The 121,896-nt window shown below is 43.0% G+C and overlaps 1 protein-coding gene across 4 annotated transcripts; it reads right to left on the reverse strand.

Annotated features, from left to right (window-relative positions):
• Positions 1–15,845: 15,845 nt before the first annotated feature.
• On the reverse strand, positions 15,846–121,550 carry ZNF516 (zinc finger protein 516). Of its 4 annotated transcripts, XM_030011942.2 has the most exons (6): positions 121,334–121,548; positions 75,553–77,583; positions 32,128–33,606; positions 27,089–27,193; positions 26,114–26,181; positions 18,723–18,907 (listed from the first exon to the last, which is right to left on the reverse strand). In XM_030011942.2, the coding sequence occupies exons 2-6, from the start codon at positions 77,456–77,458 to the stop codon at positions 18,848–18,850; spliced, it is 3,618 nt and encodes a 1,205-aa protein (XP_029867802.1). In that variant the 5' UTR covers positions 77,459–77,583; positions 121,334–121,548; the 3' UTR covers positions 18,723–18,847. The 4 variants fall into 4 exon arrangements, with proteins under 4 accessions (XP_029867799.1, XP_029867800.1, XP_029867801.1 ...); XM_030011939.2 differs by lacking the exon at positions 26,114–26,181 and having other exon boundaries at positions 15,846–18,907; positions 121,334–121,550; XM_030011940.1 differs by lacking the exons at positions 26,114–26,181; positions 121,334–121,548 and adding an exon at positions 121,148–121,210 and having other exon boundaries at positions 15,846–18,907.
• Positions 121,551–121,896: the final 346 nt, after the last annotated feature.

A 121,896-nucleotide genomic window follows, 5' to 3' on the forward strand; every position in this document is an offset into this window, starting at 1 on the left:
TGACCGGTTAGGTACCAAAATGTTACTTTGCCTGAGGAAGGGTGACAGAATCCTGTCCTAAAGGGGAGCACGTATTTGCAGGTCCCATTCTGCCATCCTTCTGCAGATATGTTTCCTTCTGGCTTAATTAGAGCTGCAGGGGAGCTTCTAATTTTTCTGGTCACACTTTATTATCCTCTGATTACTAGCCATTAGTCTTCATCTTTCTCTAGGGTTTTTGTTTTTGCTATTTTAAAAAATAAAATTTAAAAAATGGCCGGCAACGAGATATATGTTGAAAATCAATTTATCCTTTTGTCAAAGTAATTGCTAGCTGGGGATGATAATTTCTTTGTTCGGAGCAGATACAGAACTATTGTCTTGGCCTTCTAAATTGGTACGCCATACCCCATGCTGTCTGCAAGTATCAGTATGGAGCCATGCACAGTAGATGCTGAATATACTATGTAACGGAGGAGTCCCTGTCTAACAAAAACTAACTCTTTTTTTTTTTTTTTTTTTTTTTAATGGAAAAGAAATAATGAGACAACCGCACAGCATTTTAGCCCACATTTCTCTATTTCCTTCCCATAAAAGGTCTCAAAGAAATGCAAAGCACCATTGAAGAGTTCAAAGACATACCTCAGAATGTGACTGCACATTCAAGGCACACTGACATATTCAAGACTGGATAGCTCTATTGGAGGGGGGAAAAAAAAAGAGAAAGAAAGAGAGAGAGAAAAGAAAGAAAAAGGCTCAGCATACAAAATACAATACACAATATCTAGTTCTACTGTGTGAAACTCACTGCATTCATTTTGCTCACTGAGCAAACTAGGTCCCAGAGTATAACACATACAATAAATCTAGCCATTTTTTCCATAGGAGCTGATTTCTAGAGAAGCTAAAAATTACTTGGTGTAAATGATGCAGAGGCTGATGCAGCTGAATTTATAAATTGGGTTGAAAAGTTTGACATACTGAATTAGATTATACCATATAATGCATCACTAAGTAATTGATATGTACATTATGTGCAAAGAAAGCCTCGCTAACTCAAGTGTAACTTTTTTTTTTTTTGCATTATTGTGCAACTTGACCATCAGCTCATTGTCAGTTGAGTAAATTTTCAAAAGGAGATTTAGTCCTTTATGAGCTGAATAAAAATACAATTTTGTTACATTCTGGTATTCTAAAAATAAAATACAGAATAAAGATATTTAAAAAAAAAAGCAGAAAATGCATAGAAACTCATCAGAGCATTTAAAGCCCTTTTGGGGGGCTTTTTTCATTTTTAAGGAAGTTTTCCCTATATTTATTCAAGAAATGCAAAAGTCCAGATGAAAGATGTGCAATACCAGCACCAACTGGAGAGGTGATGGGGAATGGAAGGGAATGGGGAATATACAATTTCCTCAGTTAAAAGCAAACAATGTAACACAGAGTTCACAGGCAGGTTCTGGGAGCACAATAGAAATTTAAAAAAACCCTACCAGAAAGAAATCTCAGTTTTATACTAGCTGTTCAGTATATTTCCAGTCTTCCGCTGATGATCTGCATTTATTTCAAGATGAGAGCATTTCCCTCTGCAATTACTAGCATATCTGCCCTGATCCAATGCTGATTACAGCACAGGGTCTTAAATCTCTGTAATCTGTCTGAAATGTTATTAAATATTAGATTTCAGTGTGATTTGTTTTCTTATCACTTTACTTGTAACTTTACTGCCATTCACCACCAAGAGACCTTGAACTGGAGGCTGTGGCTTTAATCTCAATTTGTTATACTAAAATGCAAAATTAAAAAAAAATGAAGAAAGTTGAATATTACCAAGGAATGTGATGGATAACATTGTGTCATTTTTGAGTTTTAATATTATAAACTGAATTTTATGGTACTCTACCCTAATAGTGACATATTTAACATTTTAAGACTGGATATAATAATTTTATGGGACAAAATGGGTATTGTTAGAAGATTATACGGTAGTACTTTGTCAAATCCTTGTATATTAAATACCAAAACACTATGATAAAATAATGGTGAGAGTCTCACTTCTTCTCAGAGAAGACAATCCGTCCTTACGTCTCATCCCTGGTTCAAGACGTCCTGGAGGTCTCTGGTCAGCGAGAACCGCAGTGTGCCGCACGTGCCACCGCACCTCTGTGCATGGGGGTAATGGACAGCTAGCATTTACAACGCACAGGCAGTTTGAATTTGAAAATGTGAAATAGAGGCATTTTTATATCCCAACAACTCCTGCGTTGCTTCCAGGCAATTCCAGTTCGGTAGATGCCCCAAGGACGTGTGCCAAAGGGAACGGGCACGAGCGTGCTTTCAAACAGCGCAGGAGCAGCCAGGAATGGATCACTTTGTTTTTCCTCCCATGTTTGACCACTTCCCAAAAAAGAGATCCTCTCTTCTATATCACCAGCCGGGCTCAGACTTCCTTACATCCATGTCCCTCTAATGCGCTTCTGGCACGTTGCTGACAATGATGCTTGCTGATTTGCATCGCATTTTCCTTCCAGTGTTCTCTTTCCATGACCTCCATCTACCTCCCTCTCACCCCATCCTTGAACTGTGGAGAACTTGGGATACAAAGGAATAAAAAACACGTAGAACTCCAAATCTGTGTTCAGAGCGAGCTACCTCGCTGGACTGTGGTAGGACATCACCAACGATTATAACGTTGGTACACATCTGTTGTGGTAAAGGATGGTGACCTTCTGCACTGAGAAGAGGGGATCGTTCCCTGCTGTCAGGAGTCTGCAACTCAGACAATATCCAAACCCAAAATAAAACCGAAGAAGAATAATATACTGATAGCAATATCAGACGTCATGACTGCAGTATGCGATACACAAATGGCAGTAACTCTGGAGGTGAGATATAATAGTATGTGCAGGGTACCGATGTACAAAGAGGGAGGAGAGCGCAGGACTTGCAGCCATGGAAATCTGCAGATCAGGATACGAACCGAGCAATTCCATTGTGCTTTGTCTGCCTGAATCACTATTCACCATCATCCAAGCAATGTTCCTCCTTAACAGTCTATCCTTAAAGTGCATATAATAAAATGAGGCCACTGAGACTTGCACACTGCTGGCTCTCTCTGCTGATTTTAATTCACTAAGTAGAAATGCTGCACAAGGTCAGTTTGTGTGGAAAAATCCGTATCAGCAGAGGCACATGTTGACCCTCCTTTCAGGAGGAAATGATAGGATTTCAAATTGAGTTTTCTGTATACATGAGTAGGGTCCCACAATGAGAAAGGTGTCTACGAAAATAATGGCGACTGAGATTTTTATACTTACATATATAAAGGCTTTGAGTAACTGTGCCATGTTTTTGTTAGTTATATAGGTCTCTTTGGGGATCTATAAAGATTTTGGATTCACAAAAATTAAACATTTCAGAGCTGTCAAATGAAAAGTGTCACATAAATGAGGTCTGGGGGAGTTTTCAAGTCTATTCTAACTGGGGGAAAAGAAAGAAAAAAAAAAAGAAAAAAAAAGGCTTATACTTTGGACATCCCTAAATACGAAAAGACAATCTAGCTACATTTGATGTTCATGAAAGGGTTAATGATAGAGCTGACTGAACTAGAAAGTTCTGTCCAACAAGGTCTGGTGCCCCTGTGTAGAGGCCCAAGCATGATACTTTATTGCTTAAATTTGTCATCTCTTACTGGTGAGATTTAGGGTCAGAGTTCTTTCCCTAAATCCTCACCACCAAATGCAGGTCAACAAACAAAGGTCTTACTAGCTGGTGTATTTTCCTGGCTTGCTTTCAGATTCACATCCCAGATGAATATCCTAACACCTCCACTGTCTTTGTCCGCTCCCTCCCTGTTTTCTGTGCACTTACACACAGAGTGAAACACTCTTCATTTTAGTCTGTCAGAGAGATGGATTTTTTTTTAATTGTATTTTTTAATTCTAGAGTATCCCAGGATAGAAAAACTTTAGAGTAAAATTTAGGGAAACTCAGGGATGCCTATCTATAGTGAGAGAAATAAACTAGAGATTAGTTCCTCTGTCATATTCAGTTTAAACCTACTAGAAACCGTCACAAATATTAAGGACAAACCTCATCCAAAACAGAATCCAAATAGATTCTCCCTCCATCCATGCATGGTCCTAGAAAGAAAGGTCACGATCGTCTTGCAAGGGGAAGATGATCACAAAATAATTTCTGAGATGTTAGTTTCAAATAAACATCAATTACCCTGCCTGCAACATTATCCCAGGGCTCAGTACAGAAGAAAAACATTTATTTAAACATGCCAGCTTTGTTCAAAGTGAAAGAGAATTCCCCTAAAAACACTTTCAAAACAGAAATGAACATCAATTAAAAAAAAAAACAAAAACAGTCAGCCCACATTTATGTAATGATAAGAGAAATAAAACCTGTCTGATCACATAGTGAAAAAGTATGTGCACATTTTCTAGTACAAACCAAGGAAGTGAAGCTGGCTAATTTTCTCTGAGTTTTGCTTTTTTTCTTCTCAGAAAACAAAGACCAAAAAAAAAAAAAGAAACAAAAAACGGGGGTGGAAATGTGAAGGGAAAAGGTAACACTTGCTCGCAAGAAGATTGTCTCTAATTCCACCTTCGGAGATGGCAGCAAACATAAAAAGCTGCGCCAGCAGCAGGACAAATGGTTACAAATGTTAGGAGCCATAAATTTTGCATCGGGCTGAAGTCCCAGGGGAGACGTAATGCCTAACGGGGAGCAGCCGGCACCACCGCCAAGGTTTTACTGGCCCGGACTGGGAGGGCAGAGCGGGCACTGGAAGGGGCGGGGATGGCACCAGGCTGGATTACCCATCTCGGCGTAAGGACGCTGCAGCAAAAGGAAGAGGACTCTGTGTACTTGCACGCCGTGGGGTGCTGTTCTAAAAATTACTCTTCCTGACACATGATTGCTGTGACTTGGCTCGCTGCTCTATCAGAATTAAAAAAAAAAAAAAAAAAAAAAAAAAAACCAAACCACAAAACACAACGACCCCAAACCAGTCTTCTAGAAAAATTCTGGTTACGTTCAACCTGGTGACATAAAAGCCCAAACACCTAAGAGGTCCATCCCAGAGCCGTAGCACCCCAGCAATAATTAAAGGGAACATTTTTAAATTATGGCACAATATTGTCATGCTGGTTGGACTTATCAAAACAAACAAACCATATTCAGTGAAATCTGTGGCACAAAAGAGCTAAACAAATTATGGGGTAGAGGCAAACGTGGCCACACCATCAGCATTCAAGACCTGAAGAAAAGAGTGGAAACTTTCAGGGTCTGAATGCAGGAGTGGAAAAGCTAATTGAGCACAAATGAAAGGATCTATTACGGCTGAAAGAGTAAGTGAGAGTACAGGCAGGACAATACTCTCATTTATGATTCAAATATCCATGGATAGTGGAGTACAGCTTTAAATACAATTTACAGCCTTGATTACAAATGACTATGTGCATCAACTTGGAAGGAATGCGAAGACTGTGAGCGAGAGAAAGAGCCTGCCTTGTCAGAAAGGAAGGAGAAGGGGATAAGTGAAGGCAGAGCTGGGCTGGACACTCAGAAGCAATTGGAATGTGCAGAATTATGAAATAGCGCTTTTAAAAACCTGAAGATGAACTGATTAGTGGGCAAGCAGGCTCACATTTAAAATAACCGAATTGCCCAGTGATAAGATTATAAAGGGAGATTTATGCTAGATAATCACAGCGAGATCGGGGGAAGGGAGTATCATTCTGTCCCTGTGTCTTCCAAAAGCAAAATATAAAAATATGAATGTGGTAAAAATAATAAGTACTGGAAATGAAGAGCAAGGACAGGCTCCTGCTTTTATGGAAAGCAGCAGCAGCAGCTTTTTTCCTCGGCCTACAGGAGACCCAACACTGCTCTGAAACTACCCAAGTTACGAATTACTTTCTACACAGAAACTGTCTGTATCCTCACTGCCCGTTTGTTTTTTGTTGTTTTTTTTGTTTGTTTTTGTTTTTTTAAGCTGTGTTATGTTTTATAGACCAAACATTACTTCTGTTAAATTGTTGAATTTTCCAAGAGTTTGAAAATTTGAAAAACTTTATGAAAATTGTAACATGATTCAGGCTGTGTAGCAAGAAAATTAGCACCAGCCTCTCATGGATGGACACTGGCACCAAAGACAGCGCACCCTGAGGTTGCACAGGGTGCGTGTTCTCAGCCTTTCTGTTCCACATCCATTATTCCGCGCTCCAGAGGACGTTGCGTACCACAGCAGCAAGCAATAGTCAGGAAAAAGCCATCACCCCTCCACAGGTCACAGTTTCCCAATTCTCCCAGCGCCTGCCTGAAACCAGAAACCTCACTAAAAAGCAACTGGTGGGAGCTACACCTCAGCAACAAGGAGATAGGCACAAGCAGAAGCAAACAGCTGGATGAAGTTGTGACCTTCACAGCTGCAGGACATCGGTACCCGAGAACTCAGTCCTGCTATGCTCTTCACTGGTATTGGCTATACGATAAGGGTAAGGATGCATCTACCTCTTTCCCTAGGTGGCCCCAAGACGTTGGTTCTTCCAAGTGGAAATCGCTTACTCGAAGTGATCTGTGCATCCATGACTGTCAGGCTTAATTACTGGCAGTACACCATATGCTCAGGAGTGAAACCCAAATTCAAAAAGCCTCCATGCCTAGTGCAATATGCAGCAGTCCCTGGATTAAATAAAATTAATGAACTGGATGTATATCCCTGCAACATCCCAACCAGCTCCCACCGAGCGCTCTTCAGAATTGGTTTCCAAAATTTGCAGGTAATGAGAACAATGAAAAGTCAGGAATTACCCCTTCTCTCATAAACAGGAGCCGCAATCTTCATGATTACGTGCACGGGAGTCTATAAACTTGTAACGAGGTGGAAAAAAACAAGGGGCTTCTTGATGAGTAATTCAAGATGATGGACCCCTCATCTATGAGCCTGGAAAGAAACCTCACAAAGGACAAAACTGAAGTCCTCTCTGTTTTCCTCATCATAACCATCCATTACAGAGCACAATAATGCTGGGGCAGGCGTGTGTATTTTTACTTCTTTTGTAAGGGTTCAGCTGGCACCTTCCTTAAGCAAGGCAGTTAGCGTGAGTAGCCAAACATAGTACCATTTCCCCACAATTATTCATTTTTTAAGGACATTGGTTTTGAAACGAAAAGAGAATGAAAATATATGGCATGTGCTCCCAGTCTCAGATTGGGTGTGGAAGAAAATAATGGCCACACACTGCTATACAATTAGGTCTGTCTTGGAAAGGAATTATACTGATGTTTTTCTAAGCAATGCCAGGTGGTTTATTCACCAAATAATGAGACACTAAATGGATCTAAAGATTCTTGGCAACTGGTAAATGCTTACCTTGGACTCCCTAGTCCCCTCTTCAAGAAATGGTTTGCTTTTCCCAAGCGTTTTCTTAAGCAGCTCCTCAGCTGTGATTAAAAGCAAATAACAGTGGACTGAAGGTTGGTTAACTTATACTTGTTTAATGATACAGCTCGGGGAACTGTGAGTGCACATCAGATGTCTCTCACTGATGTAGTAAACAGCTTCAGCCACCGGAAGACCTTGTTTTCAAAGTCCATAATTCTTTAAAAAAAACCAACAACAACAACAACAACAAAACAACCACCACCAAAATCTGTTGTGGTTAACTTTTCTCTACCTGATCTCCACCCAAAATCCTATTAAGAAAAAAAAAAAAATTAAAATTTTAGCTACATTTTTAGCAAGAGCAACAAAACCCAGACCATCATTTTTCCCTACGCTGCAGGCGGAGAGCAGACAACCTCCGCAGCAGAGCACTTCTGGGGGCAGGAGGTGACCTGCGGGCAGCGGCGCAGCGAGGACTGGCAGCGGCCGTAGCCCAGCGCGGAGGACCGAAGGAGCCGGGCTCCAAACTGCCTCCAAAGCCGAGCAAGAAAGGGAAAGGCCGTATCTCAACAGGCTTACGGCAGCCTCTCTGCTCCACATCGACTACAAAGTGAATCTGCTCCATGCGGGTTAAGAAGAAGGAGTTGAGCGGACCCAGCTCCAACGTCTGCCCAAGCCCAAGTGCCACTCGTGGTGGGGCGGCCCGAGGGCCTCAAAGCCAACATCGCAGAAGCTCTCAGGGTCATCCCGGGCGCACAGAAGCACCACGACATGCGATGTTTCAACAGCAGCTCTCTGTCCTCCCATATATTCCCCGCCTCATGCTGCTCCATCTTCGGGAACTGGGAGGAAAGCGCTCTATCTCCAAACAAAACTGACCTGGGAACGGTGCGCCTCATGTATAGGCAGAGCAACGTAACGAATAAACCCGGGGCTGCTGAGGTCAGGTTTAAGTGTGAGCTTCTCTGTTTCCCCCGCTGCTGCAGACGAGTACCCTGCACGGGCTGGGGTGGACGCCAAGGTCGGGAGAAGCACCAGCACCCGGCGGGTAACAGCGGCTGGGCGTCACTCAGGGGAAGGGCTTTGCAGAAACGCGCCGTTTCAGAACTACCAGCAGATAGCAAATCGATTAGCCGACGGATTTTGCTTCCCTTTCTCTTTGTCAATTTAGGGAGCAAAGCACGTTATAAAAAAATTAATGATGTGAAAAAAAAAATGCTGTGAATAATTCTTCGCTTATGGTTTCTCCTCCAAATATTTGGTATTTAGAACCAGCATTGCTTTGGCCATCTCTGTCCAAAGATTGCTCCCATTTCAACAGATGACTATTCTCAGCCAGCGATTCAAAATTTCATTTATGTGAATACAAATTGATATCTATGTAAAATCCTACATCTCAAGTACATCTACTTAAGAGTCATTTTCTAGAATATTCCACAAAACTCTAAACATACTGAACATTGCAAGGCTTCCCAAGAAGAACTAATTACAATGCCCAAATTAATATTTGAAGAAAATCTTGAAGCAATGGCTCTGTTCTCATTTAAATACGTGACTACTGTCTTTAGAATGTGCAAATCATTATAACCATTTATATATGTTCCAAGTGATATATTACTGAGTTGAACCTAGTTTCCCCTTCTTTTGTTCTGGGTTCATAACCTTGCTGTATTATCTTCCATAACTCTATAGCTCACTAATGCATAATTCAAGCCTCTCTTATTGACAAAAGGCGGCAGAAAGAAAGAGTATTTCAATGCCACTTTCCCACGTAGATAGTATTGCTTTCACTTCAACTGGTATCATTTCCATACTAAAGCCTAATCTTTTAAAGTATATTAAGTATCATTTTCATTGCTTCTTTGCAATTGATTCACTGGGACAACTACACCTGTTTACCTCCATCTTCTGAGACTACTTTATTGCAAGTTTTTTGTTGGTTTTTATTAAAAAAAAAAAAAAAAAGACGGATTTCTTGCCAAAAGAAGAAACTTCAGTTAAAACATTATGAGCTAATGTATAACATCAGCTGCACATTAATCTCTTGATTTAACTACAGCTTGGCTTTAGGACTGGTGTCACAGTTTCCCCAGATGTGTGTAGAGAGCAGGACCATTTTGCGATCATCCTGCAATCCCTGTTCTAACCCTTTCCCTTCATAAAATAACTATGCAAATAGGCATATATCAAGTTCTTATGCATCACTGACTGGAGGTCAAATTTGAACTCACAGTCAGCCATGCAACTATGCAAAAATCCTGCTAATGTTAATGCAGTTGCTTCAAATACACGCAGGTGGGGAGGAGAAGCTGGTTTGCCCTTTTTCCATGTTGGAAATAATGGAGAGAACTCCAAAGGCTTTCAGTCTCTTCTCAGAAACAGCTTGCTCCTTCCAACGGTACAAAAGTGACATGGACTCATGGATAGATGGAATAATTAAAAACAACAATTAAAAGCTCTATAGAAACGGCAAAGTATCAAACTTTCCACATCATTACCTGGGCAGGTGAAGACTGTCAAGATCTTGTGCCTCCCCAGACCCTCAGCTCAATGTCCTCCCGCTAGAGCATCTTTTGGAAGCACAAAAAGGACACAACATCTTTCTTTCCAGATGGCCGTAGGGCAGCGAGCAACCACTCTTCCTTTGTAGCGGCCCAGCGGAGAGATTGTCATCACGTCCTTTAGGCGCTCCCTGCTGCCCGTGGCTCACCACACCATACCACACCAGGAGCCGTGCGGGGTGAGGCTCCTCCACAGCCTTCCTACACGCCTGTGCATTTACCTGAGCTGTGAAATCCTGCTCTTTCCCATCTAACCTGCCCTGGTAGGCAGCCTGGGCTCAGTCCAAAGCCAGACCGCCTACACATCCCACCTGCCCTTGTGGCACGCAATGTCCACCATCCAGCCAGCATTATTTGTTTCATATCTTGGTTGCAGTAAGAGCAGAAGTTCTGGGCAGACTGACTGAAAACCGAGAGTGCCGGGGCCCATCCCCATGGCAGGTAATGCCTTTAGAGCACTGCCTGTGTCCCCTGTGCATTGCACCTCTCTTCTCAAAGCAGCAACTAGTTTGCCTCGCAGGCAGCTTAAAGGCATTCAAGCAGGTAAGTGAGGCGGGCAGAGGGTGAATTTGCCCTCAAGCCCAGCTGAAAGTCACTTCTGCATGGCAACCCACACGCAGCTTTCACAACGGGAAATGTCTCTTACCATACTGTGACCAGCACGGACAGACACCTACCTAAGATATATAATAATAAAGGAAACTGCAATCTTACAGAGAAAATTATTCTGCCAGAACTAGCATGATAAATGATCAGAGGAGGCCCTAGAAGGCACCTGTCCTCCCTGGAGTCACATTTACCAAACCAGCCCCTGCAATAACGTGGCCAAGTCAACATGTAGCTAGGTTTACAGCCTTAGTGCTTCTTCCCATGCCACCTCAGTGCTCACCTGTTTCTTACAAGTTCAAATTCCTGAAGCACTGTAATTCTGGCTACCGTCAAAATAGTTTCTCTAAACTTAGGAGCTTGTTTTTCTTTTTCTAAAAACTCTCAAAGACTCCTTTTCTGCAAAACACTCAGAAAATACAACTTGAGAAGCAAAATTCATGTGGGTTTAATGGTGCCTCCAGCTGTGCCTCATTTTAAAGTCACTGTTTATTTAACAGGACCAATACAAAGAAGAATGAACTCGGTTACCAAATAATCTAATGTCATGCTCTGAAAAAGTAGCAGCTTAGGACAGCAACACTGCTGCCACTTGGACTATTCCCCTTCTACTTGCCTCACCTTAAAAGCCATGTGATTTCTCATATCGTGTGCTGTCGGAGACGACAAAATGAAAATAACTTAAGTAAGTTCGCAGGGAATTTACCTTAGATGTTTCTAACCCTGAAAGCGCTAAAACTTCCAGGGGCAGTGTAGGAAATGGAGTAGCCCATAAACAGTGTGCTGTGAAGTAAATCATCAGCCTCTCCAGCAGCAAGTGAAAAGCCTATGTCATTTTTGACACTTGCTCACTACCTGTCCTTCCCCCTACCCTCAACACTGTAACTGGCAAATTGCTTTGTCAAACATCACGTACAACACTGAGCAAAGAACCAGATCTATAAAATCGCCCACCAGATTATCTTCAGCAATAAAAAATGGTGAATTCACTGGAATTTTGCTTGCGTCTGCTTGGATTTAACCCTAGCGCTGCACTCAACCTAGCTCAGGAAGCTCCCACACACTTCTTGCAGGTCACTTCTGCCCATAAATGACCTGTGGCCAAATGCTAGGGAGCCCTTACTTGCGAAGGGTGAACGGAGTTGCAGTGAGCCTTTCCAGAAGTCACTGCCCAGAGTCTCAGTCACTCATCACACACAGGCCAGGAACATCTCCCCAGCTAAAGCAGCTCCGGGCTGCTGGCTCCTGGGCGGCTCACATTGCATGGTTAGTGCAAGACAAAAAAGCCCCAAATACAGCTGTGCCAAAGCAGAGACACCCTCCTCAATGTCAGGGCTCAGACCAGTCCCGATTCCCTTCATGGCTCTGTCCTAGTGGATGTGGCTAATGGGACACGAGCGAGCAGGGACGGTGAGCAACCAGAGACCGAGCACCTGAGCAAATTTCCACGTAATTCCACCTTCTAGTTAGCAAATTCCTGCAAATCTGCCACTGCAAAGAGCCCCTAGAGCCTGCCAGTAGACCTACCATTCCTACAGACATAAAGTGTGCTTAATACCGCATCTGCACTAGGCTTCCTCCAGACTGTCTCTAACAACGCAGTCCAGGGATGCTCTCTACTCTCAGTATTTGAAAAGAAAAAAGACTGGGGAAAAAACAATCATTCTCATATCCACAGCAGGCTTTTGCACATTATTGGGAGCACGGCCACACAACAACCAATTTGCCATTTGACAGGAGACGTGGGGAGGAAACCCCAGCAGAGGGGAACGGGACTCTCAGCAAGCCCCTGACGTGGACTTCTTGCTGACAGAAACTCTTCCCAGTTGCCTGTTCCCACCACTGCTCTGGAGACGTCACCTCCTCCATGGTGCAAGCAACCACCTGCATCTGTGCTCTCTGAGGGAGAAGGAGAGGAACACATGAAGATGAAAAGTTTGGGAAGGCAGTAGCCAGCAAACCAGTTACCATTTAAGCGCATGGTTCTCCGTGGGTGAGCTGATGGCATTGACCTCCCACAGCTGGCTCCCATCTGGAAGAACAGACCCAGTGTCTCTGCAGCATCAGCATGACTCTTGTAAAAACTTGTGGTAAAAGCAAGAAATGGTTCCGTTCGTGACCTACCTTCGCCAAGGGAGATCCCTAGCAGAAACGTGTTTATCGGAGCATCGCTCCAGTGCTCTGCGGCAAGCCGTAGGCCTCAGAAACCACTAGTGGACTGTTAATTGTCCCAGGCAAGGCACAACACTGCCTTGTCCCAGAAAAGTAAGTTGAATTCTGGGAGTAAGATGAACTGGAGGGCCAATGTCCCTTTTATGCCATACCAGAACAACAAATATTTAGAAGGTAAATAAATCATTTTTCTCTGCTTAGAAAAATCTTCTAATGTTCCTGTGGTACTTGGGTTGATGATGATGAAATACGACATGCAGAGATTTTCACTTACAGAAAGGGAACATGGGTACCTCACATTTTCTAAACTCTTGACAAGTAACTCACCTTTGTAGATAACGCTGATGACACAGGAACAAACAAATCAAACCATCTGTAACAATCTTACATGAACCACAACTTAAATTTGACATACAAAGGATTTCACAAAGGAGATAGCCAAGTGTCTGAAGCCATTTTAGTATCGGACATTTTTTCTTAACGGCTTTGAGCATCCCCAGCTCTTTTATCCAACATACTATAAGGCATCTTAAAATATTCTGTATTAGAGAATGCTATCTGAATGTACCCTCTAGCATCCTCAAAGCATTGCTCCAGTTCAGCATCTGCTTAAAACACTATGCCTTCTTGCCTGCCTTGTTTTTTTCTCCCCTCCTGCTTGGGGCTAATCAGAGTCTGCTTGTTTCTTGAAAAGAGCAATATGCTTTTGAAAACCCCTTGGGTATTGGAGAGACCCTTCAGTCCAGCCTCAACTATTCATAATTACAGTCCTAACTCTGGTTCACCCATCAGTCAAGAGAGTAAAGATCCAAAAAGGCATTCCCTTATTTTCTGTCAGAACATCATTCAGGCTCATACCACAAAAGAACATTTTTGCAGAGTAAGATGATTCATGGTTTAAATTATGTGCTTATTTTCTGAAGTTTCCAATCCATCTCCCCAGAAGCTGCCTGCACATCCCTCCTCCCTTTCATCTGAATGGAAACCCTTTGCAACGGGCACAGACCTCTTCTGGTTGGGTTTCAGAGTTTCTGCTCCATCTCCACATTCTTTTGCTCTCTCTCACAGTTGATTTTGCCTTTTTTGGCAACTCTTCCGCTCTTTGGTGATTCTCCTCTAAACCTCTTGCTCCACTCCCGGCTTCTCCTTGGTCCTGTCCTCAGCTTTGGCCTTTCTCAGACACTGCCTTCCATCTACTTACTTGAATTTCACAAGGTCAAAACTTAGCCCCTTACTGATCTCTCACATGCTTTCTCCATCTCTTTTTCTTATGGCCCTATGGGCAACATCCACCTCAGTATTCAAACCCATAAAGCTGGGTCACGTTAACGCTCTTGATCTCTTTACCCAAGCCACAACAAAACGATCCCATTCTGTGCCCACTTCCTACTCCCAACACAACATCCTTTTCTCTCTCAATAGCAAAAGTGTCCCTCATTTTGACTAGTAGCAGGTGATCAGTTTGGAAATACTTGGTTATACCCACACATACGGATTTATTTTTGTCCATCTATGGTTTGCCCTTTGTCCACCAGTGTCAAATGAAAGGCAATTTTTTCTGGGGTTTAGGGTTTTGTTTGTTTGTTTGTTTTTTCCTCTCTCTCCCAAAAGCAGCACTAATGAACCTGAAGAAAAAAATATAGCCATAATACATTTGTAACAGCTACTGTCTACCTTGAGACAGCTAAGGATGTCAACACATGGTTATAGTCCCTCTCAGGAATGCTGGCATACATGCAGCCCCACAGAAAGCAGTTAATAAGGGGAGTGTGTCTATGCTTTCATTGATCTTCAACTGTTTTACATCCCTAGCTGCTCCAGAAACAATCATTTCATAATTTATAATGGAAAACTAAAGTGGAAGGAACTTTTATATATATTAGCGTACTCCGTTTCACTTGAGTTACCCTCTAAATACTGGGATCAAGCAGGCACTCCTTACCTACAAGCTCCCAGTGAGTCCACGTGAGCTTTGCCTCCGAACATTGGATTGCCCTGAAGTATGGGGCTGTCAAACACAGCAAAAGAGAAAGGACAGAACACGAGGGAAGAGGACTCTCTGCAATTCAGTGCTTTGCACAGAACCGCTGGCTTAAAAATACTGGTTTGCAGGAGGAGCGGGAAATTTGACTTGACATAAAATGCAACCTTTCCTACTTTTAACCCAACACATTTTATGTAGCAAGAACCTAATAAAGAAGTTACCTCTTGCCTTGTTCCAGGCCTTCTTGCGACAGATTGTTTTTTCAAGGAGAAATCCCCAAATGCGTCAGTGAATTCTAGCACTCCTCTTGGAGCTGCTGAAATAAGCTTTAAGTAGCCCAGCATGGGAATACAGCAAGGAAGGAGAACAAAACCAAACACAGGCCCGGTCATGAACCCTTTGACCGTGAAAACGAGCAAACAGTGGGATGCACTCCCACTAGAACGACACAATTTTGTAAAACAGCTCAAAACATCACGCACGCTCCAAAGCGTCGAGCACGACAAATGTACGCGTGCGCTCCACCACACACAGGACCCCAAAGTACTAGAAGGTGGCAACACGTTTACAGGGACTACCACGAAATGTGCATGATGTCAACACCTGGAAATCTCTCCAGTGAGACATTCTTATCTGACAGTCAGTTAATAGCAGAACATTTTTTTGCACCAATAAGAAGATGCTATTTTCCAAAGGATAATTTTCTTAACTAGTTGTTTTCATATAAGCAGAGTCTTCCATAGGATGGGGGCGGCGATTTACGCGAAGGCTTTTCACTAAGCACTTTAAGTGGCTTTGAAATACAAAACTAAAAGCTGTTTTGGCTTTCTAATTTGCTTTCTGTTTTGCAGTATGTACCGATTTATTCATAGCATTTCTGACAGAAGGAATTTCAAGAATGCAAACAGCATGATGGCAATGTAGTAGCTGATTAGCTCCGTGGAAAAAGTTTCTCCAAGTTCCAACTTTTGGTCAGTGCACAACATTCAGGATACAAAAGTACTCTCGTAAGGAAGGTCTTTCTTTCACTTTAGCTATAATAAAAAAGATCTTCTACACTTTAGCTATAATAAACCGCACAAAAACCAGAGAAAGGGAGAGAGAAAGAGAGAGAGAGAGAGAGATGGCAGATACACTGAGAATCTGCAGCGTAGATAATCAAACCCTTTATTGTCTAAGTTACATTAGACTTGCAACACCATAAAAACCTGTTAAGAAGAAGAAACAGTAGATTGGTAGAGGTAGTAGAAAGTCCCTGTAACAGTCACAAAAGGGCTTTACAGGAGCGTGTCATGCCAAAAAAAGTTATCACGTTGCTTAAAAGAGCTGATCAAAGCCCATTGACTAAATAAATAAGGAACACAACTCATTTTAAATACTATGGCCTAACTAAAATAACAAATCAATACAATACAACGATGAAGAAGAAAATAGAAATCGTGGGATTCACTTCTGAAAACAGATGGTCTTTAAGGTTGGCTTTCCCCCACCCACTCTTATTTCTTGTTTAATTAAGTGAAAATCTCATCTCTGTGCTATACACAGCATATAATTATTTAAACTGATTTCCCCTACTGTTGTTCTTCATGGAGCTAAATTATGATTGTAAACTTTGCTGATTAGTACCCTGGTAATGGCAGTAACAGCACTAGCTTCTCTGTCAGAGATTCTGGAAGAAAAGCTCCAGAAAGAAGCTTTTGGCTCTAAATATTAACTGAGATTTTCTAGATCAGCTTGCCAAAAAAATACAATTGAAAAAAAGAGAAATTACACATGTACACTACACTTTCATGCCATTTTGGGTACAGAAGAGTTTTTAATAACTAAAACACAAACAAATAGGCTAAGCAACTAGCTTTTGTGCATTCCTGAACTGTCACCATTACTTTCACTCATGGAAAATATGACTCAGAAAAGCAACAAAACAAAAGTGAAACAAACAAACAAACAAAAAATCCAAAACAAACCAAGAAAGCTAGTGCAAACCCAAAATGATAATCATTAAGCAACACAGCAAAATATTTCATTTTTTCTTTTTTTTTCTCCTTTTTTTCTTTTTTTTTTTTTTTTTGGTGTACAATGGAATGTGTCTATGCGACCTCCCTCAAAATAACTTCACAGAACAGTTAATTACAGTCACTTATAAGTATTTGCACAGACATTCCTAACTACACCGAGACTTACAGAGAATTCTGGTATACATCTGGTGTAATAGCATAAGGAAAAACTAGTTTAAAAAAAATACATAAGAAAGTTAATTTGCATTGTTGCAAGTGTTGCGAAGTAACAAAAACTGTCAAGTAATTTAAAACAAGTAACAAGTAGTATCCAGAACCAATTACTGACTAGATTTTTTTAAAAAAAGAAACCCCCCGCCCACAAAAACTGTTAGAACAGAAAGATCACGCTTTAAGGTTTTTTTCTGGTTTTTGTTTTTTTTTTAAACAAATCTTTGTGTCAGAAGCCCATTTCTAGAAAACCAGCACTATTCCGTTATTGTATTAAGTAAACTGTTGCTCTCACCTGTATTAAAGGTTAGCATCATTTCTGTACATGTAAAATTATTGCTTTTTTGAAAAATATATTTAGCATGCTAGGGTTTTTTTTTTTTTAATCCATTTCCTGCCTTTACAAAATGTTACAATTTAAAAAAAAACTAGTAAAGCTTTTGCAAAAATTTTCACAGAACATTTTCTTTCAAGGCAGCAGTAACTTTTGATAATGCATAAAATTATATGTGCAAAATCTGAAACTCTCAGAAATATTACCATCACACATAGTGTCACAGCAATAAGAAAAGAAAATATTTATATCTGTGGAATACATTTTTAATTGCTTACACTGCATGGTTTAACAACCTGTTATGTGCCACAACCCCACCTTGAAAACTTGCAGTTAAAGAGTTACTGTAGAAGAGGTATATAAAGCTTTTTTTTTTTGCTTTTTTTTTTTTTTCCTAACACCACCAGTGATCACCAAGTACAAGACATGACACATTTATATGAACATTTTAACCTGCCACCACAAAAGAAGTTCCTCGTCTTTCCAAAACGTCACCGGGCCCAAGGAGGAGCGGTAGCTGGCCTGCTGAACCAAACGCAGGAGCAGAGAGTACCTTACGGGCGGGCCCAGGGCTGCCTGAACTTGTTCAGTGACACCTTTTCTCTTCTAAACATACAGATCAGCGGCGTTAGACAGCTGAGTGTTTTATTATTTTTTTTTTTTTTAAACGTGAAGACTTCCTTTGTGATCAGGTCGAAGAAAGTAGCCCTGTTACAAAAAAAGGTCCTGAGAGTAAAACACAGAAGCCTGTTTTTTTTTTTTTCTTAGTGTTCGACTAGCTTTTCTTTCCCAAAGCAGAATAGAAGCTTTTCTCTGGAAGTGTTTCAATTTCCATATTCACATACTATTAATGGTGCGCAGTCAAGAGCAAGAGCACTAGAAATGCAAGTGGTCCCCAAACTGTAATGAAACAAACCATTGCAGAATGACGGTCTTTCTCTTTAGTCCCTTTAATCCTTCATCAAGCATTGCTTTCTCAGCACCGAATGCCACCTTCTCCCCGCACCCCCCATTCTTCCTCTCTCTGTTTTTTGTTTTTTTGTGGTTTTTTTTTTTTTTTTAATTTGCTTTTCAGCATGACAGGCAGTGGCAGTTTCATTAATTAATACTTCTCCAGCCCTGGAATCCACTGCTGTTTTTCAAATGTATCAAATAGTCATTGTGAGCATCAGGGAGGTTTTTGTTACAGTGCTTAACTTCTTCATGCTGTCCAAATCACATAAAGTTTAATTTTTCCAGTGTCTCAAACTTCTCTTGATTAATACAGATGCCTTGTGCTGCCACAGTGCTTGCCAACTCCACTGTTTATTATAAAGGAAATAAGGAACCATGGGACTGATTAGTACGTCAATTTATATATATCTTGTGTAGCATCTTCATTTATTTAAAAATGATTAACAGCGCAGAGGCACCCCCCTCCTCGCAGAGCGCCGGTTTCACTCTGGCGCAGCGGCTCCGGGCGAGGCGATGGCTGGCGGGGAGGCTGATCCGCAGCCGCCGGGGCGCGGGGCGGCTGCGCGGGGGGCTGCCGGCGCTGCCCGTCGGGGTGGGGGCCGCTGGCACGGGGGTTCCTCCGCCGGGGCTCTAGGTTCCCTTCCGGAGAGGCAGCGTGTGGGCGACCTCCGCGCCGCCGTGGTCTCTCCCCTGCAAGAAGGAGGACACAGGGGAAAAAAAAAGCTCATTCTCGCCTCTGCTCCCACGCGCAACCCTCCGGCCAGCCCTGCTGGCGGTCGTTACCCTTTCGCGAGCGTCGCGGGCGCTCGTTTCGGCCCGCCGCGTCAGGAGTTTTGGGGTTGGTTATTTTATTTTTTTTTTTTAAAGCCTCTCCAGCAAGAGCAAAGTGCGTCGGGCCCGTATGAAGTCCCTGACGGACTGGAAGAGCAAGTAATAGCGTCTGATGGAGCAGTTCAGAAAAGGTTGAGAACAAGGAGGGGAAGAAGAGGCCTCCAAAAAGCGGAATTTTGTGCTAGCCAAAAGGGATTCGGAACTAGATCAGCGTTTGAAAAAGGCTGAAGTTGGAGGTCACCGAGGCAGCTAGAAGAAGAAAAACTGAATTCTTCTGCGGGTCTGTCAAATGCTAAGGCGGCCCCCCCCTCCCCGCCTTGTCATCTTCCTTTTCTTTTTTTTAGCCAATTTTCATGAATAATTACCATGCTGAAAAAAATAGCAGGGATATTCTAAAATCAAGTGAAATTAAAGATAACATCATGAATAAGTGGGAGCCTGCAGCTCCCAAGAAAAGCTTTAAAATGACATTTAGAACATCACTGTCGGAACAATGCAGTTTACAATCCTGATCCTAAAACAACATGGCAAGATTAATCTTACATAAATGCATTATCCTTAAGCTAAAGTCTTGATGAAGTGAAACAGACCATTTTAAATTAATGCAACATAAAATACGGCACCCATGTAAAATCCAAGCAAGTTTCAAGCTGTGCCTATGGCAGCCCTCGAAATAGCTAAAGAAAGCCCAGCTCTGGTTGACATAATGTATTAAGTGCATCTCTTTTGTTAATAGATTTAGAAAATTCCTAATTAAACCTGGCCCGAGATTCATGACATTTACCAGTCAAAGTTTGGTTTAAGTCGGAAAGATTTGCAACAAAATTAAAGAAAAAAAAAGCTGCTGTACAGACTGCAGTATATTTGAAATGTAGGAAACAGTAACTGAATGAGAGATGTGATAAAACTTCCTTAGTTGGATGCTGAATTTCTTGCAGTAAACCAAGAAAGATGCTTTACATTTTTGCGCGGCTGCATCATGCCCGAGAGACAGAGCCACAGCTCCAGGAGGAGGCATTCATCATTAAAACGTCTCGTATCAAACCGGCTCTACGTACGCGGGGGAGTGCAGCAGGGTTTCGCCGAGCCGGGGGGTGAGGGAGGGGGAGAGGGGAGGGGACGGCAAGCGCCTTGCCCCAGTTTCCCTGGGTAAGAACTGAAAAGAGGGGTGTAATTAGGGGTGCTTTTTGGGGATGGATAGCCTGTGGGGTGCTGGGTGACGGAGGCACTCCCTGCGGGTCTGGGCACCCCCTGCCCATGGACCGCGCAGCGCCAGGGACCCGTGAAAAGGCTAATCCATCCTCTTCCCACCTGGCAGGGAGGCCCAGAGGGGCTGGGGGTGGTGGGTGGTGGGTGGGTGGGTGGGTGGCTGGACCCCTCTGATGCACAGCTGCGCTCCCAGCTTCACTGGGAAACAGCACCCGAGCTTCACGCGTGCCAAAACCCAGCCAGTGGCTCACCCCCTCGTACTCGCACCGGCCCGAGGGGACAGTCAGATTTTGAACCAGCTGATACATCGCTGGACTGAATTCTTCCTGAAGTGAAACTTCTACCGTCTTAAAAAGTAGGCTTTCTTCACTCTCAGCGTTTTAAAGGGGAAAAACGGCAGATCTTTTTTTAAGTGAAGCCTATAGCTTCCATGCCAAAGGCTGCTTTCGTACTGACTTCTAGGGCTTTTCACCAGTTAACAGGAAAAAATCAGTTTGTGTGCATGTTAATATATGGGAGACAACTTATCGCATGACATTGAAATAAATTGCAATGATCGGTTTGGAGCACAGATATCGCTCCAGTTTGCTGGCAAGGGGAAAGTGTTGGGACAAGAACTACAGCTGCTGATCCTGTCTATTATGCTTATAAGCTAACAGACATACAGTACACGCATATTACTCAGATGCCGGTACAGCAGCTTCCATGATTCCTTGATTGTTTGCATTATAATCTCCATATGTATGAACGAGACAAATTAGGTTGCCATTTATTTGTTCATTATCTATTATTTTGATTAATGGAATTCTTGTTCTCAGAATAACTATTTAAAAATAACATTTGCAATAATGAGGACTGAACTATTAATCATGATCTGTAGAAGAAACTCTGCAAGGAACTGGGGCAAGTCATTTCATATGAACAAATGTCATAAATAGGACTTCTAACAAACAGTGCTAAAATTTCAAATGCAAAAAAAAACCCCAAAACAACCCTACCAAACTCAGAAACCATTGGTTTAAATAACTTTTTAATCTGGTTTGGGTTTTGGTTTTTTTTGCTCCTTCCCTTCTCTCTAAAGTTGCTTTAGAACAAGCAGGGCTGTAGCGTTGCTGGACTGTAAAAACATCAGAGGGTAACATGCCACCGGCCTTTCCCCCAGGCTCCGTTATAACATACGTGTATACATATATAGTGTTTTCTTGATGGTTCTTTCCAATCTGTCTATCCCTCAAATTCTGACTATTCACATTTATGCTATCTATCTCACGTATTGAACACTGCAAGAAATATTTTGAAGTACTTATAGTGGAGAAAATTAAGGCTTATGGACTCCTTAATGAAGGTGGTTTACCCCTGTCACACAGGACCTACTGCGCACCTCTCTCTTCAGTGCATGAGGCCCAAGAACTGCGTTTCCACAGCTCTTTCACAGAAAAGGACCATCACTGCCTTCTGGCAGGGGGAAAGCTTCAGCCAGAGGTACCCATGATACCAACAGTTCATTTTTTCTCTGAGCTGTACCTTTTAATTGATTTTCCGTGAAGACAAGGGTGTTTTTCCAGAGAGGGCAAAGGTTGGAGTTTTGGGGGTTTTTGCTTGTTTCACTTGCACAAAAGGCAGAGAACTTGGTATTTCTGGCTCCAGCACTGCAAATATGCTTCACGTATATATACTCTCAATTACACAGAACTCTTCCTCTTTGCTAACCAGTAAATCATGCCTTTTGAACACCCAATTACTTCGTCCTTAAAATTTTTAGAGCGTATTGTTTGACACAGCCCTGACAGAGGATAAACTACATTCCTAAAGCAGGCCAAGTTTTTTTATGTTTTTAAAAATGCAGCAGCAGAAGTTAAACGCAAGGCATATGTACCAGAAATTGCTACCACTGCTGTCACCATTTTGCAAAAGCAGGCCAGAGACTGACTCCTGTGCCACTGAATGCACTTGGGAATTGGGCTTCTGGCTGCAATGTTGCAGCATCAGGCAGCGTCCTCTGAAATGACCCCATGCTTTAGGAAAGCTTCGCTTTGAGAGCTGCAGCGGCTTCGAGATACACGCGGTCGCAGGGACCCTTCCGAAGGGGAGCCAGCTTTTGTCTTGCCATGTATAAGCAATTGGAGTGCGCTCCCCGAATTCATGCCTACTAAATCAGGTCTTTGGACGGTGCTTAGTGTATTCCAAATTAAGATACATATTCATTGTGGATAAGCAAGCTTAATTATGGATATATTGGGACAGTTAGCATTTATAAAAATATTCAGAATATTCAGTATGTTTAATATGGCAGCATTTCAAGAGAATCTACATGACTTTGCACAGATTGTATTGACTCGGGGTATGTAATGAGCATTTTTTGTCCTTTAGATAGAATAGGAACTATTCCAGAGTTCACGGGAAAGTCATTTGATGTAAAAATGTCCTCCTCTTTTGTTTTTTTTAAAGCATTCAGGTAGAAGTAAGAAACCACAGTAAACAATGTCATGAAGGAAACGAACATCATCTTTCCTCCGTTTTGTTTATATTTCCTTGGTGCTGATAACAAAGCATGAAGCACGGCCCAGTGCTATCATTATCAAAACTGGGTGTGTACGATTTTCTTTACATACCCCTACAGGCAGCCCTACTTTTCAGCGATGCTGAACACCTGCATCTCCTGTTGGTGGTTCACTACCCTAAAGTACGCTTGCGATTTAGACACCTAAATATAGATTTAGCTGGCTCATTTCTGAAAAAGCCTGGCTTTAGACCCTATTTTTAACATGCAGAATTAGAATTATTCTGCGAGGAAACTGCTATATAATGTAGCACTGTTGTAAGTTACTATGCTGGGGGATTTTAAAAGCCCTACCTAACATCCTTTCATAAAGGAAACCTTTAGAGATGATCTTCTGGTTGACTACTGAAGGGAATGGGGGAACTGTGAAATACTAATGTTAATATTTTTACTCTTTAGCAGACTACTCAGGGGAAGATATTTTACCTGTGAGGAGGAAACATTATGTAAAGTGAATCATTTCCACCTAACATTAAAAAAAACCCCTTTCATTCTCAAGCTACCGTACGTGGTTAACTATTGTTTCTTGCTTGGAGCATGTGCATGGCACTTCTGTAACTTGAACTGACTTTACACCATAAACTCTCATGAATAGATCTGTCCCCAATTAAGAAATGAAATGAAGACACGGAGTGACAATGTTTAAAGTGGGAAATCGTAATGTTACTAGAATGCTGCAGGCATCATTCTCAGTGCGAGCTCGTTTCTGCGCTTCTAAAGGCCCCTACAGCTGCAGGTAGAAATGAGCTTATTCCCTCTCTAACGCCCAGGGACTGTGCAGGTGGAGTCTTCTGGGGGAGTGGAAAGCCTGCTCGCGATGAGAACAAGCAAAACGGCAGACAACTGAATAATCCTAACTGACACAGATGCTGACAAACTGAGACAAAGGCTGATACTGAGGAGCAAACAAGACAAAAGAAAGGGAACTGTCTCCTGGAGAAGTGATCATACCGCAGCTTCTGTGGAAGAAATACTGACTGGCAAGAGACGAAGCGATTCACGAAGCTAACCCCTACCCAGTATTCTGCTGTACTGAGAGATGCTGTAATTTAATCAAATACTTTGAAGACAGATTGACACTGATTGAGACTGCAAGAGCAAGCTACATATGCCACGGAAGAAGTTAGTCAATAAATTCTGGCATGGCAGTAGTTTACAAAGACAAGATTATGAGTCAATTTATTGTGCAGTAATATAACCCGAATTACAAAAACAGTCCAGATGTGGACTGAGCTGCCACATCTCTTTTTTGATAGATACGGCCCTTTCAGAATTTTTTGGAAATGTATTGTATTGCGTCTGGCTGAGATGGATTTAATTCTCCCCATAGCAGCCCTCACAGTGCTGTGCTCTGCACTGGTAGCTAGAAAGGTGTCAGTAACACACCAGTGTTTTGGCTACTGCTGAGCAGTGCTGGCACAGCATCAAGGCTGTCTCTCCAACATTCCCCCCCCACCAGCAGGCTGGAGGGGGGGCAAGATCTTGGGAGGGGACACAGCCAGGACAGCTGACCCAAGCTGACCAAAGGGATATTCCGTACCGTATGATGTCTGCTCAGCAATAAAAGCTGAGAGAAAGGAGGAGGAGGGGGACATCCGTTATTATGGTGTTTGTCTTCTGGAGCAACCACTATGTGTACTGAAGCCCTGCTTCCCGGGAATTGGCTGGACATCACCTGCTGATGGGAGGCAGAGAATAAATCTTTTGTTTTACTTTGTTTCCATGCATGGCCTTTGCTTTTCTTTATTAAACTGCCTTTATCTTGACCCGTGAGGGTTTTTTCCATCTTATTTTCTCCCCACCCCCGTCCTGCTGAGGCGGGGAGTGACAGAGCGGCTTGGTGGGCACCTGGTGTCCAGCCAAGGTCAACCCACCACATGTATTTCCAACTTTCACCTTACATCGTCTTTTAGAGGAAAAAAGCCCAGATGCCTTCAGAATCTGATCTCAACTACATGAGAAAAAATAATGCGCATGAAAAGATGAAACAGCATTTTAAAGATGCTTAGGTTTACTAAATCTACATTCCTAAGCCGATGAGAACCAAAGACCAGTTGAGCTAGTTTGCAGAGCTGCAGTGTTCCACTCTGTCACATTATTTCTACAGAGAGGTACATCCTTGCACAATATTATTAGATAAGCATCATAAGGAGAGCACCTTCATCTAGTTCTCCAGCTATAGCATAACTTTGCTGCTACTGTCCCACAAAGCAAAGCAAACATTGCCCACAACAACAACTACCTTGAAAACTTTATGAGGAGAGTTGCTGGCCACTCCTACAGCCTGACAGCAACTCAGATACTCCTGTGGCAGCAGCTGGGTTTCCCATGTAGCCTTTGGGCCAGAAAGATGCAAGTGCAACGGAGGAGGTGCCAAGAGTCTCCAAGAAGGGTGCAGCATATGAACTATGCAACGTGGTGGTGCCCAGTGAGAATGTTTACTGAGCAAGTAGAAACCAACTCCTAAACTTCATGAAGGCAGGACTAGTATAGAGATGCATTCTCTAAGCATGGCCAAAACCATCTGCAATCATTTAGTAAGAGACAGGAGGACAGGAAAAGTGCTGTAGTCAAAATTAAACTAAAAACGAGGATGAAAGGAAAAGTGAGTGATGCTGGAGGCAATTTCACAACAAAAGAAAACTGTTCATGAGAAGGTGTGCCCTGAAACCCACCTGCCAAGCTGGAAGGTGAGTGGGAAGGTCCAGGTTATGACACTGGTCTCCAAAGATGTAAGATACACGAAACAAATTCAGTTTAATGGTTTTCTATGTAACAGCTTTGTCATGTATAATTCAGAGTGCTGAGAAGTGTTTAAGACAGGAAACTGTATACTAGACATAGGAAAGCACAGGGCCACACAGAGTCCACAGAAACAGGAGGATAAGAGCCTTTCAAAGGCCAGATACTGGGTATCAGGGTATGAATACTCTTCAGAAAAATATAGACTAAGTGTTAATTGTATTGTTGCAGCAGAAAACGTGTTAGTTGTAAAAGCAAATTATTTCTAGGAACTCTTTATGTACTCTCTCACTATTACATATCACTGCACATTACAGTTACCTATCCCACCCAGTCCCCAGTACGCTGGTAACATATCTGCTTTACAATTAACTGACTCTCCATATAACAGACTTTGATAAGACGCTTAAAAAATTTAAGAGCTAAAAATCAAGCAACACCATCACTATTTATAAGTTATAAAACAGTCAGCACTTTAGCGATGAGTATCACTGTGCAACTTTTTCACAGCTACCACATTAAAAACCAAACATCCAATTAATTGTAAAACATACTTGTTTTGGGGCATCTGCGGAGGTGGTGTGAACTTCAGTACCTCGGAGTCCATTAGACTCAAATACCACTGTGGGAACAAGGGGGCTTGTTAACAGATGAACATTCAAGCTTCGTTAGTGTGTGTACATTATTTGAGACCATTACAGATTAACCACATTCAAAAAAAGACACCAGCTACTAGCCTGTGGCCGGAAAATACCAATTTACCGTAACACTTACTGTAAGAGAGTGTGCTAATGGCAGCCTAGGGCCACTGCCCTTTTTAATTCAGACTTCAGCACTGAAGAAAGCAATCACTGACAACATTAATTATCAGTGTATGTGTAAAGGGACCCTCTTCTTGCATTACTTACCATTTGGCCTCTGTCATTTTGCATCAGATTGGCTTATGTATGCATCATTCACACTTTTCAGGAGGAACCCGCTAGTCTCACTGCCTCGTGCAATGCTCAGGAGGTCTCTCGACACCGGTGCCTTTAGCCTCCTACGGCCTCAACCACAGACCGCGCCAGGTTAAAAATGGCTGGTAGGGATTTCCCATTTTAGGGCTGACCGGTCTGCGGAAAAATCTCGTTTCCCACAGAAATGTTCCTGTCAACAGCAACGACGAGGCAAAACAAAGCCTTATGTTGTGCTGAAAGGGGTACTTTGATTTCAATTTGTGCTGGTGGCAACAGAATTCATTAGCATATTCATTTCTGAGTACCCTACTCTCTAATTAAAATAAAACATTTGCAAACAGACTTATCTTAAATGCATTGCAATTTTATGGAGTTCGGGCGGGGATCAGGTAAGCAATATCCAGAGAACAAGAGCAATAGTCATAAAAATAAAAAACCTGTCTATTAGATTTAGGTACTGGAATTACTTAGGTTAACGTAATATGTGAAATGTAATTCTTGGCATTTTTTTAGCCGGATCTGAAAGCAGGCAAGTGGGAAAGGCAGAAAGCAAGAGTGAGCGCGAAAAGGTACCTGCATGGGACCTCTGATGAGTCCTGAGGTGACTGGGTTGGGTAAAGCATTTTCCACATTCTCTGCAGACGCAGTCTCCTTGGCGTGTTTGTGTCCTGAGCATCCCTGTAGTCAGGGAGGGGGGCGGGGGGTGGGCAGGGAGGAGAGAGGAAAGTTGAGAAGAAAACATTATGCCAGAAGAAAACATCATTAGTATGTCTAATGTGTCATTATGTGAGGCTACCTTCAGGCCCTGGATGACAACTGTCAGCCTTCATCTAGGCACTGGCTGACAGGCCAGGCACACACAGGACTGCAAGAATGCATAAATTACATTGAATTAAAAAATGCTCCCCATGATGTGCCCGCACCAGGACTGGCATGTCAGGTGTGCGCTTTTCAGAGCAGCTGGATCCACTTCTCAGCCATCACCCAGCTTTGTCAAGCAGTACATCAGGCAAATCAAAGTGACTCCAGCGTGGCGGAGACAAGTCACATGGATAATAGGAAGTGAGTAGGACCAGAGCCCGACTGTCCCCCCCGGGCGGCAATACCTCAGAGACAAATGCAGAGCGAGCGGAGCCATCACAGACTGATCAAACCTTTCGCCCCTGCCTACCTGCCTGCCGGTGCTGCTTTGACCCCGGACCTCTGAGGCACAGACGAAAGACATCTGTGAATGAAAGTGTCATTCCGGACATTTTGAGCTGGTAGCAGCGCAGCAGCCTTCCCCCAGCCCTGGGTAAACATGTTTTCTAGGCCATTAGCATTTGTGGAAAACCGCTCAAACCTCTCCTTTTTCTCCAAAGGTCAGTTTACAGCATCTGACTTAAAGGGCTGGTCTTTGTCTTTTTGCAGCTGATCAAAAAAGACACATTTGACTTTTATTGGGCTTTTTTATTATCAAAAAAAAATATGTTTGAACATCATCTTTTCTATTTTGGTAGAACGCCCTCCTTGGAAGGAAAGAGTTGATGTTTCCATTTGCCACTGGAATACTTTGGCTTTTAAAGAAATTCTCAGGGGGTTGTCAGCGGAAGTGAAGTTTCAGCTTTTCTTTCGTTTTTTTTCCCTCATTACAGCATTTAAAAAGAATAAAATTGTGAACAAAAAAGCGACAACAAAAAAACTCCCCACAACTGAAAAATCAACTGCAGGATGCCAGAGGGCTCATCTGAAATGCAGATGCTGTACCTGAAAATGAATGGAAAAGAAGACGGGCTGCCATTTACTCTGCTGGTACGGCACCAAGTGTCCTGCTATGGTTTTCACCAGAGCATGTACTGAAAAGAAATGCCCGGCTGGGAAAAAAAAAACAAACAAAAAACCAAAAAAACAACAAACCCCACTCACAAATTGTTTTTTCTTTTTATAATAGCACCTCCTGCAGATGGCAGCACAGTCTGTATAATGTAGCTGAACACACTCACTCCCAACAATTAAGTTGCTGGCAGTCAAATACAAGATCATGATTTAGGGGCAAATCCAGATCGCGTATACCCACGCACACACACACAAAAAAAAAACCCAAAACCAAAAAACCCCACAAAATCACATAAATTTCAATGAGAGCTTCACTGTACTATAATGAGATGGATTTGCTTTGTAAGGCATTCAAGACTAAAGCAGATTTTGTGGTCTGTTACTAGAAATTTCCCCTCACTCGCCAGAACTGCAGCTGCAGGCTTGAAAGCAAAGCTGAGCAAAGCGTGTTGAGGGACCAGACGTGGCCTTTGCCGGACCGCCAGGCTGACTGCTGGACAGGCAGGGACAGGCAGAGCAGCTCCCGTGGAGCCTGCGAGACCTCGGTTCCTCGGGTGGTTTTTCTGCCACCTCTGTAAAGACGTTTAATCTCTCTATAGCCCAGGTCTCCCTCTGCAGAAGGTTAATACAGTTGTCTCAGCAGTCATCACGGGCCTGATCCAACAGCCTTCATGGAAGCACTGCTCCCACTCCAGTCGTGCATGAGGGAAGGTTGAAGGATGCTGTTGCAAGCCAACATACCCTGTACAAATGCGAAGGTGAGTGGGTTCAGACTTTCATCTAACCCCTCCCTAGCACTCACTTTATGGTAGTTATTTAAAATGCAGGTAGAAAAAATTGATTGCTTCCAGGTATATTTGCCATTGTTGCATTTCCTAAGGAGCACCATAAGGCTTTTGATAGTTCAGAGCTTTGAGCCATGGGCATCATTGCCGCAAGGCAGCACCCCTTTGAGTCATCACTAGGGTTATCCTATATGTGAACAAAAGAGGGTGGATGACTACAGGTGTTAGCAAATTAAGGTAAATGAATGTGACTATCTGAATGGGAGCTCCTGTGAAATGGATGCTTAAGGCTGGTCTCAAAGGAGCCCCAGGGAAAGAGTGCATCTGCTGCCATAACCCTTCCTTTCCTAATATGGCGATTTATGTAAATACAATGAATAAAATAAATAACCACTATTAAATATAACAGTAAGATTCTCTCTACAAGCATTTGGGAAGACTGGGCAGTGTGAAACAAACCTAGCCTAAGCGCAGCAAGCTTTGTGTTTGCAGCTGTATCACAACAGTACATACAACTCCTCTCTTTTCCAAGGACACACTGGAACAAACACAAATGTAAAAGAAAAGATCCCAGAAATAAATCTAGTCACTCTAAAGGAAGTTGAACACTGCACTACCACACACTAAAATATTCATTCTAGTGTGATCCAAGATGAGGTTATATACCAAACACCCAAGTAAAGTCTATGGGGAACACTCAATTGGGAAAAAAACCCGTGACAAATAGCATACCTAAGTGGGATTTTTGGTTGTCCTTTATGTCATGATTGCCATATTCACATTGCCATATTAAGACTAAATTGTACGATGCATACTGACTCAGAGGGCTCAGTCTAGGGCCATGTGTTATTTCAGACAAAGTTAATTTACCCTCCTCTATTCACAGTTGGTAGGATCTCGTTCCTTTTGCCTGCAGCCGCTTTTTATTTTAGTGCTATGAAAAACAGCCATCATGCCAATTGGTTTGGAGAACCATCAACAACCTGGAAGTTGTATATAAAATGAAGACAAGCTACATAAAAAAAGAGGTTTCAAATTCTGAAAACTTGATTGCTGTAACACACTTGGAATGAAAGAAGAGATTTCAAAGCAGAGATGGGCACTAAATAACTTCTAGTTAAAGTGTCTCTGGAAATCACTGCCCAGCAAAAACATTTTGGCAATAAAATCCCTCTTATAAAAAGCAGGTAAATAGAGACCTCCTTGGAAACCCTGCCCCTACTTTACTTTGCCCCAACAGTCCTCATGGTTTTTCTGGTGCCTGGATTCACTATGCCAGCACCTAGTTCCTGGCTTTTACTGTTTCTCTCCATCCCTCTGAATATGACTGGGAGCTCACTGGATCAGTAAGATTTCTCTGAGCAGGTTGACACAATGTAGTTTTAAATAACATCAAGGAGGGCACCCATGTGACGGTGCCCCAAGTTGATGCTGGAACAATTAACTGGTATTTAGAGCAGGAAGCAGGCAGGGAGAAACTTTAGACAACATTCTTAGGCACTGGGATGGCAAAAGCAAAGTCGGCTGGACAAAAACAGGAACGATGACCCTGCAGAAACCTGCAGAAACCAAGCCTGTCCTCCTCTGCTTCCTTAACAAAAACCAGGAGCCTGATGTTAGTTACAACCATCATGCAGCCTCTAACCATCTGCGAAACGATCTACTCAATAAATAACAGTCGGCTCCTACGCAGCATTACTTTTTAAATGATTGAGCAAAACTGACAATGGAGTGGCTGAAAGGTGCACCCCATGGACTATTTCGGATAGATTTTGCCTTCCTGTCTTCTCCAAAAGGCCTTCCACCAAACACTCCGGCTCCCTCCTTCCCTCGCAGCTGCGAGAGCAGTCAACTTGCACACACCTTCTGTGCACTAGACTATAGCTGTCCTTAGACTACCAGCTTCCAAATGCCCTGGGTTTTGTCCCACTTGCAAAATGGGGTCACAAGCTCCATTTCACACATGCTTTTGACAGAACAGAGAGCATTATGTCAGGTGAGGGCACTAGAACACCGGTCCGGAACGCGTGCTCTTTCCATGTGGAGTTCAGTTCTTGCACAACTTCTACAAAGAGAAGAAGTGTATAAAAAAAAATGGGGTGGTTTACAAATGGTGAGAGCTGGGACTATGTCTCACATTCTCCCCCCGCCACACACAGACACATCTCAAGAGTAACGAATCAGTGTGATTTTCAGTTTCCACTGAGACAGACTAATTCTGGCAGATCATCAGAAGAGTATGGTTTCAAATGCAAATACATAGGTTTCTTTTTTTTTTTTTTTTAATGTGGCAGTTGACTGCCAAGAGCCAGAAGGAGAGCTCTGATACTTTTTTAGTCCCTGAACTTTTAAACTGGCTGTTTGCACAACTGCCTTTCCTGCTTACGTGAATTAGCAGGCACATATTTGGCCCTCTCTCTTTTTAATTATAAACACACAAACAGATCAAAAGAATAATTTGAAAAATACGATAGCAGTCTTTGATATGGACAAGGAAGATCTTAAGACTCTTGTCAAGAAAGACAAAGGACACTGACAAGTGATTATCTCTCTCTGTTGTTGGAAGACTTGTTTGCAGACGAAATTGAACAAAACCTCCAAAATAACATCACAGATAAGCCCCAGAGGATGTTTATTTTGCCCGAAGCAAAAAGATGATGATGTGTGCCAGCACCAGCATATCAGGGGGATCTTTGCGTGACAGCACATCTGTGTAACTTCAGCCTGTTTGAAGCGAGGGGACAAAGAAACAGTAATACTCCAGGTGGAACCAGATACATTTAACCTGTGACAGAAATGTCACACAGTGCACGAGGGGGGATGCTGCAATGTTAGAGATGGGTAAACAAACCTATTCAAGCCTATCCAGAAATGATAAAAACAATGAACTTGTAATCCCAACTGTTAAAGGGAGAGAAGGAAGAAACTGTGAAACAGCGTGTCGTGGCTCCAAACGAAGCAGGAACAAGCAAGCCACGTCCTCAGCTATGGAAGGGCTTGTAAAAATCTTACCTGCGTGATCCAGGACAGGGCTGTTGGCACCGCAGGTTTGGTACAACGAAGCAAGGTCCTTTGGAATGTATGTTTTAAAGATATTTAAAACGTCCAAACGTTTCTCATGCCCGTCTGATCCCAGATCCTGTTTGCTGGAGTGTAAAGCCGGAGAAACTCCCGCGGCGCTAGGCTGGGGCTGCAGCAGTGGACTCGCTCGTGCTCCCGCTGTGCAGTTTGCCAATGTCCTCATCTCATTCCCAGCCTTCACATGAGAATCCCTCTGAGGCACCGATGGCTCTTCGTGTTTAGTGTACTGCTCGCTTTTACACAGAGGATGATACTGGGGCGGTGGGTTGAATTTGGCCTTCATGGAGTCGGATGCACAGTGCTTACCTGGAGGGGCAAAACTAGTACTTCCTTGGGGAACCACGTACTTTTCCACTTGCTTACTGTTGGTGGGCTGTGTGCTAGGCCTGGATATGACCGTTTGAGTAGGCGTTACACTTCTGCTGTAGGCTCCCATTTGCATAAGTTTGGAATTTGCTTCGTATTTACTTTTTTGTTGTGCTGCTATGCCGTATTGCTCCTGGGAATGGTTTAACTTGGGCTGTCTGTACCCATCCAGACCTGATAAGCGTGGACCACAGTGGCCGAAGGCATGACTGTCCTTTGACTGATGCGTACTCCCGGACTTTGCAGCCATCCCAACAGAAAGAGAGCTGCTTTTGGATCCTGGCAATGCACTTGGCACTTGAGTGCGTGTAAATCTGGCAATGGGCAAAGGCTGGCATTCCTTACCGCCGAGAACAGGAGGGGGGCCGGTACGCCCACTCCTTGCCAGAAAGACCAGGTTGTTTTTAATACTCTTGAATCCATTCTGTTGCACCCAAGGGGGGACCATCGAGTTACAGCTGATTTTGTGCAAAATTCTTTTGTGCATCCACAGGACTTCAGGGTAGTAGGTCTTGTGACTGCAGAAAGGACATGGGTAGACAATTAAAGCAGCCTGCAAGGATGTATTCAGATTTTTATTGCATGAATTATCCCTTGTTGATTTTTCACTCAAATCGAGTGGAGCTACCTCTTGAGCTTCAGCACCTTTTTCTGTCAGAGGATGTTCCCTGTGCAAGTCTAGCAAATTTTCTCTAGAGCGACTAGCCTGCACTTCAAGTGATGTTTTCAAGTCCATGACTATGTTTGAAGATATCTGGCCCACACCCGAAGCAAAGCTAGCAATGCGACTGGAGCAAGGAAGCCCTTGGCTGTGGTGAAATGCTGGCATCTTTATGTCTGCAGAACCTTTTGGATCTTGGTATTTCGAAAAGGGCTCCTTGATGACACTCTCCAGTGCTGACACCAGGGTAGGAATCTCTGGTTTAGATTCCCTGGCCTCATTTTCTCTGGCATTGCAGCTTCCCAGGTTCGGGAGTTCATCCAACTGAGATGTTACCATCGGGGTTTCCTCTTCAGAAAAGTTGCAGTGGTATGGCTTTTCATCTGAATGGGACAAACAAAAAAAACACCATTGTCATTTTATGCAGAAAGGATCCCAAAAGACATAGCAGAATTCAAGATTAGAGTAAGATAGGAGAAAAATCAAACTTTGGTATTAGTATCGTAATGACAGGTTACAGACTGTACTGTATAAGCAAGAAAATCTTGAAAGAAGACACAACAGTTCAATTTACTTTCAAAGATGACTGCGAAGTCTGGATAAACTCTCTAATGCTGCATGGTCATGACATTTTGAAGAAAGAACAATTCAATAATATGCCCATGTTCAAATTCTGGGACTGCAAGAAAAATAAACAAATATGCAACCATTTAATGCTTTAACAAAAGCAAAGATAATGGAACCAGATAAGACTGACCTAGTTAAAGGTCTGTCAGCGCTTCCATTACAAGCCCTGATTTTCAAAGGGTTTATAACTTGGCAATAAAAATTGGCTCCACACGGAAACGAAGCATATAAGCAGGTACAGCATACAGAATAAATTGCTCACTTAAGAGGGACTTTTGCAGTGGCCAAGTATAAAAAATGAGTTATGGAGAATGTAAATTTTGAATTTTCCATCCATTCGTTTAAAGCAGATACTTTTTTTTTTTTTAACATAAGTTTACATTTGAGTCAAACTTTAGGAAAATTTTATGACCACTCGATCCACTGAGAGATAAAGAATTCCACATTTTCGGCCATTTAGATTACAGAATTCAAACCAGACTTTCAATTCTTCTCATTTTCTTCTTTGCTTCTCATCTCTCCAGAGTAAATTTGTCTACCTAACACATGTCCTGGAAAGAGAACATACTGGGCAGTAATTAAAGCCATTTAGGGTGAAAGAGAAGAGTAGGATTTGTTTGGCTCGGAGCATGGCTACCTCTGCCCACTCTCACGACGCCGATCTCTCAGAGCCACTGAATCCCTCCAAATCAGTTCACAAATCAATTCCACTGAGATTTTCGTCACAGCAGTAATGCTTACTGCACTGAATCCATTTAACATGTAACTGAATTGAATCATCTGACAAACTTTCAGTTTCAATTAACAAGCAGTTAATGAGCCACTGCCAGGCAAGTGTAAAGAGACCATGCTCCATCTAAAATGTCACCAGTCCAAAGTGATCACCACATCCATAGGAGGGGTGAGAATGGGAAAGGAGTGAACTGCTCTAGAGCTGCATATCCTCTCACATCAACTCATAAAAGCCAGCACTTCAGAAAATCAAGTGCTGTTCCTTAGTGTAGCACAATGCCACGGGCATTATTCTGCACGGAGCAATGGAAGAAGCATGTCTTCGGCTGGAGTTTCACTGCAAATAAAGTCTACTTAGCCTCGCCTTCAATTCAAGCAAAAAATTCTTAAGCTTTTGTTTAACTGGAGGTAATCAGGTTAAAACTAACCCATAGATTTGCAGCCTTGCAGGGCTGAGTGCTCACTCAGCTAAGATCATTTTCCTTTCAAACTCTCTAAGGGGGTAAATTCAGGGGGAAAAAAACCCCACAACCCAGAAACTTGTTTTTCCTGTGCTGCAGGGAGCAAGGTTTTGGGAAAGCACATGCCCAGCACTACTAGCCAAATTTACAGTTTGAAACAAAGACACTGCATGCAGCGGTGAAACTTGACACTGCACATCTGTGTTATTTTCAAAGCACATCTGTCAAAGCCCAAAATATTTGTGCTCTTAAATAAGATTTTAAGGCTTCTCTTTGTGATCACAAGGAGTGGCTCCTTTGATCATCATAGTAAATAATAAAGCAAAGCAAAAACAAATCATTCGGTCGTAGCAGTACTCGGCAGAGACTGAACCGACCTACTGGCTAGGCTGAGCAGAGAGGGCAGAGGCGGGAGGTGGGGGCTCCAGCCACCCCGTGGTCCACCTGGGCAGCCGCGATGAAGGGGCGCATCGGCAGACACCCGCGGCTCCCAGGTCGCTCTGCATACCTCAGACACCTCTTGATGCTTTCTGACTTGGGTCAAAATCTGCATACCGTGCTGTTTCAGCAAAGAGGACAAAGTCGAGCAGACTGTGAGGTGGCATGGGTTAGGTCTGGGCTTGGTCTTTAGGTCTGGACCATTCAGTTTAGGTTTCTACTTGGGGAGGGGGAGGAGGAGGGAAGCAGAGAGACAGACCACAGTCCTGTGTGCCCCAATGACCACGGGTATAAAGCCTGGGACTGCAAACCTCGAGGTGGCTACAGTCCGTTTAGCCCTATTGCTTTAGGACAGCCATCAATAAAGAAGGGATTTTCCAGGTGGAAAATGTAGCACAGAGTAGGAAAGTGACGAAGACATTTCTGAGGTGTATCTAGGCCTGCAGTTGCCACAATGCTGAAGGCATACGCTGTCAGTACAATATATGAAAATTCATAAGGTTATTACAAAACATAGCTTCTAACACCTCTTCGTAGCGTCTTCCTAGATACAATTCCTCTGATGTCTCACACAAACAGTACTGAACATACTAGGAATAATTTTAAAAGCTTAGATCATGAGCCTCAGTAGCAATATTTGTGTTAATTGCTCAAGCTGCACTTCCAGGAAAAAAAACCAAACCAAAACAAAACCATACCCCTACCCCTCTTTCCCAAGATTTGGATGGACAAGCATTTCACCTGCAGGCCAACTGACACTTCTTCACCAGCACAAAGCACAGCCTAAGCTTTTCCCTAGCCCCATCCTGCTGCTCTCCACCGGGGACCCGACTCTCCACATATCAACAGCCAGGCAGAAACGCTGCCACGTGCCATCCTCCCCATCATGGGTGGTGGTCCAGGCTGGGCTACGAGCAGGTAGCAAAAGCCAGGACGGAAGAGAGGATGCAGGCAAGAGTAAGAGGAGACGGTAAGCAACGCAATAATATAGGCAGAGCTTTTTTAGAAAAATAGATGAAATTTATTTCTGCCTGTTCCCAGCCGCTTGCCCCAGCTGAAAAGGGGTACCAACAATCCTTTTAAATCACTGGTATAAAATATTGCTCTAACCAGTGCAGTGCAGGCATTACTGTCACCAGAAACTTTCAAGATTTTATTACGGCCAGGTCAAAGCAAAAAGCCATGAATGGGATGCCTTTTGCATGATCTCCAGGGACTATAACTCACATTCCCCATTGAAGGAGTTCTTGGCTAAGCATACTCTCTCTTTTTATCCTACAGTCCCTGTCATGTCCTCGTGTTTGTCTCAATTCCTTTGTTTCTTACCCAAAACAGTCATTTACCTGTTGTACTTAAGAATGAGAAAGGTCCTTTTACCACATCCCTGAAGTCTTAAAGAGTTTTTCTGTGTCACGGATACCTGGCCAACAGCTGAAGAGGAGGAATTTTACAAGGCACCCAGCTAGGAGGTGGCTGCTGATGCCATCTTGTGCCTTCAGTTTGGCCATAGCTTCAAATATCAATGGCATCGCAGGCCACAGGAGAGCAAAGCAGGACGGCATGAAACACTTAACTACATGCAAAGCCATGGTCTAGAAACACAGGAACATTCAGGGATTCGACCAGTTCTTCAGAAATATATCTAATTGTCATCACTTAGTTACATATCTTACACAGGCAGATAAAAGCAACTCCCCTTCTCCCCCCACACACATCCCTCTTCTCTCTTTCTCCCCCTCACACGCATAAACTCCACTTGTTTTCCTCCCCAGCTCTGTTTCTCCACACAACCGAATTTCAGAACGGGCCGCACAGCTGTTTTAATTCATGAGGCTTCCTATAAAGTAAACCAGGCTACAAGCCTGAGGACAATGAAACCGTGATTTCTATTCAGAAGAGCAGAACAGGCTAGAAATTGGCCCCTTTTCTGGCTAGCGTTACAGCACTAGGAGTAGAAGGGAAAGGAGCAGATGTGATGTGTTTGATTTTTAGTAAACATTTGATAGTGATTTGCACTTTGAGATGAATGCTGTGGCTCGATTTGAAAAGTGGCTGCAAATAAATCATGATAAAAGCAAAGGATAACATTGGAAGAAGGTGCAATATTGCAAAGACCTGTATTAGGTCCTATTTCACTTGGTATTTTCTTTAAAGATCCAGAAGAGTCTCTAGACAGCATGCTAACTCAAATCCCCAGGAAATATCGCGTTTGGAGGAGCTGCAAAAATAACAGGGACAAGGAAATAATGCACAGGGACTTAGAGAGAATAGAAATGCAGTCTGAAAATAATCAAATGAGATTCATTCTGGAAAAAAAAGCAGGCTAAGACAAGTGAAGGGAAACGATCCAAAAAACCCATGCAGTGAGAGGGTGAAATCTGGGAAGCAGCAATGTTGAAAATAACAGATGTTACAATAGATGGCAAGTTAAATATGAGTGTACTAGGTCAGGTTCTTCAGCTTAGCTTTCACAAATAAAAGTACACATTTTAAAAATAAAAATAAAACTACCCCTCTGAAGATGACACTTACATGATGGCCATGCTGGTTGCATTATTTTATATATATATATAAACCAAAATATATATACCATAGTAATGTGCACTATGTAAAAGGCCACAGTAAGCACAATACACTGGGACATGGCAGGTGAAAAAAGGCAAAAAGCAGGTTTGCAGCAGAAAATCAAGGTCTTTTATCCTGTGAAAGAAAGGTCCAACAAAAATACTCCATGCCCCCTGACTATCTGTGCAGATCTGCAAATACGGAGAAGTCAGGAGGAGTTCAGAGAACTTCAACTGAAATGTAACCGACCAGAAAATAAAGATGAAGAGTTAAGTGTCCCTCACGTGGCTGAGGGAAGATGGGAGGGCGACAGGCCAATGCCTGCAGCCTCTCCAGGAGCGCCAAGCTCCAAAAGACAGAATTATATCATCCTGAGCACTGGAGTCTATCACAACAATCAGATATAACTGCACACAGGAAAACTCACGATGAACAGAATTAAAACCCCAATTATGTGTATTTGCAGCTTACGGAAAAAATGCAAAGGGAAGAGGTGGAACACCACTTGGACTGTAAAACCTAGATGGACAAAACATGGATTATCAACGCGTGATAAAAATCCATCCTTTTCACGGGGAGGCAGAAAGCATGACTTACTCCTTCCCTTCACTCTACCAGCACAGCAAACCAAAACCCCTCGTAAGCCAAAAGCCACACGCTACAACTGCACTGTAGACTTATGCCAAAACCAGCCTTCCTTTCATCCTAATTCCCTATGTGGTTAGCTAAGGAAAGGACTCCTGGAGCATTCAACAGTGAGCCCGTGACGCTCCTTAGCAGCAGGTTTATCACCTGAGAGTAGGTCGTGCTGTTCAAAGAGAGCTGGTATCTGTTTTGCAGAGGATGGTTTGTCTTACACCAGCCATGCTCCCTGTTCTAGCTGCCTGCGTGTCTCGTTTTTATATTCCACATGCTCTCCGGCACCTCGCCTGCCTTCTGCTCCGGCTGCGTCACTCGGCAGATCCCCAACGTGGTGGCAAAGAGGGCGCGAGGTGAGAGACAACTCCTACAAACCCTCTTGGGTTTTCTTACAGCACAAGGCCACATGCCGCAATGAGAACTGGGAAGAAAAAGTTACGCTGTTTTTATACAAGATCCAGCTTCTCATCTGCAAAGCTCATCTTGCTTTACACATTGTTAGATGTTTTCAGACGCAGATACATCAAGTCCCCAGTAACTCAGAAAGAGATGACCAAGGATCAGACTAGAGTACTCAGTACTGCAGGATGGGGCAGGCTAGCAGGTAAGAGGGTGATACTGAAGGGTAGAAAGCACACAGTCAACTAATATCCCTGCTTCCTCTCGGACTAATTTTAGAATTGACGGTAAGTGTTTTTGGTTGAGGTTTGAGGTTTTTAACAGGCCAGAAACCCAACACAGCTCTTGAGATTGAGATGCTGGCTGATACAGATGGTTTATCCGACAGCAAGCTCACCCTGCCCCGCAGAGGTTTCACTTCGGCTATGCGAGGGGGAAAGACAGTAATGATGTCCTGCACCACAGCCCGGGAGCGCACCGAAAACGAGTCCCAGTGCCCCAAGAAGTCCTGCCTTCATCTGGTCATGAGCGAGGTGTTTCTGGTTTATACCGCACTGCTTTTCCTTATTACTCTTCAGCATTTTTTTTTTCCCCTATTTTTGTTGTGGCTAGATGTCGGGCGGGGAGTTACCCTTTCATTTCCACGTGCTCAGCTATACATTTCTAACACCACTATACCTCCATCCCTAGCAAATAAACCCAGATCATGGGTTCACCAATCAGAACTAGCAACCCTTTGGTATAGTTTGCATTCATGGTCTCCATTCTCCTTTTCTGAGCCTAAACCTTACAGTTCCTAAAATGACTTTTCATTGACTTTTTAATCTCACAGGTGACAATTTCAGGACAAGGATGTATGATGGCAACTGTCAGCTTTCAAACAAGTATTTCTTGGGAAAGGATGCTGACTATGAAAAAGCATAATCTCACAAGTAGAGAGAGAAGAACTGCAGTTTTGTGTCCTTGTTTTTTTGGGAGTGGGCCCAGGGAGGGGAAATTATTATCTGGCTGAAGCAATTTTAATTCTTTTAGGCACCAGTAACAAAATTTAGCTTTTTTCCTTCCACTCTTTTCTTCCCAAACTGTACTACTGCTATTGCCACGATGATTAAATGACTAATGCTTGGAGCCCTAAATTCAACTTTTTTTATGATCACACTATTTTTCAGCTGTTTTTCTTGCACATTTGGTTTCAGGCTTCCCTCTATTCCTGGTACAACAACATATGGATTTATTCCAAAATCCCGTTTGCTTCATTTCATTAACTTCACCCTCTGCGATTTCTAACTTTACCTGCCAGTTACTTTCTACCCTTTCTGTTGAATGCTTAGAACAGCGTACTGCCATGCCGCGAGCGCCCAAACAGCTGAAGGACCCCGTTACATTGTTCGTCTCCTTCCCTCTGCAGAACTGGGGGACACTGCAGGGGACAGGCCAGCCGAGCCCACCACCCCTAACACTCCCTGGTCTCCATTTGACTAATCTCTCTGGCATTGTCCAGGAGGACACCTGCTGCTTGTGAAAACAAAACCCACTGAGCTCTTACAATCCGGGCAGCAAAAAACATGAATAGGCAACCATCAAACTAATTCAATAAAGTTTGTTCAGTTCTGGACTGCACATGTTGAGGTTTTTGAATTATTTTAGATTATTATTGTTATTATGATCAGAGATACCGATTGCATTAGTTTTGCATTTTGGAAAGAATCTGAAAGGTCACCAAAGTGACTGGGGAAAAAAAAGCACAAAACTTTTAGTTGATTAAATTTGAAACTTAACCTTTTAAGATGAGTGAAATCTGAGTCTGAGAACAGTTACGGTATAGCACACAAAAGACCCCTTTCGACAAGGTATTCCCTAGCTCAGTAAAATTACAAATTCCTTTGCACAGCAGAAATGCTTTGGAGTTATGTCACACTTCAAGGATCACTTTTTAAAAAAAAAAAAAAAAAAAAAGAAGAAAAGAGGGAGGCCTGAAACCATCCCCCATCCACACATGCAAATGCCAGCAAGGTTACTGGAATTTCAAGCGCAATCATAGAAGAGGCACCAACAAAGTATCTGAGGAACTAGGTGGGAAAGGGTATCGGGTCCAAAATCTGTCAGGCTGAAGCGCACGTTGTTAGGTACTGGAGGCATAATGAAAAATAAGCCTGAAAGTTCATAGTGAACTTTTTCCTCTCCAGCTACTTGCATACAATTTTTCCTTGAAGACTATTTGGCTTTGTTGTTATATAGGGTACCGACACTACTAGCCTCCCAAAGGCCAACTGGCTGCAAGAGCAACTCCATGTGCAAATTACTCCACTCTCCCCTTGCGTAGTATCTTTTCATCACCCTCAGCTTCGCACAGGTGCACATCAAGTGCAAAAAGCTTTGTGCTGAAGCCCAAACACAAACCCTCTTCTAGCGCTGGGTACCTTGGGATCTGTCTCCCAGGTATCAGCCCTTCCAGAGTCAACACAGACTTTATTTGAAGGTGAAGCAAGGAAAGCATCCACGGCAGAGCACATAATGAAGTGAAAGTGCACGTGCGGGTAAAATGGCTGCTGCTGGCAGCACGCCACAGAGACGATACTTCCAGTGTTCACATCTCTCTGCACCTCCTCAGCGGGCTTTTTTGTAAGCCATTACATACACGGCGCATAGGAATTTTGGGCAGCAGCAGAGCTAGTGATGACTTACCAATGCTTTCACCTCTGTACTTCTCACAGAGGTGTGTGAGGGTAATCTCTGCCCAGCAGCAGGGGAAAAGCCCCACGAAATGATATGTACTTATTTGCAGGTGAAGCTGTAGCTCCTGTTATCAGAGTATTTCCAAGTGACTTTTTCACCCTTCATCCACACTAGCTTGACCCAAGGGTATTTAAGACTTCAGTGGGGCTTTTGCCAGTTGAGAAGAAAGCTTGTCCTTTAAATAAAGCGCTGAGGGGAGGTGACACCAGTGTGTCCAGCCTCATACAGCAAGGCTGCAACTAACGCATCCGATCCCCATGCTGTTGCCGCATCCTGCTCGCGTCCCCAGCACGGCCCCTTCTGGGACTTGGGACCGGACTTTCTGGTCATGCCCCACAGCCCCTCTTTGCCCTCTGAGCTTCAGGAGCATCCCAATGTCTTCCCGTCTCACACAGGGCTGCTCCAGCTACAGCCGGGCAAAGCACGGTGCCGAGAAACCGAAGTAAGTTGTCCACCTTACGAATGGCTTTTGCAACTCTGTCCCCAGCTCACAAAACTTCAAACCCGCTTCTCTTCCTTTAGCAAATGTAACGCCAAAGTGTGTAAGTGGATGAAGAAGAAAGGGTCCATCAGTCCCACTCATGGACTGAACTGGACCGAAGGTACTACATTGACTTAAAATGTACAGGCACCTTCACAGTTCCACATCACCCTCTGGATCCTGAAAAGTGGTGAGGGAACAGTAAGTACTTATCTATAAATTAGGGGTAAAAGAGAGGAAGAGATGAATATGTACACAGGACCAACACAAAAACACTTGCAGGGACTGCTTGCCAAAATGAAAACTGTACAATTTGGCATTGCCTTAAATGTTGCTGCTCATAATATACTTAAAGAAAATTATGGGATATAAAACCCCTGGAATGCTCTGCAAAATTAGGAAGTGATTAGGCCAGATGATACCAGTTTGACTCTAACACAGCTCTGTCGTAATTCCAGAGTTAATAGCAATACAGTATGAACTGGTCCAAAACCTAAGCACAGTACTTCCAGTACAGTCTGTAGCTGCTAGGCATTTCTCCGTGTGTGGCCCTGCCTGTGAAGTTTGGTGCAGGTAGAAGGAGGAAAAAGAAAGAGCGTAAGACCATTAACACAGCAGGATACATAATTAAATTTGAGAGGATTGGATTTGGGTAGGGGCTGTTGTGGTTTTTTGTTCTTTTTTTTTTTTTTTTTTTTTTAGTTTAAGGCACAGAAAGAGAATTGCAATTGGTTTTGATGCATCAAAAGTACTTGCAGAGAGATGGAAAATTATTACTCAGATTTTTTTTTTTTTTTTTTTTTTTTTTTTAATAACAAAGTGGCAGCCTGCCTGTACAGCCACTCCAAACATAGACCCAAACAGTTGTAAATCTTCCTGGAGATTTTCCCTTTTGTTCCAACAGTCAGACTTGCCACAATGTCTGCTCCAGAGCGTCTTCTTGACCACCACCTGTTCCTCTTCTTTCAAGTGCATTAAGGAGAAAGGCTTTCCAGGCCAGGACTGTGGACTGGCAGTCACCCCACACAGCTTAACATTCCTCATCCAATATTTCATTTCTCCTATCGTTTGTTAAGCGTGGGTAGCGTATTGCCATACATCACAAAGCCCTTTACTAGAGCTGCTCAGTCTAAAAAAAGAGGGTACAGCTGTGCTGTAGGCTAGCATTCTGCAGAAATACCTAAGCTGCAGCCAGCAAGCCCAGCATGGTGACAGAGGTAGCACAGTTATGGAAATAAGGAGCTCTGCATGACCTAATTTACCTTGCTTCTCCTGCTGAAGGCCACACTACCATGGCTGGTGGCTCTGTTGACAGACTTAAGGTAGTCAAGGACCTCTACTGTGCATGCCAGTCACATCAAATACAGTGGCACATCACAGAAAGATGAACTCAGATTATAAGTACTACAAGTATTTAAAGATTCACTAGTTTACAGTACTCGGACAGAAAATCTGCTTCCTTGTGTTAATAACTTTTTTCAGGCTTTCAGCGGAAAGAGGACTTTGGAAAAAGAATGCAAGAAATAGAGCTGCAATAGGAAAAGAAGCAAGTCAGATGAAATCCAAGACATAGGCTGGACAGACCGAGCTATCATCACTGGAAACTGGATGCCCTTGGTGAGGGGTGACATTGCTGGATCATAATTCTCACCGTTACGTGGTGCCACAAGGATGCGGCAGGACAGATGAGGGACTGAGCCCAGAAGGGTGTGTAAAGTGTAGAGTTTTCTCAAGGTACAGGAAGACTCTAAGCTACTGAGAGATCAAAAGCTGATCTGAACAGCTCTGCTCTGGATGGACCAAAGGGAACCAGAGCTCGCGGGGAGGATGTGGCTGCAGGCACGAGGGCTGCCTCTGGCCACTCGGCCAAGGTCACCGACTCCGTACCAACTGCAGCTGAACTGCACCAAACGTGCTGTGCAGGGGCCACCCGACTTGCAGTCCTGAGCCAAAGGCCTCAAGAGAAGAGGCTCGAGGTCCTGCCTGCCAGAGCCAGCTTCCAGCCTCCGGCTCGCCATCGGTGGCGTTTGCTCCCGTTGACCGCGCAGGGCAGGGGTATTTGCAGGTTGGCTAATTGCTAGGTAAGTAGCCTTTCCCTTCCCCTTCCCTTTCTTTCCAGTGTCCTCCCTTGCTCCTTTGTGTAGGAACAGAGGAAACGGTAACAATAACTATGGGAGGCACTTCCAGCAAAGTAAATGGCCTTTCAGACCTGGCTTGAAACAACTCTGTGACAGCCTTAGGAAGATCACTAAAGACATCAGCCATTTACTGGCAACTTCCATAATCCCCTTGAAGAGCTAATAGACAAAGCAGGCTGGAACCTACCACCACCAGCACGGCAGCAGAAAGGGCAGCTGCCTGCAGGCGAAACGTGCTCTAAAAGGGATTTGGAGTTTTAGCATTTTTCCTGACACTTTTCCTTTTATACCGAGAGGTAAATTTGAGAGCTCACGAGAGCACCAAAGTTCTGGGCTCCCTTAAATTCTTACTTTTTAAAGTCTCACTAATCGGGAAAATAAGTTAGGGAAAAAAATAACTTTTAAGATGTAATTTAAAAGATAAAATAAAAAAAATTCCAGCATCTATTCATCTCTGGTTTATAGGCTTCCCATTTCAAAAAAGATGAAGCCTTCTGTTTGGGAAGGAAGTCAGATGAGAATCATCCCACAGTGCATGATGTAGCTCAGAAAGGTCAGGAGACAAGGGGATATCTCAAAGATGTATTCAAAAAAGAACCAGCTGTAAATGTATTTTAACAAATCTTTCAAATAATAGAAACATTGTTATGCTAAAGGAGGATGGCGAGGAGAAATCAAATCCCTTTGAAAAATAGCAATAGCAACACATCACTTCTAAAATAAGCTTCAAAGAACGAAATAGTAATTCTGCACCTGTGAGTCATGATTATTTGTATCACTCATTTTAATAAGAGCTGTGTTAAAATGTTAAAACGTTATTAAATACTGAAACTAACTATTGTATATAGTACATAAGAAGCTTCCCAACTTTACCAATTAGCACCAAGGCTTACGCTTTAAATGCAGCAGAAGCAAAAGAAACGCTGAAAAACACTGCCACAGGCTGGCTTAATTTGGAATTTCTCCTTTTCAAAAAGATTTAAAAAAAAAAAAAAAAAAAAAAAAAAACACCAAGAAACCAAATACACACACCCAAAAGGGCTGGAAAGTACTTCAGATTTTTTTCCTTTCCCCCGCCCTCATTCCGTTAGGTACCTTACAAGCGAATAGGAAAGTATGTTTAAGGGCAACTTACAAACTTGGTTTGATAGAAAAGAGCTTCTACACATGTACTTGCAGCAGCCTGCAAACACCATTTTGGGCGAGAGGCTCAGTTAACCTCACCGATGTCCCTTGCCTCCATATTGAGAGCAAGCCCCTAGAAAGCAGCATGAAAAAGCCCCGTGCCTGCCACGGGATTAACAAAGGATGATTTTAAGATGTCGATGATCGGCTATCTATAACGAGGTGTCCTTAAACAGGAAGATGCCACTTCCTTGCAAATCGTTTCTCCTCAGACATGCAAACTTGGCGGGATGGAGGAGCACCCCACTGGGAACAAGGGACAAGCTGCATCAGTTCTTGGGCAAGGGCCGTGTGGCCTGGTGTATTTTTGCAAGAAGCAGTACTGACATCTCCCGTCCTGAGGAGCTTAAGTGTTAATTATTCCCCAGCGTTCAGGTCTTACAGGGACCTGATTTTTTGGAAACTCAGGAAGGCCATCTGCTCTCCCAGCAGTGCAGGACGGGTCTGGTCGGAGCAACTCCAGCAGGGTTAAACAATGCACTGGGGAGGGACGAGGGGAACTGAGGTAACCAAACCACCTCCCCACCCCACCGCCTGAGCGTGTATCAGTTGCAGGTTCTGTTGTTATGCACATAAAACTCCACAGAAAAAAAAGTAATGAAGGATTAAGTTACCCATAAAGACAGAGCTCCTCGGATCACCTACATTACTTACTTGCCATTTGTCCACACCCTCCTGTTATAAAAGGCAGGACACCCCCCCATCCCAACCACAGCTGACTCCTTAAGACTGCTTCCAGACAGAAATAAAACTTGCCTAAAAAAGAATGGGCTTAAGAAATTAATCTGGTTAATTCAGATTCTTAAACAGCAGAAAATAATACAGAAAAACAGATGTTTGCCCAGATATTTCTAAAAAGAGAGAGATAAACAATTGCATGGCGTGTGTGTACGTGTGTGTCCCTGGTAGCATGACAGAAAGAAGTACTTACTACCACAACTACTCTGGCAAAGATTAGGCCCGTGGCAGGAAAATAAAGCGTTTTGAAAATCCTCCTCAAAGTCAGAGTCATTTTAAATCTATTCACTAAGACGCATTTAATCCATGACCTAATCCACTCGCATACCTGATCCAAGTGATAACTAGTCTTTACTGCACAGACATTGCATCAGACAAATTTCAGTTTTAGTTCTTTAATCAAAAGAAACACATAGCTTCCAAAGTGATTCAAAGCAGTTACGAGAGAGGTTACGTAGCTAACGGACCTACCTATCCCTGTGAATTAAGTAATACACTCTCAGCACTACTAAAGTATACTTCACCTTGGCACCTTCCTCTGCATACAGGTAACACTCTCAGTTAAAATCCCACCCTACGTGCAGCACATTTGACCTTTCCCTGCCACGAACACACCGTCGTAGCTCCCGTGCCCCAAAGAGCACAGTTAAATCAGGTTTTTACAGTACACTGCCTGCACCAAACCTCTGCTATTTACACCGTCGTCAAAGGCGCTGTTATTTTCCCCGCGTGCCGATGTCAGCCCCTGCCTCAGCGGCAAGCAGGCACCGGGCAGCTGCGGATTGCAGAGCTGGTGAGGAGGAAGGGGAAGGGGAAGGGGAAGGGGAAGGGGAAGGGGAAGGGGAAGGGGAAGGGGGGAAGGGGAAGGGAAGGGGAAGGGGAAGGGGAGGGGAAGGGGAAGGGGAAGGGGAAGGACTCGGCGCCGGCCGCTCCGCCCGCCGCCGCCAGGTGGCGCCGCCGCCCAGCGGATAGCCCCCCGCCGCCGCCGCCGCCGCCGCCGCCCCGCTCCCCCCGGCGCTGCCGCGGCCGCCGCCGCCGCCGCTGCAGGGGCCCGGCCGCCGCGGCCTGGAGCCGCTTTCCAAACCCACCTCCCCACACACACACCCCTCCACCGCCACCCACTTGCAAAAGCGGCTTGTCGTCTTTGCTTTGGGCTAGCCCGGGTGCTGCCTGGCCCTCCTGCTCCAAAAGCCTACCCGCAGCGCGAAAACATGCCCAAAGAAACAAAAACCAAACCAGAAGATGAAAAAATCCCCACCAGAAGAAGCCCCACAGGTGACGGTGCCTCCCACAGCTGCTGCTCAGGACCACCAGCCCTAAGCGTGGCTAACCCAGCGCAGGTGGAAACCTCCCCTCTGTGTGCTTGCACCATCAGCACCCGTGGCCTCAGCTGGGTCCTCTGCACCAGGGAACACCACCAAGTTGGGGGGGGGGAAAAAAATATATATATATAGATATAATAAAACAAACCAAAAAGCCACCAAGCAAACAAAACAAACAAACAAACAAAAGGCTTACCCCGCAGAAGCGTCCCCAGGTGACAGCAATGCCATGCGGGACACGGTTCCCTGGAGAGGCAGTCCTCGGTGGGATTCCTCCCTGCTTCACCACCCGCTCGGGGCAGCCCCCTTCCTACACTGCGTGTGAGCCGATTACATGGACCACGCCAGTCGAGTGACTGGCGTACGTGTGGGCACCTACCACCACGCTTCCAAAGGGCAGAGATCGAACCACCTCGCAGCGCCGAAAGAGAACTAGGCACGGGACCGGGAAGGGGCAGCCAGCATCCCACAGACCTTCCCATTACACCTTTCACCGGCTGTGAATCTGGGAAACGTGGTCCCCACTCCGGGGAAGCCTCCGAGCTGAGCTCCCCTGCCATCCATAACCAAAACCATACGTGCCGTCACGGCTCTGTGTGATGGGGACGGAGGTCATCCAGCGACCAAGTGCGGGGCACCTGCCAGCGCTGCGGGGCGGAGGGGGGCCCCAGCCTCTCAAACGACAGACGCTTCCCGCAGGACCGAGGTGTGCCGACGCGTTTGACGACGACGAGCAACTCACCCTAGGTCAAAGTGTTTGCGACCAACAAGTACATAAAGAGAATAAAAACCTTCTCACAGCTGAAGCTGTGTCTGGTCCAGTGATTTGGAGTGTAATTACAGAAACACCAGGAACAGAGACAGAAAGTACAGTATTTTGATGGGGTTTTCTACATAATGTGCTGTATTATACCTTCTTTCTTTCTTTTTTTCAAACCAAAACTCCCTTGAAATAAATAGCCCCCAACAGGCTAATATAGGTTACTTTACAGGAAGCACCATGTTCGCAGATGGTAGAAAAGCATCCATTTTAGGGGAAACAAAACCTCCAACACAGAGGGTTTGACTTTTGTTCACTGCTCCTGCTATGTAGAAAGATCTCCGTCAAAACAGGCCAGGCAGAGTTTGGGCAGCCAGCAGTAGGATGAGGTAATGCCAATCTCTATCTTTCTTTTCAGAGAGTCCTTCTTGACGCATGGTAATCAGTTAGCCCACATGCATCTCCCTGCAGGAAAGGATTGCTTGAACTTTCCTAGTGCAGCCACTGGGGAAAATACAGAAACGTGGGAGAAGAAAATACAAAGACCTCACAAATGCAAAAAACTTTGCCTGCTGAGTGCTAATTGAGAGAACATTCCTGCAGATTAAAAAAAAGTGCTCTAGGAGTGGGAGAAGCTTCACTTACATACAACTAACAGGAAAGGAAATGAATGAGCAGTAACGTGCACAAGGAAACAGGTATCTATGCAGATGGTATCCAACATTTGCAACCAGGTCAGTTTTAAACTACTCCGGACTGCTGGTTTATGGTCAGAGGAGGACAAGCTAAGATTCTGCAACAACACGTTATTAAGTTTTAAATATCTGAAGAGTGCACGTGAATAAAAAACTTCAGATTTTGCCAAAGCTAGTGAGGAAAAGAAAAAAGTACATTTTTATGTTCTGAATTCAACTTCAAGCCGAAGACAAAGACCAGGAGTAAGATAAATGGAGCCAACTCTTTATTCTCCACAAAAAAAATCAAGGACTTGGGCGGAGGAGTCTCTGATACAAAGGCCTAGGTTTGTTAAAGCAATAAAAGATTTGGGGTACTCTCATTTTTTAGCATTAAAACATATTTCATATGCTTTCATTCACAGGGCATAGCTTTCAGAAGACAAGTATATTTCACCATGTTCTGCAAAACATGGAAATGCTACCTATCACCAGGCACCTAAGTGCACCTGGTACTCTGATTGGCATCTATTTTCCATTTCAGCCTATCGAGGAATGAGAGAAAACCAATGATGCTTCCCTGATGCTGCACTATTCCACTTGATTATTTGGGAATGGAAAGCAACAGTAGCAAAGTCAGAACATGCAGTTTAAGGATGTTTTATGAAAGTTTAACAAAAAGCAGCACTTTCAAAGTAAATTCTCAGAAAACTGCCTGGTTTAGATTTAGGTTTAATTCACATAATAGTTCTTTCATTATTTCAAAATGAAAGTTCTCTGCAAAATATCAGAGTATAAATGAGCAAGCACAGAGCTTACCAGGGATTTTCCAAGGCTCTGTCTTAATTTTGTGTATTTGTTGATGAAATACTGGCTTTCCCAAGCTCACGGTTGACAATTCCCCTCCCCTCCTCCCTCCCCCCCCCCCCTTTTTTTTATAAAAAAGAGCCTTTACAGTTTTGTCTATAATTAAGAAATTCTACACTATGAGGTACCTCCTGTCATCTTGTTTGGGGTTTGCAAGCAGGCTTCCCATGAGAAGGGAATCCTTAGCACAGTTTCTAGACTGCAGTGGTCTGTGTTTAAGGCCACAGCTGTGAAAGTCGCCCTCCACGGCAGCATGCAGGATTCAGCAGGAAGCACCTTCCACTGACTACGAAGCTGAGTCAACCTTTCAGTCACCACTGAGTTCCCACAAAAGGACTTTACCCTAATGCTTTTCTCCTTTGCCCTTCCTGTTTGAATCTTCTTACCTATCTGTCTGCATTATCCAGCCTGTGGAAAAGCTCATTACACCTAGTTTTGCCATAGTCAAAACCATAAAGATGCCGTCTGGAGCCCTTTCCCCCACACCCTTTCAGTATCTCGAGAACACATGCTTCTTGCTGCTCACCAGTACTTTCTCTGTCCTTTTGTCTTCCTCCATTCTCTGCTTCACAAGAAAAAAAAAAAAAAAAAAAAAAAAAGTTTCTCAGAGGGTGGATGGTTTTGTTGTTAAAGGCATCCAAAGACATTCCACATTACAGTTTTTGGTTTTACCACATACTTTAGTCCTATAAACAACCATGAGAAAGATGTTCAATCCCTCTGAGATTAAAGTTGTCTATCCTCTGGAAGAGGAGCACTGTTACTCAGAAGTAAGAGTGTCTCTTAGCTCCAACTAACTGAGATTTGTCCTCTACCCAACTCAGCTCTCCATGTAAAAGTCTCTGCCTTAAGTTCAGTTGTAGTTCCTTGATGACCTGTCCTGGCCAGGACAGGGAACTGAAGTAGCCGATGCACCATCAGTTTTTGAAGATGTAACACACTGAGAACAGCCATACTGATAGTAACTCCTCGTCATATCCAGTCTTCATCATTTACTACAACCACATATTTAGATCAGTTTGTAGCCTGGTTATTCCTTCTTTCCACTCAAGTCAACTAGCTGCAGTGAAACTCTAAGTAATTATGTAAGGCAAGAAAAGTCCCAGTCATTATGAAAAAAGGTACATTTAAAATAAACAATGAGCACTTTACATTCTCTTTGCCTTTCTCCTTCCTCCCAACATCTCTGAACCCCACTCTTCAGTTTTTCCCAACTTTCTTTATACTTTCAGTGCATTATATTTGTGCTTGTGGAAAGTTGAAAAAATTCCTTCAGGCAGTAACTCTTGCCCAAGAAATTCATGCTCCCTCAACCTAAACATAAAATTCAGAACTCAGTTAAACTACAAGGAATTTCATACGGCTGAGTATTACTGGTACTTGCATTGTGCTAGATGTCTTCTTGCTGCTTAGTGTTGGACTTCAAAGTGAAGTAGAGTTTTACCCTGGAAATCTTCTCAACAGAAACAAAACATTTAAGACTATGGAGTACTTTCAATATTGTGGTAAAATACAATCCTTGTTTTCAAACAGATCAAAAGTGCAAGTACCACAGCAGGTCTGCTAAAAAACTCTTCATACTGTTTGGCTAAAAAATGCATTGTTACTGCAGTATTGTACTCCTGCATTTACAATGAGAAGTGCCTTTAAAATGGAGCTGAATTTTTTATGCATACCCTATTTTGGTTCAAAATTGATCCACTACTATTGGTAGTGAATTTAAGCTGTAATGTTAAGAACATAAAACTAAATTTTTAATAGAAATTGTTTCTATGTAACCTAATTATCCAGGTTACTATCTGAGTCATCTTGTTACTAGGCTGAAAAAAACCCACAAAAAACAAAGCAATACTTTGTCTAACAACATTACTGAATCACAAGAAATGAATTATTTTCTGTGGAAAGCAGTGATTTAAACATTACAATATCAACTGCTACAAACAATACTTTCAAAATACGCATATTTGTATCAAGACTCATTTTAGTAGCTTTCGTGAAATTTTTCTAGCCTTATTTTAAAATTAAGTATGAGAAATTTAATGTATAGGCATAAGCTCAGTTAAAGTAGTTTCCAAATTCTAGGCTGACGGGTTCTATAATCCAAGTTGAAAGGCGCCAGGAGGGGTTGTGAAGAGTTTCTCTATCCCTCTACCAGTCTTCTCAAATCCAAATCTTTGCCAATTTAGTGTTCTCCCATCCTGCACACTCTCTCTCCCAGAGATGGCTGCACCCGCAAAATGGCGATCCACCACTGAACAAGCCTCGCCTCTCTGAAACACTCTCTGAGGAGGTTTTCCACTCCCCCAAAGCCAGAAACGCACCATCAACAGCCCCTTTTACCGCGACTGTCTTGTTGAGGGTGGGTGCCAACCTATCTCTTCTACCAAGCTCCTTCCTGCATCTAAGAGGATCTAAGAAATCCCTTATGTGATGTGGCCTGTCCTCTAAGACATGAAGACTCAGGGTGATAATAGGTCAATACAGTCTAAAGATAGATCACCCTGCCCTAACAGCTTAATAGCTTGTTAGAGGGAGCTGTAGCGCTTAATAAGGCAAAGAACAACAACTCAGCCCCTGCAAGGTGCTGCTCCCAACTGCTGGGAGTGGCTCTTCCCAGCTTGGCCAAAAAATAAATTAAAAACAAAACAAAAAAAAAATAGAGACACACAACTTGTGTTTATCATCATTTTACTCTCATCACTAAGTCAATCTCAGAGCTGATGATAATATCTGTATATCCCAGATGCAAAGCCCATGTTTACCAGGTGATGCTGGACAGAGATGCAAAGGATAAATCACCTCTGCCTCCTCACTCACTGAACTGGTACCAGGACAGGCTCTCCAGCAAATTGGTGGAAATGGCTGCCATCTCCACCACACCTCCTGATCATCAGTTTAAAAGGAAAACAGGAAAGCTGTTGGACTGGCAGCCCTTCCCCTTTGGCTTGCTGAACTCCAGCACCAGATCACCAGCTGGGCAGATGGTTATAGGTCTTCACCCAGTCTTAACCTACATGTCTATCAAGCACTGCCAAGGAAGAGCCCTGACACCACACTGCAGCCTGGGGATACACAGTTTGGAAGAACGCAGAAGCTCGACCTTCTTAATTAGTTAATTCCCCAGAAGGGGTTCATTCCATGAACATCTGCTCTTCCAGGGAATGTCAAGTTTTGTTGGAAGAAGCAAAACCAGTACCAAATTCACAGTATCCATAAGACTGACATTTTTAAATAAAATTTGCATGACAGTTACTGTAAGGGCCTTTTTCTTTAAGCGACCTTTTCACAACCCATCAGTTTGAGACCCCAGAGGAGGCCTACCTCTCCCATCCAAGGCTGCTAAATTGGCAATCTTGATGCATGCCGTTTTCAGATTTGAAAAATCTGCAGGTTTATATTTTGCAGGGAAAAAGTAATAAAGGACAGACTATTGCAGGCATATCTTAAAAAAAAAAAAAAAAAAGAAAAAAAAAAAGCTAGTATTGCTAGATCACTGCAGAGGTTGGGTTCCAACTTCTCTCCATATTAAAAAATATGATCTTTTGGACCTGATAGGAAATAACCAAAATTGCTACAGTGCTTCCCCTGTGAGCAAAACGAGTCAGGAATAGAAACGTATGAGCCACTGCCCCAAGTGCTCCAATGGTACTTTGAGGCGCATCAGACTGTGCTGAGCAGCGAAGCATCCCTGAAGCGCTATAATTTCGGTTAGAACTTGTAATTCAGAAATCTCCCAGTGACCCCATTATCAGCGTAGCATAGAGAAAACAGAGCTGGTCTCGGTATACGAAGGCAATGACTATTCAGGGAGCTTTAATCAGAAGGAATTTAACTGAACAAACAGCCGTGGCTCCCAGAGAAGGGCTGAGTACTTTTAAAAATTGAAAGTAGCTGACCGTATGCTTTAGAACAATAAGATAAAATTACTAAAACCCTTTAATTAATGCATGCGACAGAAGCTGTGATTTTTAAACCCTAATCTCCCTGTCATTTCAGTTTTTAAGAAATAGTAAGAAGCACCCATCTGCTCAAGCTGCCACACGAAGCCCAAAGTTCTGTTCTCACACCAGTTTTGTGCCGGATGTCTCAATAAATTTACTGCTTATTTACATCAGCCAAAATGGAGAAGAAAGCTGCTGATCTAAGTTTGCCCCCCTGCAAAAACAGCCAAAATACATTTTGCTGTTACACACACCATTTTTCCCCCTAAAAGCAGAGGCTTGTTCCCTGCCCCCCAAAAAAGAGAACTCGTAGGGCATTTTGAAAACCCTGACAGATGTTTAATTACAGAGGCACTAGCAGGCATTATTTTGAGAAGGTCAAACACAGAACGACTATAGCTGACGACCAAATGGCTAAAGTGTCTGCTGTACCAGTAGTGAAGCAAAAACTTTGCTAATCCACATTTTGCTAATTCAAACACCTAATAATTCAAATGCAAGCAAAAAGCTGCTGGTAGTGCAACACGTCTGAATAACCATTTAATAGCAGGAATCTGTGGTGCGATCTCATGTTACTAGGGGTGTTATTACAAAATATAGCAAACGGCAGTCAGTGCTATGTTATGAAATATCAAACCAAACTCTTACTCTCAACATCTAAGAACAAAGTACCTTTTGTAATGCAGGTTTCTCCCCCCCCCCCCCCGCACTTATTAATTCATGAAGTTCATTCATTTAAATAGGTCTTTTAGTCACTGATGTAAATGAACAGGATATCTGTGGGCTGTGTGGCAGGAAGAGAATAGAGATGGCACTGCCTTCTCCGCTGTTTTTTCCAGCTGTTTCTTACAAATTTCTGATTCCCTGTAAGTTCTCACACTAGGTTCCAATTAAAAAAAACTTTCTTTTCTTCAGAAAGTTAGAAAATCCTATTTTGACCTATTAAAAAACCAAAACAAACAAAACCTAAAAATACAGACACCTGGACCTGTGAGTGAAATTTCTTGGATGCACCTCTAAATGAAGCAGGACCTACCGCTTCTTTGCTGAGTCAAATTCAGTAGTGATTAGTCTTCATGCCTTATCCACCCTCACAGCTGAGAGCGAGGTGGACGCACTTTGCTGTGTGGTTGAATTCTGTACTGAGCATGCACCAACACGAAATATTGTCCTAACAGATTTAAGCATGCCTCAAAGCACATTGTTCTGACAGCGCCTGGGTCTCCGTCATCACTCTCGTAACTATCAATGATTCTGGTTAATTTTACAATCACAAGAGGTACAAGCCTCCATCTGGTTAGTCTACATATTATTGCAGAGTTGGAATCACACTGATCAACAAAATATGTTGGCCACTAACGCTCTGTTAAGGTGGACTGGTGAGTGGAGAACAGCCCTGCTTTCAGCTACACTGAAGACCTCCTGCTAATAAAAAGGAGCAGAAAGGACCAGCGGTCCCTGGGGAGAGGTGCCTGGCGCTCCAGGGCTGCCGGGGGAGGCACGGCAGCCGGATCAGGATTCAGGTGTGCTGGCAGAACTGCTTGGTAACCTAATACATCGCGTTCAGTCTCCTGAGCGCCTGCAGCGCGTACAGCAAAAGCCTGCCACAGCTCTTTCCCTGGAATGAAGCTGAAGGGAAGAGACTGCCTCGTTTAATGCCTGTGACTGAAGGGACCTTGTGAGCACAGGTGGCAGGGTTTCCAAACGCTTTTTGTTCCCTGCTTGCGCGAACGCCAAGTACAACAGCACCCTCACCCACATTGGAGTCACGGCGTAGCTGTTACTACAACACAAGCCACCGCCATCCACGTCACCCCACACCAAGAAGCCCTGCCTCACAGGTCTGATGGCGAGAGCGGCCGGGGTGTCACTGTGAGGATCCTCACGCCAAGAGCCCCAAGGCTACATCCCTGCCAGGAGCCAAAACTGGACACGCACAGGGCTGTCAGCATGGATGCAGATATCCCGGCAAGACTGCTATATTGGTGTTGTTACAGCCAAAACCCCCTTCCTCTACAGGAAAACCAGTTAAAACTGCCACTTGGCTGACATCGTTGCATCTGCACCAGGGGTCCCTTCCACAAGACCTATACTGGTCAGGGGGTGACATCGCTATAAAGCCTAACAAGGACAATTCTGCTGGCAGAGCCTGGAACAGAGTGCATGTAGGTCTCCTGCGAAATAGATGTTTCTTGCTCATCTGCCAACTGTGGGTTACTTTTGGCTATTGTCACGGACTAGGACTTCCTCCCATCCCCTTCTGTCTTCCAGCACAGGGGCCAGTGTTGATTTCTCCCAAGTCTGGCTGAATTTTATTCTTATCTTCTAAATATGCCCTTCGTGTGAACTCCTGGTGAGGCACACGTTCAAATGCAGAACTACGTTTCTGTAGATATGTACCTACAGCATGTTCTCAAACAAATTAGCAAAAACCCAAATTACTGTGCTTATAAGCAATGTACTCCATAACCAAAACAAATGTAAAATTAAAGAGCCTTCTCCTCATTTTGGACTTCAGGAAACACTTCTCCAGTAGGACAGCGAGTAAACCCATTTAAATGATCTTAAAACTTCAGCTTATTCTGTAACACTAAATTTGCATCTGAGGCTCTTCACAGCACAGTATATGTAATGTATGGCAACGGAACACCCTTATGCATACAAGTTAGGAAGCAAAACACCTCAATCCTTGTATTGTTTCAGTCTGGTTTTTTTGTATTAACTTACCAGGCAAACAGAACCAGGCCATGAGCAAAGGGCAAGCATCCTTTCTCTTCTCTGCTTTTGTTGAGGAGAACTCCCCACAGCTCTACTCACATCTACTCACCATCAGCCACGGTATAGAACCCCCAACCACATTTTATTTCATTCACCTAATATTATTCTAAATATGTACAAGCCACCTGTTACGATCCCGCTGAAGTCACTGATGATACAACTATTAACCTCAAAGGAAGGAGAAATGGTCCAAAGAACATAAACAGATAATAAGCAGTAAATTCAGAGCCTCTCCCAGCTCTGGACAGCTGGAGTTTTTAAAAACCCAGTGGCTCCATGGCTTAAGCAATAAAAAACAGGTTACAGAACTCAGCAGCAGGAATTAATAAAAATGACCAAAGGTCATCTGTAGTCTATCAATCACTATATCGTTTACAGTTCATATTACAGTAGAAAGGTATGAATGTTGTCAGTGCTGTACACTGGCTACTCTGAGATCTATCATGAATAATTGATAGAGGTTATCCATTTGAGTCCCAGCCTATTATTCAAAACTCTAAACCTGCCGTTCACCAACAGCAAAGAGCACTGCAGATGAAGGATGGAGGGGCACTACAGGGAAATATTTTCAATGATGCCAGCAGTGATGAGGGAATCATTACCTGAAAACAAAAGCTGAATTTTTCTGAGACCCAAGACACTACCCTTTGTGAAGCATCAAAACAGCATTTCATGTCTACCTATTTTGCACAATTTACTGTCAAGAATAAAATACACCAGCTAAATCTGAACTTGAGGTTTCAGTCTTAAATCTCTTAAAAGCTTGGTTGTTTGAGTTGAAGGCTGAAAAGTGGATTTGCCTCGCATTCCTTTACATACTTTGCATTGAGCATCTAGTATGTGTCTTCCTGATAAAATGACTGTGACCTACAATCAAATAATAAAGAGCCTTGCCATAGGACCAAAGTTTTGATGTTACTTTTAAAATAAGTAAATAATAAACCAGGAGTAGCTATATTTACAAACTACACTGGATGCCTGAGGAACTAAGACTTCCAACACGACTGACACTGTATTAATCCTGACACAGGTGTTACCTAAGTAACTTACTCCACCGATGGCATTAATCCAGCAGTAGCAAATGGCAGCACACCTTTGAAACTCGGAGCAAGGTAAGAATCTGTTAACTACTAACAGGCCTATTAACTACCGCCTTGTAAGATAGGGCAATTTATTTACAGTTCACCATGACTGAACTGAAGAATCACCATCTTGGACTCTCTAAGTCTATACTGCAGGGTGCAAAACAGATCGTAATTTCATCTTAGATTTAAGAAGGTCAAGCTCCCTGAGCTGCCTTTGTATGGTTTATAATGTTAGAATAATCCTTTACTACAATGACAGCCTGAGACATTGAATGGGATTGTCTAAGAACAGCAGCCCCACTATTTACTCCTTACAGCACCAGCATTCAAACAAGCCACGATATAGTACATCCTTTGACGAGCAACACCTGAAACACCTTCCTTATCGTCACACATCCCAGGACACAACACAGATGTAACATTTTTTCCATTACCTATGAGAGGCAGGTAGTCGAAAGAAAGATCTCTCTGCAAATTTAAGGACAACAGAGCCTGCTTTTAATTCCCTTTGCTGAAACACAAGGCCCTGTCTAGACACACTAGCCTTAAGGCGCTCTCTTTGCATACAAGGCAGGCCAGGGTATACTGGAAGCATAAGGATTGTCAAAAAACCTGTTTGGGCTTTGGCAAATTAGCATTATATATTTTGTAGACAGCACAGTTCTTAGGCTTATGTCTGACAGAAGCAAAAAAACGCTACAGTCTTTTTGACAAACTCAAACTTTCCTTTCCAAAAGCCATCCTCTTTCCAACTCAGCCTGTTAGCAAACCGGCCTGAAGAAGATTTTGTTCAAGTCTTCACTTTTTCCTGCCAGGAGATAAATGTTGTCTATTTTGACTGAGTTTTGGAGCCTGCATACTCTGGTCTTGTGGACTCCAACGTCAGTAATACTGGTTTTGTACTTGACTTCTTACCACCTCCCACTCATCATTTCCACCAACTCCATGGTGCCACTTCTTGACCAGAAACTAATTAACATCTTGCCTGAACGAAACAGCAGCACCCCTTCTCTCACGCTTCCTGTAAGTAGCAAAACCCAATCCCGCACCCATCTTCACTTTAAAATATTTTTCTTACACCAAGCTCTTTTACAACGACTTGCGTGTAGCGGGTCAGGCTGTAGACACCTTGCACATGTACAGTCCGTGGTTGCTTTTGATGGATCAGATTCTCAGCTATTCCACTCCTGAGTTTTATGGATATGGACTTCCAGGCAAGTGGATGAACCGGGCTTGAAATACCATTCTGGCAACAGGACAGCTGAAGAGACTGAACAGTTTTCACTAAGAAACTTACAGCTGAATTGGCTAAGCCCTTGGTATGGTGGCAGGGTGGGGAAAAGGGAAGACAGAGAGGGAAACATATTTGATTGCACGCAAATAATTTATCACTAACCTCTGCCATTTCCACATAATTCCCCAGCTAGTTGCAAAGTCAAAAGGCCTGTGCAACATTTGACAGGGACAGGCAAATACTAATAGCAACATTATTAAATCAATTATAAAGATTAACTTTGCCTTACAACATCTGAGCAAAATACAAGATCTAAAGCTCAAATGAACTCCATAATGTAGGAAAAAAATAATTGCACTTTAAAGAAAGCCTAGTAAAATTACTCCACAATCAGAAGGCAGTCATTTCTTAATATGTGATGATTGTGTATTTCTGTTCTTTTTAGTTAGGCTTAGATCTGAAATACGAGCCTTATATGGAAAGAAGCTTTGATGACAGTCATTTATTTGGGAAAGCTTTTCCAGCCTTTTTGTTTCGCACAAATGATTTGCATGTTTAAAGAATTTCGTATCTAGGTATTAATAAAGAGATGTTGTCTTTTCCATCTTTTATATTTTTATTAAGCTTTTAGTGAAAATGCAGCTGCTAACTTACAAGCGATTTGAAAATAATACATATACAAGCAGGCAGCCATTTTCACAGTCTGGCAAGTAACACATTTCCATAAATAACAAAGAATACAGGGTCATGATACCAGCTGTTCAGAAATTTTAAAAGTCACAATGCCTCTAATTTTGCAGTAACTATTTGCCGGACTGTTTTTATTTATGGCTTGAAACTGAATTTAGAAATGCTTTCCCTGAACTTTAAACACTATGCTCCCAACTGACTGGCTGTCTCTCTTCTATTTTCCTTACTCAATGTTCACATACCTGTGTCCACACTGAGTGCAGTGGATGATACTGGCCCACAAGCCAGGCTTGCAAAGGTTTGTGAACATCTGAATATGCTCCTCGTGCATTTGTGTGCACACATTGCACACAAATTGGGTTATTTGTTCCCATACACAGTCAGCTGCCCTGTTACCTGGCTCTTCAGATGCATATCATTAATTGCATTGTACATAAGCTTTAGATAATTAGACACAGCTGTATGTTTGAAAATAGTAACACGCAGTGGGAAATCCTGCTGGAAGATTCTGGTCATAAACACTTCCATAGTTCTTAGATATACCATTATCTACTCAACTCTCTGTTTTGATCCCTGTTTAAAGTTTTCTTTTACTTTTCCCTTGGGGACTTTGCCAAGCATTCCACTTGAAAATGATTCTGTGACATTGTCACTCAGCTTCTTTCTAATACAAAAAGTCGTATCTATAATTCCAGGAAAATGGAAGCTGCTTCCTTAAAAGAACTAAGGAAAAGGAAAAAAAAAAAAAAAAAGTATTTTTAACCAACAGAGCTGATAGACAAGAAGGGGTTGTTAATTTTTTCTGTTAAATGGCATGTGAAATAATGCATTTCACATACTTCTCCCTCCCAAAAAAATCTGACAATCTTTCCAGAAACAGACAGGAAGCTCCACTTCTGGGGAAAAAAAAAAAAAAACAAAACAAAAAACAACCCAAACACACACCAAAATTGTCTCAGATCTGCTCAATTAATCCTCTTCCACAAACGTAAGTTACAAGCCATGTTATCTTAGAAGCTGATTTTGACAATCTCATTACCTGATGATTCAGGTGACTAAGAAAAAATTCCATGTTACATTTGTTCATAAAAATTATGAGACTATTCTTGTTATTCCTCATCTGAAAATATAAACAAGTCATGTCTCAGACATCTTGAAAGAATGGCTTGTTTCATTTTGTTGTATTGGAGGGGGTGTTTAAAAATAAACGGGGAAAAGATTACACTGGCGATTGTGAAAGCATGAAAAGTCAATGGGCACAAAGGCATACATAGAAATAAATATACAGCAAAATAAAAATAAATGTGTTTATCCAATCTGACTGCATATCTGGCATCCCAGAACCAGAGTACAGTTTCAGAGCATAACTAAGCGATTCCTTAATTAGTTTCAGAAGTCCAGATACAGAAGCCTCCATGAGAAGAGCTGTGATAATGCATGTTGACCCCAGAAATTAGAGCAGAGAATATCCCTTTAATTTTGATTCATGAGCTACGATTTTTTTTTCTTCCTTTTTTCTAACTGCCACTAACTGTATTTCTGGTCTTCTGCTTTGAGTGAGCACCAAGCTACTAGGGGATTTCCTAAGTGGGATTACCCGCGTTTCTTCAGTTCCTGCTAGCTGCTTACAGTTGCACCTGTGACAATTTAACGGAGCTGGCTGTCAACGACCAGCAACCAAACATGAGGAAATAGCAGAGAGATTTAAGCTCTCTCAGAAGCAAAGCGCATGGATGAAACGTAACCTCAGGGTGGGATTTCTTCTTTTGGCTGAAATTGGTAAGGACTTCTAAGTCCTAGAAAAGAACAGAAAAATCTAAGCTAGCCTAAAAACTTCCGCTTTTTTGTCAATAGGGTCTTGTTTTTCCATTCAGCTTTTGCTGAGGTATAGTCACAGTGCAGAATATAATTAACCCCTGAGTAAAGGAAGAATGGGAAAATGGTTTCCCTTCTCTTCTCAGGAAAAGTCTTTTGGGGTGGGGGGCGGGGGTCAAAACAGAACAGTACCACAGCTTAAAGTAAAGAGAGGAGTAATTAAGCTTTCATACAACATCTGTATCACATTTGCACATGCACTCACTTCCAGGGAAGAGACAGACATCAAAACTAATGGAGAACATCCCAACTCTCTGAATGCAGGAAGAATGTTGTAGCCTTCCCAGCTGCACTCTCAGGACTGTAAAACAAGAGATCAGCAAAGGAGCCTATTTTCTCCCGTATTGCTTTTACTGTTGTTTTTGGCCAGGTAGTGTTACAAAGTTCTTAAACAGACTTATCCTACTGCTTCATGTACTACAAGAGACTTATGTACACCAAGACTACTGGAAAACAACGGCTACAGAATAAGCCTCATCATCTTCTGGTTGTTATGCACAGTAATTGGTTCCAGGGTCAACACTGTGATGCTGCAACAAAGGGCTATAGCTTAAGGGTAAAGAATAAACAGCAGGAGTTAATGGAAGTTCTGTTACTATATAAAGGACCCCAAAATGAAAGAAAGGCAGAAAATAAAATATTCCGTATAAGCAAAACTGATTATGAATCCAGTGTGCAACCTTAGCTCTCAATAAGCTGTTAATTTCATTAAAGGAAAGAAACATAGCAAGTACTTTCAAGTATCTATAACAAGAAAACAATACATTAAAATTTTGAAGCTGGTTTGACAAACACAGTGCTTGCCATGGGTGCTAATACATTTCTGTGAAAATATAGGCAAAGAAAGGTGTCCGGAATTACAGTGTTATTCATAAAATATCCATTACTAGGGTATAGGCAACTTTGTTCATAACACCATGTGTGATTGCTTCACTGAATCTAAACATCTGGGGCAAGTTATGCATCTGGCTTTAGTGCCTTTGAAATGACATGCTACGTTTAAGCCAAGAGGTCCAGCCACACCAGTTTTAACAGTCATGTTTTCAAAGTCCAGCACTTCATCATTTTGAATCTTCCCATTCAATGACACTTTCGATAAAAATATATTTATTCCTTTTCCCTGCACACCAGGAAAGTGAAACAGATATAGAAGAATTGGAAATGTCTTCTTTCAAAGTATTTCTCCAAACTTAATGATTATCTCCCGACACTCAAGCACTCAGATGAAAAGGTACAAAGGAATATAGCCATCCTTGTGATTTACCAGGTGAAACACTAAGACACGCAACGTATCAAAACAGAATCCCTCATTTGTACGCTTCGCTGTTATCACTTCTCCTTCCCCTTTCAGTTTCCACCATTCTCAGGACCTGAAAGAAACTTTTTACCTGCTTTTCTTTCACCTGCTCTACTGCCGTGCATGGCTTCGAGCGCTGGGACTGCTCACGCAGGGTTGTGGCAGGGGCACTGTGTAACCTCCCGCTCCGATGCACTCCCACACCCTAATGTGAACAGGATGATGCTCAGCTACAGTGCCTCCTTCCTCGGTTCTCCACTGTCTCTCCACGTGCACTCTGCAGTCACTCATTTCCTTCCTTTAAGCAATACTCATTTTTCAAGCACCAACTGTGCCTGTACAGGCTGCCCCGCAGCCTGCCAGCCTCCCCAGCGTGTCCTGCTCCAGGCCTCAGCCATCCTCATGGCCCTTCTCCCATTAGTAAGCTAACGCCGTGGCACCGCTTACGCAAACATAGCATGCTTACCTCCAGCTTGCTTCCTCATGCCATTGATTCAGCCTTTTCCCAAGGCTGCTCCTAAGGCTCCCATTTGCTACCATTCCTACATAAACCACCTACGGTTTGCAGCTGACAAGAGCCTGAATCCAGACCAACCCCTTCAAGACAAACTCTTCTGCCACCTCCTTCGGTTCCCAAGCGTGTGATCATCGCGACGAGCTGGATCAAAGGGAAATGCCCCCAGCTAGGTCCCGTCCACTGCCCCACGGCACCCTGCTCTCCGCAGCGCCAGCCTGAGTGCCCGGTTCGCCCGCACCACCACTGAGATACGTCGGAAAATGGCACTTTGTCTCACTCTAAATTCAGATCCTCAACAAAAGAAATGTAGATGAGTTATCTTACAATGTATGTGCTGCATGATACTTTCAATACTGTGCATCAGTCCAAACATATTCACATTAGCAAGCAAATTCACAGATAAGGTAGTTATTGAAGAAGACCACATTCCTGACTTGCGCTTTTGTATGCCATCCGCTCCCCGCTACGACAGGGATCTCTAGAGGGCTGTCAGCATCAGAGGTGTGCTTGGAAGTATCAATGAGCTTCCAGAAGAAGTTGTTCGCATAATTTGGATGCATGTCTAATAGTAACACATCAGCCCCTTCCCGTTTATATATATTAATCTACACTTGCTACATACACTCACACACTTTCTGAATTTTTGCCTTGCCTTTCTCAAACCTTTTTCAGCTTGACAGAGTTTTTAATTACATTACGTTTTTGGCCCATTCCAACCTTCACCTCCCCTAGGTATCATGTTTCTTTCCTTTTGGCTTCTGAAAGCCTCAAAGAAAGTTGCAAAACTGGAATTTGAGTAAATACTGTATGAAGAGTACTTTCCATGATGCCTTGGTTGAGTGAACTCAGTATTTCAACTTACTGAACATATCCCAAGAGATTTTTTTTTTCAAATTTCTTGCTCTAATATAACTGACCAAGAAAGGTCAGTGTAGCAGAAAATTTTACTAGCACATAAAAATTTCATTATGCATTAATAACACTTCATTTCCATTACGGGCCTTAATATTAGGCACTTGCATGCTGATAACACCAGAGATAAAAAACTCTAACAACTTCACTTGCAAAATAAAGTGATTATGTTTGAATTATAACTAATATATCATGTCTGTGTATATAAACTAATGAAAAAAACAACACTCCATATTTCCACACAAGTAACAGCATTGAGACTTCCTTGGCAAACATATTTAGCACTACAGAAGCAAGTAAGTGATCCTCGCTTACATGCACCCATTTTGTTGTCCCAGAACCATCCAAGTAAAGATTAATTTTTTTCCTGTTACAACCTTCCTTGCCATTCTGTGTTTGACTGGTTTTTTTTAGGGCTTCTCCAGGCTTCAACAGTACTTAAGGTTAAGACGTTTCTGGGAAATTGCTGTGCATGTGGATACAGGCATGTGCAAGGACAAGAAACTTCTGCAAAGTATTATAAGGGGTTTAGAATTAATGTGTTCCATGTGCAGTTTAAGCTGTACTTCCTGAATTCTCTTTTAAGGAAAGAGAAGGATCTATTTGCTTCATTATCTACTAAAAAAGGCTTTACTACCTACTGAATAAAGGCTAATTCACAGAAAACTGAATACACCTTTGGTTCAATGGTGCTACACAGCTAGCAAAACATGCAAAAGGCAAACAGCAAATGCAGCATCTGCTCCACTACCTTGGGGTACAGTGGGGATGGGAAGAAATGAAGTCTTTTACATCCCATTATCATCCCAATTCACTGCTATCAAGTCTTTCACCATAATGACGCTGGTGTGCAACCTCTATTGTTAAAACACACAGAAAATGTTGGGGGGGGGGGGGGGGGGCGTTTAGACCCGAGGTTCACATTTCCAAAAGATCCCATGTGCTTGTGCTTGTGCTTGGGCCCCCCCCCCCCCCAAATATTTAGTTTTTGCTGACAGCAGCTTGCCTCAAATGCTATTTAGGCAGTAAGACATCACAAGACATATGCTATTCTGAGATAACACACACCTCTGAAGTGCTGGTAGGTGTAGCTGATGCCTTCAACTGCCTGATGAATTTGTTATCTCAAAGAAACACAAGGTTTGGGAGTGTCTTATATTACAAACCAAACCCAAATTTAGTCTTTAGAAAAAAAGAAAAAAAGGCAAGAAATCAGTGATTTTGTATCCTTTCAAAGAAAAAAAGAGAGAGAGAGAGAGAGAGGTATCTGACTTGGAGTAACTACCCCTAACTTATGGCTCCAAAACAAGACTAAAATTACAGCTGTGATATGACAAAAAAAAAAATCATTTTAATGGCTATTTATTTTTCTGTTGTTTGAAGTAACAGAGATAATGAACTAATATCTGAGATTTGAGATCACCAACCTGGAAAACAAAGTTCTAAAAAGTAGGAGGGCAAATCTTCCCCCATGGGTCCTGTATGAGAAGGAGTATCTCATGCTCTAAATCCATGTTAAGTAAGCACCCATATCCAAGCTACAATAAGCATCAATTGAGAGAGCACTTTTGTCTTTCACATGGACACTTTCTCAATTGAGATTCTGCACTTTAAAAGGACGAAGTGTTGGATTTTTGCCCTTAGCATCACTGAAGCGTAACTGAATCCATTAACAGAGTATCCACAAAAGACAATTCTGAGACTTGCTCCTCCCCTAGTCTTATCCTCTGTAAAGTCTGCATGCTACAGTACCTTTCAGGATATGCAATTTACACTGGCATCGATTACAGAAAAGAAAGATTTCTCTATTCTTCTCTAACCTCAAGCCATTAGGTGCCAAGTGGTTCAACAAAGCAGTTAACAATGATTCCAACCTGACAGCTCATATGCTTAAAATCAAGCCAGCAGTTAGGAGTTTTGCTGGATCAGGGCCAAAGCGTTCAGCAATTTGCCAGTTCAAACCCATGCTGTCTATAAACAAGGAAAACAAATTCACCATGAAAAGAAGTTCCCTACACATTTACAAATCCATTCCAGGCATTGAAAATAATGTCTAGAAATTGGTCACAAAATATGGCACAGTAGCAGTCACACACCAAGTATAACAAGGATCCAAAAGTTTCATTAAAGGACTAGGGAACTGAAAATTACAATGAAAAACTCAGTTTTCCTCCACAGTTCCTATAAAATTCACTATATGCTTTTAATCTCCCTAAAAATCCAGGTTTGCTGCTGATAAATCTTGTGGGCAATCAAAAGAAAACTGAGAATAAAAGAAAAAGTCATTGATGCTCCTCCTGCAAAGGGTTCCCTTGACTGCAGCTAAGTTGCTCTTGACTTTTACTGGTATGACTGGTACCACAGTCAGGCCCATTCAACTTAAAGCAATCCAGTGCTTGAATGAGACTACTGGGTTAAAAAGTAATAAAGTGAAGTCAAGTGAGACCTAGTAAAACTTGTATTTGTAAAATGCACCTGCAGAAAACAAATTATCTACCAACACTAGGCTAAACCGTGCATTACTTTTATACCCTGTGCAGCCCTGGGACTCCCCCAAGTTTCAGCTCCCCCAGAATTTAGCCCACCATATCCACTGAGAGCATCTATTGCCAAACCTAACACGTTAACAAAGAAAACCTGGTTTAAGATGGATGAAGGGCAAACTGTGAACCATAATGTTAAGAGCAACAAAAAATTTAACATCAAAGACATCTACACAAGTGCCTCGTTAGCAGTCCTTTACAGATCAGTAGAACCCCACTAAACACAGCCTAGCACTACTGAAATATTTGGAAATCAGATTAAAAACACTACCATTGCAATTTTCATTGCCTGAATCTTGGTTTACTAGCTGGGGGGGAAGGGAGTCGCTCACTAACCAGAAACTGCTAGGAAAATAAAAGCACTACACAATGTGATCTTATGACTATAAATGTCACAAAGCGGTATTTCACATGCTATAGCTTGATGTAATAGAAACATCCAGTACTAAGAAATACCAGAATTGCTAAACTGGCTTTTACAAGGCACCAAGGCCAGGGTAGGTGTCAAGAAGTGAGGGTTTTGAGAAAGCTGAGTTACTGTGCAGCTGGATTCCCAAGTGCAGATCCCTATATGCAGATGTTTGTAATACTTGCTGAAGAAGAGCTAAAAGCCCACTCTGAAAACTGGACCCCCTGTGCAACTGACTTAAACATAAAGGTGTATTTTTGAATGTGCAAACTGAAACAACGATGGCAAATAGCTTTCCACACCCTTGGAAATATTTTTTTTTAAATGCTAGTGTTTGGTAAGCATGGAATGAAGATTGGCAATTCAGGAAGGACTAAACATAGACACAAGCAATCCTTAGAAGCAGCTCTCGTGACATTTCCAAAAGCTGCAGAAGAAGTATGAAGAACTAATCTTACTTTGGGCATCTTACATAAGCTTCAGGGCAAAGCTTATCCTACTATCACCTACCTTTAAGAAACCACACTCACTTCCTTGCTTTGTAACAGGTAAAATAAGGGCTGGGTAAATCTCCCTCTCCCTTAGCATCTTGGTACAAATTTTCTTCCAAGCTGAGCTATGCTTTGGTTGCTCATATCACAGACCTACAGCTACAATAAACTGTCTAAACAACACTTCTGTCTAATTGTGTCTCTTGTTATTGTATATGGTAACCTGCAAAAAAGGAACACTAACCATTAAACCTAAATACAGTAGAAGTATCTTTGACATGCTGTAGCAAAACACCCTGCACAAAATTCTTTGGTACTTAAATAAGACCCCCATTGAAATGTTTGCAAGGAATAAAAGCAGTGCAACAGTCGGATTAAAAACTTCAAAATGCTGCAAAAGAAGCTCTCTCTGAGCAATAACAAAGGCAATCTCTGACGTGAGAAGTCATTCATCTACTGAAGTATCTCAAGCTCAGCCAGCAAGCCTTAGTTCTGACTTGAGCTGACTGTGTGTTATCTGTTCCTCATCACCCTGCCCCGTTGTGAGAGGAACTTGAATTACTGTTTAACACTCTTGCTGGCCACCCACATTACATGAGACTGGGTAAAACAGGACCTAGTAACGCCGAGCGTGGTAATCAGGAACACAGTGGAAATTACCCAAGATGCCTACAGGGCAATCGTTAAACGTTCCTTAGTTGGTATGATGTCAGGGTAATATATACCATTAAAGGGTACAGACTGCATTATCCCAAAGCATTGCTGCCCTGTTCCAGCCTAACGCTTTTTGCATGAGCTTCTTGAAGCACAGCTCCCACCATCAGCCTAAACTAATGAAGGGCCAAGCAACTTCACAGTGTGAGGTGCATGTGCCAAGGGAGGTTTTAACCGCCCCTCTAGATGTCCTATGGCTTTCTCTCTTCCTCTCCCCTCAATACACACTTCAGTGATTCTGGCTGCCAGAATTTTTCTTGTTATCCATTTCCTTGGGATGATCAGCATAATTTCTACTTTGTTCTGTTCCCTCAGTTCTTCTTCCCATTCATGTCAACCCACAGTTAAAGATAAATGAAAGCACAAAGCTATTGCTGATGGCAGCACCACAGGAATATATATACTCACACATAGGAGATATCCTCTGCAGTCCTGAGGAGCGTACAAGAGTCCAAACGGGAGGGAAAAGGTAACAGAATGCCACTGTGGAGATACACACAGGCCTGTACTGGTCAAAAATGATGCTTCAACCTGCAGTGCTTTGCAGAGAAACTTCAGATCATGAGAAAATACCAAACCACATGTGGCTTTGCTACACACATCAGGATTGGACTATGTGGATTACACCAAGGCAGATATAAAAGAGAAATTTCTGGATGGTATTATTAGACACGTTCAAACTAGGTAACTGATCTAGTCCTGATCCACCAAATTTGCTTTGAGGAACAGTTTGAACTTTGCAGAGTCCCAAACAATGCCTAACAGATGCTCTTCCTTCTGCAAGCACAGGGTCCTTGCCTCTGCCCAACTTCCCCTATGATTTGAATCATCAACTTGCTGTATTTGAAAGTTCTGGCATTAATCCCACTGGTGTTAACAATAAAAACAATCAGTTTGGGTTGTAAAGTTGAGGGGGGTTTATATTCCAACAACCACTCCCTGGCAAAGCCAAAATTAACTGGTGAAGTGCATAATCACAGTGTAACGTTTTTATCTTCGTGGTAGGGATCTAACAGAAGCCACCGAGACACTGTTCTTCCCTGAAACTACCTCATTTCTGGGAAGCCTGGAGCAGTAGTTACCAATTGTCTAGCACTGAGACATTCTCCAATTTGTTGTATGCTTATTCTGCAAAATCAATATGCTTTCAACATACTTAAGATTGTACATATAGAACAAGATCTTCATTTGGTGTAAAATGCCCCAAAAGCACTGCCTTCAGTGGCATGATACTGTGGGATTTACAGTAAGTGAGAGTGTGGCATGAGAAGTATCTAAAGGGTAATTATTTGATTAAGATATATAGGAAAAATGTTTGATTTTTAAATGGTGGAGAGGAATTCCCTTGCACGCAGAGGAACATTTTTTCATATAAGCAGAACAATGAAGTCCTGGTACTGGACACTGGCAGCTGTGTTTCATGCACTCACTTTGGCAACAGAAAACTTTTAATAGGACTATCTATCTCTCTTCTTTGGAGTTACTATACATTTTTATTTCTATTTTCACTTGCTGAGCTGTTTTATTCTTACTGTTCCTCTCCTCTCTCAAATTACAGCCTCGCCATTTTACTGGAAAACTAAAGCAACTCTGGACAAATTTTACTTTTGATTTAAGTCAAAAGCCTTATGAAATAAGGCACTTTTCATTAAAGTTCCAGCTCTTGGGGTTGTTATAATTTATACCTGAGCAAAACAAAGTCCAAATTTATGCTTCATAAATCTCTCCTACCTTAGTAAGGTCATTATGTTTCTATTCAAGCATTCCAATTTACATACAGGATCGTCTTATAACATGCCTGGGAAAAATGTGTTACATCCCCCAGTTTGTATAACCTGTAAGCAATTCAGAGGCAGCTGTCTCTTCTCCTTCAGTTTACTAATTACTAAATCAGTATCTGGCCATGGATTTCTAAGAGTTTTTGCAACGTAACAAACACAAAGAGCTCCAAAACCAGGCGCTGCTGCTCTTTTTTTTTTTTTTTTTTTAGGCTAAAACCTAGGAAGGAGCCGAGCGTTCAGTTTTTTTAGCAGACTGATGATAACAAGGGGGTGGGCCCACTAGCAGGTATGGACAAGGCGAGCTCCTGCTGCTGTCTCCCACTCGTGCGACTGCTCCAGACCTTCTGGTTTTCACACGGAAATCCTCTTGCAGTTATCCACCTCTCAGTGCGGGGTGTCGTGAACCCTCACGGCTTCAGGGCAAGGCACCCAGCGCCCTGGCACTGCCTTGGGGGGTTTGAACCCCAATGCCATCCCACACCTCCTTTCAGCCCGACCTCCTCTTCGAAGCCTCATGGCACGGCACGGCTCCCTTCACCGAGGTCCTGCTCCTCCCTGCCTTCCCCCATTCCCCTTGCTCTCCTCCCTGCATCCTACTCCCATCTCGTCTCGCCCCTTCACGGAGCTCATCTGAGCGAGTCCCACCGTACCACTGGGAATTCCCGACACAAACCAAATGCAGCCACGCGCCACCGTTTTGTGTTTATTGTCTGGCTGGTTTGGGTTTTTTTTAAATATTCTGTGCAGTCTAGCAACTTGTGTCCACCTCATCTAGTCAGAGTACGAGCTCCTCGGGCCTAAAGCTGTGTTCGTACAGGGCCTAGCGCAACAGTTCGCACTCAGTCAGCCCCTTCCTGAATTAGCCAGCGTAATAAAAACAGCATGTGTTGAGTAAGAGTGAATCAGTCTCTCCTTAAAGCATTTCAAAAATCCAGAGGAGTCTGACAGAAGGAAAAAAAGAAAAGGGGAAGAAGAGGCAGGAGATACAGGAAACAAAATGGACGAGATGGCTGACACTGGAAGCAGCATTCCAAGGTGCAACACCCTTTCTTTTCCCTGCCGTCCTTCCTGACAAGGTCAGGCTAGAAGCAGCATTCCTCTCTTTTATTCCTATAAAACGCTCCTTTTCTTTTTATTTTCTTCCCCCCCCCTCCTAGATTACTTTTAACATTTACTTCCTGCCCTGTCTGGCGCTTAGATGCAAAAAGAAGTACCTTTATGGCACTCCCTTACTGACCGGGGCATCACAGGCCTGTGCTTTTACTACGTGTTTGCTGAGCGCCAAGTGGTATTTAAATAGTTTTCACTTCTTTTCTTCATCTTCCCACCTGCCAGCAGCAGTCACGGCCTCAAAAATTATACTTCCCTCTTCGTTTCAGGACTGAAATAGTTCATAGTGCCTAACGTAACAAACTAACACCTTCACTGCTAAACACACCATGACAATGAGGGGGCCCACGTTGAGCCTTAAAAATACTAACCACCGAATGCACGCAGGCTGAATTATTTCTTTGGCATACCTAAAACTACATTTTAGTTGAGAAGCTGAAAGATTAAAAAAATAGAGTACTTTCCCTTCCACTTTCATCAACACATGCATAATCCCCCTCTACTCTCTTAGTCATAGCTCTGGGGCTCTTTTTCGTTAAAAATGAAAATAAAAAAAAAAAAAAAGAAGCCTCAAGTTGGGGAAGTGCTGAGCAACAACTCACAGGTGGTTCAAACCGCTCTGCATGCAACTCAGTGGAAATTCAGGTACAGTCTGCTAGTGGCTTGAATGCCAAATAAAAACGAAGACTCATCTGGGGCAGGAAGACCTCAAAAAATATTCAAAGTCTGCTCTTAACAGAGTGAATGTGCTCTGGGCCACCTCTTTGCACATGGCTGTTACACAAAGCACATATACCTCATGCATATATCTTTGTATGACGGGTATCCCACATTACACTGTGTGTAACTCTAGAAAACTAATTTTTACCCTCCTTCCAACAAGATGGAAAGCACTTTGTAACCAGCTGGCTTACCCCCTGGCAGCTGATAAGCTGGGTTTGCAAACACTGCCCCCGTGCCTGAGAAATCATTATGTTACTCTATGTAGACAGCAGAGACAAATTACTGATATGTTAAGAACAAAGAAGTGCCTACCCTGGAGGCTCTCAACCCCATTTCACATGCAAGGTGCAATTCTTGCTCTTCTCCCAATAAGCCCTATCAGTACTTCCCAGCCCATCACCCTCAGCCCCAACATCTGTTGGCCCTAAGTGACCACGGAGGTACATTGCCAGCTTCCCTGCTGCAAGACACTGTGTGTCAAGAGGACTACTCAGATTATTAACAATTAAATGCAGAAAAAAATACTTTCAGCTGAGTCAAGGCCACAACATTCAATACTTGGCAGTCTCAAGGCGCTTTTCCGACCCTGGATAACACAGTAATGCGTCAAAGGGGGGGGGGGGGGGGGGGGGGGGGAAGACTAAAGATATGATAGTAATAAAAAATACAGATACCATATAAAATAACCTTATGAATAGCAGAAGATTTTCCTGACCACAGCCTGAGTAAAAATAATACCGTAGGAGGCAGGTCAGGAACAGGAACAGAGAGTGCTGCTTGCCTGCCTCCACTGGGGAGGGATGCGGTCCATGGGGCTGGAGCACGGCCCTCAACAGAAAAGTTTCACCTGCAAGAATAACTACAAAAAGCCGCAGTAGAGGATAGCAAACCGCAGCACTTCTAGGACAAAATGTGCTTCAAGGCCACACCTGATTTTAGCAGGAGCGTACATGAGGGTGGAATTTGGCCTTTATTCTGTGCACCTTAAGTTTCTGTTCACAGAGGAGGCAAAGAAAGCCTCTTGAGTTAAAGCAGCTATCTGTAGAAGAGTAAAACTAATCCTACAGCCAGCTGGACAGAAGAAACCCAGTCCTTTAGAAAACAATGTAAGGGCAGTGTCAGTAAACCTGCATAACAAAAAGAGAAAATTGAGAAACTTAAGTCTTGAACATTGACCTATGAAAACTCCTTTAAAAAAAAACAAACAACTTTCTTTTGAATCCAAAAAATCTTTGTCACTTCATTGACACAGAGATTTTATTTAAGGAAACTCTATTAAGAAGCAAGGGTAACATTTCTCTTGGTCATAAGATTAAAACATTTCTTATTAGCCAATTAAATACTTGATTAGCTCCTCAGCTGTGACGTTAGCAAACATAAAACATAAAACGCAGCAGCCACCCTCCCAGCCCATCAATGCAAACACATCCCTCTTCCGAGATGCGCCTTTATTTAGGCCCATCAGTTTGCTGCTTCTTTACAGTTAAAGAAGATAAGGACCAGTTTGGCACCCAAAGAAAAGAGCTTCCAGGTGCTGGTTAGTGACACTGGTTAAGCCAGTAACCTTAATTCCTGTGAGAGAAACTGCTGTGTGACTTTAACTCTCACCTTTCACTCCTGCAACAAGGGCTCAAAGCTTGAGTGGAGGCAAGAAGCAAGACAGGCAGAGATGAGACAGCTCCTCTTGTTAGAAATAAAGTGCTGAATATGGAGACTACATAACAGCAGCTTTCCTATTTGAACATCATGTGAAAAAGTGTTTCAGTGTTTTCAGCCTGTCTCCAGAGAGATGGTTTTCCATCACAGCAGTTTCCATAAGAGCACTGTACGTTACACTGGTAAAACATGGCAGCCCCATTTAACTCCAGACAAACCTGCAGTTTTATCACTGCATCTTGTGTCAACTAGGTGTTTCAGGCAGCAGCTGATGGATTTTCACACAAAGTAAGTATGTAAGCTCCCATAAGGAACTTTCAGTGTCCAAAATCCAACAACAGATGGGAAAGTCAAATTTTGAGTCTTTTAAATGGGCAAGTAATCATAGTGAAAATATTTAAAGTCAGCTTGTCGCTAGGACTTTTTGGAGTTGTGGTTTATGGAAAGGGCAAGAAAGCATAAAAAAAAAAAAATTGAGTTCTTGGTTTAATTTACATTTCTGTTCTAGTGTGCACCCCATTTGTCCACAGGGGACTTGATCCAAGTTGTAGCAAAATCAAGTTTAGGACCATTCTTGTAAGTTTAAGGACAAACAGATGGGTTTAATTTTTTACAGTTTCAGTCCTTTGGAGCTCTCTTCCTTCTACGCCTTACATTTTGAAAGTTATATTGCCAAGCAGTGTCGGCCCCATCTTTACTTGTCCTAAAACCATGAGACTTTCACGAAAGAAGCTTAATGGAAAAAAAAAAAAAAATATCCAACATTGCTTCAAAACTTTATGAAAAACATGTAACTATTAATACACAATTCTGGAAAATGTAGCTTTGCTGCTGCGGGGTCTGTAGCCAGGAGAAAGAGCAACATTATATAAAATCCTGACAGAATACAGCTAATTGAATAAACCCACCCTCTTCCACAATGGTGCAGATTACTTCATCGACGATGGTCTTGAAAATGAGTTTAACTCTACAGATAACTATGGTCTTCACAACAAAAGGAATGAAAATGAGAGGAAAACATTATTGTTTGCCAAAGAGAAAACAAACAAACAGCACAAGGCTAGTAAGGAAAGAATGGTTAATCTCACATTTCTAAAAGGGTATTATAAACAAAGAATGGTGAACAACAAAAATATTAAAAAAAAATACAAAAGCGCTTAATGGTGTTCTTTTAAATATTTACTTTGCTGCTATTTGGAGAATAATTTGTTCCATTTACTAGTGTTGGGCTCAAAGGACCGCTTTAATCCAGAGAGATTAATTATAGCCTTTGGAGTTATAAACACAATTTGGGAAGCAAAGCAGAGAAGAGGAGAGAGACGCCTCTCACGCTGGCGATTAACAAGTTTACGTGCTTCAGGGCTACACCACACAGGCTGTGCCCCTGCTACACCTGCACGCTACAGGCAGAGCAGTGCACAGGACGCCCATCAATCGGGGAAAAACAGCCCCCGAGACGTCCAGGGAAGACACTACCCTACCCTATAGCATTCCTATAGGCAACTAAGATACTTCTCAGGTGTCCTCCACCGAAATACAAGTTTGCCTGCACCTTATGAAGACGTCCTCTGATCTCACTTTTATTACCTGCGCCAGAAACCATGCCGAGAGTCTCATAACATGAGACTCCTAACATGAGTCGCCGTGCCGAGAGAAGCAGCAGCGCTCGGCGGGCACGGGACCCCATCCACACTGGCTTTAAACCTCTCGGGTGCTTTCACGCATCTCTCCCTCTGCTCATCGCCGTGTCCCGCACCGGCAGACGCAGGGACCGGCGACAGCGAGCAAGGCAAGGCTGGGAGCGATCTTACCTAGCGAGGGGTTGGCTGCTCCCTCCTCCGAGCTCTCCTCGGCCCCCTCCTCCCCCAGGACGGAGGTGACCGAGTCCTCCTGGGCGGACGCAGAGCCGGGGGTGCTGGGCCCGCTGACGGACCCCGAGTCCCCTTCCTCGCTGCTAGAGCCGTAGCGGTCGGGCTGGGCAGCCGTCCCGCCCTCGCCGCAGCTCCTCCGCTCCTTGCGGTGCACCCGGGAGTGCAGCACCATTTGGTGGTAGGTGCGGAAGATCTTCCCGCACTCAAAGCACTCGGTGGACTTGTTCTGGGCGGCCCGCCGGCTCTGCCGTGAGGCAGGGCGGTAGTCCAGGTCCCCCTGGGCAAGCGGGCAGCTCTCCCCCGGCGGGGCACCGCCGGTTTTCTCCGGGCGCCCGCCGGTGCAGCTCTTCTTCTTGGGGTTGCTGGAAGAGCTGGGCGAGTCCTGGTCTCGCTTGCGCTTCTCCTGGTTGACAAGGATATACTCTCTCTTATCCTTGTCGTAAGTCACGTCCGCATCCGCCAGGGCCTCGTCCCATCCCACATACTTCACATACTCTGAGGGCTCTACTACTTTTCCTTTGGTGGCCAGCTGCCAAGCTTGGTAGCTACTGACCGGATCCAGCTCGGCTACTCTTTTCCCAGGCTGTCCTCTTGTAACTCTATCCGGCCCTACAGATGGCCTTAGATTGAGACACTGCAAGAAAAACTGCTTTGTTACCGAGGAGCTTAGGCTCCCATCAATTAAGCCCTCGGCTTTATCCCCGGCGCTGCCCCGCTGCGCCCGGTAGTGAACAGCGTTATGCGCTTTCAGGCTTTCCATATTTGTAAACAGATTTCCACACTTGGTGCAAACTTCGTACAGAGAGAGGCCCGTCACAATCGTCTCCTCCTGTATCACGTCATTTATAGTGGCTATGAGCTCCAAATCATTTTTTGGTTTGTTTTTGCTCCCGGTCTTGGGGCCGTGCGACTTCATGTGGTTTTTGAGAAACCAGGGCTCTTTGAATCTCCTGCCACAAATGTGGCACCCGTGATCAAATGACCCCCTGTGCTTTTTCATGTGAGCTTTCAGGAACCAGGTTTGACTAAAGGCCTGGCCACAGACTTCACATGGAAACTCGCCCGCGCTCAGCTCGCTCTTGCAGTTCTCAGTGTAGGCCTCCCCATTCGGGACCTGAGCTGTTATATGGTCCTTCTCTATGTGGTTTAACAGCGTCTCCTCCCTCAGGGTCATGTAGCTACACAACCTGCACTTGAACGGTTTGTGGACCTGGTGCAGGTGCTGCTCCAAGTCCTTCTTCCTTTCAAATTTGTTTTTGCAGAAGGTGCACTGGTAAGAGGTCAGCTTGCCATCCTCCTCGGCTGGCGCCGCCTCCATGACCTCCTTCTTGCTGCTTCTCAACAAGATCTTGCTGCTATCTACCTGAGCCGTACCGTTCAAGATCCTGTTGCAGGCGGACGTACTTTTAGTGGGGCTGGTGCACCCGCCGAGGCCCTCCGAAACACCCATCTCCCCCAGCTGCGCCTCTCCCATCTCCGCCTCATGCCCCTGACTTAAAGTGCCTGTTCTGTGACTACGGATGTGGATCTTCAGGTTGCCCTTTTGGGAAGCTCTGTGGTCACAGTAAGGGCACTTGTAGGGCTTCTCGCCCGTGTGCTTCCTCATGTGCTGCGACAAGGAGCTCTGAAAAGGGAAACTTTTACCGCAGATGCAGCAGCTGTGGCACATGGTCTTGTCAGCATCCACGTCATTCTTGCTTAGCTTGCCTGGGCTGGAGGATCTCCGTAACTCCATTTCTGCCTCTCTACTACGATCCATCTGCATTACTGCAACATCGGGTGAGCGGGGCAGGAGGACAAAAGCATGTCCGGCAGCAGAGGAGGGCTGGACCGCGTTTTCAATCATACGGTTCTGCAGAGAGATGTTTTATTGCTTCATTCTCAGGGTAATGTTTCTCCTTTCAGCTGCTCAAGAGAGTCCGAAGCGCCGATTTATTTCCGTGTGTTCTGTAAGCGGATGGCATAGATCACCTGAAACAAGAACAAAATCACAAAAATGTAAAGAAATTGTGTAAGTAGATTCTTAAATATATTTAAACCTACTCATATTTTTAATTCAACAGTTTCCATCACTCGCCCCACATTCAGAAACGTACTATACTACAATTTATTGCACCAAAAAGCAGCAGCTTCTCCTTTTGCTGATATTCTCGGCTTCAATGGCAAGCATCATTAATAAACAAGTAAAATCCAAAGAAGAGCAAACATTCATTCCCATACACTGACATCACAGTGCAAACTTTAAAAATATTTTTTGCTTTAAAACCAGGCAGAAGTGGCTAAAAATACACCTCAAATGAGGAAAACATTTCTTGAGGGGGTTATTACACTTTAAATCTGTGGCTTTACCATCATGTGTAATTTCATGTAAAATACTTACTTGCCAAAGATAAAAGGCTTTCCTAGAGACTTTAGCAAATACCATATTCCTGCTGGCAAGTGCATTACTTCGCGTCTCAGACAGCTCTGCTGTGCTTGATGTGGCATGCACAGAGCAGGCGCAGAGGCTGAGGACGCTCAGTACTTTGATTAGAGAGAAAACAAGAATCCAGAGCCTGACAAAGCATTCAGGAAAACTAAAAGTTATTTCCTGATGGGCAATGAAGAAAAAAAAACCCTCGAAGTGTAATATTTAGTCTCAGTCTAACAAAGTAAACTGATAATGTGAGTAGGTATCAAAGTATTTTAAAAGCGAGTGATCTATGTCAACAAGACATAGAGGAAACCTCAGCACCACCCACCTCAATGAAACAGAATATTAACCATAAACAAACAAACAAACAAAACAAGAAACAACTTTGATTAATAAAACAGACTAATAAAAGTTTAAAAGCTTTTGTATCTTGTCATGACTAAATACAAGGGTCAATAGCTGCCCCAGCAATGCAAGATGCAACACACCAGCAGTTCTCCACCTTGTATACAGCAAAAACCAATGGTTAAGTTCTCCATAGATTGTTTCTTTTCCAATTACCACACTGTAAAACAAAAATCTTCCCCCTTCCTACCTCATTAAGTACTACAAACACCACATGACTAAGATCAAAGAATACTGTATTCTCTAATAAAGAGAACCAATCTAATACTACATTAAGAAAACATCAGCTTCTTAAAATTTAGCTAAAAATATGCAGAGCAATAACAAGACTATATATTCACACATCCACCACTTGACATCTATGACTCACTAAATAAAGAGCTACAGATCTACAGTTGCAAATTTTAAGATTTCTCATTGTATTCACCTCTGAGTCTCTTCAATATGTAAATAAATCAATAGTCTAACCACATCACCAGCATGAGCCTAGCAAAAAGCAAGGTAAAACTGATGCAACGCTCATCTCAGTTACACACTATAGAATAACTTCATTATGTTTAAGTTAATCTAGCCCACTTATTTGCTACAAGACCGTTCATTTCTGGGCTTGATTTTCTGCATATTTAGTATCCATTCAGCATGTTAAGAGTTATCCACAGCATCTACCCAAACTACCTTTTCCTCAGAGAGCTGACAGTAATATCTAAGGGACGCGCTATAAATGCAATTTCATTTCTTGAATGAAGCATTTTTATATTATGACTAATTTATTATGACAAAAAAAAAAAAGAAAAAAATCACATCAGATCACAAACTTCAGAAGAGCAGGAAGTTTACAAACAAGAGTATCTAAATTAATCTCTAAAATTAGCCATTTAAAACCAAACTGAGGGGCAGCCTCAGAAGAAAATCCCTGGGTATATAAAGAATGGCAGCCACTTGAAGTTGTGGCTGTACCAGAAGGTACGAACATGCCAAGCAACAAATACAAATGCAGTTTCCACTGCATATTGATGGATGAAACACTTCAGAGTAACATCTCATTTATTTGACCCATAATCTAAATCCGCCAAGTAACAACCCATATTGCCTTATAATCAAAGACTTAACCTAAAACTCATTAAATCATAAAAAGAAACAGCAGGGTAACTTCTTGCATTTAACATGATAGCATACTTGAACAAGCAACAGCTTCTTCTGAAATGTTCTCCACTATTGTAGAAAAAAGGATAGCAAGCTTTGGGGACAGATTTTTCCAGGTATTTTATACAATGTTTTCTACATCCTGCATTTTCTACAGTTTATACCAGTGAGAACACTGCTTATTGGTAGGCTGACTTTTAGACTAGCAACTTTTTTTTTTTTTTTTAATGTAAGTCCCATTGCAACTCAACTTTCTACAGTGTTTCCTGCCTGAAAGTTCAAAAGAGCTTTAACAGCCAAACTTGGACAAGAATGCTGTCTGCAGCAGTTCAGGCACATATAAATCCAAAGCTTCAGAGTCCCTCTGTTTACGTGGCCATAGCTTCATTGTGCTTAGTCTTGACATATTTCAATTTAATTATTTATAACATTTTCATTAATGAAACTTAGTTATGAAAACGAGGATATGAAGAAAGCACTACTTCTAAGAGGGGTATTAGCCACTCACAGGAGATCCCTCTAGCCCTGTGTTAAATTAGGCCTGAGGGGGGGAAAAGTCAGAGTTAAAAAATTACCAAATTATTTCATTAGTCTAAAATACTTAATGGAAGTGTTATCATCTTCACCAAAATATTCTGAGAAAATTGTTTCATCTTCATTATTTTAGCTTGGCCAATGCACTGCAATTTATAACTTTAAAAGTTGAAATAACGTACTCCTAGATTTGAATTATTTGAATTCATACACATTTAAGACTCACCAAATTGAAAGTCTGATTTTCCACAGACAGAAATTCCAGGGGAAAGAAGGGCGTTCACCCAATCTGAGTTTGCTTTACACAGTGTAAAGGTACGTGGAGGTCTCTCTTAGGCTTTGGTAAATCAACTGACACAAACATATACAAGCAACTTAGAACTTCCTCCTCAAATCATTTGAGCGCCACTTAGAAGTAACTCTTTCAGAGGGGCTCTTTGCAGAACAGCAAAGACAGTGTTCATTGGAAAGAAGCAACAAAAACAAAATAAAAATGGTAACTTTGAAAAAAGCTTCAATTCAGAAGACTGAACTTACAAATGAGGAAAACACCACTTGTAAAGAATCCTACCAAGAGAAAATAACATTTTGGCTTAATAATTTCCACCTTAGCATTAATTATTAAACAATTATTTCAACATCAAAGATGGCACAAGGGATGGAAGATGTCAACTGGTAAATCAAACTACACCAATTACTCTTCTGCTGTGACTAAAATTTTGCCATAGCTATTTTTGTTTCTTTCTGGCTGATTGCAATGATAAAAATACATCTATTTTGAAATAATTACAAATTTGAAAGTATTCTGAAATAATTCTCTTTCATCACACATGGAATGCGGCCACCTCCAGCCACCCTAAGGCTACTAAAAGAATGTTTCAACTCTCAGTAATTTCAGGTGGTAAGCAGTAACCTTTCATCGCTTTAGTCCAAGTTCACCCTGCAGTTCCTTAGCACCAGCTTGTCACACAGAATCCATAGCAGTCACATCCAGCGTGCAGATTTCTTCCAGACTGTCACAGCACGGAGATCCCCACTAGCACAGAGGTAAGCCATAAGGAAAGGCAAGTGAATGTAAACTGTAAATTGATATGTAGTCTTTAAAAATATTTTGTGTGTTTTAATGGCATTGCAGCCTATGCCAAATGCCATACAACTCCTTGAGGGGGGGTTGATATTCTGTTGTAAGGGGCATATGAACTAGATTCACTTCATTTTGTTGAACTAGGGATCAGCAGTTCACATAAGCAGCTGCCGGCCAGTATTCAGGAGGCATTTTCAGCCCCTTTAAAATATACAGAGGCACTTAACATCACCACTGTTTACATGCAGGTTTGGCATATAATGCAAGGTGGAAGAGAAACATGAACAAAGACCCAAAACCAGGAGGGGTGGTGTGCCAAGAAATGCCTTTGCTCAGCCAACTATTTTAGTTATAAGGCTTGTTGCTGCACCCATTGCCTCACAGAGTCTTTGCCTTGACTCACATGGGAATAAATACAAATAAACTTTTTTTTATCCCCACCCCACCCCCAAAGGGAACATAAGCTTTCCTTAAACCAAGTATTTGTCAGAATCAACTCCATTTCAAACATTTAAGCATCAAAACTTCTCTGGTTTTAAAAACTAACTCAAACAGAATTCTTGGCTTGAGAGAAAACACATTTGGCCAAAGTGACCGGCTCTCACCACGGAGCCCCAGCCCCTTTCCCAGCATCAGCCGTGGCTTCCCCAGTGAGGCCGTGGTAGCCCATCCCTGCCGGCAGCGCGGCAGGTACGCCGGTGCATGGCTGCATCATCCTCACAACTTCTGCAAGACCCTCACGTAGTCTTGAAGGGAAGCATGCATAAAAGCATAGGGGAACAGCACTTTAAATAAAACAGGAGCACTCTGAAGTACGTATTACTCTTCTCTTCATGCCACCTGCATGTTCTGAAAGAGGACCAGGTATGCTGTGAGGACTCCCTGTAGGGTGAGACAGACCCTCCTAAGGACTTTTTGTGCCTCTTGGAAAACAATAAAAGAAAAATTGAAAATAAACAACACAAGAAAATTGAAAAATAGAACGCAAGAGATACCACACTGAAAAAGTAATTGCAAATTCATTTCTTACATACAAACATCCTGTGTAGTGCAGACTGAGAGGAAAACATAAAAGAAAATTGCTCCTGTTCCAACATACATTCTTTTTTAACTTCTCTTCAATTAAACCTGACTTTAAAAATCATATTGCATGGGCTGTAGTGGCAAGAAGGGAAAAGTCTTCAGTAAGTGATAAAGAAGAACATACAATCTGGGAAGCTACACAGACCTATTCAAATAGCACATTGTATATTTTAAAACAAACTGCTTTCAGTTTGGGTGTATTTCAAGTCCCATCTGAAAGATAGACGCGCTGGAGAAATACCGCTTTTCTAATCTCCAAGAGGTTTGAATGTACACTGCAATCTCTCTACCATGTTCCTCTGCCAAAAGCAACAATGACTTTAAAGAAAAAAAAAACCAACACTGTGAGGCGTGATCTTGTGGAAAAAATATTGTACTGAAATTCCTTCTAGATGATTAAATGATAGGACATAGCACATAAACATCTAGGTGAATTTGAGAAAGTTGTATCTTTCAAAGAACGGCAACCTAGAGAGCGCTCTCTCCTGATTTGAGAAAGCTCAGGTTGCCCCAGAGCCAAACAGACTTTGCTGTTCAGAGTAAAGAGGCCAGAAGAGAGCGAAGTGCAGGAAAAGAGTGGACGAAAGACAGAGAATGTTTTACAACTGCCTTGCCAGCCTTCACGCTCACTGAACCGCAGAGACCTTTCTCTCCCTCCCTGTCTTCTCCCCAGGCTGCAGAGACACCGTCCTCCACACACGCCAGCCTAGCTCTACCTGCACACCTTCCTCCTCCCGTCGTGAAGGGACATGGCTTCTTCCGAAAACCCGGATCCCGTCGGGGTCCACCACCCTGACTAAAGGCTCAATACTGTCATCCTCATTTAGGCACCAGTCCTACTGAAATGCCTCTCATGGACCATGTCCCTAGCCTATAGACCCTTTACTGCCTTGAGCCGATAGCATCCTTCAGACTGCACCAAAGGGTAGAAGAGCAAGCGTACCTTTAAATAGTAAGCCCATACTTAAATTTGCAGGAAATCCTGGCATTCTGCAACCTACAGACTAAACTTGCCATTAGGTAAAGGCAGCAGAGCTCTGAATTGGTTTTCTGAGAGTATTCCAAACCAACCCAGTAAAAACCTATCCAAAAATCCTAAGCCAGTTGTAGAAGACTGTCAAATTTTCAAATTTATTCAGTTATTAAAAGCGGCAATCTTGACAACAGACCTCCTGAAGTTTGTTTAATCCTGCCAAAACTGACACAGGACTGGAAAGGAAAAATAAAAAGCTCCTGGAAAAACAAACAAGGAATTTCTATTAGTCTATTTCCGCTTAGGCTTTATAAAATCATTCGGCAGCATTTTGCAATACTTTTTTGTTTAATTATTTTACATCAGCCTTCCCCTGCAGCAGGGGAAGCCCTTCCCATTTGAAGAGTTTTCTGTCTGAACCCCGAGATATTAGTTTGAGCTTCTCCAAATACATCACGTGGTTTTGTGTCTTTCACCCTCCATGAGCTAATGACATTTTGCAGCAGGCTCCAGAGCGGCAGGCAGCCAGGGCTGCGAAAGCAGAGTCAGGCCTTCCTCAAGCGATGCCACACCCTTAGCAGGGGAAAGAATACACTGAAATAAAGATAAAAACACTAATGCTGAAAAAGCTGGAGGAAGGCAGTTGCAGCAAGGTGATCTCTCAAAACAAAGTCAGCAAAACCTCTGTAACCCAGATTTGTTTGTGGCTCCTCAAGAAGCAGTTCAGGAGCACGGCAGGGGGAGTTTGCTTTTGCGCTGCTACGGGGTATGTTGAGAAACACAGAGCTGTCACCCACTCAGTACATACTTTGTGTTTTAGTATACTGTGCGTGTTTGTCTTCTGGGAGACAAAGAAATGTACTTTATTAGTTACACTGTAGTATTCTAAGCAATGAATTGAAATATATCATTAACATCCAGGACAAGCTTTATCTTGCTACCGAAACAAAGGGACTATTCTTTGAACAAATTGAGGGGGAAAATCCCATAATGACAATGAAGAGTTCCTCTCCCTAAAAACTGCGCTGCACGAGAGTAACAATTACGGGCTTATATTCTACAGACTGGGGTTGCGAATAGCTGCATGAAGCGATGCATTCACTATTGGGAGAGTAAGTACCATTGATGACAAGGCCTTGGGGCTTCTGCTATTCGCAGACCAATCAATAATCCATTATGAACAAACTACATTTCCCCTCTAATATGAAGAAATGAATAAAAGGGAACCAGTATCACTAGTACTTTCATGGAAAAAAACAACAATGCAGAAATCACAAAATGCCATCACAAGACTTAAAACTAGTGGTGATGTCTAACACTGACAGAACTAGCTACAATAACCCTTTATTTTACAGCAGTTGCTGGAGACCACTACATTACAGTTCAAAAAAAAAAAAAAAAGCAACTTATTTTAAAGGCAAGATTCTTTCAAGACTACTTATTCTGGCTGCAGGACAAAACAAAAAACCAACATTAATCTTTCAAGGTAAGGAGGAGAAAATGAACTAACTTCATCCAAGTATCTACCAGTTTGCTTCAAACTATTTTCTAACATAACGTAAATAAGAACTTCCAATTAGAAATAACTGTCCAAATATGACTGGTCAACCATAACAAGACTTTATTGCAGCAGCTGTGTTTCTATCCAGACACGAGGCCCTGAAACTGTTGTTCTCCCATTGTCACTGTCACATGCTACAATACAATCAAGAGAGGATCCACTTAAATAGCAAAACCGTAGCAAACCTCAGCATCCTCAGTCCAGTTCCTACCTAGACCTCTTAACACAGCACCAGAAGGTAGAAGAAAAGCTCTCCTCAAAAACTACCGATAAAGTATTTAAATTTAAAAAAAAAAAAAAAGTTACTGATTTTTTGATGGGTAACAGTAAATTAGATCCAAAGGCAACACTAAGACCAATATTATTAATGCATAAGGCAGTCTATGTCCTTTTCCTGATATATAAAGGCTAGTAGTTAAAGTTGACCTCGCGGGGTGGGGGGCTGGGGGAATGAATACACAATGTGATTATTGATCAGCCCTAGAAAAGCCAAGAACTGCACTAGTGCAGATGTGATTTTTTTTTCTAGGGTCATTAATGATATATGTTGGAAAGTCAAAAGCTCTTATTTTGACATGCTGTAATAGTGTCGCTAATTCTGAATAGAAGTATGATCTCAGGTTCAAAAAAAAAAAATCTTTAAAAAACAAACAAAAAAAAGCCCTCCATTTAACTTCAATTTAACAATAATGTTTTCCTATTTGGCCACACCCATCAAGCGAGTTACTTTAGTTTCTTCGTATTCTCAAGTACTAAAAAGAAAAGTTGAAGAAACATCCACAGTTCTGATAGTATCATACCAAAAATAACTCATTTAAAAATACAAGCAAAGTCACCTCAATACTGTATATTACCTCCTTATTCAAATCGAAGGCATTGATGTTGTCTATTCATGCATGTCTATGGAGCTGCACATATACATGCGCAGCACAGTATTTTCCCAGCATCCAATGGTGCTTTTATATTTAATGATCTTGTTAGGGCTTCCACTGCAAACCAATTTATACGGAGTTGTAACATGGCCATTTTAAATCTGCAGCGTGGGGGCTGATTTCAAACTGTATGGGCAGGGTATTTTCCTGCTAATACGCTATTATGTTCTGCTCAGTTTGCATTTTAAAATGGGGAAAAAAGGTGTATGTTTTTATTTGCAGTGTCATGACAAGGAAATACTTAGTTTTATTATTTCTACATCATCTGCAGCAGAATCAGGACTGAATCGTCAGCTGATATAAAATACTGGAGTGCAGTACATCGCACACATATACACCCACCCCTTCTTGCTGCCTCTTTCATCTGCCCCGTCAATGCAAGCTATGCACAAACCACTTCCTCAGCTGCCGTAAATGCACACAGTGCCATGAGATCAATTTGTATCAAATGAGAAGCTATACCGCTAGCTAAAACCGGAATGCCTTTGTGCTGTGTACATCAAGACTTGAATGCAAGAAAAACATGAGCATAATTAAAAGTAAATATTTTGAACTGTTGATTTCCTACACCAGCAAAAGTTACACGAAGCAACATTGTCCTAAGTGCCCAAATTCCTCCCTGTCACAACTAACAATTACACCAGTGAGGAACGAACTTCAGTGCTTTAGTACATACACACGGCGCTGTAATGGCTTGCCCATAGCAGACCTCAAATATAAAAAGTTGTATGTTTAATATCAAGCAAATTTACTAGCTACAGCTATGTGTTCAGCAGGTCAATGGAAGGTAAAGATTATTTCTGTACCGTACGTTGCTATGAAATAAGCTGTGTGGAGAATTAAGAAATTCAAGGTAATAAATTTGCTTCTCTTATACCTAATATATCCTACTTCTCAAATTGGTACAGTAAAATCATTACCTTATAAATGCAAGTGTTGCCAAGCGTTAACCTGTTAACAGATTTAGAATTACAGCACTGTTGTTTGATTAACTATTAAAGCCTTACTGTAATAAAAAATTATTTCTAAAGTAACACCAGCAAGTCGTTTGCTTACTTTTTCCCCACCACAGTATTATAAAGGAACTGTAAAGCACTGAAACAAGCTTTTAGGCTATACTTCCTTATCTCTTTTCAAACTCCCATTTTAAGAGGGTAAAAAGATTGTATTAAAAAAAAAAGGGGGGGGGGGGGGGAGACACAGGGAGAGAGAAAGGGCAGAGGGGAAAGGGAGAGGAATGGTGCCCTGATATAGAAGGAGGGATAATCATATGCAATAAGCCATAAAAGCATTCTGTTAAAAATTTACCTTCAGAGGTAGCACTGTTTAGCACTGAGAAGCAACACAAAACTCATGAAACACATACCACCAAAACCTCATTTTCAGTTTTTGAGTTACTTTTATATACACACATACACACACACACACAAATTATTTCACTGGAAGCTCTTGCAAAGCACAAAACAACATGGACAAGCTCTATTTTAGGAAGCTTTCTTAAATGTTTAAGAACTTAAGCAGGTAATTAAGACTTTCAATCGCAGTTTTTCCATTCTCTGCAACATTTCTGAATGTCAAGCATGCAGACTATGCCCAGGCCTGAGCGCAGACACTCTGCACTTCAGAGATCCCAAACCAGCCAAGCTGAAGCTCGCTCTGCACCAGCTGAGACTCAGCGCTCGATGCGCTGCTTAAACCGCACGCAGCTTTGTCTCAGTGACACCAGCCCCAAACCAGCAGAGGACAGTGCTGAAGGCCAGTCTGTGGAGAGCCAGTGTCTCAGAAATACTTTCATTTCACCTTCTTTTGCTAAGGTACACAGCACCCCTGAAGATCACTTTATCCACAAGTGTAATTTGCGATGATGAGCTTATCTTACACTTGGTAATAAGACAGGGGATTGCTAGTAGTTTAAAAGAGGGGTTCCCAACTTTCTAAGTTCACCAGCAGTTTTAAAGATGAGATGTCTGCTGTTGCTTCACTACTCCATTAATTCGTTTTAGAGTTTTCTGTATTTCTCATCATTAAAAGCTACCTCCGCTACGTATGTGACAAATCCAACTGTGAAATGTACTCAATCTTGCACTGGCCCATCACTATCAGCACAGAAAACCAAACAGATACAGCCGGTACAACAAAAGTGACGTCACCATAAAGCATGAGTTGACCTACATAGTAGGGTAACTACTTTTTCCTCTTTTTATTTATTTACTTTTTTTAACACTTTTTAAACAATAGTCCTGTATACCAAATGAATACAAAGCACAAGATGACTTTTTCTGGATTTCAAAGCTCCTAGCCAAGAGAAGAGACACTAAACCCAAAATCAAATTTTTCAGCTGTCAGAGCTGGTCCACCTTATTTTGGTATGAAGTGCTGAACTATCTCTGTGGAACATCACTGCAATGTATCATCCACAGAGACAAACAGATTCCATCCACTGCTTATAAATATGATTTCAAGGCACATTTTACCAACACTGTTAACTTTGCTCTCCTTACTGCACAATGCATGCTTCAGATTTTGGCAGGTCAGGACATTGTGGATATCACATGATAAACACTGACAACTCTGTTCAGAAATACCCCCCTTACATAAATAGGGAATGTACATACATGTGCAACCCCTCCCCTTGCCATTTAACCAAAGATTTTTAAGTCTTTGGGCCAATCCTCACCTACGGCGTACAAGCTGTTTCCCCAGAAATCCAAAGACAGAAGTTCACCCCAGTGCAGAAGATTATTCTGTGTTACACCCACCATGAAAGAGAAGGGCCTAGATGGACATCCATCCCCAAAACCATGCCTGAGCTCACTGCTGGCCTTGGGAATAGGAAGGTAGAGCTAAGTGCAGAAAAACAGCAAAGGAACAAAAAAACCCACCCCCTGCTTAGAAACTCTTCCACAGCATCAGCACACAAATGCTGAGCAACTACTTCAAAACAAAACAAAACAAACTCTCTGAAATCATCACTCACAGGATAGCAAGGAAACAAGCCTGCAAGGAAGAAAACTCTGCTGCAGGGCTATTGCCGGTTTGTTTGTTTTCCATACGCTACAACTACAACTTGCAAAACAGATCTATCAACCGGTAAGACAAACGCGAATTACACAGACCAAGAACATGCGCCTGTTTGCATCACCAAATACTACAGGTAAACTTCACTTCTCCCTTCAGAGAGATGTGGCTACGTACCCTACAGACACCAACACCCTCCCCTCTCTCACGCTCCTCGCGACCGAGAGCTCAACACGCCGTCGCAGCTACATACGCGTCACTTCACCTTCCTCCGCAGCGCACGTCCCTGTCCGGCCACCCCGCTCCTGCGGCACTGACCTCCTTACTTCCACTCTCCCACCCGCCTCCGTCACCGCCATGCCTCCGAGCCCCGGCTATCCGTGCACACCGCCGGCCTGTCAGGTCCCTTCTGCATCACCTGCAGGCAGCTGCCAGGCGCTCGGTCCCTTTCCCTGGCCATCACCATCCCGCGGTCGCAGTTTAAAGGCCACTTCTTTTCCCCACGCCTCCCTTTCCGTCTGCTCGCTCTTCAGCCCTGCCTTCTCAGCGCTCCCCAACGCTTCTGCTTCATCCCAGAAGCACCTTCGCCTCCTTCTCTCTCTCAAACCTGTTTGGGCCCTTCGTGACTAATTCTTCCATTTGGGCTCTCCCTCGCTTGCACGGCTTCAGTCCCTGCTCACTGGCTCCTTGTTTTCCAGGACATTTCGGCAGGAGCTCAAGTGCCTCCTCCTTGCCCCTTCTGTCCTCTTCCCTGGAAGATGCCCATTCTTCAGTCTTTTCTATCTTCAGCTCCTACAGAGTCATCTCCGGCCACCAAGCTCATAATTTGTTCCCCTCTGGTCTATTCAAGTAACTGCTGCTAACAGCATAGCGCTCTCCCAAAAAATCAAAGGATGTCAACACCCAGGTCAAATGCCTCGCGTTAGGTTCAAGTGCCATTCTTCTTCTTCAAGGACCTCCACAGTTCCACCCTACTCTCTTTTGTGCGGGCAGTGATTCACACTCCCTAATGCATCTTTTGTATCAGTTTCCCACTTGCAACCTTGCGTTTCAACACTGCATTTAGAACTGGTTTTTCATAATTTTTTTATTCATTCTTAAAAGCGTATTTTCCACAAATGACTCAAAACTATTTTCCAAAATGAAATCCATCGCTCAGTTTTGTTGGGTTTTTTCCCCCCTAATGCATAATATGTGTAGTACATATTATTGCTATGTTCTAATTGGTATGTATATTCCTCAAGGCAGGGACTTGAGATCTTTTATACATGCTCTTTTATATACTTTTATATAGTGCCAAATGCTCTGACTTCAAATAATTTCTAAGAGCAAATTATCATTATAAAGTCAAGCTTCACCTTTTCAAAGAGTCAAAGTCCTTCTTTTCATCAGAGGCACAGCCAGAAGTTGAGAAACCAAGATTCTTTCCCATGAGTCCCAAAAGTAAACTAATCCCCTCTTCTGCCTACCCAGAGTTCATCTCTTAGTGAACCAAAAGGACCATCAGACAGTAAAGAAAGGAACAAAGCACAAATCACATGTCACTAACTTCTTGTCTCTTTGCCCTTCTGAAACACAGGTTTCCAGCCAATTTTATCCTTTTACAGGATATTAAGAACAACAAGCAAGAAGCATAACAGCAAATAAATTTCAAGTGCCACATGCCACCAAAGGAAACACTTCTCTCTCTCCATTTCTTCAATTCACAAGCAACTGGAAAAAAGTGGGCTATGCGGAACATCAAATCTAAGTATAAGATCCCTATTGGTGAGTCTCACTTAAGCGAGGTATTCTTCTTACAGGGGTTAGTCTCTTTCTACACCTGGGACTATATGTCTGATTTAAAAATCTTTCCAAACTCACTTTCCTCCAGCACATGCATGCTGCTTTATATCACACATTTTACTGTTCTGCAAATACAAATACACTCCTTCACTCTTCAGGGTGATGCTGAAGCGAGTAGATTTTCCACCAGAGAAGCACAACGTAACTGTGACTCTTTAACTCCGAGAGCAGAATTTGAGCCACACTGCTAAGTCCTTAAACCTGTTACACAACAAATAAGCATGGATTACGGCGTGGCTGGTTCATTATGGGATGTTTTGTGATGCTATTCCTAACACACAAATGCCGTTTGTCTTAGCCACATACAGAAAGACCAGTTTCCTATTTTTCGTTACGCATCTTTTTTATCACTTTCACTTTTCTGCATCTCACCCATTTATTACTCACCTACTCCCTATTTAATATACTTTTACACCGCAGAGAGTGCTAAATAATCATGATGTAACAGCACAGTATTATACTTGCTCTGTATATAAACGACTGCTTGCACTACAGTTACTTGACACTTCTTACTATCAAAACAAACCATTTATAACTATATATTATCTTTAGTACTCCATGGCTACTCCACTTGCAGCACTAAATTCAGAGTGTACAAATAAAAAGCAGCAATCTATGCTGAGGAGGTTTTTATTTCAGTAAAAATATCAAGCAAGACTAATCGAAAATGCCTGACCAAAAACACATTTTTAGGCAGATGTAATCTAATTTTGGCAGGTTTACAATAGTCAGCTACAATCTTTGCTGATACTTTAGAGGATTTTGGTTTTTTTTAAAAAAGGTTTAGATATGCACACCCGTATTTACTTCCTTAGGTAATGGGTACATTTTTCAAAGTCACTGTTTATAATCTGAAGAGAAGATTTCCTCAGAAGAAAAAACTTGCCATACAAAAAAAAGAAAAAAATTAAAAAGAAATCCCAGCCTCACAACTTGACTAACAGTAAAACACACACTCATGAAAGAAAAACACACATAGCATTATTACTACTGTATATGGGGTCACAAGTACAGCACCTTATCTATAATCATATGTTTTCTAAACATAAGGAAACTTTTTTTCATAAAACCCACGTATCAGGCTTGTAAGCAAGTAGGACAACTCCTTTCAACATCACAACTCTTAAAATACAGCTTTACTACTAAATGCTAAGTTATCATTCCTCATTCTATCGCACTTCTCTACTGACAGGCTTTCAAGTACCTCCTGAACTTCCTACGTGTGATTAATTCAATTAACGCATAGAGTCAAGGTGTTACTTAAGAACACTATCCAAAACCAGGTATGGTTAAAACTTGCACAGAAAGCACAAGAAAAATGATGATTATAGTACTGCCAAGTCAGAGCACTAAACCTCATGGGTCAAGCACTCAAATATCATGATACATCCAAAGACTAAGGAGAAGGTTTTGAACATAACTTAGCTGTGGATTCTCTTATTTGCCTTCTGAGCTTTTACAGTACACTCAGTCATGTCTCAGGGTTCTTCCAACAACAGCGAAGCCGAGGAACTTTCTGTTTTCAGAGGCTGACATCTTCTGCTTTGCAAACACCGGACTGCAGAAAAAGAGGCTTCGGGAAATGAACCCTATCTTCTCCACTGACAAAATCTTAAGTGGGAACACCGTAACTAAAGCAAACACATGTGGTATTCCTTTCCTCCTCTGCTTCACCTATAAAACACTCCTCAGAAGGCTACAGCAGCTTACCTATAAACATCTAATGCTGGGGGACAGAATAATCCCTCCACATACTCATTTAGTGGACAGTCAGATGTACAGAGCATGCATAGCCTCCACTTACTCCATGGGATTTACATGTAACCAAAAAAATTAGGCAAAAGAAAACAAGCTATTTTACTGGGTTTAGAAAAAAAAAATACTTGATTTGGGTACATAACATTTGAGATCTAGGTTCAAAAATATTTTCCTTAATGCTTTCGACTAGACTTAACAAAATTAAGAATGCTAAAGATAAAATACAGTGTTAAAAATCATCTTAATTTTGATGAGCCTGTACAACCATAAAAAAAAAAATTAAGGTACTCGCTGACAGATTTCCAGTGCCATATACTCCTTGGCCCCAGCTACTTCTCCTGCAGGACACAAGTCCTTTATTATATCTGCCAGGTGCCTTGTGGTGCAAATGTGGCACAAACAATGCAAAACCTTGAATGGTAATAAAAATACCTTGATCTTCTGCCAGAATGTTTCTAGTAAACCATAACTCTGAATATAAGTAGGATAGATGGTGATAATCCTATTGTGAGCCAAGACAGCTCTGAGGGAGCAGACAAACCCCACTGTGTCTCACTGGGTTTGTCATTTGCAAAACAGGGTCTGTCTTGGGTACAACTAAAGGCAGCTGCAGCAGCCGCTAACACTGAAAGGAGTAAGAGGAAAGGATTGGGTTATTTCGACCTAAATTGTCAGGTATCCTGTAAAAGAGAAGTCAACAGGCCAACCCTCTGAGACACACCAATAATGTTGGAAACTAAAGGTCCAAATTAGCACATATTTCACCATCTTACTTGCTAGCACATTATCACCCTCAAACACGTGAGGACAATGTTCCTCTATATGCTGCAGTCTACAAACCAAAGGTACACAGGGTGGTCTCATGCTGCTACTGAGATGTTTCCCCATGCTGCCTTCAGGATGACTGGACCAACCAAGGCTGGTCCAGCCTCTGAAGCAGTGTTTGGCCACCATGGGACCCCACCATTGTGCAACATGGTACCTCTTGCACGAGGCAACTGCTCTTTGGGAACCCCATCACAGAAGTTTTATATAGCTCTCTTATTCCACGAGGATCTCTCATATCAGGGCTAGCAGAGAGATTGCCGGCTCACAGGAGGTTTAGGCACACTCAAGGCTTTTTTGATTACAAACTGTGAGTCAAATTCTAACCTGAGTCAGACAGGTGTCCATCCCAACTTACCACACTGACTTTAGCAGAGTCACTGCACGCTTACACCCACATGAGAAGGGAGACACCAGCCCTTCAGTTGTCATTTTTAACTGCAAGGCTGACGTTTCTCTTCCTTATACATTTGGAAGTATTTCCTTTTGCACCAGACTTCTTTTTAAAACCTGCCCGAGCCTACGAGGTACAGATCCGCTGGAAACCAAGGCACCCAAAATTATAAGGAAGCTCCCAATTCGTCTAGTGCCTCACCACTACCTACCTGATTCAAATGAGGCTCAACATTTGCAAACGGACAGACTCATGAAAGAAAAGCCCATCCAGGGCTAAGAAACCAAAAAGACAGACATGACCACTAGCTTAGGAAGTCACTGAGCTGCAAACTGGTCAAACTGAGAGAGTACCCCAGGAGGAGTTACCACCAAAGGCTGGTCCCACTTCTCATGCTCCTTCCCCGAAGAGCTGTCACCAAGCACTGTCAGAGGGAGGATACTGGAGCACACGAACCTTCAGCCTGACCCAGTTCAGACCCTCTTATGTTCCCATGACTATTGATAACAAATCTCAAGCCATCTGCTGCTCTACAAGAAAAGGCCGAAGGACCTCCCCGCGTTCAGATCTTACAGCCCAGCCACCTCTAGTTGAAGGGTGGGGAGTCACTTTTATGTGACGGCAGAATTTCAGGGCAAGCCTTATCTTTCATGGCAAGCTGCAAAACAGCCAGCACTGCAACCGCCCAGCACGCAGCCAGCATCGCCGGCAGAACGGTGGGAACACGCCTCGCCAAGGTAAAGCTGACTCCCTTCCCTGCCTTTTTAGGAACATATGCGAGAGGTCAACAGCGTCCAGAAAAGCTGACAACACAACTTTCAAGCTGGGAAGGCAAATAGTGCTGGTTCCCCAGGACATTTAAAAAAAAAAAAAAGCTCTAAAAACACACACATCTCCTCCCGCTCTGCTACCTGCTCTGTTCTGTGTCACAGCTTCCCACCGTGCAGGCTGTCAGGAACACGGACACCTGCCTTACTGCGAACCAGACACGACCACAACTGCCTACGAAGAGCTTCAGAGACATCCTCCTTGTGCATCCATCGAATGGACTCGAGCGGCCAACTCAAGCCAAGTGTCTTGCACCCGAAGGGAAGGAACAGAAATTAAGGGAAAAAAACATACATAATTAATCGTAAGGGTTTTGTTTTCTTAAGCAATGTCATTTAAAAAGATGTCGTAAGATTTAAAGTGCCTTCAGTACCCAAACACCATTAGATTTCTTCAGTGAATGGCACGCTACCATGAAGAAAGAGAGGACATTATCAGTGTATTTGCACACACACACCCCAGCCTTCACAGCTTTCACTGTATGACCAATAGTTTCTCTGTCTGAAAAAGTGAAACTCATCTGTAGAGTTTTTGTGGCTAACAAGCATTTGATTTCACTTTCCAGCAACAACACAGCCATCGTATTACAAATACCGTCAAATGAAATTTTAATTATTTTCTAAGAGCCACTTGGTAGCTGTTAATGAAGGCAAACTGTTAGGGAAATCCTGCCAAAAGAAAGTAATGACCAGATGTGTATCAGTGCAGCAAGGTCTAATTTAACTGAATAACAACTTCAAATCACTAAAAAGAGTCGAACCCATCCATCATCAACATTCATCCCAACAGTCATTTTAAAGTATTTCTCCTAACCCAGAACCTATATAAACCCTCAAAAAAGTAGTTTAGAAACCATGAAATATATGTAAATATCTGATTAAGGAAAAGAGCAATAATTTTAAAGGCTTTCCCATTTAAATCTCCAAGTGTTTTCAGTAACTCTTATTAACCTCTCTTTACAGCTTTTTCAGAGTTCATAATGCTTCCTGCAATCTAAAATAAAACAAACTGCAGAGATGTCAGAAAGTTATAGATGCGCACTTTAATTACCCTACGTTAATAATGTTTGTCATCTACATTAACATTGTAAATGAAAACAACGCATGCAAATTCGGGGATTTGCTTGCAATAGTTTGTACCCTTTGCTGCCACGCCTGTGCGGTAGCAGCTAATTAAGGCAGTGAGCTATGCCGATATGGAGCTGTTGCTAGGCTGTGAGATACTACATTACAGCTACTTGTACTGCAAAAACGGCAATTTATAGTCCAGCTTAGTTTTAACTGCACAGTGTGGGGCTTTGAGAAAAGACTCACATTTCATACTGATATTATTAGATTGATATTTTTCACAAAGCTGAAGTGAACTATGTTTCCGTATACATTAAGTAACTGGAAAGCACAACTGAACGAACAGCTTGTATCACCTTACATTTCCTTATAAGGGATTTGCAACCCAAAAATATTTAAACTACTCCGATAGCCCTTTGACATAAACATACTAAACTCCAAGGCATAAAACCACAACATATCTTCAGCACAGTGCAGAAATACCAAATTTAAAAGCTGTTTCATTTGTAAACGCTTCTTTATTAGAAGAATGCTTATTGTTTCACTGGTTCATATTCCCATGTCTCTGGCCTATTGAGCAAATAAGTGAAACAACATCTATGCATTTTATAATTAAGTTATCTCCACGTTATTGTTCTTGTTCTCCACTGGTGAAAGCCCTAAAGGAAGAAATGCAGCTGGCAAGCACTGAAGGCGCTCCTCATTTAAAGTACCTTACAGAACAAAGGCTGCAGCCAAAAGTTGGTCTCATTCATTCAGCACAATGAAATCTTTCCAGGGAGAGTCTCCACAATGATCAAGTATCAATCATCAAATGTGCACAAAATCACAGTTCTTCACCCCTCAATTCTAGCACCCGCTGGAAGATTTCCTGGGAGTGTAACGATTATTTTTATTTATAATTATTTGAATCACTTATCTAAAGAAATGCAACCAACAACTGAAAAACTACATGCAAGGTTTTAATTATTCTTAGTGTCTTGCCATGAAGTTTGTTCTAACATTTTTTCAGCTGGCCAAGAAAAGCAAACACGTGTCAAGGTCAGAGAGAAATAGTTGGTTCTTGCTTCATCTGAATTCCAGTTCTGGGCAACAAAAAACCCCAGCAATTTAAACAGGAAACTGGCTTGATAGTTCTGAATTCATCTTTTTCCATGAATGGAGAAGCAACATGCAGCGAGCCTGCCTGCTTCTGCTTGTTTCATTATTAAGGGGGAAAAAAAAAAAAAAAAAAAAAAAAAACACACCACTTTTTAAAAAAAAGCCTCATATTTGGTCTTGCTGGAGATCTGCAAGCAGTGGCTGGTTTAATAAAGCTGTTCTTCAATGAAGCACATGAGATGTAAACTGCAAAGCAGTGTGTTGCCTTCCTAATACTACAGTGTTTGTTTCCAATATGAACTGGAGTCTCTTGTACAAAAAATTTCTGAAGATAATCAAGTGCAAGTGCCTCCAGGTCACCACCCATTGTCATATAAGCTAGTGTAGTTTCAGTGACATTGCAAGCACTCTGGCTTTACTTTGGCTGACCTAGAGCTTAACTGCTGCACTAGGTTTTAAAAATACATTTTAATGGAGTAAAAAGTCATTTTATGATGTATACCGTTCATATTTGGTACTAAGATAACAGAGCATGCACAACCACAAGGACATTTCCTTAAAATCTGAGGTGCTGTAGCAGTGATTCATAGGAAAAAACTTTTTCTAAAACAAGCACCATCAGTTCATCATAAGAACAGCCATAAGAGATGAGACCAATGTCCCCAACTTTAGAAGGTGCAAAGTAATTCTGAAGTAGGCAACAGCATCCTTGTTCAAAAAGGTGTCTTGACTTCATGCTTTGAGCAGCTCTCTTATGCCATAAGCCATATGTCATAACTTCTCCATTAGTTAGCCTGAGCTGCAAAGTTTTACTCTGGTACCTTGGTATAGTGAGTTCCACAGATGAAATGTCTTTGAGAGGTCAGCTTATTCTTGCACCCAGCCACATGAAGGCACCTCTTTTTACTCAAGCCATCGCTCCAACTCCACAAACTGTTACACCCATATTGGTTTTGAATGTAAGTTCAGTGTAGAGTATTGGTAAAATAACCTGAGCCTAAAGCAACCTTTCCTCAATGCCTACATTTATCTTGAAAGAGATGTTAAGCCAGTTTTACAATACAGTAAATTTTACATACTTGCATGTGCACAGATGCACAGCAGTTAGACAGACAGACAAAGAGGGGTAAATTGAAATTTTCAAAGTAGCCAAAGAGACTTACGCATCTTATTTTGGAGGTTCCTTTGAAAACTTCAGCTATGCTTTTTGCAAGTCTCCTCATTTGCTTTTTTGTAGAAGGGTTAATCAGATAATTCAGTGGTAAGTACTCAAGAATGCATACCCAGAAAGGAGGGAAAAAAAAAACAAAACAAACAAACAAAAAACCTCTTGCACAGAAGAGGAAAGAAAAAAAAAAAAGGAAGGAGAGAGGGAGTGAGGGAGAGAGGTTACAGAGTGAGTTTTTGAAGGATGTACTTTTTGGTCTACCCTTTAGTGCATGGGTGTTCAGTATGCTTTAATTGCTACTTTGAAAATGCCCTATTTTATCTGCAGAGCAAGCCAAAAAGTGTCTGAAACCATTAAACTTCCAGGTATTACCCAGAATGGCTATTTAAAAGGACACATAGTGAATCCTGTTTAAAATTTAATAACAAGAAGTATTTTATATTGTCTGAGGAAATCTATGATGTTCTGAGCCTCACAGCTTGTCCAAACTGTATGGCAGTATTAGAAGATGTATTTAAAACTGCTATTTTATAAATATACTTTCCTAAAATATGTAGTCTTAGCATTTCCATGTTTTGTTGTATACTGCCTGAATAAAAATATCTGATGCGCATAAATTAGTGTCCTAAAGTAGCCTGCATTAGAGAAAGCCTCATCCGTCTCCTCATTCCATATAAAACCATTAAACTGCTCCAAATGGTAAAGTCAGCATTTCATAATTATAACTCTAAATTAAGGCTTTTGTGTTGTTATTCTCCAGGAAAACTTGCACCTACGCTTTACAATGAGAGGAAAAATATCAAAACACATCTTACTAAAGGTTTATGAATTAATCCATTGTATCACTGACAAAACATGCATAAAGCCAAAATCCAGCCACATTACTTGTTTTCTTTCTACAGGAACAAAAGTTGACCTAAAATGAATTTCCATTCTGAAACCAAATGCACAGGGTGGGCTGTGCTGCAAATACAGGCTTTTCAGACATCTTAAAAAAAAAAAAAAAGTTATTAAGAACGGAACAAAAAGAAACTTAAGTCATTAACTGAAACTTTACACAAGCCCCAATTCCGCAAACACTTACGCAACTGAGTAACTTCACACACATAAATAATCTGATTAAGTCCAGTGGGGCTACTCAAATTTTTCTAAGCTACTCATACCTATCAAGTGTGAACAGAATCACGTCACAGTAGATTTAACAAAAAGTGAAATCAGTGATTTCAGTGTGAAATTTCAAAATTTGTTCCAAAAAGGTGGTACTTAAAACACTCGATCAAAGTCTACTCATCTGCTCCAAGCAAAAAACCCCACAATATTTAAAATTATGTAAAATTAAACCAGAAATTTCCTAAATGATGGGCAAATATTTTTCAAAGAGTTAATTGGCTCTGGAGATATTAACTAGGTTACTAATTTAGGCAAACACTTCTCAAGTCTCAGGTATCTCTGTAAACCATCACGTTTAAGTGCTTAACAAGGAGAGCTTGCTTTTCAAAGTGCTTATTACTGCAATTCCCATTGACTGCAATGGGATTTCTAAGTACTCAGCTCTTCTGAGTAAGGGAATACTTAATACCAGGACACAGGAGTGCAAATTTAGAAATCTATAATTAGGTCATCCAGATTTTACAATTTTTGTCTGAATAACTGACTTGTGCATTGTTCTAGAGATGATAAACTATCACACACACAAAAAAACAACCATACCCAAAACTCCAGAAATTATGACACAGTAAAAGAAAAAGCACACTCCCTTTCAAAGAATTGTATGAGACGATGCCAACAGAAGACTGGAGCTTTGATCTTCTTTTTAACAATCACTCAAACAGTGGCAGAAATATCCTTAACCCTCCAAAATATATTCAGCCAACACTACAAGATGCCAGTGCTTTCTCAACAAGCATTAAACAGAGGATGACTTCACCTGAGAAGTCCTTTAATCCTTCCTGTATTACTTTGTTGTCTAAGCACATAGCAAAAACCTCCCTGTCGTACCTCTCCCTATATCTGCGGATAGCATTCTCTACAACTTCGATGCAATAAGCTGCAGTTCATCTTTCAAATGTAGAATCAATACTGTTAAGTGGGAATCTGGGTTGGGTTTTTTTCCCCCTTGTATGAGTGCTTGTAACCATTATTGAATCATTTCTCATCTGCTATCTTGCATAACGTCGGCGTTCGCTCTTTCAACTTTTGCATTTGTTTCTGCTGCATCTCCACTTTCAGAACCTGCTTCCAGACTCATTTTGGAGGCATTTAGTCATAGCAGGGTGGTAAAATCACTTCCTTGGGATGCTCACTTTGTGCTATGTTAAACAAACAAACAAGAAAAGCACACCAAACATTTAAAAAAAAACAAAGTCACTTCCTGATACTTCCATTGATTTTTCTTCTCCTCAATTTTAGGGTGTTAGTGAGTCAGCTCCCAAATGAAACTGATGCTGGAAAGCTGTCAGGAAACTATTTATATCTTGCAAGCTATTAAGTGTTGCAAATGTTTATGTTTTAATTTAGAAAAATTACCTCTTATCAATACTTCAATTCTCTCAATCACTGATTTCCTACATAACACACCCATAACTGAAAGACAGATCAATACACATTTGATAATCGCCAAACTTAAATTGCCCATTTATAGTATTGATCAGCAGCTTTTTTTTTTTTTTTAAACACGTGCAATAGTTCAAGGGAATAACAAGCACTTGGCAGTATCAACACTGCACTGACAGAAAGAAAAACTGGTTGGCGCTAGTGCAACTTCATGTCAGTAGATACCATGTCCATCAAACGCTGACAGTTTGGCAGATCAGGCGCTCTCTGCCATAATGTCATAATGACTTCAATTTACTTCTCTGCAGCACCCAAAGGCTGTGATTTCATCAGCCATCCAAGTCTCTTCTCTTCAAGAACAAGACTCTCTTGGTTTTATATCCTTGACAGCTCCATATATTTCCTTAAAGTTTCCTAGCAGGCATAACCAGAACCGTAAGAAACACGAAGCTGTTACTGCTTCCCTCATAATTTATATGAATAACTGAAGTTTTATTTAGCAACTAAAATTTCACGCTCAAAATTCAAACAGCAGCAAGTTTCAAGTGCTGAAGAACGAACAGAAACAGAAGAAGGAAACCCGATAAAACCCACTGGGGGAGCGATTTTTACAAGCCCGAGGAAGGTAGGGCTGCCTACGCTTCTAACTGAAGACTAAGATGCTAGTGTTCGATGTCCAGAGATGTACTTCCATCCACTGAGAGGAGGCAATAACAGTTTTAATCGAGGATGGGCGTCAGCACAGAAATGAAGCCTGGCACTCGCTCCTCTCCACCTGTGGATGGAGGAAAGCAGAGGCAGCTGCACGCATTTGGGACCCAGTGGGAGAAAACAGGTACATCACTGCACGAGGTCACCAAGACATCGTCAGCCATCAGGAGATACTCACGTATTTCCTCACAGTTAGTCAGGTGCTGCAACAGGGGCAACAATGATCGTGTCGATCAACAGTTGAAATTAAATTGCTGTCTAAGTTTTGGCATAAAAGTGTTAAAGGGTCCTTAAGTTCACTGCACCGCTATTTTTAACTGGCCAGGTATCTTTGTCTCCTCTTCCTTTCCACCTCCCAACTCCCTCAGGTCTTCTCTGCTGGCCAAGATAATTAGTTAAGTATATTAGATGGTCTTGAATAGTACAATTTGAATCTTTTCCTTTAAAACTTAACAAGTGGAACAAAAAGAAGTGCATCAAACCTTTTCTTCTGAAAAAAGAGAGAGACTCAGAATTGAGAAATCATACACAGGTTTCTGTATGCAACTTCTGTTTGCCACAGGAAACATTTTCTTCTGGTAAAGCACGGCAGCTAAACCTACATTTCTGGTAAAGTGTAGGTAGAAAAATCTACCCACCTGAAATCGAAGAGGGGGGGGGGGGGGGGGGCGCGAGGAGGCAGTCTTTCCACCAGAGGACTTCAAAGCACTCCCCAACTCAAACAAAAACATCAAGACTTCCAGCGGAGGTAAGCCACCACCTCCAAGCCACGTCCTTGCCCTCCCCGCCTCCTCACAGCAACAACGTCTTCGCCTCTCCCTCCTCTGCCTTCCACTGCACGACCACTGCGAGAAGCGAAGACACCACGCCACGAGGGACAGGGGCTCTTTTTTAAGGGATTAGGTTGCTCAAGAAGCCTAGCCCATTGGGCTTTAAAGGATGGGTAAGAGACCCACACGGCACGAGGCACTCCAGCAACAGACAGAACTTCCACACTGTTGCACCAGCATAGAACAAGCAATGCTTTCATTTCAGTGTGCACCACTGCAATGGTCACATTCTGTGCACAGAGGAAAAAAAAAAAAATAGCTTGATCGTATCTTCCAAGCTTTATTTTAAAAAAATAAGACCAACTTCTCAGCCACCTAATAACTTTTAAAAATGAAGTAACAAGAAACAGTCCTAAAGAAAAGTTTACATAAGCTACCTAACATACACCACTACAAGTGATTGTTATATAAATACAAGAATAATTACATCTTAATCCCCTGCTTTAAGAAACAGATCTCATTAATCTGAAGAAGTATGCAAACTCTTTTTGTTATGCTGTAAAACCTCTCCAGATTATTAAATCAGTAAGATCAGGTACTGTATGACCTAGCTCAAACATGCAGACGCCTGCTACGCTACAGGATGGCTCACCTGCCAGCAACCACAGGAAGAGCAACTAAGCAGAGGACAACCGAGTCTGACTGCACCCTGGTGATTGCATCGACTTGGCCTTACAACATTTGAGCATACTTGCCAATTGCTACATCCTAACCAAATCCCTTCCTCCTCACCCTTGCAAAGTTGCATAGGACATCTAGGTTGTTAATGATGTCTCTCAGAAGACCTGGTCTTCACAGGTATCAGTGTCACAACCACAAAAGAAACAATGAGCATGGATTAAAAAAAAAAAAAACACAAAAAGAAGCAAGCGAACAAAACCCCACGCCTCTCTCGATATCAACTCAGCCATTTCATAGCAAACCTTTCCTGAAAGAAGGCGTACAGCAGGCTGAGGAACCGACCCAGGACCTCTGTTAAGGTCACCTCTCCACCAACAGTCACAGTTGTCACAAAGTCACAGTGTCATCTCCATGCCCAAGTGCATATACTGTTGTGCTTAAACAAAGAACAAAAAAACCCCCACACCTCTACTTTCGGCTGGGCAAGAGGGTCTATTTTTCGCTCTCTGAAGATGACCTTGAAGTTTGAACTTTGCTTTCAAAGCCTGAAAGTTTTTCTCCTTTCACACAACAGGGAAGATTCCATGTCCATACGCGTCTCCAGATAATGACAACAGGATCTAGAGAATACATCAGTCTTGCTTACGAGCTTAATACTTGCATGTTCCTACTGAGACCACACAACTAAGTAGAACCACTCACCTATGAAAAAGTAGTGAGTCTTGGGTAAAACAGGTGTACCTGACAGTGCAGCAAGCACTTCCTTAAAAATGTTAAGATACCATTTTGGATTAGCCTAAACTTTTTAAACTTGCTAACATGATGTCCTTCACCTGGAACCTCCTAAAACAGACCTGTCATATTAAAACAAATTGCCTCTGCCCTGATAAACCCCATGTTGATACATCATTTTCTAACATTTATGCTGTTTTCAGAAGAATGAGTTAGTTACTTTTTTAAGAAGAACAAGTAATTCTCACTGACTTCTTTGCCCTGGAGTCTTCCAACCGCATACCAGAGAAGAGTCTTCTTTGCAGTGACACCTGCAGTGACTCCCTCTAAGCACGTATGCAAACAGGCAGTGGCAAAACACACTTCCTAAAGAGATGCCAGAGAGAAATTTTTGGCCAAAAGACACCTGTATAGGAGTTGAAGCACGAAAACTCGGGGAGGGGAGCAGTGACACGCTTCCCTGCTGAACCGCTCCTGCTGTCACGACGGGGCATAAGGAGCAATGGGGCAAGAAGATCTCAGCTACGCTACATCAGCAGTGCATTTATTAAATTGTTTCATTTACCCAAGTTGGCATTTTAGCTTTCCTAAACCTTCTTTCACCTCCTCCTCATTGTTTTTAGAAAAACCCATTGCAACAAGCACTCCTGCCTGCTCCTTCAGTTCCCGACTGGGCACCTGCAGCAGATGCACTCTGCCGTCCTGCAGAGATTTGGGTGGAAGCATCAGCCGGGACCCCAGCCCCCAACCTGCAGCAGCAGCAGCAGATCTACCCTGCACGCTGCTACTGCGTTATATACACCTAACTATGCCTTCAAGTCACCTTGAAGATGACGGCGTCCCGTAGGACAACTGCAATGCTATCGTTTGGGCTGCCTGAGACCCCTCTGGCTGAGCATAAATTACAGCTGATTTGGGAAGGGTACTGAGCACCTGAACATCTTGAAAAACACAGCCAGTGGGGAGCTGTAAAGATCCAGACACTTCACAGAGCTGAAAACTACATCTGAGCATCAAGTGCTAACTCTAGCGCTCGGGGGCACTGCGGATTTGTGACACTTCCAGGAGGACTCTGAATACATAAACTAATGGATGGATTACGCTGATACATAAACACAGGGGTTTCATGCAGTAGGCAAACTAACTGCCCTGCCATTTAACGTAAATTACCTGTTTTTACACCCTACTTAGGAAGGTTTCCAAGAGAAGCACTGTTTCTTCTCTTGAATAAGCAAAGCAATTATTTGAGCTCTAAAATTAGGCAATAGTGAATCGTTAATTGCCTCTGAAACTAAACCGCTGGTTGTACAGACTGACCCACATGAGCAAATCTTTGCTGCCAGTTCAATGGGTTTCCAAGTGGCCACTACATCTGCCTACATGGATCAGCTTGCCAGACCAAGGACGAGTGTTACATTACAAGCTTTGTACTCATGGGAAGCATGTTGATTAAATAAATAAATAAATATAGATCCATTTTATTATTGGCAGCATGGCAACCCCATTCAAAAACTTCAAAACCTATTTAATTTTGAGCTCATTCTAATATTAGTTTAAAAGTATCAAATCAATAACTTTCTTTAATGTTTAACCAAACAGCTACATTCATCCCTGGTTAAACTCTGCCAACACTGGAAATGAACCAGAGATTAATTTGGTTCAATGAATTTGGCTTTTAACCTAGACAATAAAATTTCCTTGTATAAAAGCTCAAATCCCAACTGGCAATGTAAGGATGCCTTAGGGTAAACTCTGGTTCTTGCCAACACCACATATCCACCTTTATAGCTTTAAAATAAATCTGTGACTTTTGTTTCCACATGTATAGGCATATACTATGCTTACATTATGAAAAAATTAACACTGACTTGCAAGGGTTAATAACTCAATGCTTGCTAATATATAACCTCAAAACTATAGAGGACTACAAACAACCTACTTCTGCAAAACTGGAAGTAGGGGAAGGAAAAAAACAAAAGAAAAAAAAAAGGAAATCTTGCTCTTTACTAAGCTAAGAGAAGCAGAAATACTGAATGACTACAGGATTCTGAAGTCACTCTATTAAATCGCATTCTTACCTTTGGCATTAACTTTATCATACACTTACTGCTATTCTAGCGAACAAGCACATTTTTTAACAATACTTAGCTAGGCGTCTTCTGTCATATTAGAGGAACTACAGAAAACAAAAACAATCTGTTTCTAAAGTTGTCATCATGACAATATTGTCTCTGTTTTCCCATTACCTAACAAGTCACGTACCATTTTCTCTTAACAACTGACCTGTACTTTAAACAGATAATATTCACAGAGTGTGCAGGTGTATGTCCTGCATACACAGAGGACCGACTTGGCCTGACCTGCAGCCCTGGAACCTCCACGTCAGCACAGTGATGGCACAGAGTCAAGAAGAATCCAGCCCGCGGTGCCAAAGAGGAGGCAAGGGGACAGAAGCGCATCACGGCGCGCTGTCACAAACACAAAGCGTTCTACATCATCATGCGCGGCCAAGGAGGCACTTTTACCTACAAGGTTGCAGGTATTCTGTTTGTGTGGTTTTAAACAGATGGCCAGCATCAATAACAGAAGTGAAACCAACCATTTCACATTTTTTAAGTCCTGGCCTGATAATAGCAACACTTTCTGTGTGTGTGTGTGTGTGTGTGTGTGTGTGTGTGTGTGCCCAGGCAATGCCAAGCTTAGGATGACTGAGTCATAACACCACCCTGTGGGGCCAGGCTGGGTAACCATTGCTAACACTGGCAGACTCTTACTCACAAGAAAGTGCCTCTGAAGTCAGCGAGACTCCTCAGATGAGTAAGAACTGCTCACTGATGTCAGTAAAGATTATTCAGTGCGGGCTTTGAAGGTTTTATTTTGTAGTAGTGTGTGTGTGTGTGCGCGCACACGCACAGGAGCAGACACGACTACCTAAAAGCCATGAATTCATCATCAACTCACAAGGCAGTATGGGTTACCGAGAAAAGCAGTCAGGAAGTGAGATAAATGACCCTGTGCCATGACCTCGAGGCAGGAATAACCTCAGCACAGGCTGTACCTACCTATACCAGGACTAGACATGACTCGGAGTACAGGGTTGAAGTAATGCATGCAGAGGCACAAGGTATATGCCATTAGCATCTCTCCTTCTGTGGGCTCAGTCCCCTGCCATCCTGCTACGCTTTCTATGCCACAGTGCATATTTAGCACACCGAATGCTTACCTCTAGTCTCACGTATGCTGATGTAAATTTAAATTAACATGACTGAAGTCAGTGGAGAAACACCAATGATATGCAGAGTAACTGAGCAAGGCTTAGTCTCTGGGGTGAAGTTGATACAAGGTCCTAAAGCAATGGAATTTGTATCATTTTCTGACCAGTGTCTAGAAGAAATTACAAAGCCATTTACATGTCCGTGGGATACAGCACCACTTTACTCCCAGCTGCACTGCTCAGAAAATACATAAAAGTGAGTTTTGTATCTGTGCATATTTACTGTGCCACACAGCTCTGACTAACAAGCTGAATTACCAAAAAGTTGCTACTGCTGTTTGCAGAAGCAGAATATCTTTGCAGTGAAGGAAAACTGCATAAACAATACTTTACCCCACGGGCGAGCACTGTACTCATATGAATACACCCATGCTACACGGCATGCCAAACTTTCTCCTCCTTGGTTGCTCTCACCTCTTCTGTGACTTTTCACTGTCATCTTTTCACTACTACCCCTCTGTAAAAGATACAAAGAGGGCTAACATACAGATGAACCACCCGCATTTTTCCAGGTAGCTGGCAGGTTAATTTCTGGGATGACCCGGGAACGTTGGCATTGACCACATTTCTAGGAACCCACAGAGCGATGCGGAACTGGAGCCCCACGGCGCTACTCTCCTGCAAGCCTGAGGCAGGACTGGTCCGTGCACAGAAATCACCCGAGTTTGGAGGAGAGCAGAAAGCACTTACAGGCAGCCTTCAGAACCAGGAAGACTGTTGCCAAATTTTTCCTCGTATTGTGGATACACATTCAAACGCCAGCTGAGGATGAAACGCTGAAGTTGGCTTCCCCCCTACTCTAGTAAAATGCACAGTAAATTCAATTCTAGTAACTTATTATTGTGAAGAGGGCTGTGATAATTAACAGACATTTATTAGCGTTTAATTTGACAGTAGATATGCTTTGAAGAATTTTAATGACCCATTAATGGATCCATACAACCACATGTACACAGAGAAGATACAATCAAGTCCTGGGACTGATTCCTACTATGTGTTTGTACACATCCCAGAACAACAGCAACAGATCATCATTGCTACTGGGTGCCACCGTATGACAACAGCTATAATTATACTGTCCTGATAAATCATAATCTTCTGTAAGCCTAAACCGCTGACTTTGTGTCAGATAAAAACAGATGCCTGCCGTGTTCCCACACACCTTTACCTGATCATCACATTGTGGTTTGATTTAGAGGATGACTGTTAGCAAAAGGAACTGCTCGGAACTACAGAAGCTTGGAAAAAGGAACTGCTGCATGTCCTCATTTTATCTCCTTTATAATGCTTGAAACATTAAGTTATTACTTATTTTTAAGAGACCAGAAACATTATACCCAGCACATTCTTTGTAAAAGTAATCAGAGTTAAGGTCGTAGCAGTAAAAGTCACGTCTAGAAAATGTGCTTTCAGGACAGATTCATGAGTATTCACAGAAAAGACGGGGGATGAACAACAGGCTTCCCAAGTGCTTCTTTTTAATGGCTGGTTTTGCTGACACGCATCTTTCACAAACCTAGCTAGTCCTAACAAATTCTATTCATTCGCAGCAATGTCTTTGTTTCCTTTTTTAAGGAAGTTTGCTGCCAGTGCTAAAAATTAATCAGCCTTAGGTGGCTGTCAGCATCCCGCCTGCCATCCTCCCAGCCCTCATGTGCCAACAGCCCTGTTTCTCGGCATAGCCTCATCCTTCTCACAGGCCCCTTGCAACGCTCAGATTGCTCCCATTTTCATCATGAACGCAAAACTGCTCCACTTCGTATTCCTGCTCCAAAAACTCTCACGCTCAACATGCCACATCCACCCGCTCATCCCCAGTCTCCACCACCCTTAAGTTTGGAATGCTGACACCAGCTCAAGTTCATAAGTGCACAGCAGCCGGGAAACGGGATGGCAGAGCAAAGCGGATCTGGGGGACGAGGCAGGAAAAGGGTCTAAGATAAACAGTGATTTGTGCAGTGGGAACCAAGTCTTAAGTCCCTTAAAGTAACTACACAGAAGAAAAATTCAGTTACTTCACACACATGCAAACACATGTGCTTGGCCAACCTCCTCTTCTCCTTCTGCTTAGCATTGCCTCCCCGTAACGCCCCCCAACTACCATTATTCGCACTGTAATTTTTCCCAGGACCCCTTGTGACGGAGCAGGACCACACATGCTAGGCACTCAAACACACACCAGGTATCTCCATAACCCGCTCCTACAGAGCTCTGCACACTCCCTGTCTCCTCCTTGTGCTGCTGAAGGATGGCAGAGACCACCCGGCAGGCCGGTGCCACAGGAAATCAAACAAGATCTCAGTTAGACCGCGTTAACCCATCCCAGACAGCAATGTCCAGTGACTCTGTACCGGGACACGACGACCGCGGGAGCTCCAGCTGCCACCTCAGCCTCGCCCCTCATGACAAAAAGCATCACCAAGGGGCGATGACCCTTTTACTACCTTAACACAGATAACCGCAGATTCCTGCCATGGTTATTTCCAACGAAACAAAGAACAAAAACACCCACCTACAGAAAACCAGCATCCCTAGGTACAGGGGAAACTATGGCTCCTCCAAACACACGTTTTCTCCCGCCCTTAGTTCTGCATAGTCTTGTTACATTCTCCTTTCCTTCAAGGCTGTGTTCAGCTCCTCACACTCTGCGTTTTCCTCTCCTCCAGCTTTTGCCGCAGCTGCTGCTCGCACCAGCTCTTCACTGCCTCTGCAGAGACCAATGCTGATGCCAGCCGTGAAACGGCTGAGAGATCTTTACAAGTCAACCAGCTCATCTTGGCACAGCTCCGCTATCCCAAATGCAAGGTGTAACCCTGTGGGTGGAATTACACAAAGAGTAATTCTGGGTATCTGGTCTTCAATAAACTTCACAGAGCTGCTGTAAGACTCCACGAGAAAACTCGTGAGTTACGCTAGTCAAAATCCACTGGACCCTAACAGCATGGAAGTAAAGTTGGGATGATTGTGTGAAAAGCACTTTTATTGCTCCTCCACAAAATTATTTTTCATGTACTTTTTCCCTACTGACATACCCCTATACCTACATAGGTATTTTCTTTTTGAAAGATTACTGAGACAATTCAAATTGAAAACTTCATTTTGCATATTAGAATGAGAAACTGAGATTTCAGCCCTTCAAATACTGTTCTTTTCTCCAAAGTGTAAAATACACTGAACAAAGCAGAATAAACTGGGTTTGTAAGAACAACAAAAATCTGTTTCAAGTCTAGCATCTTCTTAGCTGTCAGACTCACACTTCTGAACATCTTGTCCTTTTTCTTAAATGTTGAAGAGAGTTTAGTTTAAGAGAGAGTGTGTCCTATTCCATCAGGACAACAGAGGACAGAAACTCCTGAGTGATGGTTTGGGGTTATTTTTTTTCCTGTGCAGAGGAAGCGCCAACTCGGAGGGCAGTGTTCCCAACCCTGCTGAGCCAGCAGGACCGCTGAAGGGTCCCTACACACTGCAGAGTAACCTGCGCTGGTCTGCACAACGAGAAAGGACTCAAACCAAACTTCAAACTTCTTGATCCCGCCACTGCCTGGGGCTGCTCATCCTTCACTATGTCCATTACGCTCTCTCTCTCATCTTCTGGGAGCACAAAACTCACGCACAGATGAGCCACATTAAGGGGATAACCATCTGTCCTCCTCTCCAGCCTGGTGATACAAGCCTTGACCCCTGGACACCAGTCCCAGAGCCTGCAGGAGGCTTGGACTAGCTTTTTGCAAGGGGAGAAGAGGACTTAAGGTTTAGAAGGGTAAGGAATTATCCTGATTCCTTACACCTCAAGGACCCCATTTCCTTCCGTTTCCTCAGCCTGCCAGACTGGCCAGTCCCCAGCAGATTCCTCTTTAGCTAATATCTTCCGTTCCTCCTTCAAACCAGGTCGGCATTTCTCTTCTTAAACTTCATGTTCTCCCCCTTATTTTCTGCCAGAGCCAAGGAAGGGAAAACAGTTACGAGTCTCTCCACCGATCTTCTCCAGTGCTCCAAATCTAGCTAAAACGTTGCAGAAATCTTCACCTGCCATTTCACTGCATTTCACTTGGCAAGTATTGAAAAGCCAATAAATGTCACTAGGTTATCTCAAGCTGTGCACCAGAACAAGGTAGCGAAGACTGTGAAAGCCACAGTGTCTCCTGAGCTAGATGGCAGAAGATAAGAGTAATATCTAAACGACTCCATCGTGGCTCTCATCTTTTTATGAAGACTCAGAGGGGACGCCCTTGTTTGCAATTCTGTGCCTAGCTCAAAGACGAACGCGTGGCCTGCAATATACAGGTGGCAGTTAACAGACTTTGTTATGCAGGGGTACACATGAAGACAGTTGGTTTGCAGGTTACATCAGGACACACAGAAGTCATCAGTCTATTGCACAGACTGCACATCATATACATCATCGTGACCAGAACTGCCCTAGGTTCTGCACTGAAACAGTAGGAGACGTAACAGCAGACAATTCAGTAACAGGCATTTAAAATTCCGTGCTCAGCGGCCTGCACAAATTTCGCAGATTACCTTACAGCTTTCGCTCTGCTTTTCAGACTTTTAACAAGCCAAGCCACCCCTTTACAATACCCAGGCTCCTTAGACATCCACTTCAGAGCATCAAAATCTGGGGGAAAAGGCTGCCCACAGTCTAGAAGACACTTTTGAGCTCCAGACACCCTCCTTTTAAGTGCATGAAACTTTAAAGTGAAATATTAGCAATCCTCGCCTTTTGCACTGCTTACTTTTGTAACACAAATACATGGCAACCTATAATCCCTAATCAACCTAGAAAATAAATGACTGATAAACCAATCTTCTTTTAACCCCATTAACAGATTCTGGCTTCAGTATCAACAGGGTAATTTGCTCTGACTATTTTTAATCCCAACTGCTAAACCATTAATCCCACAATTTCCACGTACTATTCCCCGGTCCCTAAATTTACCCAAAGTTACCAATAAATTCACAACTCATTAAAGAGCAGATAAATAAATAACATTTGCAAATATACACCTCCTGGCACTGGAGAACTGAGAGACTCCGATTACTCAGTTGATCCCGTTAAAGCCATTACTTTCTAATTGGAAGGAGTCATTCAGAAGCAAAGCTGTGTGTCTGGCATGTCACTTGACACCTGGTAAGTACCATTCATGATAAGATGAACTCTCCAATATGCTTGCCACAACCAGAAGAAGTGGGTTATTTCATCATACGACCGATAGACACAGCTCTCTCTACTAAAATCTGTCCAAATTTAATGGGATTGGGGTTATCAACATAAATTGTCACATTTTCTCAAACTGGCACTAAAACATTCTCCAAGTATCATTATTAATGTCAATATAAATTATGCATTGAGGATCACAGCATTCATTACAGAGGTAAAATTTATCTGGGGGGAAAGAAAAAAAGACAAACAGAGCAAATCTAATTAAAGTAAGTATTTATAGATTTCGTACAGCTTTTCTCAGCAGTGATGAAAAGACTTCTCTAAAAATAAGCATTCACAGAGTCATTAAAAACAAATACCAAGAAAGTATTGTGTTAATCAGCTAAAGGTATAGTTATACACAGGATGTTGCAAAGGGGCTGACGTGATAATGCACAAGACTGGTAGTTTATCCAAGGATGTATCAATGTGCTAGCACAACAATCTGCAAAGTAGACCCTTGGTTTCATGTAAGCAGCTACGCACAGGAGGAAAAGCTGTATTTAGTGTTGGAAGGGTGGTGTTTAATGCTCCTTTCAACTTCTATAAATTACAATGTCAGCCATTCCTAATTGGTATACATTAGTATTCAAACACCACATTGAAATTAGAAGCTTAGCAGTTTTTCGGTACGCTTATAGGCACTTCACACAAACACGTGAATAACCTTGTTGAAATATTTTTTTATTCCAAGGTTAAAAGAAATGACTTTAAGAGACAGATGGTGAGCAACTGGTACCTCACCAAGGAATGCCACTGACTTTTGGAAGTTCTCACCCGACACACGGTATGGGGCTAACTCCTATTTACTGCACGCCTTGGGACTTCCAAGTAGAGCCCCGTCCCCTGAAACCCTGCAGATATGGATAGCTAGGACGGCACAGGGGAAAGCAAGCCTAAAAATACAATTCCCAGGGGCTCCAAATCCAAAGGGAAAATAAGAGACCTTATTTCCCTAATTGCATAGTTTAAGTCAATCCTTAAGCTGCCCTATTCATGGTTTTATCATACTTGGCTGCCAATACTGGTACCAGCTCACCAATATAGGTGCCTCACAGTCTACCACATGGGAAGCCAGAATGCATCCATTAAAACAGACAACTAAGCAACCTCTGTGCAATGACTGGGGGGGGGGGGGGGAGAAACTCTTTCCAAGCACATCCTCAACCATCAAAGGAGCAGCTCTAGTTTCAGCCAGCAGAGACCGTAACACCTCGCCCCGCGATCCTTTTACAACACACTGTGTCACTGGCTATTGTTCATAACTCTTCCTGCAAATCATTTCAACATTCAGAGCCCGGCTATTTCTTACGGAAATTATTTCAGAAGGGGGGGAAAAAAAATTGCTTACTCATGAACCTGGTATCATTATAACAATGAGGCAAAACAGCTAAAGACACAGTTACATTGCACAATCCTAAATGCATCATTTATTGTACTAGATTTCAGAAAAAGAACATTCTGAAACACTAAAATAAATCAGAGCATAAATGTGACTTGTTGTCAGCTCATACAATATGGGTTAAATGCTACCATATGGTGAGTGCACACACGTTACCCTTTTAAAAACAAAGAACATGGCTAATTTCTTCCCAAATCTATTTTTAAATAAACAAACATGATTATTTTAAAACGAGGCTACAATTGTGACTAAAACACCTCAATTTCCACCACTCACTCTCTCTCTTTACTGAGAGCTAATGCCACTTCACTGCTCACCATCTTTTTAAAAAAGACAGGGAAAAATTACTATTAAAGTCAGCTTTATCCCTGTAATGAGACAACATAAGCATTTCCATGCAGTGTAAAAATAGTGACAAGCCAACTCACCGTTCTTCCTTCATTTTACCTGCCACAAAAGCCAAGCATGCGTGTGTGTGTGTGTGCAATACGTTAAAACTCACTGACATACGATCCGATTTCCAGCAAACACTCCCAACAGGACCTGCCTGATAGACTGAGCTCTCGTTTTCTCCGCACCCCCCCCAGTCATGTACTGAAACACAGTTTTGGTACACTCCCAACCAAAAAGAGAAAAAAAAAAAAAAAAAAAAAAAAAGGACCAAAGTAAACATGTATGAAATACACGCAGGGTAGCTGGAGCGGATGCTGTTGGTTTGAAAATTGTCTGTCTAGCCTCTGTGCCGAGTATTTGTTTTTATCATTATACTATAAGTGAAACATGTCAGAAGTCTAAAAATAGCTACAAATTGTAATTATATATGCTTTGTAGTTTCTGTTTTACTTTGAAAAGAAGATTAAAAGCTAGATCGTTTTAGAAACTGGCCTTAAAGATTTGGGGAGCCACAAAATTATTCTACTTTGCAATTTGGAGTACACTGCTGGAAAACATTTCCTTTGGGACGTAAATATGACGGCCCCAACACGGAGAAGCAAGCTCCCAACGCCATGCAGCAAGATGGCGAGAAAGAAAAGGGAGAAGAGTAGACAAAGAAAAAAGTAATTTCTTAGAGATTCTAAGAGTGCCCTGATTACGGATGTAATACTATAAGCTTTAATTAGGAGCTAAGTGCTGTGTGCTAAATTCATCCCCACACACAGCCCTGTAAATTCAGAGTCACTCTACTAAAGTTACCGTGAGTTTACGACGACTGTACAACAGCAACACCTGGCCTTTGGCTTCTGTAACAGCCCGTAATGAAATGTGGGTTTCATTGAACAAGTGTTAAGCTACGCAATATCCTGCTGATACGAACTAAATTCTTTTCCATAAGCAATCACTTTAATGAAAGGTTAGCAAAAATGGATTTTAAGTGGCCATCAGAACGTAAGTGGTTTTGAATCCAGAGTAAAAACGCTCTGTTCCTCTGCGACATAAGACTTAAAACAGTTTAGACCAGTGCCTTCACTAACACCTGACTTTGTCACCATGTAAACAGCCACTGTCCCAGTGTCCCTGCAACAGGCACTATTTGCAGTGTTAGCTCACAACTCAGGAGCGGTAAACAAACAAATTATCTTGCAGCAGCCCAGTGCTACTGCTATAAAATACCTGCTAGAACTTATTAGGCAATAAATAGTTTGGCAGCAACTTAAGAGATGCAAGTATTGTCCATCCGCGCACTAATTTAATCTCAGAACATATGCTTAATGCCTGGAGTCCGTTTGCATAAGAGCTGTTGCCGTAATAACAGTTTCAGGAACGCAAGGAGAAACTGCTAACATGAAGTGTGTTAACAACGCTGATGAGCCTCTGCAGATAACCAAGATGTAAACAACATCAAAAAACGAAAAACCGACATTGAGTAATCATCGCATCAAAAAACCAGAGCTCATTGGCTTCAAATAGCAAAGCAGGTTCAGCAGATCAAGAGACTGAACATTTGCTGACTAACAGTTAGGTAATGAACGTAAACATTTGGAATGAAGTCATCATCCTAATGAAAGCCACGGCAATGTTAACTACCTGGACCATAATCCACTACCATGTTTTAATGGGGGCTCACTAACATAATATTTACTAGAATCGCTCCTGCTGGAAAAGGACAGAAAGTCTCATTTACTTTTAACATAGAAGTGACAATCAAGAAATACTGCTATTTGTTAAGTCTTTGTAACTCCCAAGTATTGTACTGATGACGCCCAGAGAGTAACCATGCAGTTACGCTGGGTAACTGAAAAACAGAATTTTGCCTTCAGTGACTGAGTCAGAACAGCTTTATCCTAGCACTGAAGTGTATAAACATTTGCAGCATGTAAGATGTCTGCTTTGAAAAAGCAATGTTGCTCCAAGGTTCAAATATTTATATTGCAGATATCTAATCAAATAAATGTGACTTTTTTTTTTTTCTGTTTTTTTGCCATGTGGTGATTAATTATCTGGATTAAGTGTATGGATACAGAAAAAAAAAAAAAGAGAAAGAAAAAATCACTGTAGTAAGTTTTAGCTGATTAATTGCTGATATTGTTAAGGATTTCAGACGCACATACAGAAACTGCAATTCCACCCAGAGACACGCTCATGCAACTCCCAGTAGTCAATGGGAGTGGCAAGCATGCTTATTAGGGGACAGCGCTGGGCTCACAAGCAACAAGTCAATTTATAGGACAGTTGTACACGCTCTTACCCAACTGAGGAACATCACACAGCTGTGAAAAACAGTAGTAGTCCATTTCCCCCTGCTGCGCAGAAATTTAATGCCCATTCAGGCTTAAAAGGTACATATCTACAAATTCATACTTGTGTCTCAAAAACTTAAACGGGCACATTTTACTTGCAAAAATTGCAAGCTCGGACAAGTTGCTTCCTGCAAAACGCAATCAACTTTGTATTTCAGCTTTCTATTTTGATGACTTTAAGAAACAATACAGTCAAACCCAGCTTGAGTACACATATGCAGACTTCATCACTGGTCTCACAAAAGCTTATGCATTGGCTCATTTTGCATACTGTATGTAATCCCAGAGAAGTCCTGGAAGTATTTGGCATGAATTTAAATCTTCACAGAAGTGAGATCTTTCAAAGTTGACAGGTTTTGCATCATACTAAATATAGATGCCCTCCATCAGACGGGACCTCAGCCTAAAACTCACCAGTTAAGATCACAGATAACTATAGATAACTCTGTTGAAGTCACCTGCACATGAAGACCTTAAAAAAAATCCAAATAAATAGACTGCCCAAAGTTCGCAAGAGTTGGTAACTACATCACTCATCTGATGATACTCTTCCAGGCTGCCCTCCCTGGTACCAGCTACACAAGCATTCACGGCAAGCTGCATTTTAAAGGCTACTCATTTTTCAGTCAATTGAAGCCAACGTCCCTGCTTCTGAAGCAGATCTGTCAAGTGTTGAGACATAAACATCTTCCTTAGCCAAAATGAGGGATGGCTGCGCTTACGGGCAGTTCAACAGGCAGAGATTCGGAATGATGGCACAATCGTTTTCACCCCTTCAATGAGTACTTCTGTACTCATAATTGCTATTATTAAATCTTGGTGACAGCATGATACTATGACCAACTATAAAAACATACAATGAACCCGATTTTTAAAGCAAAGACATTAGTCACTGTCACAGGAAAACTTTAATCTACAAAAGTTGAATGTCACTGCTGTTGCTCCATTCCAGCCAGCTATACTGTTACCGAGGTCACTTGCAAATAACAACAGGTAGCCTTTGCCTTAGTGATGCAAACTGTTTTCTATGATGCACAGAGAGGTAGTCGTTCACATCCACGGAGGGACTGTATGCAGCTCTCGATGCATATTTTAGTCACATACAGCAATGCAGAAGGTCACGCTGAGCTTACATAGGAGCTGTGCTAACAAATACCACTCCTCTCTCTAAATGTGTTTTGGATCATTCCTTAAGACAATGTTATTCCTTAAGACACTGATGTTTTTCTCTTTTTTTCTTTTGTAAGCATTATCTTTGCATATTAAACTAACAGTTTAGAGTGGTGTTATAATGCCCTATTGTTCACACAGACCACATAGTACTTACCACTAACTAGATGTCTCTTCAACATCACTCAGTTTTATAGGAACTAAAGGCTTGAAAACAAATCCCAGGCCAGAATTTTTAGAGATACCTAAAAAATATTTTACACCAGGAGCTAGTAAAGGTGCTGCGCACCATGCCACTAACACAAAGCTCCACACAAATCACTTTATTGTACAGAGCTCATTCAAGATGGCTATGACAGCTACTCTTGTGAAACTAAAGATGTCTCCTGGAATAACTGCACTGTAATACTAATTACACCACAGGTGCTCCTACACAACTTCAGCTTCCAGTTTTACCAGGGGAAAAGCTCCGAAAACCACTGCAGCCCACCCCTCCTCACCGCCCGGCGGGACAAGGTGGGGCGTGCAGAGCAGTGCACGACCAGGCCGGGCAGCCGTGGGTCTGCTGTGACAGAGCTGAAGGACACGCTGGCGGAAAACAAAGCGGCAGCGCTCACCGAGAGGCGACTCATCCCATGGCCATAGACAACACTACAGGAGCGAAACTCCCCCAGATACTCCCCGCCTTGGTAAAACCTTTGCTCCTATCACCACTACCCCTCCCTGGCGTTGCTCTCCCCCCAAAACACCCAACACCTCTTGCAACGCAGTTATTTTTGGCCCGTGAGCAGCAGCCAGCCTGAAGGGCAAGAGTGGGGAGCCCTCCTGGAGGGTGCTCCCTGCACCCACTGCCACCCACACCCACCCGTGGGGCACATCCCCAGCACCACACGCACCCATGCACGAGTACGCACATCCACCTGCCTCAATGCAGCACCCCCCCCCCGCCCCTGCACGCGTGCACACACACACCTGCACCCATGCGATTCCCTCCCTGGCGTGCACACACATACCTGCCCCCCCCCCCCCCCCCGACCCGGCAGGACCTGCGGGCACACGCATCTGGCCCATGTGCAGCGATGCCACGTACCCCATCCCGGCCCTGCATGTGTGCACACACGCACACCCCCGTCCCACTTGCAACAGCCCCCCTCCCGGCCCCACGTGTACCTGCCCTGCATGCAATCGCACAGCCCCCCAGCATGTACACACACACGCACACACACCCCCCCGGCCCCATCCACACACCCCCCGTGGGGTTGAGGGGGAGATGAAGGGGAAGCAGCTGCAGGTCGTTGCCCTCCCTCAGGGTCAGCATCCTCTTGCTTGGTCCCCTCCAGGACAAGCAGGGCCTTAATGCACTGCAGGAAAGCCCTGGTCAAAAATCAAGACATGCACGCCCCACGAAATAAAACTCTCAGCTATCAACTCACCCACACGCCACGCACAAGGAGGGGGGGGACAAAGGAAATCTGGCAGAAGAGCTTGAAAAACAGACCCCTCTCCCAATCAACCCATGTTATGCCATTCAGCTTCTGCTTAAAATTATGCTCTTTTTGGGGGGGGGGGGGGGAGGGAGGGGGGGAAGCCAACCAAATACACGGTTGCCAAGTCGAGTTAATGAAAAACCCTTTGGCTGTTAACTCATTTAGTGCAGCAAGCATGAAATAAAGTCCATGGCACAGGGCCAAAGCACAGCGGCCCTTTGCCGGGCAGGCTTCTGGGACCTCTCCCCGACCGCCGAGGGGCCAGCCAGCTCACAATTTAGAAGAGCTGCGATTTTCGTCTAGAAATTGGTGAATCCGCCTCCAAGACAAAAAAAGAATAAAATTAAAAAAAAAAAAAAGGCGTACCGATGGCATCGCCAGGCCCGAGGAGATTTTTCATAGGGGCACTTTTGCATCCACTTCCAAAAAAAAAAAAAAAAAAAAAAAACCAAAACCCAGCCCACCCCATCCAACCCCACCACTGCGAGGGGAACAGCGAGGCGGCAGAAGCAAGGCGGCCGGGCGGGGGAGGCGCTCAGCGCCGGGGGCCGGCGGTCCCGCTCCCCGTCCCACCGCGCCGCGCCCCGACACCCCCGGGGCCGAGCGGGGCCGGGCGGTGGCGGGAGGCGGGTCCGTGGGCTGGGGCCGCCCCGGCGGGGCGGGGAACGCGGGCGTGGGCTCCGCGGCGCGTCCGTCCGTCCGTCCGTCCGGTCGGTCGTTCGGCCGGCCCACCCACCAACCCCCCCGCCGAGGAAACTTCTCCGCTGGCAGGGAAGGAGTTCGGCTCTCCGGCCGGGGAGACGCTGCCGGCGGCCTGGGTGCGACGCGGGGGGGGGGGGGGGAAGAGGAGGAAGAGGAGGAGGAGGCGGCGAGAGAGTTGAGCCTCTCCCCAAAAAGGGACTTTGACCCCGCACCGCTCTCGGGCGGACCCCGAATTACCTATTTTTGTCACAGGTCGGATCCTAACGCACGTCGGCACAGCGTCTAATTTATGAACTCATCAGCCTAATTTCATTATTTAATCATGCGCCCAGCAATCGTGTTTCCTTAAGAAAGGACTGACCTATTTTTGGCTGGAGATAAACGATCATGTTAACAGATGTTAATCTTGTAATCTGTTTTTCCTGTAAGCACTTCGCATACCCGCGTTTCAGACATTGAAAAAAAAAAAATCTTTCCCAAACGACCTGACGTCACGATTCAGTCCTTATTAAAAAAAAAAAAAAAAAGAAAAAAAATCTCGCAATGGTTTCAAAGACATTAAATCTTTTTCACTTTATAAATGCTGATTTGTTCTGCCTCAACTCCCACAGGCTTTTATTTGCATTTCAAATTCCACAGGTTACACCAGTCGCCTTTTCAGAAAATGTAAACCAACAATAAGGCAGCAAATGGGGGGGGGGGGAGGGGAACCCTGCATCTGGATTAAATAAAGACCAGAATTAATGTTTAGAAAGCAGTCCGAGCAAAATTATATTTGCACGCCCAGTGCCCGAGCGCCTCCGTATCTATAGGGGTAATGTAAAGGATAAGCTGTGGGCACACACAATGCGCATTCCCCAGAAGATCCCTGTCTGCTGCTGGGAGCTTATTAACGCTCCTAATAAATGGTGCTGACTCCAAACCGACACTTTTCGGCTTAAAACACAGGGTTTGTCTCCAGCAGTTAATTGCAGAGGTTAGCAGGTTTGAGGGGAAAAACAACGGCCGGCTGTCATGCTCCGCACGCCTCCCCACACGTACTGCCTCTTTTAACACCCCACCTTGTTCCCTTATAGCAAAGTTTACCCAGCCAAACTTTCCTCAACTTGCCCAAGTACTTAATTCGCATTAGGATCGCGACTAGGCGCTATGCTAATTATCACCGAAGATAGTAGCGGGGGGAGGGAGGGAGGGACGAGGAGGAGGAAAGCTTTTATAGCACAAAATGTCTGGAACTGCATTATTTCTATTCTTCTTTTCTTTCTTTCTCTCTCTCTCCTCTCCCCCTCTCCCGTCGGTCGTCGTGTCGTCCCCGTCCCCCCCCCCCCGCTTCCTTTTTTTAACATATACATTAAACTCCCTGCCTCTCTCCCCACCCCACCCGCATCAAACGGGCTATTTTCCTCTTCTGGAAATAATCGCTACGGAGACATTGTCCTTCGAGCCCTCCTCGCTGTCTATACGTGAATAATTGTTTTCTCTGCCCGCCCACCCCCAACTTCCTTTGATAAACTGTGTACTTCTGTAACGGGGATCACGCAGCTATCCACTCGCGGCGGAGAGGAGCTAAAAAACGGGGGGGGGGGGGGAGAACGGGACGGGGGGGGACACGACACACACACAACCGCACACCGGGCATTTCACGCACACGTTGAATCAATGCGATCGGGCGAGGGGATAAGAAAAATAAATAAATAAATAAAAAGAACCACTTAATAATTGAAGTGGCTACGCGGGGCTCCAAGACCCATCACCCACCTTCATTAGCCGGAGCGTTTTACTTTAAAGTGAGGTAATTTGTTCTTTGTTTCTTAATGGATTAATATCGCAGTCCGCCCCCCCCCCTCACCCCCGCCCGTGACGGAGCGTACAAAGCCAAAAGGCTCCCAAGAGCCCGCAAGACCCCCCCCCCAACCCCCGGCACCACCGCTGCAGTAAAACCGACCCCCCCCCCCCCCTCACGAAACAGCGCAAAGTTACCATTTTGGAGCCGCTCCGATGACCGGGGGGGGACAGTTCCCGGTAGGGAGGAAAGAGGGGGGAAGGGGGGGGGGGGCGCGCGAAGTTGTTGTGTTTTTGGGGTTTGGTTTTTTTTGTTTTGTTGGTTTTTTTTTTGTCCCCTCAGGGGCGCAGCCCGAGGACCCCCCCGCCCGCGCCGCCCCTCACCTCCTCCGCTCGCCGGCGGCGGCAACGTTTGTGGAAGGGCGCGCCGAGCCGCCCGCCGCCCTGAAGGTGAAACCGCGCGCGCCGCATGCGAGCGGCGGCAACGGCAGCAACGGCAACAGCAGCAGCAGCGGCGGCGGCGGCGGCGGCAGCAGCAGCGGCAGCGGCGGCGAGCTGCACATGATCCGCCGAGCGGCTCCACTGGCGCGGGCGGGGGCGGCCCGCCGGCCCCCGCCGCGCCCCGCGCCCGCGCGCCGCCCCCGCCCGCCGCGCCCGCGCGCCGCGCCCGCGCCCGCCGCCGCCGCCGCCGCCCCGCCCGCCCCGTTGCCGCCTCCACCGCTGCCGCCGCCGCCGCCGCGCGTCCCCCCGGCGGCCGTAATGGTCTGGCCGGTACGGAGCGACTATTGTCTCCGCGGTGGAAAGTTGGGGCGCTGGGGCGGGGGGGGTGTGTGCCGCCGCCGCCCCCGAGGAGGGGGGGGGGGGACGACCGGGCACCGCGTTGTGCGGGCGCGGAGTCGCGCTTCTGCCCGCCGCCCCGGTTCCCACGTACCTCCGGGCGCGAAAGG

The sequence above is a fragment of the Aquila chrysaetos genome, chromosome 4 (assembly GCF_900496995.4).
Source record: "Aquila chrysaetos chrysaetos chromosome 4, bAquChr1.4, whole genome shotgun sequence".
Lineage (NCBI taxonomy): Eukaryota > Metazoa > Chordata > Aves > Accipitriformes > Accipitridae > Aquila > Aquila chrysaetos.

Excerpts from the sequence above, each read along its gene's own strand:
- ZNF516 (XM_030011939.2), bottom strand. The coding sequence starts at position 77,458 with ATGATTGAAAACGCGGTCCAGCCCTCCTCTGCTGCCGGACATGCTTTT. Across the intron at positions 27,194-32,127 it reads CCCTGTCCTGGATCACGCAG|GGATGCTCAGGACACAAACA; the intron begins GTAAGATTTTTA and ends CCCTGACTACAG. Across the intron at positions 18,908-27,088 it reads TCATCAGAGGTCCCATGCAG|GGGAGAGACCACGGCGGCGC; the intron begins GTACCTTTTCGC and ends TCCTTCTTGCAG.